The sequence below is a fragment of the Numida meleagris genome, chromosome 5, assembly GCF_002078875.1.
Source record: "Numida meleagris isolate 19003 breed g44 Domestic line chromosome 5, NumMel1.0, whole genome shotgun sequence".
Classification (NCBI taxonomy): Eukaryota; Metazoa; Chordata; class Aves; order Galliformes; family Numididae; genus Numida; species Numida meleagris.
In genome coordinates this window covers 50,958,923-51,103,101 of record NC_034413.1, presented here as the reverse complement: position 1 = coordinate 51,103,101, position 144,179 = coordinate 50,958,923, and the positions used below count along the sequence as shown (strand labels likewise).

Sequence of the window (144,179 nt, the reverse complement as noted above, 5' to 3'; positions counted from 1 at the left end):
GGTCCTGCGATCAATTCCTGCTCTATTTGCTGAAAAGGGTGTGTTATATGTAAGTTGAGCCTTGTAGATAAAGAGAAAGCACTACGGGTCCATATGTGACAAGAATAACTCCACCATACTCCACAATGCAGCCATTTCACAGCTGACATACAGCCATAAGTAGCAGAGGACTTTAGGAGAGATTCCGATGAAACTTCAGGAAAGACTTTGAAAGATTGTGCAAATGGAAAAGAAAGCTACAACTAACACCTCTCCAGTTTTAAGCTCAGTGCTTTATTTGAGCAATGTGACTGCATCTTGTTGGTTTCAATCTTGGAGCTGCACAAATTCAGAAGGAAGTGCACCACCTAACTCAGCTTCCATTGGGTGCAGTGCCAGCAGTACATGGAAATGTCTTGTCTGTCCGTACACTCCTTTGAAATGTCTGAGTAACAATATATTATTTCTGGTTTCAGTAGGCCCTTCTGCCAGTGACCCTGTCTTTAAGGGAATGTATTATAGAAGGATTGTTGGTATGTGGCCCAGGTCAGTGTTCACATCTGTGTTACTCTGTTCCTCTGTAAGGTGGTGTTTTTGTCAAAGAGAAGTTTAGAGTGCTAGACAAGTTTAGACAAGATAGGCGGGAACGCATGCTGGTGTGGTGTATTCTGTACCACTGTAAAAATTGGAACTCAGTTGTTTTAAAAGGCTGGGATGTAAGTTGAGGTTGAAGGATTGGTAAGGATTCAATTCAACAATTTACCTGAAATCCAGAAAGACAATAAGCAGAATATCTGTAAATTACAGGCCTGAAAAAGTAACCAGGACACAAAAACCAGGGGAGGTGTCCTTTGAATTTGAGGTAATGCAGTCACTGGAGTAAAAATTTCAGTAAAATCTGGAGAGCCATATGTTCTGGTTTTTAAACAAAATATTTATGTGGTACCAAAAAAAAAATAATAATAATAATGTCAAGGTTTTGAATCAGACCGATTAAATTTACTAGAGTCCAATTTCATCCTGGATGTTGGCCTTTGTCTTCAATCTAAGTCTTAGCAAACATGAAAAAAGATTGAGCTGCTATTCGTAGGCTTTGCACTCCATTTCTGCATCACATGTAGACCCATTTGCTTAAGAACAGAATTTTTTGATAGGACTTCAGGAAAAGCTGGCAGGTTGACTTGAGAGCTTTCTGGAGTCAGCACAAGGTAGTTGAAGGTGGTTGCGTGACGTGAGTTTATCCTGTTGGATAGCAACAGAGAAATTATTCCTTGCCTAGTGTAAAATTGACGTGGAAGCAGCAGTGGTTAGAGGAAGGTATTGGCTGGCGTTGTATCACCATCCCCCAGAAAGTGCCTCCCTTCCTGTGATGAGTGGCTACCAGAGTACAAATTTTTCAAGGTGGGAGAGGCTTGAGCAGTAGATGTGGCCTGTCCAGAAGCTGAGCTAACCTGACATCTCAATGACCTTGACTCATGGATATGCTAGAAAACCAACTCTGCAAAAATACTGCTCCACATTGCAAGCTAAATTGTGTCAGATGGCACAGGACTGGACAGGGCTCCAAGGGTGGAAGCAAATGAGGAGAGGTAGGACAATATTTAGTAGCAAAATGTAGATTAGTTCAGGGTGTCAAGGTTGGCAGACCACACGGGAACTTGCTATGTTGATGTGAAGTGTCTGTCAAGAGCCCAGGATTTCTAGTATCCAGAGGAGCACAAATAGTACTCAAGAGAATCCGAAAAGCCTACTCTCCATGGCAGCCCTACAGAATACCAAAGACTGTGTAGTCTGCTGTAGAAATGCGGTAGTATCCAACTGTAACATTATAAAAGGCAAATAATAGTTATTAAAGGTGAAATTAGATTTTAGCAGTTTTTCTGTTTTAAATGGTGAAGGCAATTCTAAAAGTACTGGTTTCTGCCTGGATGTCTCGATTAAACAACTCCATTAAAGAAAGGTCAGAGAGAAATCTCAGTACCTGGGTGCAGCTGTTAAGAGGGGAGACATTTGAGTCCATTGATGTGCTCACATCGAGTGGAAGTTGTTCATAGGACACGGAAAGGCCTCAAACTAGTGGACAGCACAGCTGACAGCAGAAACACTAAAGGTCTGAGGCATGCAGCCTAGCCACTGAAGGGGAGGAACCTATGAATAAGTAGTCTACTCACCCAGTCCGTGCACACATCTAAAGGCCATGACTCTTTGCAAACACTGGTGAGAGATCTTCAAAGAATGGGGCCAACAGAAAATCTGTCCAAGTTCTGCACATGCCTATGTATGAGGATAGTCATCATGAACATTTTTTGTTGCCTAGTCATTTTATTTACCATTTTTTTAAGCAATTAGGATAAAAAGAGTCATGATGCATTTTAGTCAGAAATTCTTCCTCGTTCATTACAGTTGTAAATCCCTAAGTGACATTATTTTTGTATATTGTGCTAATTGCCAAATTCCATGAGGATATCTTTTAATATTTGACTGGTAAACAGGAGCTATCCTTAATGTTAGTGAAAAGTAGTTCAGCTGGTTGTAATTTCTCTAGCGGTATGGTGTGCAACTAAAGAGAAGAATTTCAATGTGCTGTGCATGTTTTTTTCCTCCATTAACTGTATTGTCCTGTTTTTATTTGTGTGTACTTGTAAATAAAGAGTATGGTAGTTACATCTGCTCTGTAAAATATGGTGTTTTCTTTAATTCAGTTGGCAACTTATTCCACCTAAGTACATTTTTAATTAACAGAATGTGTTTCTTTCAAAAGGAAACATTCATCTGGTCTTTCCCACTTGGAGAAAGACAGTGAGAAAAATCAGATAGGCACACAAAGGTGAGAACCTGTCATTTAGCAGGTGATGTCACTGTAGAAAGAGAACTCTTTCACCTCACTTAAATGAGAAACACCTATCTTATTTTTCAAGCTTCCTAAACCATACTACAGTTGGGCCCCATCAGTATCCTGTTTAGGCATAATTCCTATCCTTCAGGGTCATCGAAGCAGATATAATTAAATTACAGAAATAATTGGGAAAAAAAAACACAACATAGGATCCTTTAGGTAACTGCTCAGGGGAAAAAATCTATAACCATGACTTGCAGAATCGGTAGTATGGTCTCTAAGGATCTTTCTCCATAGCCTGTCACAAGGTTGGATTTGAAATAAATATAGATTCACCTGGAAAAAAAAAGAAAGAAGTGTTCTGTTATGTACTTCTTGTCTGGCATAATTCTGTCTCTCTTCCAATTTGGCATTTTACTTTTAATAATACCAATAGCAGAAAATTAGGCCGTTGTGCAAATGAAAGAGAGTGGCAAATTATATATATACGCACATATGTTTACTGAAAATTTGAAAACTTAATAGCAGGAATTAAATACTCTGAAAGGAAATATTTTTAGAGGGATGAGATTCCTAAAAATAACGTCTCTTCAATCTGAATTCAAGTTGCCAGAGCAAGATCAAACAGGACTCTGTGGCTCCCTCTAGGAGAAAGAAGCCTGGGGCTACAATCCAGCTGCATCCCCTGCTCGCTCTGGCAGCTCTCTGGGCCACTGGTGGCAAGCCCCCGATCTGCTCTCCTTCTCCTGCAAGGAGCCCGTGTTGCTCAGCATACTTTCTGGCGTGCCCACGGAGGCGCATAAAACCTTTGTGGTTTTTGCTGCAAGCATAATGTCATTAAAAGTAGACATAAGCATGAAGAGCAACAGAACAAATTAGGTTTGTGCCTTTAACTTATTAACTTTTAAAGAGGAAGTGGAAAGTTTCATGGTTCGTTGCAAATCTTTCTGTTTCCACAGTGCAGAGAAGTAAAAATTTAAGATTTGGACCATGGTAACACGTAAGTTCAACTTTCTTTTCCTGCAGTAAGTACCACAGAGGAGGAGAATAACATCAGAAATAGCAAGGAAGAGAAGCTTGGGTGAGATTTGAAATTCCAGTTACGGTTCTAGAAAACCTTAAGGAAAAAAAAGTGATACATAGTAAATTTTACCTGAGAAGAAACACTTCAGTAAAAGAATCCTCAATATTTCAGGTTAAGTCTGGAAGATACACATTAGAGCCTTGAGAATGACAACGATTAACGCACTGATGGTGCTGACATAAAATAGCAGTAGATACTTTTAATTGCTGATTAACCTCTGGCTCCTGTAGACATCTTCTGAAAAGCCCGCACATCTTCGTTGTTTTTTTTTTTGCGTCTCACCGACAATCACATAATTCATGCTACTTCTCAAATCCTGCTGCAGATCACTCGTGGTCCTTCTGACCCATTTTCATTTCAGAATTGCACTAGACAGCCTTCCCAGTCTAATGACATTTGATAACGTCTGTACTTTGCCGCAGGTGTCCTTCCTATTTCTAATAATTAATTAACATAAGCTTAATTATTTTTGATGTATTGTTTCTCATGCGTCAACTAATATCTGAATTATTGAAGTGGATCATTGCTATTAGTTTGTTCTCAGAAAGTTGGAAAATTCAGAAACTCCACTATCACCTTAATTACTTACAAGTGAAGGGTAAAATGCCTTCTAATCCATGGCAGAACTCCAGAAGATTTAATGGAGACAGGATCTCACTGCAAGATGAAGTTTGCCGTGCATTCCCCCAGTCTCAGCAGGACCACTCAAGCACTGAATGCTCACTTTGCGTGCCTTGCATAAGCATCAGAGTGCAGTTCCAGGACAAGAATTCCGCTACATCTTTTATGTCGCAACAGTAGGGCCAGATTTTCAGCAACGCAATATATAAACAGAGAGGTAATTGAATATTCTGTCTGCCACCAAAATAAAACCCAACAAAATGAACAACCTTCCTGCTCTTTGTCTCTCAGAGGAAAAGATACACGACAACACTGCTTTTTCCTAGCCTGGATTCCTACAGAAATTAAAACTTTTTTTTTGAGATCGTTATCTCTGTAGATTTAATGAACACTGCGTGTGTGCATGCATGCACACATGTGCATGTACATACTTGCATGTTATGCAAGAGAAAGGGGGAACGAGAACAAACAGCCAATTTTAACCACATCTGACAGCAATAAAAGGCTCTAAAAAATTACATTCTTAAGCATTTTGTGAAAACAGACTGCTAAGTAAGAGAGATGAGACCCACTGCAGCTTGAGTTAAACCCTTATTAAACACCAGGAAAGCTCCAAAGATGAAAGATGTAATGAATACCCACCCACAGGAAAAACTGCAGTCAGAGCTTCTAGCCTGCTAGACCTGCAAGAATCCAAGTCAGAGATCACCCAAGGGAAGCCAAGCCCCGGGAGATCTGCAGCTCACAGAAGTGCTTGTTTGTGTTGGGTTTATGCTGGGTTTCTAATCCATTGCTGTCCAGCTCTGAAGGTGACATTTTTGCTCTAACTTCGAGGAAAGGCTATTGACTTAGCAATTTTAAGTAAAACACAGGAGCTTGCTTTGCCATTCCTGGAGCCCAGGACTGCCTGCGGTGACGAGTGAGGTGGCAGTTCTGCTCAGGACTGGTATCGGCTGTCTGACGTCTCCTCTCTCTTGGCTGCCAAAGGAAAACTGAAAGAAAGAGAGAGGGTCTAAACAGTACTGTACCAACGAACACAACGGCATTCAAAATGATGCTTACCACCTGCAGTGTTTGTGTCTTGGTTGCCTTTCCTCCTCATCCACAGCTGGAGCGTGTTTGACAAAGCTTGTTTCCTTCACCCAGTTGTCATATTTATCACCTATCAATCACACAACCAGGGACAAACTATTTCACTCCAGCATTGGCAGTCCCTCTTGGATGACTGCCTTCCTTTTTATGTTCTGCTCTCAGTACCTCATCTTTCATCTCTAACTCTTTTTTGCACCGCACACTTCAGTCCCTCCTTTGCAAGCACATTCACATCCCTAAAAATATCATCCAGGAACTTTTTATTCTTCGTAATGTTGGGTAGCAAGGCAACTTGGCTCTCATGGTCAGCAGTCTTGCTTGCGGGTGCTCAGAAAATCAATGCACATAGGCTCCATGTGCCGGTAGGCAGGCCTAGCAGTGCTCTGATGCATGGTCCTTCACACCCTGCGCAAAAGAAGGAGAGAGAATGAAAGAATCCAGCAGCCAAATCCTGCTATTTCCTTCTTCTTCCCAAAAAGGTTAACTTCAGGAAAAACAGAAGTGCCCCTTCTCACCACAGAGTGACAAGGAGATTTGTGTGGCATTATTATTATAATTATTGCTGCTCCACATATCTGAGGTTAGCCTGAGATATTTTGAACGAACTTTATTTTTAATCTTTTGTTACCAGGAGAATAATAATGAGCTGGCACTGCAGTAAGAATCTCCCAGGCTCGGAGCAATAAAATCAAGTTACAGTCTTCTAAACAGGTTACATTTTGCATTCTTACGGGAAAATAAATATTTATTCTCTTCAGTACATTGTAGCTGTCAGTCCGCTTTTCCTCCACTAATCTAAGATGATTTAGACAAGCAGTCACTGTTTACTACTGTCATTCATTACTTAAAGAAATATAGAGAAAGTTGGAACTGCACATTCACCAAAGAGGTAAATATTTAACAAACTGACTTTCATTTTTTGTTTTAATGTGACACTGAAGTCTGTCACTGGAGCCATTCTATTCCCAGAGGAATGATAATTCCTACAGAAGGACAATTCACCATAAACACACGTAATAAAACAGGTCAGTTAAATCTGCAAGTTAATTCTATGCAAGAGCGAGAAGGCTGCTGTATTCTTACTCATGGTTCCCAAAGGAGTTAATGCCCCAGGGCAGTACAGCTCTGTGGACTAAAGGTTGCATATGTGCTTCATTTCTGAGCTGGGACCCATGTCTGTAACTCACTACAGTGCCCGTAGCTGGGAGGTGGTGTCCACAAGAAACAAAACATGTCTTCGCCTCCCAGCTACGAGCATTATTCACACGATTTTTAGGCAATGAGGGAGCAAGCAGGGAAGCAGTGGCCAGAGGGAAAAAAATTAAGCCATTTCCAAAGGGTCTATGAAACTTTGTAATCTGCTTCTGGGCTTTCCATGGAGAAAAGTAACTTATTTGACACTGTCAGTACAAAGATGCCCAGTTTGGTTTCTGTAAAAGCTATGTTAAATATCACGTTTGCCAAATAGAAATCAGTAAGAGTTAAAATACAGTAATGGTTCCTCTCCAGTCTATGGAGCCAGCCGCTCAGGCATCTGAACCAAGTGTCAGTCAGTGCAAAGGTGAGCTAATAATCTTTCATCTCCTCATCTGCTGTTTGCCCACATTTGATACAGAGATCATCAACAACATGACTATAAGCACAGAAGAGACAGAGAACACTTCCTGCTGTACCCTGAGTGAAAAGGCCTCTGCCTGCCCTATATCTGGTGTTTAATTCAACTCCTACTTTGCAGTTTGTATCAAACCATTTCAGATCTATCAACAGAGTCTGAGAACTCCCAACTGGTGACTATGGGAAATATTTTCATTGCTGCAGCTAATCTACAAAGACAAATATTTTCATGTTTATATTGTGAGAAACAAGATATCCTTATCTCCCAGTATAAAACATTTGCTCTTTGTTGGATACCAACATGGTTCAACTCCAGAACTGTTTGAAATCCTGGCCTGTGGCTTATCTAATTCAGTGATACTCATTATAGGGATGGGAGCTAGTGCTCTGCGAGCACTTCAGGCAGCTAAGCAAGTTCTTTTAAAGTCTCTGTTAATAATGGGAGAAATTATCCCGATTTCATACACATGAATCTGATGGGCACAAGTACCCAGAGCTTTGCCAAAGGTCGCACACCAAGACTCACAGCAGAAATAGAAACCTTCCCACCTCAAAGAAGAAAATCAAAACGTTTTTCCTTGTTTTCTGGCTTGAATAACAGCCAGAATATTTGTCCACTGCTCCATTTTGTTCTTTGGAAAACATTTTTTCCATTCTGTTGTAGATTTTCTGCATACACATGCTTTCACAATTAGCAAGTTGGTGCCACCAGCCCAAGTTTTGCCTACGCCACCTACCTGTAGCTATACAGAAGCCAAACAACTTAAGGCATCACTGTGGCTCCTCCAGGTCACAGGCGGTGGGAGCGGCTCCAAATCCCACAGCAGCTCAGTGTCCACTTGGCTGCTTCAGCAGTTGAAGGGGAGCTGCAAAGCCCACCGCAGAGCTGCTGCCTGGCTCAGGCTGCCCACGTTGGGCCATTTCACACATTTGTGCACAGGAAACGTATCATTACAGCCCTGGGCATTACATCCAACCAAGAGCTTTTCAGTCTGGATATTAACAGAAGACATTCTCAACGTTTTGTCAATTAGTGCTATTGCCAAGATACTGCCTGAACATTAGAACCTCTTAAGAACTTGCTTTTCCACTTTTTATTTCCTCTTTTTTTTTTTTTTTTTTAAGGTTGTGTTGTGCTTAAAAACAGAACAAAAACAATTTTTTCAAATCCACTTGTGCAGTATTAGTAGCTGTTTCCTTGTGGGACAGTGCTCATCTCAGTCGTCTCCCTACCGTTCTCAGTCCTTGCCACCCACCCATCCAAGCTGTTAATTCTCTCTGACATTTCCCTGCATCTTTCTTCCAGAGAAGAAAGAGGCCATTGAAAAATATCGTGCAGAGTGTCAAACAGTTTCCGAATTGATCCCTCAAGGCTCAGGCCAGGGAGAGGGCAGCCCAGCACAGAGGCAGAGCCCGGCAGAGTTTGCTGAGGAACCTTTGAGCCAGCAGCACTCCACTTGAAAAGACTTTTTCCTTCAGACACATTCGTGCCTCAAATCATTACCAAATATAGAATGCATTCTTTAAAAGATACTACTTTCCCCACATGAGGTACCTAAAACTGTTGGAAAAAGCTAAGCTGAAAAATACAATGATACCCATTGCCATATATGGCACACAATTAAATCAAAATTCCCCCACAGCCTGACTTGGTGGCCGTGCAAACCTTCACTTTACTCCTCCAGATAGGTTTACAAGATACAACCAGCTCCTCACACACGCACATGGCTGCTGATGTGGCTCCTTGCGCACCCATTTGCCAATAGGAACGGGCATTTGACAGAATCGTCATTAAGAACAGGAAGAAATTAACAGTGACCAAGACAAAGATGTAAAATTCCCTTATCCAGATGCACTGTGAGTCTTCCAGCTGCTGCTCCTGCTGTCGTCACATCTGGCTGTTACACAAATTACTTGTTACACTATTTTGTCACTCTGGTGTAGAAAATAGTATTACCAGCTCTTCTATCCATCTTCACACTAGGGCTCCAGACACAGCCATGAAGGGTCTCCGGGCCCCTTACTGTTCTGCTTTGTCCGCTGCTGGCTCCCTGCAGGACCTGCTGCAAGGCTGTTTCACAGGCATTGCGCACTCTCCCTCACTGAGGAGGCACAGCAGGAGAACAGTGGCCAAGTTTATGTGACATTTTCCATCAGGAAAGGCTCCCAGGAAAGGGCTAAGTATGAATAGGAGAGGGATAAAGCCCTCCCTTCCACTTCTTTTTATACCACTACCACTCCCCAGTGTGTGAACTTCCCTTTGCATTCCAGGAAGAAGGCCACCATTTTGAATCAGGTCTGGATCTCAAAGTCACTTCAGTTTGCTTCACACAAATACAGTTTCTGATCCATTGCTTGCAATGTGTAGCTGCTTTAGTCTTTGAACTGTCAAAGCAGGAAGGATGACTCTCCTTCCTCTGTCCCCTCCTTTTTTTCTTTTCCACTTTTACCCAGTCTTTGGCCTCCTTCCTTCATGGCTGATGTCATATTTGTGTTTTTCTTGAACATGTTGTGAGTTACTCCACCCATGGGTGATGTAGCTCCACCCATCACCTGTGCCCTTAGAACACATTTACTTGCTTTTTCTCCAATATAAGATCTATTATGCAGCCCAAACACCCTGTATCCCATGTGTCTGAAACCCTGCTTATATTTCTCTCTTTTCAGGTGTTTTCTCAATCCCCTTTCCTGCACTCGAGGTAGGGATATATCTTCCCCTTCTTCCACCTCTTCACACGGTCTCCTCCAGGAAAGAAGCTATGTGCTTCAGGCTGATTGAGGCTTTGCTGTGGAAGCTCAAACACTAAAGAGCTGGCAATCCCAGCTGGGCTCCTCTGCTCCTTCCCAGCAGAGTGACCATGAACCATGGCAAGGTACAACAAGGCATCAGGAAACAACTGCCCTGGAGCAAACACCCTCTGCTGTTGCAACACAACATGTGAAAAGCACAATCACAAATGCCACAGCACTAAGGCATTCTGTATTTCGATGCAGGTTTGCTTAGACATCCAGATATCATGGCTCATCTGAGCAGCCCTCTGACCTGCAGAGAACCACTGTCTTGGTGTTTTTCTCTCACATGTAAAGACAAACCCCACATGAGCTACTCTTCAGGCTGAAACTGAAGGCTGCACCAGCAGAAGGATAGTTCTGCTGTGCAATGTCTGATGGCGGTGTGAGTTGAGCCCTAAGAACATGGCAACTGTTCTCTGGGAGTAGCATACTTAGATGAAGACAGTTATAATAACAAGACGGTTTTTGTATTTACCAAAAAAGTCTGTACCCTAGGTTGCATGTGGTTGTTGCAAGGCAGCACTTACATTCTGCAGCAATATGCATGTATGCTGCTTGGTTGAATGAAGGAAAAAATGGAGGGGAGGAGGGAGAGCAAACTGTCATCGCTCCTTGGTCAGAGCCCTCGCACTGCCCATGTCATTGCTCTGCCCGAGTACCTGAACATTACCATTATGCTTGCACTGCTGAGACACAAATACAAATCCATCCCTTCGATGCTGGCCAGCTGATCACTCCCATCTTGCAAGTTTTGTATACTCATTTTAGTATTCTTTCACTATAAGGCTGACAAATGTGATCTGAAAATTGAGAAAGTGAGAAGAGCCAGCATTTTTCTTTACTGACATGGTTCCTAGAAGGCAAATCTAGACAAGACAAGTCTTGCTCCCCTGCAGGAACTGAAGAATAACCTTAGTTTACACTTTTGATACCCCAGCACAACACATCTCTAATGGAATTTCACTAAGGGTTGTTTTTCCACTTACACTCCATGTAAGACCCCAGGAGGTGCAGTGTGCGTTTGTTACAGTTGGAGGACAACAGCTGTGAGTCAAGCAAGTCAGAGCCAAAAGGGGCACAAAAACTATTTTCTGACTCATCACAAAGATCAACAGAAAAAGAAAATCCTTAATAAAATCTTCTCAAGATATTTTAGTGTTAAACATTAAAGGTTTTACAGATGCAATACAAGTCATTCCCAAATAAACAAGAACTTTGCAAGCAGCTATTAGAATAGTATGCAGTTTGAAATAACACCGTTAAAACCCCTGAAATACTTACAAGCTTCCCTTTTAGCCCAGGGGTGTGCCACAACACAAAAACCAGTTCTCTCAACAAGAAGATTTACAGAGAAAATGGTCTTACTGTGAATTTCCCAAGCTGAAAATACTGGAAATGCACTGGGATCCTGCTTGTTCACGTACACCACTTGAGCAGAAAACATCAGATCTAAACCAAAGGGGTTCACACCATGGGAGGGGTGCTCCACAGCTCCTGCTGGCCACCCAGCAGCAGGTGTCTTTCAGCTTGCTCTGAGCCTGAGCCGGTGCTAGTCTCAATAACTACGGGGGGGGGGGGGGGGGTGGCAAAGAAAACCAGTTTCTGACTAAAGTCAGCAAGGATTTAATGCTAAATGCAGAGCTAACAGTTGGCCAGACGGTAAAATTTACTTCACTGTTACAGTCTGACCATGTTTGGAATTCTGGAGGAAGCCTAGGTAGGACTTGCCCTTTCGACACAAGGAGCTCCAAAGTGAACTAGGTCTTCTGGTGCTGCTTTCTTACCCGCTACATTGGGTTAGCCACGAGGGACTGCAGAAGAGACCACCCGGTTCTGTAAAAGCAATGGAGAGCAGGCAATTGCTGGGCTACCAGAGTCATATTCAACTACCCATGCAGGGAAGGGCAGCCCAAAGGCTCATGTTTTGTCTCATGTTGTTTTGTATCCCACCCCAAAATTCTTGCTTTGCTTCTGCCAACACCTTCTTCCTATTCTCTTCATCCCTAGCTACGCCTGATATTTATAGAAGTTGTACTTCTGCTTATTTTAGCTTTGTTTATGCTGTTTCCTTGTTCTCGATATTTCCATCAGAAACTACACATTTTTGTCTCTCCTTTCAACACGTACTTTTAGAACAATAAAGCAAGCACTTGTCCCCTGTACAAAGGAGAAGAAGGACATAGAGTAGCAATGAGGAAAACAATGGGGAGAGAAGCAGGCTTTAGCTACTGTGCTGAAGTCACCTTTGTTTCCAGTTCTTCTGTTTCTGAAGTCCAGTGAGTCCTGGTGGCTCAGCACTGCACCCAACCCAGATGGCAATTCCAGCTGGGTCTCCTACATCGCTGTTGTACTGGGACCTGCAGGAAAAGCTCCCATAACATCCCCATGCCTCATCCTGCCGATGTGGAAGCAGGCTGCAGCCTTTGGGTGGAGGCTTCCAGGTGCTCCTCAAAAACCCCATGGAGATGGGCCTTGTGAGCTCCTGCATACATCTGCCTTGGTACGATTACAGACAGACCAGTTCCTGCCTTCTACTCCTTCATACAAAATCATCATAGAAATTCCTTTTAATAACAGTGAGCAATTTTGAAGTGTCTGGTGTCTTTCAAATTCTGAGTGATACCGTGTATGCAGAGAGTCGCAGCAAGGTTTTTGTCTTTTGAAAAAGCTTCATTTCCTGAAGCACATTATATCAAAATCCCACCCTACGAATCCCTTCTGTGCAACACAGCGCTCCTTGTTAAAATTCTGCACGAGCCTATTTCCTCCCCTCTCCCTTAGGTACCGTTCTCTCAATGTACACTACAATAACAACTGTGCCTTTACTAAGGTTGAACACAATAACCAGGTCTTTGTAAAGGATAATTAACAGCCAGCAGTGAATCTTAGCATTTATTCAATTGAGTATGAATGAGTTACGAAAATTCTTTTCTACTGGGGAAGTAATGGGATATCGTTGCCTTTGCATATGCTTTGCCTCTTGCATTACAGCATGTTTATGATTTTCATAGTTTAAAGTCAGAAATAGGTACACAGATACTATTTATTTGCATTCAGACAGTTGCAGCTCAGTGCTTTCCTCCCCTTCTGTCACTAACAAAATCCCTGTTCCATCTGCATCTAATCCAAATTCCTCGTGTCCACTCTGAGCTGGATGAGTGGACCTGAGACTCTCCAGCTGTTCCAAGAGATGTAAAGGTTCATTTCTGGGACTGAATTCCTATCTAGATTAGCGCCCTCACATAGGGTACTTCACAGAGTGCTCAGAGGGAAATACAGTGGTATTATACAGCTCAGAAATACATGCAGCCCCTATATTTGTGTGTGAACTTTCCATTTTGTGATAGAAAACTGTCATGTTGTTTTCTACTGTTGGAGCCGCGTCCCTGAAGACATTCAGTGTCAGGCTGGATCATGCTCTGAGCAACCTGACTGAGCTGTAGGTGTCCCTGTTCATTGCAGGGGAATTGTACCAGAGGGCCTTTAAGGGTCCCTTCCAACTCAAATGATTCTATGATTCGATTCAATAGCTAAGCATGTCGAAAGCAGCAACTCCCAGTTCTAGCATGTATATAACATATTTAGTTTTAGTTATTTAGTTATTTAGTTTAGTTTTAGTTATTTAAAGTGTTTTCATATACATAAAAATCAACATATATGAAATATAGAAATATAGAAATATCTCTCAAGTCTAAGACTGAAAACCAACTGTAGCATAATATAAGTGAGAAGAATCTTTTTAAAAGTAGAAGCACCATTGATAGAAAAGCAGAGGGAAGCAAAAATGTCCAGATGCATTGAGCAAAAGTAATAAATAAAACCAAAGTTTTCTTGGGATTATTCCCAATGTCCATGGTTTCGGTTCTCACGCAAGCCATCAGGACAGCTTTCCTCTCTGCTAAGAGACAAGAGGTGTGCTCCTGTATCAGCAGAGCGTATCGAGGCACAAGAGGTGTGAGGGCAGGGCTGTGACATGGTGGGTTTTGTCACTGCCATTACTTGGCTTTGCGTTGCTACGGCACGCACAAAACTTGGGAACTCAGCCAGAAGCCAAGCGTTTGGATCCGACCTCAGCCATGGGCGAGGCACTCCAGGCGGTCCTGTCTTGAAGCAGGCCACCACGATTTTCGGCCAGGCTTTGCCAAAGCTGGAAATGTGGCTGTGTGAGGGCACTCGGGACTAGAACTCCTGACAATGAACCTCACACCATTTCTGTAATTGTTACTGAATAGGGCTTTTTTCTTCTCCGCTGCAACCTAAAAACCCTCTTTCCGTTCAGTGAGTCGTTCTGATCGAAGGGCCGCTTCCAAAGCGGTGATCACACAAGCGGATGGGGAATAAAAACATCGCAGCTCTCGGCTGCAGCGCAGCAGTCCTCAGAGGTGACCCACAAAGGAGCCAGTGAGCCTCTGACCTCTGCGGCCCTTTTACCATATTTTAAAGCAGTCTTGATTTTTTTGTTCTTTGAAAACTAGTGGGGACAGCAGAGTAGGTTCTGCACGGTGGTTGGTTTGTTTGTTATACCTCGAAACGTATGTCCTGGCTCTCCTGGATGGGATTCTGGCTAACTGGACAACTAATGAAACAATAATATTGCCCTAGTCAAGGGAGTGAAAGCATAGAGAGGAAAATGCATTTTTTTTATGCTTGGGTTTGTTTGTTTGTTTTTTATCTGGCTGCTTAGCGTTCCTCCTTCCTAGTTTACTTCTACTGGAGTTCAGTCACAAACTTACATATTGGAGAGTTGAAAAGCTCTGCTCCTCCTAACACACCTCCACACTTGCTCACCGAGCATGCCTGCCCGTACTCAGGTTCCAGTGTTTAGCACCATAATCGTATTAGAGGTTAAACAAAGAAAAAAGAAAATAGTCTATACATCACCTGTGGACAGTAAATGTGGTGAATTGGAGACGTTTAGTTTTGTTCATTTGCAGGTATTTCTTCCAAGCATCATAAAGCACGCACTTTGCGGTCCTGGCGCAGCCTGCCCAATGGTGGTACCAGTGGGCATGTAACGTTTCTGCACTGCTCTTGAAGTTATTCATTGCACAGATGAGTGAAAAAGCGAGTCTGCTTCTGCGCAGGTGCAGAAAAGCCTCTCTTTGTAAGGGAGTGCTTCTTGGAGTTAAACTAGGTTCGGTAGCTGATGATAGAAGTGCAGATAGTGAATTTGTAACAGTGGAGAAGGAAAGCACAGTTTCTGACCCATATAAAATCAGAAGCATTGTGCTACTGTCCCGTGCTGGCTGGTAGGATGAGGGCTGCACACCGAGCCCTGCTCAGAGCGATCACACCAACACCTGCCCCAGCTCCAGCAGCCTCTGAGCGAGAAGCATGAGCACGGATTACTACACCGAACACGTCAGACTAAGTCAATAGTTTAATAACCACTATTAAGGCTTTTCCAAATCCATTTAACAACTGTAAATTAGTCCAAAATAAAATAGCCTCAGCCAATCAGCTGTGTAGTCACTGACACACAGCTATCTACTCATTTCTCAATTAAGCCAATCTCAGCACCCCGATTGCCTTGTTTGGCTTTGCCTGTTTGTGTGGCACGAGATGCGATGTATAAATCCCATTCCCACTCTGAGAGCCCCAGGGGGCTGTCCCTGGAAACCCACACGTGCAAGGAGCAGGGTCACTCACCCACTGCTGCCATCCCCTTCCTCTCCCAGGAGCTGGGGACAAGGTTCAAAGCCATCACCTGGGGGCTGCCTTCATGTCAGAGTGGCCGCCTGCAGCCTGTAGGCTGTGTGCAAGCTCCTGTTGGGCTCCAGGGCTCGCTGGGTGACAGCGAGCAGCACAGGTGACAGCAGGGAGGAGACGAGGCCAGGCAGCTGCCACCAAGGAGCCGCCAGCAGCGCTCCCCTGTTCGGAGCCCAGGCGCTGGCAGGAGCCAATCAGCCCGTCGGGGGGAGCAGGGAGAGGCCGTCAGGCGCAGCAGGAATAATTGGAGGGAGCTCCTAATTAATTTGATAATAACCCTATCCTGTACTAACACACTCCACGTGCAAAAATGGGTAAAATGTGCCAATTAGCGGTGGAAGGGGAAGGAAGCTCGTGGTGGGGATTCAGAAATCCTTGCAGCCATCTCCTCAAGGTGTGCAGGGCCTGGCATGAGGGCGGCCAGCATTCCATGAGGCTTCATCCAGCAGCCTGAGCAGGGCAGCTGCTCCTCTCCACGAAGACACCACGGTGAACTGGCGCCTGATAGCACGGGTATTCAGCATCCACCTGCTTTTTCGCCAAAAGGAAGTGTTTTCCCCTTTAGTTGTGCATTTTTCTGCAGCGTGAGGCCAGTAGTCCCAGAATGACTGGAGAAATAGGGCCGGAGCTGCACGGCCGACCCAGCCATCACCAGCTGCCATAACCCTCCCACAGCAGTTCCTGCCGGGCTCGTGCCATCGCTGAGGTGGTGTTGGCCCAAAGAGGCACTGGCAGAACCTGTGGTAATCCAGGCACCTGCAATAAGCTGCTGGGAATCCGAATAGTGGGTTTGGGATTTCATTTCTAAATAGTGATGTTGGCCTGCCACCGCCATTCCAGATAGCCTTGTGGTTATTTTTCTTCCCGTAGTCAGTGACACAAGCTGTTTTGTATTTTCCCTAAGCTCTCAGCATTCTCTATTAGAGCCTAATCAGAGGGCCGAAAATGCAATACGTTTTTCAGAAAAACAGTCAACTTGGATCTAATTACACACTGTTAAAGTTTTAACAGGTATCTCATACTCACCACTTTAAAGCTCCCATAAAGCACGCAGCTATAATGAGCTCCAGCTTGCTTTCTGGGCAAACATGAAAGTTTTTTTTATTAATGTTTGTGAACACAAACAGAAGGCAAAGCTCCATGGATGCTATTGGGATCGCTGGAACAGACAGGTGGTGTTGGGTTACTTACCTTTTTCTATTTCCCTTGCAAAGCAAAGAGCGCATGCCAGAAGCCATGGGCTGGCAGCGCAGTGGGCTGGTCCCCACATCCAGAGAGCAGAAGCTGATTTCTACTCGAAGGAGCCCAAAATGGGCCTTGGGCCTGTGTGGTGATGGCAAGCAAGGTGACCCCAACACACAGCAATGCACTTAAGAGTGGGGACAAATTTGGGGGTTAAAACGAAGGCAAAAAAAAAAAAAATAGCCATCATCCCTCCCCCATCACCCATAAGCCTCTTTGAAATGCACCAATTTAAAATGAAACACAAACCTGGCACTTTGCCATAGGACTGCACAGTTTTTAACTGACCCCATATGTAAAGTCAACCTGAGCAAGCTGTTAAATGCTTTAATCCAGCCCTCCGGCCCCCTAGAGGCATGTTTGTCCTGTGAACTATGGAGCCAAATTTCTGCAAGAGCAAAGCCTTAGATCTGGAAACATTAACTACCCTCCCATGTAGTCAGAGAACAAAATCTTCACTGGGATGTAACAAACAGTCAACCAAACGCACCAGTTATGGGTAAGGCAGCCTTTGTGTCTCACTGCTGTGCAATGCCAAATTTCAAAGCAGTGCAAGTCCCAAACCCCAGCAGCTCTTGGGGCAAGGACGGCACACTGGGGAGCACCCACCCCTGCAGAGGGGTTTCCTGCGGGGACTGCAGCATTCACATGAGCACTTGGCCCATACAGTAGCTCACAAAAACTCTTTACATTTCAAACACACCAAAATGACATTTGTGGTCAACATGGATCAGCACTGCAGATCAAACTAATAACCCAAAGCAAGAGGGACTTTCGAGCAGAAGCTGAACAACCACAGTAAAAATCCCATATGCTGCTGTCTTGTTTTGGACACGCTTAGCTTTACTATGGAGTTGCCAAATTCTGCTTTCCTCCATTTCAGGTAAAAGCTCCCTGCCAGCTACCTGGTCCCACCACGTGTGATACAGAATGCACTGGTCACAACCAGCTGGACACTGGAAAGCCTCCAAGCTGCCACCAGCACCCACCCAAGCACACGGCATGCACGGGCTCTGCCACACACCCTGGCAATTCACTCATTTGCATTGCAGAAGAGCAGATTCACTCCCAGCAGAAATAAGAAGTAAGGCATTGTCTTCCCTTGGAGCAAAGAGACGAGAACTGACCCGTTGGACATACTTAGTTTAAAAAGCAACCGCAACTTTGATGTTTTGATGCAGGAAATGACATGGCTTCTCTAGCTGCATTGCTATGAAATCTTAAGTGAAAGATTGCTTCCAGCAGAACACCCTGATTAAATCTTCAGAGATTTAGCAAAAAATAAGATTTCAAGGCCCAATTAATTTTCTGATTAAGAAGTCAAGATGGGTAAAGTACTGGGAACAAGCAGCTGAAATCATAGTCTTTCTCCCTGAATACATTTCTGTTCATTAATGAAGTTTTTAAAAAGCAGAGGATAGGAGAATAAAAGACTGACCTTTGATGTATGCGATATGCCATAAACTAGAACCAGTCCTCCAGATTTTTGCTTGTCAGCTTAGCATTTATGAAACAGAAGTTGCCTTTAAAGATAATTTGACATGATTACAGGTCTCTCCCTCAGACTGAAGTTCTCTCTTAAAAGTGATCTATATACATCTTCCTTTTTTTTTCCTTTATGATGTTATGAAAAAAAAAAAAAAAGCCTGAAAGTTTTGAAAATCAACGCTTCCTGCTCACCTCTCTTCCTTGGAATTCTAGAGACATGCAAAATCTTGTCTTTCTGGTTTTGCTAGAGAAAGTTTTAGATGACCTAGGCTTCTCCATGAGGAGAGAGTGGCTTCCTCGCTCCTGCAGGGGAAAGGCAGTTCCTCACAAACAGAGCTTTTCCTATAAATATATTAGTAACGATCATAAAAACGAAAGCAGCCTCAGCAAAAAACATGTCCAGGCACCGAATTAGGGTATCGCACTCTTGAAAGAAGCGAGCCTGCACCAGGCAGCTCTCCTCTCAGCCAGTGCCGTGCAGAACACCTGTGCCATTTGACTGCTTAAGAACATCCAACGGACAACCCAAACCTGGCCTTCTTTCCGCCTTCTTTTCCCACCAACAACCAAGCAGCACATTATTTTCAAGTAATAATGAGTGGCATTTATTTCTATAGATGTGTATTCCTAACAAAATGCGATCCCCCTCATTTAAAGCTTTGACTGGAAGGAGGAAAAGCAAGCCAAACTTTCCCGTGGATCAGGGAATGTGAGAGACGTATCCATGCCCAAATCAGACACGTACAAGTCCTAGGACAAGGAGTTATGCAAAAAAAAAATCACCTGGGAGTAAAGTAGACTATGCTGAGAATCCGATGTACTGCAGGTAGTGAAAACTGTCTAACCCCCTGAAGTTTGCAATGCTCATCTGAAGTACTGTGTACTCCATAAGTAAAACCTCCTGCCCCAGAAATCCAAGGGAGGGTGAAAGAACTCACTTGAAGGCTTGTCTCTTTGAAAAAGACCTGAGGGAAGGAAAAAAGGTCCATTCCAGGGCTCGCGGAATAAGTGTATTTAGATACTCCTCCTTAAGAAAGGACCCAGATGCAAGCAAGGTTTGTGCCATAGTTTAAATCCAGGTTCCCAGAAAAAAAAACTTGCTTACAGAAAGATCAGAAGATCTGAGGATCATTACTGCAGAGGATTCTGAGAAATTATCTCCTAATACACAGTTGAAGACAGAACTAGTCTTGGTCTCTCTTTGGCTTGAACCTCTACTGAAATTTAATGCTGACAAATCAAAAAGGGATATATCCAGAATCCGTAACCCTGATAAAAATGGGAAATCTGTATCATCTTAATCAAAGGATATGCCACCCTGAGCTGGATCTGTGTCTTGTCCCTTGGCCTCATATGACTCCTGTGCGGTAGAGGTTAAGGGTTTGTTAAAGAATATCGGTTTTGATTAAGTGTCACATACGGTGTAAAACATCCTCTTTATCATTGGAAGTGGAGGTTGGGGGCCAGACAGTGCCTTTTAGAGAGCTTCTAATATAAATTAGGTGTCTTAGGTAATGGGTGGTTTTCAGACAGGATTGATCTTTCTGTGGTCCAGTGAAAGTAGGTGTGTTTGGTGAGATGTCACAAAAGCGAGCTTCCTGGCACCTATACTAATGGGCTGGTTACCCCTTTTGGAGTAGGACTTGAAAAATATAACACAGGAATCCCCCTCCCCCTTCCTAACTTTTTCATTTTCTTGATGTAATGGGCAAAGGTCTATACATCCTTTACTCCTTTGGTATTTCAGTCCTTGTATTTGCAGTATCACTCAGTGAATCTTAAGCCACTCATCCTTTTAGTCACTTACAGCTCCCTAAACTTGCATGAACTTAAAGATGAAGCTGTTATGAGTAGACTAGGTTACTTACTATTTTTATCAACGTACAGCCTCTAAAGAAAAATGTATCGAGTATACCATCACCACCACAACCAAATGATTTCTATTCCCCATTAAGTCCTCTTTGGAAACTTTGATTGCACCGAGACCTAGGAAGAACTGCAGAGATGTTAAACCCTACATTCCCCTGCCTCAAAAATAAGAGCAAACATGCATTTCTATAGACTTCAAAACCTGTCTGTATTTTCCTCTTTATGAAGCAGAAATTCTCTCCGCTTTGTGCAAAGAGTGGCATGATCAAAAGCACAAACTGAGCACATGAGAGCAAGAAGCTCTAATGCAGAACCTAACCGTGGACCTCAGGTAAAGAGGGTATATACAAAATAAACCTTCCTTTATAGTTCATTGACATGTTGTAGTTAAAACTTTTCTGAAAAGTTTCCATGGATTTATGAAGAAGTGAGAGCACAAATGCACAGTCGGTATTGCAGCCTCCTAAACCTGGCCAATGAGTAAAATCTATAAGTCTTTAAATATGCAGGAACACTGCAATATTAAAATGTTTACGGTGCATTTCCCACATACCCGCTCATCACTGGTAAATATCAAATTAAAAAAAATATTTAGATAATCAAGGTGCATAAATTTATTCTGATTCTCTCACAGGAAATCATCCTTGATCCCAATTTAAGTAACTGGAATAACTAAGACTTAGAACACAAATATCCTTAATTTGGCTATAAAAATGAACTCCTCTGTAGGTGAAGACTTAAGCCTGTATGTAACTCTAAGCACAGAACATCTTCACTGAATACAGTGGGATTATTAAAGTTGCATTTACCTGCAAATCATGACCAAACCAAGCCTGAGATGTGAGACGTTCATTGCCTTCCTATTTGTTTTAATTTCAGATATGAATTATAAAAAGTCTTCTCCTAGTGTGGAAGACCTGAAAAACATTTTGATCTAGGTGACCTTTAAGGATCCCTTCCAACTCAAACGATTCTGTGATTTTCTGTCTCTTACCTCAGGATCTCTCGTGCTTATTTTTGCTTATTTGCTCATTTTTATGATGAGGTAACTTAGACAAAATGCATTGAAATGTTATTTTCAAGACCTACTTGACCAGTTGAGGACTATTTCTTTCCAATAGCATCAAACAAAGAACACCTACTCCTACATCCTTTCCTTTGTTACCCAAAGGGAACAAAGCAGGAGGGAGCACAGTTGCGCCATGCAAGCAAGGGAGACATTTCACTCACACAACGAATGATTATATCAAAAGTGGTGACTCTCCACTATATTCCACTTACAGAAACGTTGTGCTTCCCACTCGATGGTCACTTCTGCACTGGAAGGGGCCCACAAGGAACAGTGCTGGCTCCACATGAGACCACGCAAACCCTATGTCTGAGAGCATCGCCCAAATGCATCCCAAGTCGCGTCAGGCCCGGAACCATGATCACCTCCCAGGGGAGCCCACCCCAATTACATGTAGAATGAAACCTTGTACCTGAAATGCAGTAACACACGTGAGCAAATAGTGGAGGCAGAGCATCCAAGAGAGGTGAACAAAGTGCAGATCTTCCACCAGAGCAATCTCCTTAAAGGGGTGACATTGAAATCAAAGCAAAATGGTTTCCTTTATTCCTCACCCTACGGTACCAAGTGCAGCACTTGGAGACTGCCATCCCTCCCACCCTCGGAGGGCTCTCCCCTGCAGCCTTCTCCATGCAGCATCTCCCTTTGCAAGGGGCGAGCAGCACAGTCAGGCCACCGAGCATCGAGCGCTGCGCAAATCCTGCTCCTAATCCAAATCGTTTTTGATAAGAACAAAAGCCATGTGCAAATGAATATTTCCATCTTATTTCAAATTCTAGGTTTCAACTGCAATATTAATGCTATTTTACAGTGTAATTTACTTGTAATAATATGTCATTATTGCCATTTTACAGTTTTCTCTTAAAGTAGTAAAGAAAATGTTTTAAAAGGCACAAATAGCTGCAGCACAAATCTCCATTCAGCTTAAGAATCTGTGCTCTCCCATCAGAATGGCACATAATTGAAAACAATGACATCCCCAATGTGCTAAACGCTCCAGTCATTACAGCATTTTTATTTTGGAATAAAAGAGCACGCTCACAGCTTTTTTTCCCCTAAATAGTAAATATAAATTAAACATTTCTCTTCTGTTCCCAGAATGGCATCTGCCAGGGCTGACCCCCAGCCAGCAGGGCTGGGAGCCTGAGACAGCGTGCAGGGAGGGCAGCGCCCACCCCTGGGGACAAGATCCCAAGCACTGCTGGGACCGGGACAGAGATGCCACAAAGAAGGCAGCATTACTTAAGGGAGAAGAAGACTATACTTCATGCAGTAATTTTGTGCCTGTCATGTCCCTACCGGTCCACTGTATCTTTGGAGCATCCTATGAGAGCTGCCCCCACATGGTCCCAGACCTGGACACAGTCCTCCAGATGGGGCCTCACAAGGGCAAAGTAGAGGGGAAGACATTCCCCTCATTCACCCCTCTGGCCACCGCTCTGTTGATGCAGCCCAGAATACTGTTGGCCTTCTGGGCTGCAAGTGCACACTGCTGGCTCGTGTCCAGCCTTTCATCCATAGAGTCATTTAAGTTGAAAGGGACCTTTAAAGGCCATCTAGTCCAGCTCCCCTGCAATGAACAGGGACACTTACAGCTAGGTCAGGTTGCACAGAGCCTGTCCAGCCTGACCTCGAATGATCCAGGGATGGGGCATCCACCACCTCTCTGGACAGCCGGTGCCAGTGCCTCACCACCTTTATTGAAAAAATTCTTCCTTATGTCCAATCTAAATCTCCCCTCTTTTAGATTGAAAACATTTCCCTCTGTCCTATCACCACAGACCCTGCTAAGAGTTGGTCTCTTCCCTCTTCTAGCTCCCCTTTAGATACTGAAAGACCATGATCAGATCTCCCTGCAGCCTTCTCTTCTCCAGGCTGAACAGCCCCAGCTCTCAGCCTGTCCTCATAGGGATGTGTTCCATCCTGGGATCATTTTTGTGGACCTCCTCTGGACGCACTACAACAGGTCCACATCTCTCCTGTACAGAGGACTCTATGTCTGGACACAGTACTCCAGGTGAGGTCTCACCAGCACAGAGCAGAGGGGCAGGATCACCTCCCTTAACCTGCTGGCCATGCTGCTTTCAATGCAGACCAAGGACTTTCCATCTTTACCTCAAATTATTCGCACACCGCAAGACTCCTTGGACATGCAGTGAAGGGAGCTTAAGGCCTAGGTGGCCGGGAGGGCTGTAGGCTACATCCAGCTGTCTCTGGGATGTTGTACCAACAGCAACTACTGCTGGATGGCAGTGGGAGTTGCGCTACATTTCCAAAAATACAGATTCTCAGCATGATGTCTATCTGAATTCGGCAGAGAAATAATTAGTGGCTGGCAAAACATTAGTAAACAAAAGCAGGTCAAGATGATGTTGCTATAATAACAGATTACATTACCATTCCTTGTTCTCAGGAACACTCTGATTAGACCAGGATCCTCGTGGGCCTTATGAATAAGGCAGGATGGGTTCCGACGTCCCAGCCAAGAGCAGGAGCCCAGCAGGCAGTGAGGGGCCGGGTGCTGCTGGGAGAGGCACGGGCCTGGCGGCAGTGACCAGGGCTGCTGATGCTCCTGATGGCTGGGGCCAGGTTTTCTGCCAGCGTAGTCTGGTATCACTCTACTGAAGCCGAGAGCGCTGCCAATTTGTAACAGGAAAAACTGAACCCTGGTCTATTCTAATCCCTTTTTAGTGCAAGGCTGAATTATCCTAGTGAAGAACAGTGAGGATGTTTTGCACTACAGAGACAAGCACAAACTTTGCTGTTAGTCAAGGGATGGGAAGCTCCACCAGTTAAAGTAACCTACAACTCTGCAAGCGTACCTCGCCTTGATTGCTGATCTCGGATCTGCAATTGCATAATTACTGAACTAAGAGAAAATTACTTTTTGCTTGAGAGTGCTAGGACAGCTCTGAATCCACGAATGACTCCCCTCAGGCACTGGTGTTTAATTTATGAGCTATTTATCTCCTTGCACACACCCCAGCACAAACAATTATACTTAGTAATTTGTTGATCTTATCAAGGCTGTTTGATGTTACTGTTGCTACCTCCAATAATGCTGTGCTTTGAAACTTAAGCAGGATTTATAACCAAACTCGGCTACTTCACACACAATTCACATTTCAGAGAAGTTTAACCCTTTGGCAGCTGAAAGGCTTCGTGTGCCATCTGTAAAGGTGAGCAAACGTTCCATGTGCTGCTGCCCAGCTGGCAGTGCAGCCCCTTGGCAGCAGCGGGTGCCCCTTGGCTGGGGGCAGATCTGGACAGCAGCCTCCCTGACTACCAAAGGAGGACATCATTAACCTTTAAATTGTTGCATGTTTACCATCAATAGAACTCGATGGATGCCTTTGTACACCTTACCCTTCTCCTTGGTTCTAAGGATCAGGAACCAAATGTGGGGCAGCGCAGTGCTTGCCTTGGGCCGTACCACATGCACACAGCTCCTCCACATGTCCTTGGCCATAAGGCTCTCGCACGCAGCTCTTCCTGGTCCCCTCACAAACCTGCCATCTTCCTTGAGTGTTGCCATGGCCATTGGGCTCACCAACACACAGCCAGATAACCTGGGGACAAGTGATACAGGCAGTGCAGTGATTTAGTGCTGCGCTTTCAAGCCCAGCCTTAAATCAGATATGGCACTGGAGCTGACATGGCGGTGCTGCTGCCAGCGGGGAGGAGGAGGAAGAGGAGGAGAACGAGAACAGCTGCCAGGTCCCACGGCAGCATGGGAGCTGCAGCTCTGGGGTCAGCCCTGCACCGAGCCCACACGCACCGCACCTGGCAACCTTCTGTGCTGCAGCCTGGGTGACCAGGGACAGAACCCCGGTCAGTGCTAGCAGAGCTTCTGCCATCAGCATCCGCACGGAAACAGAGCTCAGTGCAGAACCCATCCGCACCCGGACATACCCACACATAACCTCAGCCATCTGAATTCCTCCCGTTGTGCAGATTTCCTGCCCCGCGGGGCCCAAAGCCAGGGACTGAAGCAGGAAGATGTCTGTGCCTCAGCCCCACCAGCCTCAGGCCCGCGTGATGTCCCAGGCTCAGATATGTTTTGTCAACTTCTGCATCGCATGTGCTCTCGCAATAGCAGCAGATTTTATTTTCTGTATGTTTAAAAAGCTTTCCTGTGCCAAACACATACATTTTGCATGCAGAAAATAAAATGCTACAGGCAATCTGCAACTGCACGGAGCTGTAACGAGCTCTGATGAGCCTGCACGTACCACATCATCTGCTTACGGCAGCAAGAGCGCACATGTAACTCATTTCACAATATGCAACACGCTGCCATATGTGCCTGTTCTCATAGATCAGGAATTGGCACTACCTGTAGATAGGAGCCAAGAAAACTGCTTCAAAGCCAGCCTGGAAACACAGCATTTACTTCAGAACTTCCAAAGCCCAACCAGCACACGGCTATTCCCATCCGCTGGGTACTGTGATGAATACCAGCACTTTGATTTTTTGGTTGTTGTTTTCAAAGCCTCCAGTGGCTCTCCTGGTTTAATTGAAGCAAAATGGTAGGATTAGCATAATCAAACATATGGAATTAGTGTTGGGAGAATAAGAATTAAAACAAGCGACTATTACTTTTAAACAATTACCAGCTTCTAATGATTCTCCCGCTAGCCGCCCGTTCTTCTCTTCATCCTCCGCGAGTTCACGAGTAGAGAGAAACGTTAAAACTGAGCAGAAAATGTTTAAGCCGACAACTTTGCCACATCCATTGCTCTTTCAAAATGCAGTTTTGCTGCTGTAGTCACAGCTGGCAGGAGCAGCAGTGTGTCAAACCAGCCAGCGAAACGCAGCTCCAGGACGGCCGTTAAGCGGGCTGCACTCCTCACTGGTGCCTGGGGACAGCCCTCGAAGGAAAGCTGTGTGGGAGAGGGCACAAGAACAGCGGAAGCCGTTCATGGCCCCATCCTGTCCTAGGCCTTGTGACTGTGGCCAAGCGATGCCCCACAGCAGAAAATAAAACCAGAGGAACATTAGTTAAAGCTGAAGAGATAAACTATTCATGCAAGTTAATAAGATGAAACACATCACGTTAGAGAGTACACATTTTTAAAGATGTGGCAAAACTCTGAAGTTCGTTTTATATTTTCATAGTACTGTAATAGCATGCAAAACTCCTGTTATCGAGAACAATTTAGTTCAATCTTTACCTACTTTTATTTTTAGAACAGGGAGGATTTGCAAAATACAAATTTAAACAAATACAGTTTGTTAAACGCAATTAAGAGAAACAACATCATGAAGGAATCCATTAATGGTGCAATCCTTTCTGACACCTTCTTCATGTGTAAGTAATAATTAGGGGCGCAGGTACAGTTTGGAAGCCAGAGCCAATTTCAGGTGGAGGATCCGACCCGTTCCAGCCAGTACTGGAACAGCAGAGGCGGCTTCCCCTTCCCCATCACACACGCTCCACTTCTCTCTCACCTTTCCTTGCGATGGGAATTCAGCACGAGCCCTTCCCTGCGACCGGCACCTCGTGGACTTCCCAGAGAAACAGGCAGGTTCTGCTTTCCTTTGGCTTTGGCACTGGACACAAGATTTGGTGCTCCTAATTATTTCCCTTCCCCACAGAGGGCAGCCAGGGACCAGCGGCCTTTTTTAAGCATACAATCAGATTTGTCACAGCGATGCAAGAGGTCTGGCACAGCATTAAGTGAAGAGCAACACCAGCATCTCCTCCAGCCGCGACCACACTGACACCACAGGCACCTGAGAAAATTGTCAGGCTATTTTAAATACACTAAGCATACCGCAACCAAGGGCAATCCTATAAACTTATTTTTCCTATAAACTTGCTCTTCTGTGTTACCCAAAAAGGCTGGCTCTCCCTCGTGGTTAAAGGGGCAAAAAAAAAAAAAAAAAAAAAAAAGGCACTCCTATCTGCAGCCTTTGTCAGCCGAGCGACTTGCCTGCAGCACAGCGTGACCTCTCCCTTCACAACACTATCTGTGTCACCCTCCACTGGCCTGAAAACCTGACCCGAGAGGACAACACACAACATCAGGCACCGCTGCTCCAGCCTCCACAATTTAATAATCTCGAGGCAAGAAAGAAATAGTTTAAAAATGACTGGAGAAAAAAAAAAAAGCTGCAGTCTCAAAGAAAAGCATGATTTTTCTACATTTGCTCTCTCCGGTAAAAATCATTTACGCGGCACCATTTTTATTATCCTTGCTCTCATCTTTCAGTGAATGTCCATCTACAAATTCATTAACTTTTTTGAGACAAATCATTGGCATCCTAATCTTCTGATTCCCATGAAAGACTCACTTTCAAGATACAATTGCAGCTGCCCCACACTGCCAGTTACTGTATCATACACGTCTTAAAATTCTGTAATCAGCATCCACCAGGTGCCGTATCGCATTCAGCACACCACAGTCAGTCAATACAGACATCCCCAAACACACCAAGGCTGGTTTTGTCAAATGTTTTATTGAGTGTAGACATCTGGAGTACTGTAAAACATGCATTATCTGTAGATTCAAAAAGGAGCAAGCCACATTGTCCTCACTGTCAAACGTGTCAGGCTTGGCATACATGATGGAGATTAATGAAGTATCATGAGAGTAATATGGTTCCTGAAAAGCTTCTACAATTTGGAGTAGGGTCTTAATCGTTTGAAATGCAAAGCTGTTCACATTTAGTGAACTTGCATGTTCACCGGAGGTGCCGTATTTTAATTCAAAACAAACAAGAATAATTTCACTGGGGGAAGGGGAGGTTCCCTAGGTAGAAACTGTATGCTTTTTGTTTCCAGATATTCCATCCCAAATAAAAATTCATATGCTTTTTGAAGCAGCACAGTTTATTTCTGAGCAATGAACAACGTCTGACACTCATTTCTTCTTGGGTTGCTGAGGTGTATTAAATTTAAAGAAGATAATATCTCCATCCTCCACAATGTAATTCCTGCCTTGTTGCCTGTATTTTCCAGCAGCCTGTAAACACGACAGACAAAAGGAAAAGTGGTTATTTCATTAGACATTTTATAGCACTTCCTATCTGTAAGTATTTTAATACATTTTAGTGAAAAAAAACTAAAAAATGGTACTGCTTCAGCTTCTGAGTCTGACAGTCACAGTACTCCCCAGCTTGACACACTTTGGATTCGCATGCACGTAGAACATAAAAGAATAATTTCATCACTGAACTGGTGGCGTGTCGGTGCCTTCCATTTCATAACACGGTCAATCTGGAACATTTCCATATTGGAAATGGAACGTACAAGAACGCAAACCCTAGCAAATCTCGTGATAATGGAGACTAAACCAGCTCCTTTCAGCTTTTAGGCTTCCCTTCATCTAAGCAGTCCCTTCGGGTGGCCGGCACTGGTTGCAGGAAGCTGAGCTGGGCTTGCTGGAGGGAGCAACGCCTAGCACCCTGCCCGGCGGCAGCCGCGCTTGGGCACCAACTTTGGAACGGCTTCCAGCCAAGGACAAGCCCTAGCTGCCAGAGCCACTGCACGAGGAGGTCACAGCTGCACACGCCTCATGCTTCCAGCGGGGCCCTCGCCTGCTGGCGCCCAGATAACGAAGGGCCGAGGAGTATGAAATGTGGTCTTTCCGTCAGAATTTCCTCTGGAACAAATTTGCTTATGGTACAGACATCAGAAGGGCAGCCGTAAGAGCAGATAGGCTGTGAAACCAGGATAGAGGGGAAGGCACAGAGACCAAAGACATGAAAAGGAAATTCGTTATGGAGATGCTATACTTGAGGAGAGCAGAAAATAGGTAAGGAACCTATTAAGAATCAGTGCGCTCCGCATTAGAATTTATTATTATACTTTCCTGTCTTTATCTCATTGTAATTAAGCCTGGCATTACAGAGGCTACAGAGAAGCCGCAGCATTAGGACTGACAGACTGGGCGGGAGGTGGTCTACAGCAGCATTTATCTTGAAAAGTGATCTACAATATGGAAAAGTTGAGAGCTTCTGCTTTAGTTCAATAACCATTCCTGTTTTGAAGTTTTCTCTTGCAGGAGAAAGTGCTTCCATGCAAGACCTCACTGTGCCATTATTCTCAATGACACTATCACAGTGGTGGCATGCTAAGATCCCATTACAGGAAAGCTGTTAACTAATGACCTTAGTTGCAGTAGAACAGATCAGATTAATGGTACATAGTTAACTTAGACACCTTTCTTTCACAAAGCCTGCTCTGTAAAGCAACGTATTCCCCATCTTGCTGTCTAGGAATTTAGAGGCTCAATAACCTTGTCGCTGTCACTCCTTATTTAAATGTCACCAGCAACACTAGCCTACCAAAAATTTCAGATACAACAGCTCAGACAACAAATATTTAGCCCAGCAGTAATTGACCTTACCCCGTATATCCAATCTATCAATAGATAATAAGTAAGACTTTACCAATTTTTATATTTTTCCCCTGGAAATTTGCTGAGAATACGAAAGCTTTACTTTCAAGTAGTCTTAGCAGCTCTTTCCTTTGAGGAGCCTAATAATGCTCAAAGTCAAGAGTAATTAGACTAATTGATGGCATAAACACTAATAAAACGGTGCTGTAAAAATCATCGGCAAGTCGAAGCTGCAGGCACAGGTACGCAGACATTTTACAGTCGGATACATTTATTACTCTCATATCAGTATAAAAACGTGACCCCCACAAAGTAACAATACGGATTTTTCTTAGCACGCTATCGTACACCGTCAGAGTGGCATGGACCACTTTAATTAAATACATTTTGACGCACTAACGCAAGTTTATGTATTTTTGTTACCAGTTTACAGTTAATTAAAAGTGACGGTGTTCCTTTAAATTCTCCGGAGACCATTTAATCCATTTCCATTGCTATCAGAAACACTGGTTGAAAAAATCAATACCCATTTGTGAATCTTGAGTATGTATTAAACAAGACACGTCTAACCAGTTCATTTGCACTTGAAAGCAGCCATCTGTAGAAGCCAGCTTTGCCTAAGCAGATATGATTGCTAATAATGTGATATCCCTGTAGACTACAAAGCCCACACAGAGCTATTCAGTGTATAGTTCACAGCGCTGGCATTAAATTAGTTATGCTGTACTGGTGTTAGACACACACAAAATCAAACTTAAAAATCGATCAACTTGATAACATACAAAGCGGGCAACTCCCATTACCGCTGTTATTTCAGTTGACTCCTAAAAGCTCCCAAATCTAATTTTGAAATTTGCCAGCAATATAAAAGTAATTAGTAATGTGTATGGCATGAAACATTGTATTAAATGCAAATTAGGAAGACTGGAGTAATATCGTGCCTTTTTCTAAGAGCAAGGGTTTTGCTGGTTGGGTTTTTTGTTTTTAACTTTGATTTAAAAACGGAACGACGAAAGCAAACACGCTTGCTTTATTACAGGTACCCTCAAAGCAACCTACATTTATTCATTAAATGTAATTTGAACACGGAAGCTCGCTGCCTTGAACCTTACGTAGCAAAAAGCAAATGACGATATACGGACAAAACACTTAACAGATGCATTCAATAGATACTAAGTGATGCAGCTTCTCAGGGAGAACACTCCGATTTGAACTTCAAAAACCGATGCTGGCAGAATTTGAATCTTGGTTACATAAGGTGGTTCCTGACTGCAGAATATCGGGTTTATTTATAGCTGTGGTTTCACTTTACAACTACAACTCTACTTCCCTTTTCATAAAACAGTTCACATGCCGCAACGAACCAATTATACTGGGATTTTTTTTCCTCTACTTCCTGGGGTTCAAACAAACCTATTAAAGCCCCGCTGCTCAGTATGATCTTCCTTAGCGATACCACTGAGAATAAGCTGAATCTGAAATCATAGTTTTGCATACCTTTCAAGCTATCAAATAGCAAACAATAAAGCCGGACCTTTTAAATTCTTTAACACGCTACAGTGCGTAGGAACCTTCAAATACTGAGATGGATTTAAAAAGGAATATTCTCCGTAATCGCAATTTTATAAGGTTTTATAAAATAGAAATCTTATTAAAGCATCAAAAATGCCAAATGAGAAATTACATGTGTATGAAATAAAGGGAAGTTTTTCTGATTAAAGAAGGTGGAAATAATGCAACAGCAATACAGAGAAGAACAGTCCTTCTTATGACATTTATCTGCCACGTACAAGGTAATTTTGTATTTAATAACTTCAGACCAAATATAATTTGTCAGCTAGAAGAAGGGCACAACTTTGGGCACCCAATCAGTCTCTGCCCTCTAGTGTCGAGAAAGCAGATAAAACTCTTAATAGAAGTACAACTACAAAGAAGCATGAGCTCATGAAAAGTTTCTCATTAAAAACGTTCACCATCTATTCAGTAGATAGTTGCTAGAAAACTTCACTTAGCACAGTACATCTTAGTGGGCCAACTAATTATTACCAGTACCCCGAGCTGAGTAAGGCATGGTATTTTTGAGTAAGACATCAAAGGGCAATTGAGTTAAATACTGAAATGGTAAGTTTCAAGATTTTATTACGCCTATCACAACCTACGAGTGGAGTCCACTAGTCCTAAAAAAAAGAAATTATAAAATATTTTCTTAAATATTTACATTTGGCATTTGTTCTACCTTCACTGCAAACTCAAAACAGGATGACACGTTACTGAAGACATTTTCTGCGTTTCTTGCCTTTCTTTTAAAGGTGTTTTGAAAGTCTGCTAGATCATTGTAAAAATTTCCCTTTTCCAAAACACGTTCATTTTAAAGATTATGACCATCTGAACACTGACATATAAACTGAGAAGAAAAAAGCATAACATTTGCTGATGGGGCTGATATTTAGTACATAAACTGTCATGTCTTAGATACTGGAACTGTTGCACTCCTGCTCAGCAAGTTGGTGCATATTAACTGTTTCTTAAGTAGACAGTGGATTTTTGGTCTGTCGCTAGAAGTGTCTGTTACATTCACTTAGCTTCAAGAACATCTTCCCAATGAAAAATACACATGAAATGGAAAAACAGAGGAAAGGAGAAGAAACAAAATGAGGAGCTCACCTTAACAGCGGCTTCTGAACCTCCTTCCTTAAAATCTTCATATTTCATTACTTCAGCCATAATAAATCCCTTTTCGAAATCTGTGTGTATCTTCCCTGCCGCCTGAGGAGCCTTCGTCCCTTTCTGTCAATGGAAAGACCGGAAGAAAATTAATTGCATTTAAGAAGATTGATTGCAGGAGAGGGGTTTCTTCCTCTTACATACGCTTTCAGGATCTGTTGGAACTTTGTTTCCTATCAGTTAGAATGTCACACATACAGCTGGGTGTTTCTCCATTTTGGGACGCGCAGATAAATGCCTTCACCAGAGATAAACCAACTGACATTAAAGAAGGGTAGCTTTGTTTTTTCCCAATAGGTATAAACAGCAGTATTGATTTTAGAAGGTATGATTGTGTTCTGTTGTGGGAGTCACTTCGATCCCTAGCTCTTCACATAGAAAGCGAGGAAAATAAAGATCTTTTTTAAAAGTAACTTTAAAATCTGAAAAACTCAAGACTTTTAGCTACATCCAAATAATTTCAACTACATTATAACATTCGTTGGCAAACTGCATTTCTAATCACAAATGATGCATGAATCGCAAGCTTTATACACTTGCTTTTTTTTAATTTCAGAATCATTTTAGTAAATCTAGAAAAAAAAAGAATATTCTTACCAAAACATCAACAATTACATCACTTAAAAATAATTTTTAAAAAAATTACAGCAACTACTATAAGATAATTTAAGCTTTTGCAATAAAGGAGAATGCATTATAACTGTATGCCTTAAATTACCAGGACATGCATTCTGTGCACATACAACCATGGCAAGAAATTTGAGAAATAATGGTGACCTAAAGGCTGCTTAATAAAGCATGTTAAAGTGCTAAGGAGTCTGACACTGTAAAGCACAGTTTTTACAATAAAAGATGTATTGGGTTAATATGGCTACTCACTGATGCTTACCTGACTAAATATCTTTGCACATTAAATCAAAGACACTTACAATCAGTCTTAAGATAAACCAGCTTTCAAATTTTCTAATAAAGAGCAAGCATTTCTCCTACTGAAAACAGCAGAGTTTCAGAATGTGCTTTTAAAAACTCTGGCATACATCAGAACGACAGAACTTCTACTTTTCTGTTATTTTGGTAGCTATTTCAAGGGCACTAGCTGCGAGTTAGCACGTGAAAGGAGACAGATGAAAAGACTAAAAGCATATTTCTAAAAGCACGCTCGTAAGTTTAATGTGCTGAAATACACACACAAACATCTGTAGCAGTATCAGCTAAAGATATAAATTTACTGGAAATTATGCTGATTAATGAAAACAAATTAATTCCTTTGAAATGAAACTAAATGTAGCACTGAAATTCAATGCACAGCACTAAATATACTGATACAACAAAAAGGCTCAACGACAGATCTGCATCCCCAAAAGTTGACATTTTTGTAATTTTAAAGGCAGAGTTTATAACTACCCGCGTTTCAAAATATTTTTCAATACTCATCTTTACATTATACTGTATTTTCATTCAAAGGCAAAGCACTACAGCTCAGCTCTTACTATCCTCTGGGAATAAATTAGTCAATCTCTATGGCTGTAATCATCCTACATCAATATTTAAAATACATAATAAAATTTTAAGCATGACACAAGTTCCTGGATAAACACAGAAAGCTACCAAAATAAAGTAGGTCTAAATACTAGAGTCAGTAGAAGATCCGAATTACTGCACACTGATTTTAGGTTTTTGAGCCCAACTGTGTATCCACGAGGAATATAATGATGTTATATTGCTTTTATTGCTGAAAATGTAATCCGAGCAAAGCAAAGAAGGAATGAACCACCCGCAACCCAAACAAACTTAGTGAATACAAAATGAAAAGCAACATCAATTTCACTGCAGACAAACCCAGTCACACAGATTAAGCAAGCACAATACTGGTACGTCTTATCTCTGACCACAGGAGGAGGGTAGACAGATTCTACAGGATGAAGAAATTCAGACTATGTAATAGGCAGAATCAATTGTTACCTGCCTCAATCAATGCAGCTCCACTTTCACTGTTCAGCAGCTCACAAATAATTAAAGTTATCCTGGACAAAAACCTCATCTGTAATGACTAGCTAACCGCCACCATGACAAACTTCAAAGTCAGTGATATCAATCTGAATTCAATAGTGTGGAACTGGATATAGCTGATGAATAAGTATGAATCTTACCCTGATGGTCCATGCACGCACTTCATCTGGGCCTGCAGTGAAAAAGTATTCTAGTTGGAGTGCTGCATATCCAGCCTTAATGATCTTTGGTAAAGCACTGAAAAAAAAAATGAATCCAATTCATTCAACATATACACATAAAACAGCTAAATGCCTCACGTAATCAATTTACATTGAAAGACATCGCGTATTTGGAAGACACTGGACCTACTTTTAAATCCTGTGACAATCAGAGAATCAGAGTAGCCTTTTTCTTTGAACTCTCTTCAGAAGAACTATTTTTTTCTTTTTTCTTTTCTTTCTTTCTTTCTTTTTTTTTAAACTGCAGCAACATATACACAATATTTTGATTTGTTTATTCAGCAGGATACAGAAATATGGGATAAACTGAAATCACCCTACCAAGCAGCACTTTTGGTCTCATGCAATTTTCAGGACTTCTGGTCATGAAAGCATAACTGTTTGACTGAAATTCAGTATTTAAGCAATTTCTTATAGTTCTTCAGAAAAATTACGGCAAAATTATCTCCACCATTCCTGCTCCCCATGGATGACGAAACAGTTTTGGTGATCGCTCCTTCTCAAAAATATACATAACTAATACCTATGTTATAATTAAAACACTGTACAGAGATGACAGATGACAGTTAAAAACTTAATTTAAAATAAATCTTTTCACTCTGTCTCATGGTAAAGAAAGGAGAAGATTCTCTCTTTATAATGGTAATTACTCTGTCATTTATTATTCTATCAGCGCAAGCAATTAAATTACTGCAAGGAAATAGTTGATAATAAAGTGTAGGGAAAATGAATGCTAATTAACCTTTGTGTCATGTTCTCTTCCAGATACTTCTGTTTCTCCTCAGCACTCATATCTTGCAACTTGAGTTCCAAGGCCCCACTAAAAGGAATGACCAAAGCACCCGGGTCGTGCTTGTCCACCCACTCTTTAATTTTTATCAACCTGTAGACAACAAAGGGCACAACATTATCTTGTAGTGCATGCATGGCTGTACCACATTCATTATTATCAAGTAGCACATACATATTCATAAGAATTGCACGGTTTTATGATGCCATCTTTTTGTGTATTGCTTTCCAAGGTCAAGGCATTAACAGGCAGCTATTGCTTCAGGTGTACTCCATTAACATTTCACTGTTTCTTGGTTTCTGTCTGGCATTTAATCTATAAGAAATAGCCTTAATTTGAGGCAATAACTAGGTTTTTGGTAGAGGTTAAATACTTGCAATCTAAAATGCTAACTGAATAAAACTTTGTGCATTCGTAGACGTAATTTTTCTGAGACTTGCAAAGGCGTTCTTTATCAAACATGGTAAAACTGAGGGGTTTTCAGCTTTTCTTCTGACTTACTTTTTTCATTAACACCTCTTCTCAGTGGCTAGGGCAGCTGATATTCGCAGACAGAAAAGAACACTACACTCTATAACCTGCTAGACAGCAAGAAGTACCCTGCTTTTTTCTGGTTATTGATCCCAGAGGATGCCATAGCTAATGAATACAGGAACACGTCGCTACCAGTTTCTCCCACCTTTCTATTATCTCCCCAGGACAAAGCTTCTAGATATTATACTACTATTATTTTTAAATAAAGAACCACATTTTCTATTTCCCCTCATCTTCTGTTTTCTCATCTGGCAGCATCAGTAACAGTTTAATGTACTATGGATTTATGGTACTGGTTTTTAGAAGTTCAATATCCAAACTAAAAAACCACAAATATTTGCAGCACATTCACAGCATGGCATTCATAACTGCAAATGCTATGTATTTTAAATTTATGAGAGACATTCGGAAATGACCTGGAAGGACTGATGACTCTTCAGTTTCAACTCCAGGGCACTACTTCTGAACCTGGGGAACAGTAGGAATGCGGACAACTCTGCGCATTTGGGAAGGAAACACAACAGGCAACAGGCAAGAGAACATTTCCTGCACACTAAGGCAAAAAGTACAAAATACAGTACTCTGGGTGCTGTAGATGCTTCAGGCCCGAAGCACCCACCATACAGCACAGATTTTATGCTTGCTGAGTTCCTTTTCTTAGTCCTGCTAATCTCTGAGATTTAGACCAAGGTTTTAACTGCTATTATACTAAAGTGCTTTGAAACTGTGGCCTGCAAACCTTTAAATAATCAATGCAAATGTCACTTAAGAAAAAAACGAACTGAACCACAAGTTCATCAACACAGATTTGTCAAAGAAAATAGCAGGGGATCAGAGCTATTATGAGATTAAGTGCATGGCCCACTGAGTAGGGCTTTAGATGGGACAAAGAATAAAAAAGTTCACTCAACAGTTTTCACACGTTTGTTATATAAGGCTGGTCCTTCTATCATTTACTTATGTAAATACCCCATCAGTGGTTTTCAATCCTCATTATATAATCTTTCTTCCTCCAGTTATCCAATGAAAATATAGTCTGGTATCCAGGACTGATACTGAAACACTATTGCCTTCCGAGACACATGAATTGAAAATCACAATTAAGGTGTGTTTCTGAAACCACATATGACATTTAACAGCGCTTCTAAAACTGATGCTTGTCGTTAACTAATTCATTTTGGCTAACAAACGGGATACCAAAAGTTCACAGCTTATAAACGTCAACCTTTTAAGAAAATGTATCTAGGCATGTATCTGCTATTCATAAGGGGACTTAACATCTGCACATACTTTTTTTTCCTTTGAAAAGTACCTAACAGCAGCCCTTAGACTAATTAAATAACGCGCCAAGCAAAAGGCACAATGAAGCACGCTAACTTGAAAAACTGAAACAGGCACAAAAGTGATATCTAAAATTGCATTCAAATTCTGTTTGGTAAATATGGTCATCATAACTAATAAACTAAGAACTATTGTGGAACAACAAGATAAGAAATAATTACTTTGGCTAAAACACCAATTCAGAATAATAACAGTCTTAGACTGTCATTTTAACAGCTTTTCTATTGAGTCCTTAGAGGGATTATTTGCATTCCTCAGGTATTCTATTGTACAATTCAGACGAATAAAGACTTACAAATCATTCCTCTACCGCCAGTGTGAGACTTTGATCCAGTGAATACACCATTGTACCTTAACTATAATTGGCAAAAAACCTGACAGTGTAGAGCATCACAAGCTTAATAACAAAGGAGAATATCTCAAAGTGTTGACAGATGATCTTCATAATGCAGGAGCAGAGCTGGTACATTTTAGCAATAAATGAGCACTGAGGTCTAAAGGTCTCTGAAGTGACTGACATCAGACCTGCTACAGCCTCGCTAAAAGAATACGGTACTGCATCGTACTCTGCAGACAGTCAGGTTCTCTGCCTGAGTGTTTCACTTTTGTGACTTTCAATGTCACGGAATTACTAAAAAGCATTCAGGAATTCCCCTAAACAAAGCAAACCAAAATAAAAAGTAAATACTCAAATATAAATACTGATACGTACTCTCAACAGAACTTTCCCCAAAACAAAATGGTTGACTAATGATTGCTACAGTAATAACGCCTGTTTGCTTTTCAGTTAGGGATGACCAAGTGGGCTAAACAGAACAAAATTGCCTTAACAAATGGTTAAAAAAAAAAAAAAATCTATCTCAAAATCTATTTGATTTGAGCACATCATTTTTCCATGGAAGTATCGGGATGTCTGTAAAAGGACAGCAATAGCAACTTACTTGGACCTGTGTTAAGATAAGCAGATCCTGGAGTATTTCTCCATTTTTTTCATGCTGCATTTGACAATGAATTACAAAAGGTATTGGATTTCAGGCTGACAGAGAAGACTATTGACATCAGAAAATCTCAATTAAGAAAACACACTAAAATCTAACAACATGAAAAATAAAAGAAATCCAGTAAAACTGGCAGAAGAATCAATGACCACGTGATTAACAGCTGAAAGTGTTTTAACTTCAAAAAACAAGAAAGCGCTTAAGATAAAGACACTACTTCACAAAGTAAACTGAAATCTACCTGAAAACAGCAGACACACAAAAAGCAATTATGAAGTCCTCTTTCCTGCCTATGTTTATAAAAATGCTGTTACAAACAGAGTCAAAACCAAATTCTGATTATAAAACATATGGTAGAAAGAAGAAAGGCTTCTTCTTGTTCTGCTCAGTAATGACAGCGAGGGATGTCTTAGGGCATTCTGGGCAGCCAGCAGCATTACTCTATCAAAATGGTTTGGCTGCTCCCTCCAGCTGGCCCTGTAGAGAGGAGGAGTGTACCAGCAGTAACTGCAGGTGGCTCCTGAACTGAAATTTGATTCTGTTCACCACAAATGGATGATAATATCCCTTCTGGAAAAAAATATAAGCCCAACGTACAGCAAGATCACCACGCATTTTGGCAAAGACAAACATCTTAATCTAAATTAAAAACAAGACTGTATAAAAACCTGACACAAGAACAAAGTCAGATCTGAATGACTTGAAAATGGAGGCTCAAAACTCTGACCTAGGAAAACAGCAAAGAGGAACTGAGATGCTCACTTTCACAACAACATAGGACAACAGCACATCAGCTTTCCTACTACTCATTTGGAAAACGCTGAGAAGACCTAAATGTTTTCTTGCCACTGTAGATCCCTAAATGTGACAAAGGCAACATATGTCAGGGGATTCCAGATTTTAACTCTGCATCAGCTTGACAAAGAAAAAGTAAAATGAAGAAGTCAATGACTCCAAGGGCAGAAGGATCAGGATGATCACCAGAGTCATCTGCTGACATTAAGTCAGGATGCAGAACAAGCCTTGGGAAAGGTTTAAAGATCAAGACAGTCACCGGGAAGGCCAGCAAGCAATGAGCAACAAAAAGGGGAGCTGAAGCAAAAGAAATCAAAGCTTGCAGACAAGACAAAATAAATAGATACAACAGTTGCAGAATGTACATTAACTGTAAGATGATATTTGGCAAGCTGAGTTTCACATGAGAGATCCAGCTGAGAACAGAGACAGAGTTCTGATGGAAATAGAAGAGGTAATGGAAGAGAGAAGCTGCAGAGAGAACGTAAGCTCTGAGGACACCTGCAAGACAAGATGATCTGAAAAACTGACCCCAACAAGGAAAAGGTGATTTGTCAAAGTACACTTCTGTACAAGCAAGACCAAAAAACACCCATCCAACTCATGGAATAGAAACAACTGCTTTTCTGTTCTACACCCGTACTACGAGTGGAAATTGGCAGAAACAAAACAGCGTGGCAGGGAAGAAGAAAATACCAGGTAGCACCACAAGAAAGACACAAACGTAGACAAAGAGATACTGAAGATCAAACAAAGTCATCAAAATGTACAGAAGACTGAAGGAAAAAGGAAGACCTACAGATAGGAGTGAGACTACAAGGACCTAGAAATTTCAACATGTTCTTTCTCATGGTAGTTCTGAGAAACTGAAGATTTTTGAAACTTTTCAAAAGCCATCTGTTAAGTGCTTCATTCCCACTGCTGAAAAGCCTTCTGTGTCTGCAAGTTAAGCCACCTCTATCATAATTTAAATGCATTACTTCAACTAGGCCTATACACTGGGAATACACATTCCCTATTTCTTTACAGGAGCCTTTACATACTCACGTCCTTTTATTCTTTTTTTTTTCCCCTTTATTTTGAGCTTTCTTTGTAGGTCATGTATTACACTTCTAACTCTGAAGCTCTTCGTTTCTAAACTTCTAACCATTCTTAATGCTTTTTCCTGGACTCCCTCCAGTTGGTCTCAATATTCCTGGAAGCACCAAGGACCCAATGCACTCCTCAGAGATCCCAATAATAAGGTCTTACAAGCATTAAAAAAACCTACAGGATTAACTCTCACATTTTTAGATGATTATCCTGTTTATAAAATCCAATACATTTGCTATTTTTTTGAAAGCACTGCAACATTATCTCATGCTCAGATGACAACTTTTTGTATGACCCCACACGTCTGGTTATCCTTAATGCTGTATTTGCATAGCTGATTATTCTGCATAAAATCCCTCTCCTCAAAAGTAGCACCCTACTCCTTTTTTTACCTAATGATTTTTTCTATTTCTTGAGATGCTCCTAAATTCTAATTTTGTTCTCTGCATACCTGCACATCTCCTAGTTTGGGGTCATCTACAGATTTAACAAGAACGCTCATCATCCAGCTCATTAATGGAAATACATAACAGTATTCAACCAGCAGCTGCTGCTGCAGATCTCATAATGAGATATTCTTCCATTTGGAAAGTGAACCACTGATAACTATGCTCTGTGTATTATCTTCCAACCATTCTTTCACACTTAAGCTTTCCGTAGTTTCCATTTAGCCAGCATTTCCTATGCTGTTTATGAAAATGCTGTCAGGCATTAAAGCCTATAAAACCTTAATAAAAATCACAACACACAGTTTAGGATGTTCCTTCACAATGTGCAAGACCATTAATTTATCACAGACAAAATATTTGACTCATCTGAAAATCTAGTCTTCAGAAATTCACATTGGCTATTGCATGTTGACTGGGTTGCTTCAAGATGATTAAAAACAATTGAATCGTTCCAACATTCATCATGAAATTAACACAACATTCATTGACTTAGAAATTGCTTGTCTCTTCTTTCCTCTTTGTGGCTACCTTTTGTCTTTCAAAGCCTCACTCACTATCCACAAGCTATATTAAATGACAATGAATTAGGTGGTCATCTTTTTCTCCCCAGGAGAAAAGTACCATTAGTTTTAGCTTATTTGGTGGGGTGGGAGAGAAGATTTAATTTATCTGAGCACTAGTTCTACATGACGCAGTTCACAGGTGATGTCCTTCCATTCCATTTTATTAGCATCCACAGACTCCACAAAGACCAGGTCCCACTACAGCACTACACGTGTACATACAGACATACATGCAGACAGGTATAAAGAAAGAAAATTGCACTGCCTCAGTAAGCTTTCCTTCTATATTTGTATTATCAACACATAATGAAACAAGGAGAATCATGAAAGGAATGTAATAATGTATCACAAAACAGGTCAGTGGTAGAAGTTAAGAATGGGAAACAAAGCACAAGTCATAATCTCTACTGTAATAGTGGACTAACATGCTGTAACTCTCACTGTTACTCTTAAAAAAAAAAAAAAGTATCTCTTTCTTCTTGCCCTACATCAAGAGAAAGGAAGACTAAACTGGGAAATATTAAAGAATAAAAAGGTACTTTCTTCCCCATCATGACAGTTTGCTTTTTATGAAGAAGAAAGACTTACCAAAGGTTTTGGAGTACCTGTTACTGACCTAGGCAATCACATTTCAAATCATCAGTGACATTTAGGAGTTTATTCTATTTTATTTGCAGTTCCCAGGTAGTCGGGAGGAACACAGCAATCCCTAGGTTTCGGAAGGCCCTCTCCCCATCCCACCCTCACCAGAAAGGACTTCACAGCAACACTTCAGAGCATATGCTGGGCTGCTCCCTAGTCAGGAGCCTCCTCCCAGCCCACCAGAACAGGACCCTCTGGGAGCTCAGAACTTCATTTATTCTGCGCATCCTGCATGAAGTTCTTTAATCTTTTACGCCTTCCCATATCCCCTTTAGTATCCTGCCTCCTTACCATTCACTGAGCCCAGACAAACTTCCAAAAACCAATGTGGAGAACTGATCTCACATCAGATGGCACTTTAATCCCCAACACAGACCGACTTGAGCCTTAAACCAAGAAGTGGAAGAGTCCTTAAAATTCTTTTCTGCATCATTTTCAGGGTCTCAAGGCACATCCTGTGATATCAGGAATCGTATGACAGAACAGTTATAAAAAGTATTTCATCTCACCAGATCTAGATTTCACACTTTTTAACTTAATGTTTAATTTCAACTGATAATATCTCAAGAAAAGAAGAAAAGAAGTTTCCGAACTGCACTGTCATTTGACATTTATTCAGATATTTTCATAGCCTTCCTTAACGCTCTCCTTTCAAACGTAAGTAATTCCAGCCTCCCTGCCTCATGCATGTCAAACCCAGTTTTTCCATGGCCTTGATCTTGATCAGTGATGCTATCCTACATCCCCCTCTAATTCTAAAAATCATTTGGTAGATGGGATGATCAGTATTGCACCTACTATTTCAGTTCATGTTCCACTGCAGATTCTAAAGAAACATGGTTTCTGTTGGTTTTTTTTGTTTGTTTTATAATCTAAATGTGAGATTCTTATCCTATTCCTTATCTATCTGAACATGACACCTGTTTTCCTGCTACCAGCTGCATGGACATAGAGCAGGGGTCCTACCAGCACTACCTGCAGTTATACTCAAGCCATTTACTAACAAAAACAATCTGGCAGAATGCCATTTTAGGAGGGAGAGAGAATTTATTTATTTACTCCCCCACCTCTTTTCTTTCAAGTTGGATCAATTCACTTGTCCAAGAATCTCTCACAACTGGCTGCATCAACATAATGGAAGGATGGTGCAGGAACAGCTGAAGACGTAAGGACAGGATGCCTTAAGTTAGCCTATCACCCAAATAAGAGCAAAGCTCAGATAGCCAGACTCAGTCAGAAATTTCAGTGCTTATTACTAGAGAATGCTCACATATAAGAAGTCTTGGATCAAAATTATCCCGTATGAGATCACTTAAAAATAGATTCTTCAAGGCAGAAAATAATATTAGTTGACAGGAAAAAAAAAACCAACAAGGTAATACTGCTGGAAATTTTTGTGAAAGCAATTAATGTCCTCAGGATATGATTTTGTTAATAGATTGTCTAATATAGTACAATATGTTAGCAGTTCATCTGCTCTAGACAAACTACACCTGCAGGCATTTGCTGTTCCATGGTACATTAAAAACACACAACACCTCACTTACAGCTTTATGCTACTGACCACTCTGTGAACATATTACATATCAAGATTTGGCTTAACTAACACAGAGCTTATTTAGTTGGCTTGTGTTTGCAAGGTGCTGGCACTATATAAGAAATAATAATGAGAGAACATGATATTACCTGTAAATAGAATACAGACAACAGTTAATGTACAAAATACTTTGTAACTAGGAGAAATAAAGCTTGCATAACAGAAAAATCAAGTTGATGATCTCTAAAACCAAGTTTGAATTTAAACATATCAAGACTGTAGAGCGGGAGTGAGAAAGAGAAAAAAATTCAGCATGATTTCTGCTGTCAATAAACCTTCCATTAAGAAGTGACTTTCAGTACCTTATAAAACTCTTTCTAATGAAAAGTCAACCAAGGTAACCCTATTTTTAACATCTGTAAAGAGAATCATTCATGAAGAGTAAAGATCCTGAAATTCATTTTAAAACATTTCTTTCTGATCTAATGTTCAAAACTTCAGTAACATCTCTTTATTTATATTACGGTCCGTCAAAATGATCAAAACTAATTATGACTTAAAAAATAATGAGAACAGTACTACTCTGCTGCTGTAGCACCTGCTGGCATGTGAAAAGCTTGCAGTCTGCAGTTCTTCTTGGCCTGCCAATTATGAAAATCAATTCTGTCTTAACCCTAAAAAAGACATAGCCATTCCTGTCAGTAAGCATCAAACACAGTCAAGACAAAACTACTGATGAAACTGCATAACAATGCAGGCTGCAACAAATCATGCACATTATGGTTCATAGCTACAGGCATGGTTACAGTCCCCACTTGTGGCAGATACACTTTGGAGTAAAAACAAGCATTTAGAAATTCCTGTTTTCCAATTCTTTCTGCTACTGTTGCTAAAACACAGCCTTTTTTAACAATTATCTTAAAAACTGTAACACAGTAATTTCATAAATGCTTGAACTACAGCAGAATCTCAGTCACAGGAATTATGTGCAGGAGGGTGATGACTGAGGTACAGTTCAGAAGAATTGATCCCTATTCCATTGCCAGGTTTACTTCCATCTCACTGTGACAGACACAGATAACTTCCTCCCATCTCCAATATTCATCTTTATCATCTTCTTAACTGTGGGGCCTCTCCATACCACAGAAATTTACAGGAATGCTCTCTTCCTCCCTCCAGTTGTTAAAAACTGAGTAAGCATTAAAACTGCAAGAGCCAAACGATACCACAACTAGTGCATTAGATTTAAAATAATAAAACCTGTTTATTGTTGTTTTCTGCACACACACAGCCTTTACCACGTACTACGTCCACACTCTCTCTACTCGATAAATCAGAAATTAACTTTTATACTTATCCAGAGAAAAAGCAGCATCTAAGCTCTCAGTACAGAAATGAATGAATTACTTCATAGAATGTCTAATATTCACACTATAGTAGCTCCAATAACACAGTGCTTAATTTCAGACACCCATGCCTAACCTCACTCTGCTCCCTACATAGTTAATGAAGCAGGAGGCTCTTCCGAGGGCAATTCTGAGCACTTACATTAGGGATCCAGGTCTCATATTCTCCTTAAAGCATCTTTTCTCTCCTTCTCTAACTTCTTATAGCTACAAACTAACCCTGATCTTAAGTGCCTACCTTGCACACAACAAATTATGTGGTGTGTCCCAGTGTCATCTCCTGCTGATATATTTCCCCCAAATACTCCCTAGTAAATACAACAGACATAGAACTGTCATAGAAATATCACCATGTTCAAACTAAACACTAAATGAGTTAGGGATTTTCAAAGTGTGCTGAGATGCCTTCAGTTGAAAAGCAGTCACAAAAATATTCAGTTCTACAGACATGGTATGTTTGTCTACTTCAACTATGGTGAAAAGAAAAAAAAATACTTGAATCCTCAGTTAAAACATACTTGAACACTAACTTTGACTTTTCAGAAGCAGGACTAAGTACATGGATCATTGTCTGAAATAACACTGTTTATCTGACAGACCGTAAAGGACCTGTCAGATAATTTTTCTGGCTGCAAATGGAAATATGTCTGTAAGAATTCTGTGGATCGTTGTGTAGAAAACATCTTTATTTTGCTAACAAACTAAAACTTGACTCATAAGCCCAATGCTTTACCTGTCTTCATTTATTACTGATTATGGAATCAGAATGCATTGAACAGCCCCAGCCATTTTAACAACAAAGGAAACTGACTGGAAGAAGTTTCACCTCTAAGTTACAGCTCTCTGTGGCATGCTTTGCCCTTACAAATAATAGCACTAACACTACTAGAATCAAAAAACAATACCTAAAGTGCAAACTACTTCAGTCTTTATGACTTGGCCCCTAAACCACTTTTCAATGGAAAGCTGGGAACATCAGCCCAAAACCAAGCTAATTCATGTTCAGTTTCTTCTGACTACGTAAAAGGCTCCATGTGCGGTGGCATACATGATAGTTGTCAACATAAATGAAAATGTTCATGAATAAAAAACAGGCTGTATAAAGAGCTAATTATAATATTACTATCAATTGCTAGTTTGCACTTGCAAATCTTTCATATCATATAAATGCATTGTTTTTGACATTTCTCTGTAGCTAAACATCACATCATTTCACTTTTTTGAAGTGGTTCAAATACGCATAGGATATACTATAAGGAATGTATCTACAGTTATAACGATAGTGAAAGTCTATGACGTAAATGTGCAGTCATTAAACATTAAATTGAAGCTATCTGCTCTCAAGTAAAAAAATTCTATACCTCTGGTACCCTACATAAGCTGATTTTTTACTTTCTGTACAATCATTCTTTCTATCCAAAGCACCAGATGAAAACGCTTCACCTGGTGATGCGTTTGAAGACAAAATAACAGACACAACATTTGCTTACCGTTAGCGAAACTATTTATAGCAATCACCTACACTTTTAGCATGTGAGATGCATGAAAAGATTAAGCAATAGATTAAGAGCATCACTCCTATTTTAATGATCAAATTATTATTTTTTTTCCTATTTTAGACGTGTTATGGAATTTAAATTTGGAAAAAGCTTGCTCAAAAGGCAAAAGCCATAGTAAGCGATATATGGTTAAAAGCAGGCCCAGCCAAAGAAAGATCACTAAAAAATTCTAGTGGGCTGTTATTCTGGGACACAATAGTCAGTTCATTTCTCTACCAAAAAGTAACTTACCAGACACAATGCTATTTTAGACTTAGTTTCACTGAGCAATGATACCATCAAAAAAGAAACAATTACAGAAAATAACCTCGGTACATGCAAGTAATTTGGTTTAAAGGAAAAAATAAAGTATGCCCTGATAAATTTATTCTCATTGATATGACATTATTTTCTACACAGGAGAAGTACATCTATAACGTATTTGATATGGTGCTATATGTGAAACCACTCATTCACTCAGTAAAGAGGTGGAAGTGGATCTGCACAAACTGTACAGGGCAACGCACTGGATGTGCTGAGAACAAATAAGCATTGAAGGATATCATTAATTAAGTTTCTTAAGGATCAAATTTGCACAGATCTTGTTTAATGCCTACTTTTATGACCTTGACACAAACACTAGTTGCATGCTAGTTTGCTGCAAGACCAGGAGACATTTTCCTCAAGAAAAGTTACCATCATAATCAGTTGGGAGTAGCAAAGAAGGGGGACCTTGATGTTTCAGTCTTCTTCAGAACAACTCTGAGTCATTAACAACAATGCATCACAGAAAAGGCAAATGTAATCTACAGATCCTACCGGAAACAATTCCTTTTGTTTAACTGGATGTGTTTTATCCATACACAAAGTACTCCATGTTTCCAAGAGTACCATGTGTGGACGTGGTCAGCTAAATTCACAGAAAGATTACCTATTTTCAGAATAGGTCGAAGTTTATCAGAGGAAAAGGAACCTCATATAAATGACAGAAACAGAATTGACAATGTAGGCATAGGAGGCAAACCTCAGTTAAGTGAGATACTATTTAATCTACAGGACAAAGCTATCAGAACCACCAATGAAAAAAGCTAACCACAGAAAAATGTAGGCTGGAAATTAGCAGAACATTTTCAAAGCAGGACAAAAGTGATGTTCTGTGAACAGCCACTCAGTACTAAGTGCAAAACAATCAGCTACTGTTAAAAAAAAATCTTAATTTATGAAAGTTATTATTACATTGTGTAGCTACCAACAATAACTGGTTCTGTTCTGAAGGCAGAGGAGGGATTACAGTAATTTAGGGATTACCATATAGTTACAAGGAAGCACTACACTTCATGAATTCAGAAGTACATAAGCACTATGCAGAAATGCAAAAGTGGGACAAATGGGTCTCAATCTTGTACAAATCAAGTTCCTACAGGTTTTGTAAAAACCAATGCCTCCACTGAGAAAAAGGCTTGAAGAATTCAACCATCACTTATTTGACTTAGCTGGAGCAAGCCAGTTGGCCAATAGGAGTAGGCTGGCAGACTGAGTATCACGCACAAAGTCCTGACGAGCCAAATGAATATGATGCTACCTGCTGTTCAGTGCAATACGCCATTTCTAAAGAACAAGTATAAATCAATAATCACCACTGCAAAGAAACAAGACTCAAACTCATGGAAGACTAGACTCCGTGAGCTCTGCTCTTCCAAAAGTGCAACAGAAGTCAAAGCTAGCCCATAATAATCAGACCATGAATAGGTTGGCATGGATCCATCACCACTCATAAGGAGTGCAGACAAGGCAGAAGTAGTGACCACAGTACTTGCAATCACAGCTATACCATAAGTTACTTCAAAGTTTGGGCAAGGTACAAATTTTAAGAATATGTGAAAAAATACAATTTACTTGGCATCATAGATAGAAATCTGAAAGAGACAGAAATGGTTCTATAAAGGCATTATAACTTATCACATACATATAGTGATATCTGTTTTAAAGAAATATTCACTGGAAGTCCTTCAGAAGAGTCTACAAAAGCTCAGAATTCATTGTATTTCTGAAACTACCATTTATCAAACAAAGTCTTCTCTTTTCATCAGCAAAGGACAAAAAAGAAGAACCTAAAAACAGCAGACTGAAACATGGTAAAGTTAAAAACCACCACACTATTCCTACAAGGAGAACTTCCTCTCAGAAGAAGCTACTGCTGGTATTTCTCCAGTGGGCTCATACAGTCATTGTATGCTGTAAGGGCACGTGTGTGCGGAACATCACAAGAGGAATGCCAGGACTGTAGCAGACTTAATACAATGTGTCCTTAGTTTACTATTTACCACAGAGAAACCACAGCTATACATTACACATCAGTCAGAAATATACTGTTTAAATGAAAATAATATGAAGTATAGAACTTCCCAGAGATAAGATGCCTAAAACAGAAGTCCTTCCCCGGGCTCTACAGCAGTTACAAAATAGCATGCAATGACCCTTTATGGAAAAGGCTTTTTAGCAAATCTGTGCAGAACTTGTATGTTGCAATTTTCAAACAAGCACCACACTACAAATGCATTCCATTCATTCAAAAGCAACTCATACTCAGAACTATAGAAGCTGAAGGTACCGCTCAATGCAATGATTCATAGTTTCTCTAATAGAAAGATTCAGCAGTTTCCAATCGAGACCTTTATTCCCTCTCTGAATAAATGATGCCTGAAATTTTTATTCTTGTTCTAATGGAATTTCAATGGCCTTCAGTGCAAATCTACTGGAAATTTTCGCATATTAAGTGGAAAAAATTAAATGATGTTAACCACATTTTAATGTGATTAAGGCTGACAGGGTCATTATTTCTGCTAATCACTCAGTTTTAAAAGCTCAAACAAAACTTTGTAACAGCCAGTGTTTTTTTCTATTTTTCTGTATGTCTACTGTAGTTGAGAATTAAAGCCACTACAGAATATGAAATTGTATATATCTTGAAAAAGACTTAGTTTGCTCCAATTTGTACATGGACTTCATTATAATTAACCTTAAGATTAATAAAAAAGAAAGGAGGAAATCAGTCTTAAAATGCATATACCACTACTTCTTTTGTCTTCCTCAATCAAGGGGAAAGAGAATAAATGTAACCTTTCCAGCAGTTCCTATTAGCTACTAAAAATGAGAAAATATTTCTGGCATGCCTTTACAATGAAACAAATGGTACATGTAATCATTCAAATAATTTTTTTCAAAGTGTCTGTTGGGCCCTGCAATTTGAAGCTCTGTTTGCTACCGTTAAGGTCAAGATAAGCTATAAAACAAGCATTAAAAAAAGTGAAAAACAGAGTCACAAGGCAATGAGGAAAAGCAAACACTACACAGTTTTCAGTGTCTTGCAGCTTCCGCCAGTGGACCATAGATGACAGAAGAGAATGCAAAGGCTGTTGCGGCACTGACTGGCTCAGCTGTGAGCCTGAGGGCCTGGTGGCTAATGCCATGCTACCGCTGGAAGGCCTGCCAGCCCCAGCTCGGTGAGCGCTGGGCCACAGCAGCCTTATGATGACCAAGGTGGGCAACATGGTTTAAGTAGAACCAGGCACTCATCTGTCTCCTCAGCACTATTGCTAGGGTAGCTGCTTGAGGTTCAGTCTTTGTTTATGGATGGGAGTTTTGGTTTGGCTTTGGTTTTAGGTTTTTTTTCTTGCAGGATCAGTATTTTCTGTAAAGAGAACCAATGTAATGAATTGCTTACTGTCTGCTTAATAATTACGACAGTCCTCTTGGGATCCTCATTCTCATAAGACCTGTACATCTCATGCCAACCTCCCACAAAAAAACCCCACCAAAACAAAACATAGCTTGATGCGGACATGTTATCTCTCTGTTGACAAAAAAAAAAAAAAAGGGGGAGGAGGGAAGAGGGTGGAAAGCATTTCAGCATCCAAATTATTTTTTTTTTCCACTGTGGAAGTGATTGTTTATATTTAAGTTACTTTAGAAGAGAATGAAAGTTCAAGACTGACTCGCACAGATCATTTCCATCTGGTTTAGTAGATACATTTCAACCTTACTGAGTCATTAAAAACAAAAACAGTACTGCAGCAACTTCTTCAATTACAAAAAATAAAAATAAAAAATAGTAAACAAGATCATTACCTTCTTAACATTAAGGTACATTAAATTTATTTGAAAATTTATTTCCTTCTCATTCCTTGGACAGTATACAACCACATATACAGCAATTTTTAGATCTGCTTCAGAATTTCAGCAAAAAAAAGTCAAGATAAAACACATTAATTAATCATACATAATTTGTCATACAAGCATTCACAGTTTCCTTCATATCTAGCATGTATTCCCAACTCTGTGTTTAAATACCCGGCAGCCTTTTTTCCCTAAAGAACATTTGTTCTCTGCCAGAATACTTTCTATAACAAGAAAAATATTTCAAATGACATTAGATCAGTTACAACCAAGGCACAAACTACGTTAATATCAATACCATATTGTGGCTGGAGTCCGTGATGTTCTCAAAATCAACATTACTGGCACTGTTGGACCTTCTAGCTTCAGTGTGATGCTATGCACTAGCACATCAACCAACAACCTCACAGAATTCTTGTGCTGATCTAAGAAGGGACCCTGCTGAATGTCCTAATGCATCTTATTGTGAATCTTCAGCAAATAAAACTTCATGTATGAGCTCATGATGTGCTTTGCTGCTGGAAAGTCACAGACTCTGTGGGAAGCTTTTTATCTTCCCAGCAGTAAGTTCTCTGAGAACATCAGTGCAGCTACTGTAGTTACCTGTAGATTACTTGTATTTTCTCACATCTGTGTCCAGCAATCTAAGCCATGATGATAAAGGGTCATTAGGTTTTGAGTGAGGAAGGGGATGGACTAGACAATTTGCTCTGATAAGCTCCTTGTTGCGAGCTCCAGTTTAGAATGTGAAACGCAGGGTAGGTACGTTCTGTGCTCAAAAACCAGCTCACTCAGAACACCAATTAAAAATCATACTCATGCCATCTGAAACTGTATCAACACATCTCATCTGAAATTTTCACAATTAATAATACTGCAATAAAATAATTCTGACATGGTAAAAAGGACATCAACTGTCTATTAGCCACAAAAGAATTCAGGTACAATTACTGAGATAACTGCTGTTTGGAGCACAGCAAAGCAATTTCCCACAGTGGGACTTACAGTTCAATTTACCAGTTGGGCAAATATTTTGTGCTCTGTAGTGGTCTACAGAGTTAACAGTTACCTGCAACATTTGAGCAGTGTTATACTTGGAGAAAACTTTCTTCAACCAATACAGGTGTTTCAGCTTTACCTGTTCCCAAGAATTACACATTTTTTTCGAATGTGGTTCTAAGACTCATTTTAAAGCTTTTCAATTAACATTTAATGCAAACTTGAAAGAGCCAATGGACCTATTTTCCCACTTCACACTACTCACAATAAAGTCTCTTAAGTTATAGGCTAGTCCTAAGAGGCATGAGAATAAGCACAAGGTCACCTGTAAGATTACGTTAGTCCTCAAGTAAGCTTTTTTCCTTAGAGGGTGTTCTTAATTCAGTGAAATAATAAAAAAGATTACCAGAGCTAGACAATACTGTCACAAACACAGAGACATATACCCAACAAATGGAAGAAGGTTGTGGTTTTACATGTAGCAAAACCAAATTATACGATGAATACAATATACAACGAGAACACTCCACTGACTTGCTCAGTGTTAGAGGTGTAAGGGTCATTTAAGGTACATATAATGAAATTGTGTGTCAAGTTCCAGAGAGTAACATGGTATTATACTAGGCAATAGATAAATACATGGAGAGAAAAAGGAGCCCTTGAACATTTGGTCAACATGCAAGCTATCCAAAGAAACTGACTTTTAAGTATGAAGAACGTAGCTACTACACTTCACGCATCTCAAAATGAAAGGTTAAAATAATTACCATTCAAACACTAACTCACCAGTTTAGATAGTTCAAAAGGGTTGTTCTACACTGCCTTTGCAGATATGATGATATCCTGCTAAGTTGCTTTTGAATCTTAATTTCAAGTCAGTGAAGAAAAGACAGAATACTGCTATTTTACACAAAAACATTAGGTCTATTTCCAAAGGAGGATAATAGAAACAGTGCATGCTTGAAATACATTTTCCACGGAGACTCAAAGTTAGCATTTGAAAGAGACTTTTTCATTTGGTCAGTTACTTTTATCTTATACACACACCTCTGCTGGTTTTATCTTCTGCAGCAGCACTAGCTACGTACACCACACTTGTTTTTCTTTATTAGTACATGGCCTTTAGTGAAAATGCAATGTTTAAGGAACTAGCATTAACAGTCTGCATCATCACAGAAAATGAATCCTTAATAATTATTCATACACCAAGTAACTGTAAACCCAAATCATTTCAGAAGACCTGAATGTGTCAAGAACTTTGACAATTATGACTGGAGCCAGGAAACTGTAGCACTGCAGAATTTCTTATGAATTTTTCTAGTTACTTTTTATAAATGCTGTCCTAGATGACAGCTTAATGTGTACCACATGCAATATTTATTCTTCTTCAGTGTCAGACTGTCTAGCCATCCAAGGGAATACAAAGAATGTCACTTATTAGGATAAAAGCACAAGGAAGGTAATCAAGGACATATGTAACATCAGCCAATCATGCCCTATTTCAACATCCTATTCCATTCATAACAGTTCAACAATTATTTGCTTACTGATAACTTGCTTTCAGGCTGTTTGTGTTCCCCATAATGGTGGTTTGCATTTATTTTACTCTTTAGAATTGGACACTTGCTGTGCCATGCATGTTTGTCAAAACTTTATATCTTCTGTCAGAAATAGATTCAGCATATCAAATCATTTCTATGTCAGAAATCACTAATAGAACAATCTAGTTACCTTTTATGTCAATAGGGCACTAACAAAACTAGAAATCAGACATAAAAGGATACTGCACAATCACATACCGCTGCAAGACAGGCAACTAGCATTTTTTTCTTTAATATATGTTGAGCCTCACGGAAAAACCTAATACAAAAATAATGGAAAAATAATTCAAAAATATACTGTTTAAGGATAAAGGTATCACCTATTTTTTAAGCTTGTATAACTAAATGCCTTCCTAGTCCTCCACATCTCTTTCACAATACTTTTAGTTATTTACATTACAGAACACCTATATGGAACAATTGTAGACATTTTATCAGATTCCAATCTGATGGATGTGAGTTATGAAAAGTAATTACTTCAATAAGACAAATAGAGACACGCAGATAGAGGGAGCCAAAGACAAACAGTTACCCTTCATAAAGTTATTTTTAAATAATAATAATTTAAAAAATCCTATAGGAAACTAAACATGCATGCACTTATACACACACTTCATTAATCTGAGTATCTTGGGACATAAAGATTTCATTAAATAAAAACAGGTATGGATTTAATGAGCATATGAAATAAAACACAAGCTGGGAGAACCATCACATGTTTTAGATCCACAACATTTTGTAGGCTTTCAATGTATTAGGTGTTAAGATTTTCTTTTTATTATTATTATTTTTAAATAAAAGCCATTTGTTTGGACTTAGATTCACTTAAACTTCAGAAGTGTAACACTGTGCCTGTGTATGAAAACAAGAGTGAAACTTGATATAAGGTGAATCTGATAAATGCATTTTCATTGTTCGACTCAATGAAGTACAAAACCAGCACATGCAATTACTTTCTTTCAAATATTTATCTTTTAAATATCTCTTCAGGCTTTAGTAATTATTGCCAGAACACAATAAATCCCAAACTTTATTATAATAACTGTGAAATTAGTAAGAAACTATGGTCAGATATTGGTAATAAAGGCTAATATAATACTCATCCAAATACCTTGCTTGATAGGTTTTTTCCCACTAAAACTGTATAACATACGAATCCTCATTTCCAATTTAAACATGAAGCAGCACCTACTCTTGGTTTTAAAACAAGAATACATAAAACCAGTGACTATCAACATTTGATCATCAGTCATTATTTCAAGTCATTATAGGAAGCTCAAGTTGTGGAAATCAAATACTCTGCAAAAACTTTAGAAGATAAGTAATCCTTGTTGGTAAAAACAAGCAGTTAAAAGAAAACTGATACTCCTATGCTTAATGCATAAAAAAGAGCTATGAATAATCCTAAAATAAAGAACTTAAACATAAAAAAGCATCAGATTTTCAATAACAATTGCCAATGAAAAAAATGTCTGTCAACTGTAAAACAAAGAATTTACACAGTACAGAGCAAAAAGTAAACTTGAAAAATGGGTGCCAAAGCCACAGCAGTCCCTATTTCCAATGCATAAAAGGATATCTCCTCAGACATTATTTTTCTATTTATTATAAATTATTTTTCCTGACTAATGTTTTCATTTAGTTCTTTTTGAAGAAAATAGAGGAATATTCCTTAAATGTTCTCCTAGAGAACAAGGATGCCACAGACCACTCATGAGAGAAAATTGCAAGATAAGCAGCATTCCTAGAGCACATAAATATCTCAAATATCAACTGCAGCAAGATAAAGAATAGTGAATGAAATAAAACTGATTTCAACTATGAGAACTTAAAGAGATTAACAGAATTCTGTAGCACGTAATGGCAAGAAATGCTAGAAGATGTGATCCAGACAGACCGGTTCAATTAGCAGAAAAGTAGAAGTATGTATACATATACTTGTCTGCAAATTAGATTCATTAATATCGAGTAACAGATTATAAGAGGAAAGTTGCTTACTAATTTGGACATCATTTAAGAGATGCTATTGTAATGGTACTGATAGCCATATCGAATCCAAACCTTTCCATATAAAGTTTTACAGAAGTAATAGACATAGTTCTCTTGTTATTTCAGAATAGGAAAAAATATTATCAGAGGTTCCTTTACTTAGTAATATTCTAAAGTGAAAGCTCAAGTGCTAGTTATTACATCCTTTTCTACAATGAGAATGAATGACTGTCTTATTTCTCAAAAAAAAAAATACCCACAAAAAACAACCAACCACTAGCTACAAGAAGCAAGAAGGTATCATACAAGGAATGAGAGGTACTCCTTTTGCTTCCCTAGCACGGCGCTAGGACAGCCATTCACCTCTCTACTGTCATTCAAAAGCCTCTCTCTCTACTTTTCAACTTCTCAGTAGGACTCACACGAAAATAAACACTGGCAGGTTTTAAGTGTCATGACAGATTTAACAATAACAATAACACAACAGATGTTAAAAGCAGGGTATGCATATCCAAAGCATCTATTTTTTCCTTGATATGATCCTCTGTTTTCTGGACAACAAAGACTGGCTAGTAACGCTCATTTGTTCTGAAAGGCACATGGCTCAGTAAGTTTATTAATAATAGGTAACTTCATACACAATAGCTTAAGAACACACAACTACTATCAACATTAATAATCCCTCCCTGCTCTCTGTAAAATGATCTTGCACATCCCTATTAGTTGATTTATTAGGAAAAAAAAAGCAAATATCCTTTATTTACAAAAACATGAAAAAAAAAATTTTCTAGGATAAGATCTGTTCATTGTTCTTTAATGGGACAAATCCAAGCTAGTCCTCTAGTTCAGTGTACAGGCTGGTTTCTTATGTTGCTTTTCCCTTCTCTATTCCTCCTTTTTACAACAAAGTGAGAAAAACATTCTTTTTCTCTTTTAGTTTATCCATTTAAAGATAGTTGACTTCTCTGGCTCTGAGCATTATGATAGAGATGTCTACTCCCCTAAGTAGAAGCTAGACTGAATCTCACAACATAAGCCAATGATGAGAGATCTGTGACACTAGAAATCTCAGCGTAGACCCCATGAAAACTCATCAAGCTACTGAAAATTCCCAAACTTGCCAGCAAAAAGTAACACTGGTTGCTTGACTGCATATCGTCAAAAGCTATGCTCTACATTGCAATAACATACAGAAAATAAATTTAAGACACAAGAATTCTACCAAAGAATCTATGAAAAAGCTAGAGATCTTGGCATGGAGCAGCACAATGCTCAGCCAGACAAGCCGGTATGACCACATGCCATTTTTCTGTGGAAGTCCTCTCTTCACTGCTAACTGAATGAAGCGGAGTTGCATAATTCATTGATTTGAAATCTACTGCCACATTATTCTCTCCTCCTTCTTACCCTGCACCAGTTTGGTTAGCACTATCAGCAGCTGTTTTGCTTGTTGAAAGCTATCATACACTGCTTAAGATTCTGCCTGTGAAAATGCAAGCATTTAAATAAAATATCACACAAGTTACCTGAACGTCAGAATTGCCACGTTAGACTTAAAAAATTATCATTACCAGGCAGCAATTCCTAGGACTACACAAGACAACAGCAAAACTGCTGGAGCGCCTGAACTCAAAGCTGTGGTTGTTCAACATTACACTGTGGCCACCAAGCTGTGTATGAAGAGCTCATAAATAATGTCAATGACAGCCAAAAAAGACTCTAACAAACACTTAGAAGATAATCTGGAGAGAGAACAAGAAAAAGAACAGAAGATAGGAAGCAAAACTGAGTTCTTCAAAAGAAGACTTGGGATGACATGCAGCTGGTAAGACAGGGCTCATAACAGAGCAATGAAGTTGAAAAGCAGTTTTCACTGAGCACAGCCTTACTGGTATGAAGCATCCATCAGTAAGTAGCTCTTTGGTGTTACCTTGGTAGTGCAATCATCATGAAGCACACAGAGGTGCTTGGAGCACACATGGGACTCACTGGGAGGGAATGCAGGGAGGTTTGGCGGTGCCAGGCAGGTGTTTGGAGTTGCAGCTTGCTGGGCTGACACCCACACTGCAGAAACAACTCTTCATGGCAATAGTCACCCTGCAGCACTTAATGAATTGTAGGAGCAGCTTCAAGCTACCCCCATCTGCCCAGACTGGCCTGCCCAAGAATAGAGATGTTCCCAGGCACCATCACCCATTTCGCAAGTTTCAAAACTTGAAATATCCTAGGTAAACCACTGAGGCTTTATTTGCTGTCTTCACAGCCTCTGCTGGAGCTATTTATAACTGCCATGTTGTAGCCAGGTGGGCTGAAAGTTTTGAAAGCAGCTTCTCCACACAGTACAAGCCATTTTTAAAACATCCCAGAAACATTTTCTTTGAAAAGCTTTACTTAGGAGCCAGGACTTCACATTTGGCACAGAGCAAACTCGGGAATGGATATAAACCATTGCAATTCCACAAAAACCCATCCAGATACAGTAACTTTCATGATCTACAAAAAAACAGAAACTCACATTCTCAGGAGCAACTGCCCAAATTAACGCTGCACAGTCCCAAAGATTCAGCCTTGTTACATGGCCCACAGTACTGCACAGAGCTAGACTTTTTCTGCCCTGTTTTGGGGGCCTAGGGTGAGGGTTTGCACCAGCCCTGAGAGTAGGGAATCCATCCTCACTGTGGCTCAGAGACAGGTCTCCAGCTCCTGCTGTTACCCAACAATACGCATTCACATTCAAACAGACAATGGGACAGGCACAGCAAAGCAGAGCCTGGTGAAAGAAACCCAATCTGGAGGACTGGACTGGAACTAAGCCAGCGAGAATGGGATGAAACCAAAGAAAAGGGAGAGATGACCTAGCAATGATCTAAGGGGTACACATCCGCTAGGAAAAGGATGGGGAAAAAAAACTGGGACAGACAGAACAACTGAAGGAAAAGCGTCTGCAACTGGTAAGACAGAGAAGCAAGAATTCAACTGGGAATGTCAGGCAATGATGCTGGAAAGAAAAGAGATTGCAATTAAGTTGATGTGTGAGAAATTAATTTGTATTCATTAATCTGTATGAGCCATAATAAAGAATAACTGTTCATTAAGCTAGCAGCATGCACCATTCCCTACTAACATAGTTAAGTGCTCTATGGAAAACTATACAATCCCCTAGTTAAAATAAATGAATAAATAAAAATCAGCTGAAAATCTGTAATGTAAAGTCTTCTGTCTCACTCAGGCACTAAAGGTGCAACAGAAAGCCTAAACCCCGATATTGTTAACTGATGTCTTCTGACTTTAGACCTGGTACATGCAGAACGTCATTTATGCACAAATAAGAATCCATCTATTAATAATTTTTAAAATAGTTCAGTTGTAAGAGAAGAACAAGAAGTGTTAGATATCAGAAAAATATATAATTATTTCAGCATAGAAGAGAATCTTAAATCATTTAGCAGCTATATCAAAGAAATTACTCAATATCACAATGACATTACCGCTTATTCTGTGATGTAAGGAATTCTACATCTTCAAAATGTCAAGAATACACATTATCTGCCTAAACATCCATGACTTTGTGACCGATAGTATATTTAAATATTCACTTAGTATAATTCAGAAAACAAACCTAATTCAGAAGCTGAAGGTACTGAAAACAGCATTCCACACTGACTCAGGTACCTTGCTACGCACTCAATATGCTAGTGTTTGCAAATAACTGCTCTAAAGGGAGTAGCTGGTTTAAAACTTTATCCACCATGTCAAAGTGATGCATCTCTATTTCTCTCTGCCCTGCAGAGGTTCATTACCCACAACATTTCCCCTTTTAGAAAGGAACTATTTTTAGGTATTTCGTTCAAATTGGTTTTTTGTTTTTAGTAAAATTTGCAAAGTTCATGTACACAGGCTGCTCCAAAAGTAATGCCTTCCATTTTGTTACATTAGCCTCCAACATCAGAGGTGGATGTTGGTGATATGGCAGTAGAGGCTGAATCTTCCCAACAATATTCCACTACACTCTGTAGCTGTGTGACAGACGGCAGCAGAGGGGCAGTCTGACAAAATGATGTCTGACATGCAAGTGCAGATGAAGTAAAGGTGTGTCACTGAATTCTCTATGTGGAAAAAAATAACATCCATTGATATTCATCGATGCTTGCTGAATGTTCACGGAGACCAAACAGTGGATGTGAGAACAGTGAGGCAGCGGATGGTACGTTTTGGCAGTGGCAACAACGACAGTGGGTCACCTCTGCTGCTACACTTTGAGAAGCACGACAAGCAGGCTCTTGTTCATCGCTGGCAAAAATATATAGCTAATGGTGGTGACTAGGTGGAAAAACAGCATTTTGAAGCCGAGAATTTGCTCTATCAAATAGTGTTATTGTGCTTCTTGTATCTGTTGTAGTTTCCACAGAAATATACAGGAGGCATTACTTTTGGAGTGACCTACGTAGTTCAGACAGCATTTGAAAAGGATTAAAAGATAGACAGTAGAAGGAGACGGTGTTTTTGTAGAAATGAGATGTTTCATATTTTTATTTAGTCACCATACTTTCAGTCGTTAAAGAGAAGGAGCTGGCCTGCAGCTGTTCTTTCTCTTTATTTCCTGTAAATCTATTTCACAGAATCACAGAATTGCAGGGGCTGGAAGAGACCTCAAGAGATCATTGAGTCCAACCCCCCTGCTAAAGCAGGTTCTCTACAGTAGGTCACACTTATTAGAACTAGGGTTCTTAAATACACATACCCTTATTTTGCTCATTAAAATGTTTTGCTTCATGATACATTAATATCACCATTTCCAGTACCTTTTTTTTTTTTTTTCCTTTTTTAAAAAATGTCTTTGGAAGGTTTTAAACTGAAACGTATACAAAATACTATGGAAGAAAATCACTTTCTTTGTTTAAACATAGAGATCAAATACTTACTGTTTGTCAAGTCTAAGAAGAATCTATATAAAAAGTACCTTCTTTATCAAAGTATTCTTCCTTATACTCCTCTAAAATCAGACATTATTTAAGTACGTATTGGGAGGTTTGGGAGCTGAGGGGTATTTTTTTGTTGAGTTTTTTTTTTTCTTAACAGGCATACTGAAGATATGAAAACCTTCTGGATAGCATTTCTCCTCTCACAGTCTTCTTGCTCCAAGTCCTCTGCGCTCTATCAGCTCATGAAGTTGCCCTGCTGTTTTGCAAAGACGCACACCTATTGGAAAACTTTCTTTTCTAAGTAGTCTAAAAGGGAAAGAGTGAAGCAGATAAATCCGCACACAGGCCCATTGGGTCTTCCTTGTACTTTACTCTTGGCATTTCTTTCTTAATGTCAGACTTTTTTTTTTTGTTATATTTGGAACATCTGAAGCAATATGGAAAAGATGAACAGAAAAGGATTATTCACTCTCATACTACAAGATCTAAGGAGCATCAAATGAAATTATGATGTGGCAGATCCAAAACAAGCATAAGGAAGTACTTCTCCATATCGCACATAGTTAAACTGTGGAAGTCCCTGCTCCAGGATATTGGGATGCTGAAAGTATACTTAGGTTCAAAAGGTCAGTGGCTAAATTCATAGAATAAAAAACAGTCAAATAATCTACCACAAGTATATCATATCTGGCTTAGTCGGTTCTACACTAACAGACTGCGAGAAGCTGGGCACATATACTCTTGTTGTTTAATCTTCCCGGACATCTGCTAGTGGCCTGTCAGAAACATGATACCAGAAGAGACAGACATTCCATTTGACCTAATTACAGCTTTTCTAGACTAAGAACATAAAAAGTGCTACAAGAATTAACAGGAAAAGGGCTACTTATTAGACAAATACACCATTTTTTTTAAAACACACAGGACTGAGATACATGAAGAGAGTTATCCTATTCCATCAGTATCCATTCAAAGACACACACTGTTCGAAAAAACAACTGGGGATACTATACAAATTCCTAATTTCATGCTTGATACTGTAAAATCTTTAACACCATAATCAGCTCTAAGTTGCATTCTATGCACAGTCTGAAAAAAATCACTTGTTTAGATCAGAGGTGTTGAGTCAAAAAATCAGTGTACGCAGCCCTGACACACAACATTGTTCCTGGCACCTACTGCAAAGAATCATTCCAAAATACTGCAGTGAACAGTATGCTGAGCATTACCCTCTACATCCGCTTACTAATTAGCTCAATATATTTCATAATTGGATTCTATATTACGACCTCTTTAAGCAAGACTAAAATGTAAGCCTTCATCTAGGTGAAGACTGCTAAGTCTCGTGTCCTGGATGTATGTGACATTTTGTAACTCAGAAAGCAGCTTAAACTGTAAATGAATGGGCTTTTTTAGAACGCTTTCATGATTAAACTCAAATATATCTCATTAAGGTAGTAGTATACCCATACAAAAATCATTCCGAATTATTAAAAAATGGGCTAAGTATTCACTTAGATCACAGCAATACATAGTAAGAGTGGTTTCAGTGGATTCCTCTATACAACATCATGATTACTGTCATCTGATCATAACACAAGTGCGACTAACGCAGCTGCCATGTCAGCTTCTCTTCAGGGGCTAGGTCTTAATCATAAATCAACTGAATGACTAATTCAACATTGTTAAAACCAGCAAGTAGCTGCTTGGAGCCATTCCAGTTTTTACATCTTTCAAAAGGTCAATACACCTACTCAGACACACAATAGTCCTATCTTTCACTGTGTTTTCTTCTTTTCTAGGATTGAAAAATAACATGTTAGCACTTAAATGTAAGTATGTTTTAACTAACAATTAAAATGTTCATTAATTCTGAAAGAGTGACCCAGTAAAACAAAGACAATTTTACTTCTCCTTTCATACCCACAATTGAAAAGCCTCTCTTTGCTGTTTTAAATACTTCTATAGTTGTAAAAGTCTCACGAAAACATTTTACTGCTGAGCATTTCCTGCGTTACCCTTACTTTTGTTACAGCAATATTCCAAATTAAGCTCAGAAATCAACTTTTTCAAGTTGAATGACTAGTCTAAATGTGGCTTACATTTCAAATATGTACCTCTGCCCTCAAACTAATAACAAAAATCACAAATTAAGTGGCATCTAACAGCAAAATATATTGTAATCATTTACATCTGCTTACACCACACAAATGGCAAACGCCTACCGTTAGCATCCTTCATAGAAAAAAATTATTCTGCTCTTAAATATAAAAGCTTTGCTGCATAAATAGAGGATTTAAAGCTGTAGCAGAGTGGCTGAATGAAGGAAAATGGCAATCTTTCTGGTTCTTGTAGATGCCTTTCCCTATCACACAATGTTTCCCACTCATAAATACATGACAAATACTTCCTCAATCATTTTTTACGAGCAGGGATGCACAGGGGGTAGTCAATGGCTAGCTTGAGGGAAAATAGGAACAGCAGGAGGCAGAAACTGTACTGAAAATGGCTATGTGGTAAATTCTCTTCTGGAACATCACTCAGCTACCCAGGCTTTGATCTTTCAGCTACAATTACACTAACATCCATGAGATCTGGACATATTTTTTTAAAACGAAATTATTAATTGTAATAGAAACAGTTAAGCCATTTCATTATATGACTCCTCAATTCAACAGTCTGATTTTTTACAAATTAAAAATTGTAATTTATACAAAGATATGCTTTCAATTGGGTTTAACTATGTCATCATCACAACTAGTCTCACAAAAAACATGGGGTGACTGGCGACAGCTAAATCACAGACTGGCGTCTCCTAAGTAGTCTGTCTACCATTAGGGTCCGGGAAATGGTATTTACTGTACAATTAGAGCCAGTGAGCTCTACCTGTAATCATCCAAATACAGGTGTGAGGATCCCTTTTGGACAAGGAAACCAATGCATCCATTTTCACATAAACTTCCATGTCTGTACTGTTACAGCAAACCTCAGGAAACCTCAACATTTGCACTCAGAAAAAAATATCACCTGACAATAACGGAATGAGTGCTACTACCCGGATTTTGAACACTTTCTTGTAATAGAACCACTTTTAACATTTAAATATTCCTACCACAAAACATTCAAAGAATGAATAAATTAATAATTATAAAACTTGGCCAAACATGAAAAACTTAAATTATTGCACTGTTTATCAAGTTCAATCCAAGTCTGTTTTTTGGGGCTGAGATGGGTTGCTATTGAAAAGATTAAATTTTGTTCTTAAATACTAACACAAAATGTCTTGGAGTATCAAAAGGACAGTTTTAGTTGCAGTAATTTCACAGAATTTATTCTAATGATTTATTGGAGTTAACCATCTGACATTAATTATTGTTTTGGCTTCCAGTCTATGAATGTTTATTTTTCAGTTTAAAGCCTTCTCACTCTTTGATATCATATGGAAATGAGAATTTTTAATGGAAAATTGAAACCATGTGCATCTAAGTACTTAATGAAGTACAGGGAGAAACAGAGGGTGTACTTTAGGAGAATTCAGATATTCTGCTTTGGATACTTTTGATTTGTTTGGATGAGTTACACGCATATATCTGTTCACAAACATGAGTTTATACATCTTCAAAGTATTTCACAAGTGTTTAAAGATCAGAGTACTAAAAAAAGGCTTGTTTGTTTTTTAAACAAAGCATGCTGCAACTGATTTTTTTTTCATAGTATACTATTTAATCTGTTCCCTCCTCCATAAACTAAATATTTATTCCATCTAGAGCTTCCTATGACATGCTACATGTTGTATTTCTCAGCAGCGGATTTCCACCATGTCTACCATGCTAGCACTGAATCTTCATCCAGCTCACTGAATGTCTGATAAATACATGATGGTTGAGAAATCAATTTAAGTCACATTGATGTCAGAAATACGTGAATAAATCTTGTGCTGTCCATGACATTGAAGATCCTCAAGACAGGCCTATAAACTGTAAGTGAAGTGTGTGCAGCAGCAAGGAAACCAGACAACAGCAAACAGAAGTGCACTGTTAAAACGTGCAATTTTGCCAGTTTGAAAGCTTCCCGTGCAACTCACATAGCATTAGTCCTCTGGCATTCAATTCATTCCCTTGGAATGAAAGAGATGGCGTTCAGATGATCAGAATAATACAACATGATAACAACACACGTTTATTTGAATCAGTAGTTCTAAATCAAATATTCTCTTCATAGCTAATGGATTCATATAAAAATATAAGGAAGGAAAATATATTTTTTCTATTCTGTACCTTCATTCATGGTTTCACCACACGCATTGTATTCAAGCAGCACGTCAGTGGGAGCACAACAAACAACGAAAGTGCAACATCAGTTTTTATTCCTATTTGAATTAATATATTTTGACCTCAATGAGCAAAGAATTATTCACCATTGAATCAAATGTGACATAGAAACACAAATTTAGATATTTAACCTGAACATACTTACCATTTGTTTTTCTTTCTAATGTAGTCTTTTTCAGAGAGGTTAACCAAATAGATCATAGGTTTTGAAGTGAAAAACAAATGTTTATTCAAAACATCAATCTGGAAGTAAAAATGTAAGAGGAGAATTTTAAAAACAAATTATATCAACTTGAGCTAAATTTAAGACTATTTTCCTCATGGCATTTCTGAGAAGGCAACAGAATTAAAAGTCTATTGTGTAGATCACACTGACAAACAGAATTGACAATGAATTTAACATTCAGTACACTATGAATGTCAATTCCTAAAAAAACCTGAAAAGAGACAGTAACAGGTAGAAAAATTAGAATATAGTTCACGGGATAATACTTATAGCCTACCTCTTTGTCATTCCAATCATGATAGAAGCGGACAGCTTTCTTTTCATCTATTACCCAGGTTTTGATTTTGCACATTACATCCTATGAAAGAGCAAAAAAAAAAAAAACAAAAAAAACCAAAGTCAAAACTCATCTGGACATCTGACAATTCTGTTCCATAAACAAGGCACGTACAAATTAAAATTCAGCATGAACATGTGTCATGGTAACATGCTAATTAAAAATTAGACAATATACCTTAAAAACAATTTTTATTACCTCAGAAAAATAAAAATTTCTGTTTTAAGAGACATTAAAGACAAATAGCAATTACTAAAGCGATACAAATCCCATCATCAGAAAGTTAAATACATGAGATCCAAGTATCATCTCCTGCCATCAGGAAAATTAGCAGAGCTCATAAAATGTATGTAAAAATCAGTACATTTTAGATTGCTTTTCAAACTCAGTAAGACGCGACATTTCAGCATCCAGCGGGAGAGACCACGCACAATATAAACATGCCATTAAGAAAAGGGAATGGGTGGGAAAAAAACACCGCGAATATATTTTTAAAATTGTTTGCAAAAGAAATTGAGCCTATTATTGATGATCCACCCTTCAAGAAATTAATTCAAATGGCCAGAGCCCTTTTTATTCCGCATTAATTTTTCGCCAACACCTTCTCCCTCCCCCCCAAAATGAAACCTGCCAAAGCCTCCATTACACAATGGCAAGAGCCTTGCTCTGGTGACCTCCAACCAGCTGCATTCACTTTCAGAACATCTCTCTCCGCAGGAAATCTAAAGGCCTTTTAGTTAGCAAGCTAGTGTGCATTCAGAAGGAGTAACTGCAGGAAGAGCCCAATGTGCTTTGTTTCTCTGGCCTTTCTTCACAGAAAGATTAATCATCTGTGAAATGGAAACGGCAAACAGCAAGTGACACAAACTGAACCCTTCAAGCCTTTCCTCATCAGTTTTGTGGTGCTGAATCTGAAAGCTGCGTGTGGCACGGCTCTCCTTACAGGCAGGTGTTAATAAAAGGCTCTTGGGTCTGAAAGGTCACCCTTGGCTCTTCTAGAAGTAGTACATTTCTGAGTCGTCGATTTTTCTCAGAGATAATTTATGATCATGCTTTAAATAATGCATTTTTCTTGTTATAATTGACACAACTGAGAATTAAGGTATTTAAAACACAAAGAGCCATTCCCTGAACCGTTGAGCGCACAGCATTTTTTACACATAGTGCTACGTGGCTGAGGCACATTATAAACAACCACAAATAACATCAGTATTTACTACAGCCTTTTCTAGTCGAGCAGTTGCTGCAGTGAAAAACAAAGACAAAGCTCTTCGAAATCTTCAGATCCTGATTTGAAACCCTCCAGGAACAGGACTCCCCACAGACTTTAACAAGGAAGGGGCACGCTAAAACTTTTAATGAAATCTAACATGTTCTGACGAAGAATAATCACTTTTACTCTCCTATAACTGAATTTCACTCATAAACGTTTAAAAGTGGCTAATATAACACCATTTCCTACAAGGAGAAGATCAAAGTGCTATATTACAAATGCATTATGATTAAAAAAGCACTGTGCAGCTTTGCTATTAACTGTTCTTTAAACCCTAAAAGGCTTCCCATAGATCTCACTTGGCACTGCATATACAACCTTTGACAAGTAATGTAGACCATTTTTATTCATTGCCTAAAATTGTAGGCAATTATGTGCGTCACACTGGCCACCTGCAAATTCTGAATGCCTGCTCCAGTTGTCAGAGCAAAAAACTAATGTCGGAGGGGATTAATCTAGGGGGAGAGAGTCCTCTTTAATGGCTCCAGCAGGTGAAATGGCCCAGCTGGTTACTGTGATGAGTGGCCAGAACAGCTTATGTAGAGACATGCAACAAGATTACACATAAAGAAGAAAACAGTGGTGCCATCTTATCTTTAACCCTGTCTGCTTTTTATTTTTTAATTAATCGGCAGAAACGAGGCAAGGGAAGCAATTCTAACGACAGGTACTTTTCATTTAGAATCTTTATCTTCAGCTTTTGTTCAAATACAAAGACAAAAACAATCAACACAATCTCAAAGATTCCTGGTCAGCAGTGAAGGAATTCTGACTACAGGACATTTCAGGTTTTAACATAATGCTGTAGGCACCTACTATGTGGCTTTCAGCATTATAATTCCCCCCCAGATAGCAACACATTATTGCACATAAACTACAGTTGATAAAAGATTTACAGAAGAAAACATTATAGCAATAGTTGTCAAAGACAATCTTTTAAGCTCAAGCAGCAGGAAAATGTTTTCTTTTTAATTACCCCGCAAGGGGAGCTACGTATTGCGGAACCTCCAGAAAATTTCAAGAACCAGTGCAGCAAGCAACATTTGCTCTTTCTAAAGTGCATTTAAGCACATAGGTGTTAATCAGAGCTTCCCTTCTGCATTCAGCTACCTACAGCTACATATTTAAGCCAATTTTGACACAAACCTAACTTTTCAGAGTCGAGCTGTAGGTAGCCAACTTTATGCAGTTCGCAGCTGTTGTTCAAGAGGAACAACTGCACAGGTAACTTGAACAGGGAAGGCTGACCAACCCAAGGTGTTGTGCAGAGCCGACAGCTGTCTGTGCGCAGGTCTGTTTCAGTTTTACAGAGAAACAAGCAAAGCATTGGAAAGCTTTATTTAGAAAAAGGATAGAAGCTTAAAGCAAACAGAACATCTATGTCTGAAGCAAGAAGATGAAAAGAAAAAAATAGGAACTAATTACTCCAAGTGGAATTTTCTCTGATGGAATATGTGGGCAGCTACAACTGGCAGAACGTAAGGCAGTGTCCACAGCTAAAATGACACGAGTGACAGACGAACTCAAATCCTCCTGCACTGGTGGTGGCGTCACATTCAAATGAGATTTAATACAATCCCTTAACAACAAATCTGCTAAATGCTCATGACAATATGAAGAAAGGCAGCTATTCCCATATATTTCTTGTTCACTTGGCTGCCCCAATACCCCAAACAAACACAAAAAAAGCACATTTTGAAGCTATAATTCATTTAACACTATTTTTAGTTTTATTAATTGCTCCTATTTAGGCCTGGTGAAAGAATATGAACTGACCTTTTTACCTTCACTATCATTGCAACAGTCATTTAAACACATTTAGTCATTACTCTAGTTAACTCCAAGATGCTTAATAACAGAACGTGGAGCAATGATCCGCTTGGTTTCATTAGGGCTGGCCTCCCCAGTTGCACACTTCGAGGTCAGCCTGCCACCAGCAGAGCAATCCACCTCTTGCTGGTGACAAGAGTACTCTCCTGTTTTTCAGCTAGCAGCGTTACAGCAAGCGTCATTTAAAACATCATCAAAAAAGCTTCCAAAATCCAACTTACTTATGATTGTAAATGCGTATGAAATACAGAAAACATCATGAATAACAAATACCGCTGTTTTAAACACCAATTCATTTCTGACTATATCCTTGGCAATACATTTAGCGCATATGAATACTTGGTATATTTAGCTCTATGCAATACTGAGGTTATGTCCTGTCTCGTTTTCCAAAGATGATGAGCAGTCAACACAGAAATGTTAAGCAGGAACTTCGCAATACGTATTTATTTATAGTATTGTATGAAGTTGGGACATTTAAATTGCATCTAGGAGATTTATCAAGACGTGCTCATGAGATACTACTGCATAGAAAAATGTGCATACATTAATAAACTCTCTGGATGGATGATAGTAATAATGTGCGCCTATGCCAAATTCTTCTTGCAGCATGAGAGACTAAACTGAAGCTTGGAAAACTCACTTGCCTACTTGGCATCAGAGAATTGTGAGGCTTTTGTTGGAAATTAGCAGGGCATGTAATTAACTTCCGCAAATTTAATAAAGAAGTAAGCAGTCGTGAGGATTATCACTTCACACTTCAAAGTGCAAGTGAACTCTCCATGATTCTGCAGGCAGCGCAAAAGTCTCTGCTACTATGGAGAGCGACTATGAATATGACGCTTCTCTTCCTCTGAGGGAGATATTTCTGGGAAATGTGGAGTGCTTCCTGGCACCTTATTCATTTGCTTCAAGACTTTCAAGATATAGTAACTGACCGGCTACCTGTCAACACTTCAAAAGCAAACAAGCGTGTTTTATTAAAATAGTATAGTGTTGCCTAAATTGAAATAAAGTAGTAACAAAGCAAATGAGGCCTAGTTGTCCACATTCTATCAACTTCACTGTTCTGTTCCTCTGAAAAACTGTAAGAACTACCTAAAACATTAACTGTAGCTCTTACCTAGCTAGCACCTCGCATTTCATACACGAGTCATAGCAAGCCAGCAATGAAGGTAAAATGATCACATTCAGACTTCCCTCAAGAATCTGGCTAGGTCACATAAAAGAGTTTAACTAGAAAACAAACACTGCATACACTAAATGGAATCAACACTGCCTAAAGCAGTAGGCCTAGAATGTAATTGCAGATCGACAACCCTCTGTTTCCTGGTGATGCTCCAACTAAATTGTTTGCATATTGCTAGCTATGTTTTGCAAGCACCCTAAAAAAGACAATTTTATTGACAGATTATGAGAATAAATAACTATGAGCATGAATCATACATGCAGTGAACAGAACTGTTAGAGATATTTAGTGAAAGTAAACAACGTTTTTCAGTACAATAAATTCAAGCTCACAAGAGTACTGGATGGAAGATGAGGAAGTATCAACATGGTATTTACCAAGCAGAGGACCGGCACCTTGCTAGAGTGACTGAGACTTGAAGGTTACAAGCAAATGAAACGTACATTAACTAAAAAGACTAATGCAATCTTTGAGTATATAAGTACTAATGTCAAACATGAATACTTCTGCACTTTTCTGAGGAAATACTGAACAACGAAAGACTGTAGAAAAAGCATAAAAGGTTTTGAACAAGTGCTTATCCGTGAAGACCTGGTGTGCTTAAACCTTACTCTTCTATTCTTACTGCATTTCATGTATATAATTAACAAAAGCCTCAAAAAATCACTAACACGCAGAAATCACATGGCTGAAAGTTGAAGCTTGACAAATACAGACTAAAAGCATATTTTAAAACATGTTTTATAAATAAATAGCAAAAATATGCAGGGGATCAGACTAGATCATTAATATGATTCCATCTGGCTTTCAAAATAGCTATGGTGTTTTTTCAGACACGTATACAAATTACACAAGTCTGTAGAGAGTACAGAGTATTCCTAGCTAGTTAAGCTGCGCTGCTCGAAAAACAATTTATTGCACCTACACCATTCAACATTTAACATTTCCTTGTTAACACAAGGAAATACATGGTAACCAAAGTCCTTCTGTTCATGGCTTTCCTGGGAAAATCTTTTTCAGTTCTACCTGGCATAGCCTCATCTCTGTACTTTCCTCAGAGACTTTCCGGTAATTTACAAGAGAGACTAAAGTGATAAAAAAGGAATTTATTATAAAAGCAATGTTTAGAAACAGCAGTACTTTTTAAAGGACAATTAAGACAAAATTTCAAGTTTTAAAAAAAAAGTTAGATCATGTTTTTCAAATGTTTTCAGTGGTTAAATAAGCCATAGCAGCTGGGTGCAAGTAAGAGAACAAGTCAGGTACTGCATCAACTGGAGTGACAATGAGCTCCTCTGCGGTACAAAACAATGGCTAATCTCTTACAATTCCCTTGCTCACTGACTTTAATAAAAATACAATAGAAGTAATGGATTTAGGACAAGTGTATTATCCTTTCTTCTATTCAATACAACCTAACAGAGCCAATACAAGCTGTACATGGTATGAGGTTGACTCAGGGCTATATGCCAGCAATGCTTATGAACCACTGCAAGTACTTAAAACATTCTAAAAGAATTCCAGAGAACATAACTCATGTTAATAAACCTCAAATTCTTCTGCGTTGGTCAGCTTTACAGGTTCAAATGCATAATACACTTTTAAAAGAAAACAACGAAAAGATATATTCAGTCTTAGATTCTAGAAGAAAATTAAGCAGACATGAATACAAAAAGTAGTCTATCTACAAGTGATTCTCTCATTTCAGAAATTCAGAAAGGGAACTTGAACTGAAAATCAAATCATCTTTGACGCAGATTGACTAAGCTTTTCTTATTGCGTTTGTCTATACATCCTTATTTCCAAGGAATTCCATGTGAGAATGTTTGCTCAAGATGTAAATTAAGCCAACTGAGAAAAGCATATTTTTCAGAATACAATTATTCAGGTACAGAGTTGTTTTGCCGTATATATTGTCTACTTAAAAATTGTAACCGTGGCTTGATCTAGACATTCCCAGAGAGACGTTCCTTGCAAAAGTAATTATTCTAATCCACTGTTCAAATCCACACAGGAAACATCAGCCGTGATAGAAAGTAAGCATTGACTTCTCTTTGTCTACTGATAATTCCCAAAGAAATCCAAACATGTATTTACACATTATGTACTTCTACCTCAGGCTTTACTACCAATTAATTCACAAACATCTGCCATGAATATATTCCTGTTACATTCATAACGTTCTTCAGAATGAACTTTAATTTCCTCTAAATACCACATTAAGCACAGCAAATGGTCCACTGAAGATTTTAGGCATAATTACATGCATTAAGAATATAAATATTTTCTTGATTCCCTATGATTTAACATTTAAGTTACTAATTGTAACAGCCATTGGCAAAAAGTGTGTCAATAATGTACAAGTACAATCTTCCTTTCTTTCTTTTTCCAGTGGAACAAACTGACCTCTCAAACTTTCCTCACAAAAGGAGACGAAAGCAACTGACAAAAAGAAATCTAATTCACCACTGCATTTATCTTCAACTTGGAATGAAAGAAAGGTGAAAATTCCCAACTGACATCATCAGTTAGATGAAATAAGAGTTCATCCATCCGTGAGAACTCTGGTGAGTGCTTGCAGCACGAGGTCAGCAAATTCTGCTCAGCGCAATCCCATTCATCAGAATACTGCGGGAAGGGAAGATTTTCACCCTGTTTTCATCTAGCATATTGGTCATGAGAAGCAACAGAATCTACCATCCCTCTGCTGTTTGCGATTCATCTCCCAGGTGCTATTAGTAATTTTAAGAGAACAAAACCATCTTTCAAACAGCTCCTGTATTGTAAGGACAAGACCAAGACATTAAATGGAAGGGAGGAGGAAGGAAGGGTCATACATTACATAGATACATACGTGCTGATAGATATTTATGCTCTATGGTTATGGCCATCATACCAATTAATTCATCATCCACTGCAATAACAAAGCAAAGCTTGATGCAGTTCTTCTGCATTAAATGGTACTGATACGATTACACAAAAAGGCATCTTTAATTATTTACATAATCGCAATTGCTTTTGCTCTTAAAAATTGCATTCAGTTTCAAAAACTAACCTAATTCTCAAGTTGACACACTTTAGCAACAGAAATCAGACGTCTTGCAGAACTTACAAAAGCATCCTTTGAACTGAAAACTGGAAGTTCAAATGCAGTGGACATTGATACTAACCTATTGTAAAAGCTGCCTTTCAACTGAAAATTGGAAACTCAAACACTGCAGGCACTGATAGTGACCTAAAGATTTTGTCTTCGTATCACTGAAGTCAACAGTCTGTGTGAACTGAACTATAAATAATATTCTTGTGGTCAGATATATAAATCACAATACCATTTCCACTACAAATTACTCTGTGCTGGAATTCAAGATTTGGAGCACTAACAAAGGGATGAATGAATAGCTATCAATTGCGGAGGGTCAATCTCTAAGGACTAGAATTGAATCATGCAGGAAGGGTAATGGAAGAGAATCCCGTAATAATGCTCACTTAACTGTATTATATTGTATTAACTTGAAGATCTCCATCTCTAGGACTGAAAATCCCATAAATCACACATATATATACACACATTTATAAATATACATTTAAAGCAAGATCTATAAATATGAAGTATACCTCATTTTTGCTTTGAAATCTACTACCCAAAATGACAGATGAATGAGCTAACAACAATGAAGTTTAACTCAACTTCTTTCTCATATCTCTGCAGATACCAGCACCAAACAGATAAAATCAAAGCTACTCATTGCTTTCTGAAGTTATATTCATGCTTTGTACATACAAATATCAGGGACATTTTTGTTCTACAATACCCTGTTAGAAGGTCATAGTCAAAATATTACATAAAGATACACTGAGTCTGAAAGAACAGTACCCTTGGTGAAAGCAGGCAATCATTTCTAAGTAGACTGTGAGAACACTTGCAAAACACAAAAATGTGACTGTAAAGGAAGCTATTCCAAGCCTGTGTCAACAGTACATGTTGCCAATCTTGGACCATATTGTGTCATTGATTTTTAAGTAGAACTTGAAAATGATTTCATTGATGGCTCCTTAACAGCAGTTGGCTACTTTATTTCTGCTGACAGGGGATTGAGAAATCAATTCTGTGAGAGACAGCACTAACAGTTAACACTGTATTCAATAGCAAAGCCAGGTCATCACACAAAGGTGAACTTACCAACTGTATGCAACGTGGGCTTACATGAAGGAAAAAATGATAATTAACAAGTTTGAGCACAGGTGAGAAGGCAGGCAGTAGAACAAAAATCTCAGATTTAAGAATTCCTGGCTGATACAGATGGACTATTTGTTCTTTTCTTCTTTTCCCCCCCCCCATAGCTTTTAGAGATTTCAAACTATGGAGTTACAGCTGTGGAGGCTTACTGATAAAGCAGACAATTCATATTTGTGAAATACGAAGAATGACTTCTACTTTCAATTAGGTTCCATGAAGCACACACTGAAATCCCCTTTGATGCCAACAACAAGTTTACACAGGTCACACGCAGATTATAGTCTCTCTGAAATCAGTAACTTTTCCTTAGCTCTCATATTAAGCTTATTGTTATATCCAGCAAACAATCAAAGGAAAAACAAGCTCAACTAAGATCAATACTATTTATTTTCTTTCCTCACCTTCTTCTTCCTTCCCTAACCTTATATAGTGTTTTTCCTCAATAGATCTCAGTGTTCTAAAAAAGTGGAAATAAAAATGCAATTCAAGTGCTAGGTGTTTCTGTTCAACTGGGGAAAGAAAGCAAGTAGAAGGTCTGAAAGTGATACGGTTAAGAAAGCTTTCAGTATTTTTATTTGAATGAAACACAGAACTTCCAAAACTCTCAGTTAAAACTCTTGAGAAATTCTCGAGTGTCTTTTAATTCCAAAAAGGATCAGAAAACAAACAAAAAACACACACTACCAGGAAATATCAAGTTTTTCCCCTTTTAATTCCCCAGTTTTCCCGAAAGGGAAAATGACTATGAACACTTAAAAAAAAAAAAACAGACAACAGCTGTTTGTTGTGAACCTCTGTTGCAGAAAGAGAATATTATCAATGTCTAGCATTTTAATGTCATATCGTGTAAAAAAGGCAAATCCTGAGGTTTCCATTCTCTCCTATTTTATGGAGACAAACTGTTAGAAAAGAGCCCTTAATCCACTCTATACTACCGTCTCAATGACTTTTCTGCCCTGGAAAGAGGAAGCACAAAATACACTCCTAACACAGAATCACTGAATTATCTAAGTTGCAAAAGACCTTCAAGACCATCAAGTCCAACTATAAACCGCAGCTACCAAGTTCTACCACTAAACCATGTCCCTTAGTGCCACGTCCACACATCCCTTACACATCACCAGGGATAGGGACTCCACCTCTGCCATGGGCAGCCCTTTCCATAAGTAAATTCTTCCTAATATCCAATCTAAATCTTCTCTGGCACAACTTCAGACCATTTCCTCGTGTCCTATCCACTGTTACCTGAGAAAAGAGACAGACACCCTCCTTGCTGCAACCTCCTCTCAGGTACTTGCAGAGACATTATTTGGTTATTTGCTGCAGAGAGGTATAATCCTTAACTATTTTGCTTGTTATAGTTTTTTTCCCCACCAATCACACACATAGTGAGGGAAACCGTAAGGAAGTCATTAATTGCAGTTAATTTGGCAGGACAGTATATAAATACAAGCACAGGCCTTCTCTGCAATGCAAAACAGTAAAGGAAAAAAGACAAATAAAGCTGTAGAGGAGCTAATTACAACCCAGTAACTGAACATTTAAGCAAACTCATCCAGTAGATGGAAAAGTCAGAGATTAGCTATTATGATCTTACAGCTGCACAAGTCTATTGGTAGGAAATGCATAATCAGGCCTGAGGATTGATTTGCCAGGAAAAGAAAATTAACCAGGCAGATCTTTCACAAACCTTCACCCTAAAAAAGTCAATTTTACTAAGGTCTACTGCCCACCTTACAATTCAAGCATACAAGTCACAAAGGAAGACGAAGAAGATCCAAGATCAGCAGGACTCAAAAGACCTGATGCTCCACAGCACTTCCCTTGGAAGATTCTTTGGTGACTGTAGAGAGCAGAGTTCCTACTTGCAGCCTTTGTCTCCACAGAAGCATTTATTTGCGCCTCTCCCTTCTGTTCAGCCACCCATTTCCATGAAACAAAAGAATTTAATACCTTTGAAACCTCTATTGTTGTTGACAAACTCAGCTGAAACTGGCCAAGTGTAACAGCTGTTACTGAGGTTAGAACTGGCAGAGCAATGCAACTTCAAAACCTTGCGTTTTCTGTGCTTGTGTTCACAAAGGAAGGTTAAAATCCCCCAAGGAAAGACAGGAAGTCTAAATCACAAACACAAGATGACAAAGTCATTTTGACAGCTGAACTCCAAATTAAATAACAGTTAGAAGATTGAAGGGAAAGGCAAAGAAAACGGTAAGAAACCAAAGCTGAGTAGAGATCAACTAATAATGGAGATTTTAAAGTCCTAATTGATTTAAGTTGCATTTCTAGATTTGAGTTTTTGATTTACTGTCTCCCTTCATTTTAGAATAATCTGATGTTTTCTATTTTCAAGCACATGCCAACTTCCTGTAGCTATAAAATGAGTAAGAATAGCTCGGTTATGCAGCAGTAACTGTACCTATCCATTAGGGTTACATGATGACCATTAACAATTTAAAACACACTTTGGTTACATCTTCCTGCCATTAAAAAAAAAAGAAAAAAAACCCCTGTTGAATTCTTCCTGAGCACAGAAAGAATGATTCAGACAAGCACACTTAAAATCTGGACAAGAATGTTTCCATTGTGAGAAATTGAAGGCAGCTTTCTCCAGAGGTGACTGCACAAGGAAGTAAGCAAGAGGAGCTCAAGACTTGGACAGAACAGCATTTTCATTTTCACATCCTAAAGTGAAATATAGCCTTAGACTAAACTTGGAATTAGCTACAGACTGGATTTTTGCCTGTCTCTTTCTTTAAGATGAATTTAAAAAAGCAAGATACTATTTGAAACTGTAGGCATAAGCTGCACTGTTCCTCTAAGCAGACGCAACCATATATGAAAGACAAAAATCACTGCCCACATGTTCTCAAAACTGGGTTGACGTATGCGGTGACGTTAAGGTAAGCACACCTGATTCTCTCTCTGGGCTTTTATGAAAGCCTTCAAATCGTCCAACAATAGTTGTTTTTTTCCCTTTTACACCAATCAAGGAATAAAATACTTCTAAAGCCAGATAAAGGCTAGTTCTTCACCAACAGAAATTACCAAGGAAGCGCTTTTTATCACTGCATCATGGAGAGGGATATTTGATTTCAGATCCTACTCACTGCTCAACACTAGCTAGGACAAAAAAAAAAACAGCGCGCTTCAATATTAATAAACTAAAATACCAGCACTGACCTGACAATTTTTTTTTATTAATCGCTATCTAAAAAGCTACAGGATAAACTGGTAGTTTTCACTTCATAATTGCTAAGCATAAATAGTCTGTTCTCATATTGATATGCTGTTGTAATAATTAGAGAATATGCTTTATATACCACCAGAAATATCTTCAGAAGATTCATGAAATAAAGAAAAATTAGTAACTAGACTACTGGCAAACTGTAGCTGACTGAGAAGTCAAGTGGCAGTAAAATAATCATTTACAAAAACATACTTGAAGCTGATAATTATTATATATTTCTAACCTACAAAAAACCACCACTCTTACCCTGTGATAATTGAGTTCATTTAAACAGTTTTCCACAACTACATTCAAAAATGAGCTTCAACTAGCAGTCCTCATTTAACATGCACTAAAAACACAACGTGCAACCAGATCAAAAAGGTACATTCACTTGGTAGTGACACTAGGAATACTGGTATCAGACTGGAACTTAATAGCAAGAGTAATTCGGAAGTGACTGCTGGACTTTGAATTATGACTAAACCCCTGATCTAAGTTTGCTGAAGCACTGGCAACTCTAACATAATAAACCTGTCAGCAAGAAAATTACAGTTTAAATTTTAAAAATGACACACCTTCTCTCTCGCCACATCCCCCCCCACCTTTGGCAGGGGGCTTGGAGCTCGATGATCTTTAAGGTCCCTTCCAACCTTAGTCATTCTCTTTTATTCCAATGAGTTTTATAATTGAAATCTTAAGCTTTCAACAAAATTTCAATGTTTTTTATTTACACTAGAAGACACACAAAAATAGTAGTAGAGTTTTATATTATGCATGTGGGAAATCATTAGCAAAATCCAACAATACAAACATTTGAATTCAATGTAGACAGTAATAAATGATCTACTTTTATACTCACATATTCAGGTTTCAACTTCTTGTCTCCTCCTCTCACAGCTACTTTTTCTAGCTTGTCTATACTCTGTGTGATCAGTTCTTCATCTTTAAGTCTAAGTTCCTCATGTATTATTTCAATGTCTCGAACAGGATCTACACTTCCTTCCACGTGAGTGATATCATCATCTTCAAATGCTCCTAAAATAAGAGAAAATTTTAATTATGTACTAAGCCAACAAGACATAATTTAAAACAGATTATCAAGAATCACAAGAGTTTGTGATCAAAAAGTCAAGTCAGCAGGTCTGTCTTACTGTCTGTATACAAGCATTATAGGCAATATTTTATATCACACAGTTTTAGTTTGTTAATTTACGTATGAACTCCCAAATGCAAAAATTTATGTACGAAGATACAAAGCACGGCATTTTGCCATTTCAGGAGAGCACTCGTGGCCAGGCTGGATGGGGTTCTGGGCAGCCTGATCTAGTGGCTGGCAACGCTGTCCACAGCAGGGGGGTTGGAACTCCATGATCTTTAAGGTCCCTTCCAACCTAAGCCATTATATGAGTCTACGATTAAGCCATCTTTAAGAGTTTTTTTTCTAAATAAGAACAGATTAAAGCACTTTTCTGAAAATTGGTACCACTGTATCTAATGGTATCTTACCTACCAGTAGCAAACATAGCAGCGAAATTCAAAATTGTAGAACATTTTAACACATACAGTAAATGACTGGTGGAAAGAAAACCTTACAAATCATCCTGGCAACCCTCATTGGCTGACCAATTTTATGCACGAAGAAAAAAAAAAGTTCTAGACAAAGAATTCTGAAGTTCTGAATGACTCTTAGTGTTTCCAAGGGAAACGAGGTTTAGGAAAAAAAAAGGCCTGAAATCATCTGGCAGACCTCTTCCCTGTTTCAATCTACTTTATCACTGTGGTTCTGACGGTGATTAGATAATGAACCACTCAGACACACAATTTACACAGCAGCTAATTTCATCGGCCTGATTTGAGGGTATGGTTTTTAGGGGGCCATCAAAGAAGCAGATGAAGGTGCATTTGTCATATATGAGTGACAACCATTCACACTATCTGAACAAAATGGTGCTGGCCCTTATTAGAAACACATGCTATTATCACATATTTAAAGTGCAGTTGAAGCCATAATTTCAAATTGCCAACTGGAAACATAAGGGTAAAACAACCAGATATTACTGAAGCATGTGTGCTGACTTCATGCCCTTCTGAAGACAACGTGGCAACATAATTCAACTGGGGTTTAAATTATCGGATAAAAAGCATTTAAAAAATCAATAAATATTTTTAAAATAAAAATATGAACAATTTATTACTTATTCCTGGAACCATTTTCAGCGTAGTTGTGCACCTACCCCACAGCATTAAGTATATGTCTCAGAAATAAGTCACTATGAGGACTTCATTTAAATATTACCAAAATGAAAATAAACTGTTTTTTGCAAGAAAAAAAGGGCAAATTTTGTACTAACTATAAGATAGGAAAAAAGCTAAACTACAAACAACTCCTTAACTGACAGACAGCTGAGATTCTTCATTGTCAAAAACATCTTAAACTTTGGTTTTCCTTCTAACTTACTGAAAATAGTGGCTTTAGCAATAAGGATTTTAACATCAGAACAGACGATACACACGTTTAAAATGTTGCTGGCAGTCAAATATCAAAATCATTTTCAGACAAACACACAAAAAGCCTTTAAAATAGTGATGAGGGGAAGCTTCCTCTTTGCCCATCAGCTCTCACTCTCCAAGAATGAGCCCTGAGTTTCCCTGGTACAAAGAAAAGCATCTCTGCAACAGATGCAATCCTGAGGCTAGCTGTGATTGGAGAACAGGCTGCTCTGTCAAAAGAAAGCCTGCCACACTAACTCACACCAGTACAAAGCAGTTAAGGAAAAGGCACATAGTATTCACTTTCCATAAACCCTATTTGCGCACAGAAGTCAGCAATGGGACATGGGATGTCTGGTTGCACGCATAGAAGAAAATATCATTCTACAGATCTGCTTAGACTTACAAGGAAACTACTGAATTTAAGAAAACCTAAATAGGAAGATATAGCCATACAGACCAAAGAAAACTTTTCTATCAGCCCTTCTTTCTCAAGAGATAAAGAGTATTTAGTTAGCTAAAAAAGGAAAAAGTTTATCTTTCATCCTCGTATTAAGAAAGAAGCGTACATTGCCATCTAAATAATACGTTCTCAAGTCGTTCACATCTTCCCGCTGCATTTAGTGGTTAAAAAAAACCCCACACTGTTAAAGCCAGGAGAAAAGCTCTATGACTCAAGATCCCATATTTAAAACATAAAAATAAAACGTGAATGGATTATTTAGGTTTTAAGGAAGCTGGCTTCCAAAGCAAAAAAAACAGCAACTAGGAATATAAATCTGCTTCAACTGGCTTTATGCTCTCCGGGAAATGCCAGCGTTGTCTTCCACAAAGAAAAGGAATCAGTTTACCACAGAGATAGGAAAAAACACATACATAAAACAAGTTTGCTCAAGGAAATTCCAAAAGAAACATCTCCATCAACAAATAAAAGCCCAAGCTGAAATCTTTTAGAGGAAGAAAAAAACAATCCCAAAGTGATGAAGACCTTGTTCTCCAATGCATTTATAATGAGAAGGGTACAGTGGACAGGGTGGGAGGGAGCAGTTCTGAAAATTCTGAACTATGTGAGTAAGAACAGGATATTGATTAAAGCTAAGCATACAGTCATATAGGAAGGTATACGGGAAATCATAATCAGTAATTTGTAGAATGGATTGTGACTTCTCTGGTGTCTAGTGTGTCCCACCAGAAGTATATTTTTATTGAAGGTTTATCAGCTTTTCAAATGAAGTTGAAGAAATTCGCCTCTTTCTTCAATTATCCTAGCAAGGGGCCTTTTTTCAAATTATCCCCAGAAAACACCAATGGATTTGCATTTAAGCTTGAAACTTTTAACCTCTTCCACTTCCTCAGGTATAAAAGAACAAGGACTGTACAATTGGAAACATCAAACTTGCTGTAAGCAACTCTCCTGTGGTAAATTCCCATAATAATTTAGCAGCATGCAGAAACCACTATCCAAACAAGGCAAGGATTTTACACAGGAATATATTAAGCTTAACTACAAAGTTACTAGAAAGCGAGAGCTTGGAAATCCCCACTGCCAACTACGCAGCACCCTCTTTAGTTGCCAGCAGGCCCAAGTGTAAAGGATTCTTCAGTTCCAGGAATTTATCCTAGGCTATTTTATTTGGGCTGGCTGGGCCCACACTGCCATGAAGCAGTGCAGATCCTTTTCCTACAGCCAGGGAGCTTCGCATGGGCAGGTCTCTTTGGATTACCCAGTTAGCGATGACACCTATTTACAGGTGTTCAAATGTATTACTAGGAGGGAAAAAATAGTTGTAAAGACGCATTAAAGTAATGCAGTGACAGCTGGTTCCGTGCTTTGCTTCCAAGTGACACTGGATAACTGGGAAAAGAGGATGACTGCCTGGAGATGTGGAAGCCAGACTGGTTTTGTACTGAGGAGGCATAGGAACTGCCTATCTGCCAAGTACTGGCAGCAGTGAGGCCACAGGCTGCATCATCTCTTCTTCACATGCAAAAGTAATAACAGATAAATATGTATACGACACAGAAGTAATAACAGTCACGTTTTCAACAGTATCATCATTAGATGATGCACGTTTCTTTCCATTTCTTTCAAGAATCAGCTTCAAAATTCTTTGACAAAATTTACCTCTCAGCCTCCCAAGATTTTTGCATTGCTTATGTTATACCTGTCAAGATCTGATGACTGTATGTTATGTATTCATCTGAACAGAACCACTACACTTAGTTACAGGCTATCATCAACCAATTCATTCTCTTGCTAAAATCAAGTCATCCAATTACTCCTTGACTAATCAAGGCTGTTTTGGCTTTTTCTTTTTTCAAAAGGTACTCAACAGCATAAACAGCTCACTTACAAGAAATGGAAAGGGGCTAATCAGCAGAATTATTGTTTTGCTGCCACAATTTGCAGTATTTAAATGTAGTTGCTGATTGGACTGAAAGTTTTATGATATAGCATATAAAACTAGTTTGACGCAAAAACAAAGCTGCCTATAGCCTGAACTTTATTGTTCCTATTTGCTCCAAGCTGCTACCAAAATACAAATCAAAATAATACTACAAGACATATCTGATTCCTGCCCTAATTGCAATTATGGAAATTAATTAATATCTTCAAGATTAATTTATACTTGATATGTCAGTTGCTTCATTTCTTTAATTACTCTTATCCTTAAAAGAAAATTGAACAAAATATTTGGCGAATATTAAGCTCCACATAACAGCATTTTGGTGTTTTTTATTCATCTGTGAAAACTAAGTAACTGCATTGGTTTATGCTATGCTATAATTAAGAGGGATATTCATAACTTGATCAGAATCCGAACTGCATCACAAGCTGAAACTCCCATCAGTATTTAGGGTAATGACCAGCCTTTTTTCGTCAGTAAGCTATAAAAGAATGTTTAATAACACAACCAAAAACCAGATCGAGAGAATAATTGATACTTGCACTTCCTCGCAAGCATACATTCAATGACTATTATCAAAAAGAGTTGCTCATCACAGTACACACATCACAATATGGATACATACCCTGTTATAAGCCTTGAAATAAATGAGCAGTAATACCTGTCTGGCCATTCATTGGAGTAGGAATTGAGGAGTGAACAAAATGAAACAAAACAGGCTACCTTGAGTGGGGGCTTAGAAGCAGAATATTTGTTTGAGCTACAAAACAAGACCACAAGTGTCAAAAACATGAAGTTGTAAATAATACCTCTATTTAAGCTTGTCTGACATTATCATAGGTATTACGAAGACTTAAATGGTAAAAAGATACCACCACTTCTAACCGAGGTACATCAGAAATTATTAAACTCTGTTGATAGTACATTTTACTATGTATACTCACAATTAGAAGGGCAAGAGAACACTACCAGAGTCAACATATTTTACGGATTCTTAAATGCAACACGCATTAATAAAGAACCAACAAATAAAGTAGGTTTAGCATGTTTTCCCTTGCAAGCTAATTTCAAGTAAAATTAATCACCTGTAACACAAACCTAATATTCCTTAAGCAGAGCAATTTTCAGTTGAAGAAGATGCACCTGCCTACATCTTCAACATAAGCAAAATCAACTACAAAAAAAAAACAACCATTAAATGCTGTAGTAAACCTTGACTTCTGAAGAAAGAATTTTTTCAGACATCTTTTGTGGCTTTGTTTTGTGCCACAGCCCTTTAAGTTTTGTCTTCATAAAGCCCTAACTAGTTGTAATCACTTACAGTCTAATTGTGGACATTTATCTGCTTTTCTTATGCATAGAACATAGCTATTAAAGCTGAATGGTGATGGTGTGAAGTATAGGTTAAATTGGGTGAAATTAAAGCAAATTACTCTGGGATGTGGAACTCTGAAAATAGAAACCGCCAATGATTTGCAACCCTCTTGATGATCAGCTTCACAGAACCCTAAATGACAAGAAAACTTACATATTTTAAAGTTAACTAGATTTTTGTAAAAAAAAAAAAATAGTATGTGTAAGTTTATTTAAAATGCAAGCAGTCACTGTAGCAATAATTATTTTGTTTTACCTGCACCGTAGAAATACAAGAATAGGTTTTAATTCCCATTAAAACCACTTGTTTTTATTCTCAACTTTAGCTGATTTCCAGTAACAGAAAAACAGTTCAGAATATTAGTCGTAGCATTAATTACTCTGAACACAAGGTTATAGTTTATGCGTACCATATGTCTGTACAGACACGGGACACTAAAAGCAGCTGCTTTGGGCTCTCTTGACTGGTGCGGTATTAGGACTCAAATTCATTACTTACCCATACAAAAGACAAGCAGCTACATTTCCCCTGCTGAGCCCTAATACTGCACCAGTCAGGGGAGTGCAAAGCAAGACCCCCTCCCCAAAAGTCTGAAATAGCAGTTGAAAAACAGTCCTTTCAATAGCAAATCTATTGGGAGTATCTGACAAAAAAAAAAAGGCAAGTCTATTTCTGCACAGGCACACACACAATAAGAGCATGTAGCAGCAATACAGAATTATAAATGACTGTAGTATCAACTTCTTGAGCACACAAAGAATTTATATTTGCATGAAAGTACTTGTCAAGTAGGTACTTCACAGAGTCAGGGATGAGAATTACAACCTCCAGAAGAAAATCTGAAGCAAAGCAATTCACTTAAGGATGCGTAAGTTAGCAGAAGAAACCACAATTTGGTTCCTAGTGAAAGCAACTTTAACAGAGAAAAGTTGTTACCAAGAAAGTAGTTCCACTGAGCTTATCTATAAAAACCTGCTCCAGAGGCCATACCCTTGGAAACCTGTGACAAATATTAGTGATTTATTTCTGATGTAAAATGTGTTTACCTGCCATTGCTCTTTCATCCTAGCACCACTGGGATGTAGTCAACACTCCACAGGCAAAACCTTCTACCTGCTGAGATTTGCTATCAACTTGGTCGCACTGGGTAAAGAACATTATCTGAAAGCTGGAAGAATAATCTTAGAGCCCTTCATGCCTCCATTTGCAGAGGGCTCACTCTTATTGCCCTTGATCACATATTTGAAATACTATCACTGCACTGTCTACCAAGTCGTGTTTGGGACAAATACCTTGCAAGATACTTTGTTCAAGACCACATCATGCAGTAATTTGCATGGATTCATTGTCATAAGACACTAGGAAAGGCAGCACTTGAAGTAAAACTGTCAGACAGATATCATACTATGAAAACTAAGAGGATTCCGTAGGAAAAACTAGACTCGGTTCATACTTTTCCAAAACACGACTGTGTTAATCAGAACAACAACGGAAGTCTGGAATCTAGCCTGGATCACTGCAAAATTTCCAAAAACCAAAAAGACTGAAGAATGCTAATGTTTGATGAGTGCTCTTGTCAACTTGAGCTCAGCAACAGCTCATTTTGTTTTACATTCTAATGACTGAAAACTTTTACCTGTGAATTAAAGTCTTGAAAAGAGAAACAAACAGTAACAAGGGAGTCTCCACAACATCACCTTCTCTACTCAGCATTCCCACGACAGCATCATAAAGGACAGCACACTTGGAAAGGTCCTCCTACAAATCTTTGGATAGCTTCTTATATGCCTCTGGGAGCCGCATTTCCAGGCCTTTCACAGAAGACAATATTTCCACTCAAGAGCAGACTGGAACTCACATATTTGTAAGCTGATGGCATCTACCATGTACAAAAAATAGTTCCTAAATGCACTTTTGTATTACCTTCACCACCATCACCTCCATGATATATTTTATCCACTTTTTCTGACTGAAGGTCAGTCTTTCAGGACTTCTCCATAAGAGCGTGCCAATCTCTACAGAGTCAGGCTGAACTGGAATTCCTGGGAGTCCCCATAATAAGATCTAATTGCTAACAATTGCGTTTTTAAACAACATTATTAGGGAAGTCACAAACATCAACCAGGAATCATCATCAGAAACCCACAGGACATCTCTACCTATCCTCAGATGACGAGATATATATTTTACTGATCCATGGGCAGTTCATTTGGGTTACAGACTGACTTTATCAATCATGCAGATATCTGAAAACACTCAAGCCTTCAAGTTTCTGTTGGGTCTGGTACAGCACTACATAGTGGTTACCATGACTCCTACCAAAGCACTTTGGATCCTTAACAAAGTCCATGCAGTTCTGCAGTCCTCAACACATTGGAGTGTTATTACTCTTTGTATCGTAACGAATAGAGAATGAACAGCTCAGTTCAGCACAGAACATAAAATTACAAACCTCCTGGAACCCACGGTGAAAAGTATAAAGAATTACTAAAAAATTATTTCAAATGAAGCAACTACTCTTAAAAAATGTTTGAAGCAGTCTTAAGTTACATAAATACCAACACAAAACTCAGTAAGGAAAAAATTTCAGCTATGAGAGCTTAGTCACCTAAGCAGTTCCCAAATATCCTGAAACTTAAAATTATACTGTTGTTACAATAAAACAAGAGTACTACAAAAGTGTCAGACTTTCTTGCAGTGCCTTATGAAATGCTATCAAAAATTTAGCACAGTGGAAAAAGCAGCCCATGGGCAAACAATGACTAGTCTATAAACAGATTAGCTATATTTTTAAAAAAAAGAACAGCATTTGTAAGGAGTTGTAAACTCAGTTCATGACATGATGACAAAAAACCTTATTTTATGTATCTGAGTGTTTCTCTTTTGAGGATATTTGTCAGTGCACAATAGAAAGTAGGAGGACTACACATAACCTGAGGAAAGGCCAATTAAACTATATAAAAAATGAGAGCTGATGAAGACTTAAGCAAGCAAAAATTGCAAGCCATACAAAAAACAAAAGCAAAATGTTTATCAGTAAGTTTACTGTATAAAGATGTGCCTTATCACACAAGCTTCCTTCTGGACATTCCAGTCCACATTCAGAACATAATATGTAAGGTAAGACAGTTCATCCAGATATATCCTTTGTAAATAAATCTAAATTTTAAGAGTTCTGTCTACCTAGTTTATATTAACAGAATTCCTGTTGAGAGCAAAAACAAAAACCATTAGCTGGTTCAGAGACTCCTTGTTCTTCATACAATATTTTTTTGTGTACAATGATTACTTTTCACCTAAACTAAGCATATTACTTGTATGGACCAGCAGATCACTTACTCCATGGAAAGAGAAGAAAACACTTCTTCATACATTATTTCAGTGAATAAATCCTGAGCATTCAAGGATTTGCTTTTCTTCCTAGTTAGCCTTTATTTCAATGGCAACTACATTGCAGAACATTTCAGTCGTTCTGTAACTATCTGGCACCATCTAGTAGCCAGTGGCATTGCCTTTACACAATTCCATTAAGAGAACCTATGACAAGAGATGATATTGAACAGACTTGCAATGAATAAAAGAGAGAAATTTCTCTTACTGTCCGAATCTCATACAGTCAAACAAATGTTTTATGTTGAATTAGGTACTTATAACTCTAGACAGTAATTACTTGTACACTGAGCACCTTCTGCTTTTCTTGAAAAAGCACATTAAATATTTGTGTACTTTTAAGTTGCCGAGTAATTTAAGAATCTGCTTGTAGTTTTTAGCAATGATTGGCAAAACACATTGCTCTACATCTGTTTCTGTCAGTTTCCTTATGCCATCCCGAAGAGCCTCCTGTAAGTTAAAAACTATGAAGGAAGACATATTTCTTGATTAGTTTTAATCCTGGACATAGGGGGTGCTACTTTTTTTCTGTAGATGTTTAAGCAGAACAGTTGGTAGGCCCGAAAATGAGATGGGAGAAACATCAGCATATTGAGGCTACTTCGTTACGCTCCCAAGGCGCAAATCGGTAGAAATCTACCATTTCCAACAGTACAACTCCTTTAATCTGCAAACAAGCACAAATACACAGCCCCACCATTCTGCTCCCTGCAAAATAAATATATAAATGTAATACTTCTGCAACATCTAACCACAGCTTTTTGAGCTGAAACGGTTCTTCTCCTTTTACTTCAAATGTCAAACCCATCACAGGAAAAAAATGTTGTTTTTAAAAGACTTCCTCAACGAAGCAGTTCATTTCTCTGCCATTTAGCTCACTGTATTTTTACAAGCACCAGGCTGAGCAAACTATGATTGAGAGAAGCCATCTTATGCACATTGCTGTTGTCCCACATCATTCAGAACAAACCTTTTTAGATCGTTAACTACCACAGGAGTGCTGATTACACAGGCACCAGCAATTTCCTAACCAATGACCACCTGAACAATGATGTGTTCAGCTTCTCAGACCCTGAAGCCTTTCAGAGGTGAATCATTTCACAGTTTGGAACTAGATCTCCATAGCAACTTCCCTTTGAGGGTTTTAGAATCACCATCCCGTAATTCTATGATCATCAAGCTCAACCATTCCCAATGGTTCTTTTCACAGCAGATGGAAAAGGAAGCCTTGAAATTTTACAGTCTATTTCAAGCAATTCATCTGGCAGCCTATTAGAATTCAAAATATTTCGACCTTCAATCACAAAGCATGTTATCTGAAGCTGTGGTGATCTCAAGTCAAGACAAGCAGACGTTTTAGTCTAATCATCCATGATGAGAAGAGACTGACAAAAACTCTTAATTCAACCACCATCAAAATGCTTATTTTAACTGCATGAAAGTCTTTCAACAGGCAATGAAAACACACCATGTACCATTTTATCACAACCTTCCATTCAAGGGAAATATGAATTCTGAATATTGGCATGGATCTTTGCACTCCCCGACTGCTTTTGAACAAATATCTGCTTCCTAAAGTCGCTATAAATCCAATCTTATCACATTATTTTCAACAGCTGTCACAAAAAATGATGGAAGCAAACTGCAATTAAACTTCTCACGACTGAGTACAATAATGCCATAAGTTACTTACTGATGGATCCAGTTTGTTACAGACACCTTCTAACAAAATCAAATCAGCTAAGTCTGAAAAAATAAATACCAAATTATGAAAGGATAGCATCGACTAAGATCTTGAAACAAAGCTCAGTTTCATGATAATCATAATCAAGAGAGGGATTTAAAGTTTTTTTCCCTCCCTGTTCCCAATTCCCAAACCCAATTCCCTCTGTTCAAAGAAGCATTTTCTGTCACTTAAATGCTTCAGTTGGCCACTGAAATAATCACAAGTGCTGTTAGGGGTACAGCAGCTTTAAATCTTTTCACTTAAAGTCCAGTTTTATTCACTTATATTTTTTAATCAACCGCAGAGAGAAGGTAAATTCAAATATTTTAAAATCTCAGTTATACTCTATCAACTTAGTAACAGCAGTTTGTAAAATTTCTTCCTTTTCCCAACAAGAAAAGATGTTCTTCCCTACCCCCCAAAAGCAACCCTGTAAGGTTAACTCTAGAAATACCTTATTCTTGCAACTACATTGTCAACAAAGTACAAAGCATCAATATGCAGTACTGAAAAAATCACTAAATACACAGACACAAGATATCTGGTGACTACAGAATTCAAAAGACTTGCAGCTTTCCATATAAAAATACCACCAATAATATTTAAAAGGATCAGCAGTAAGTTTAGTTCAAAAACAATAATAATATTTTTTTAAAAAACACTATTTAGTGGTGTGACAGTGAGACAGCTATGCTAACAGGTACCACTTTTAAAATAAGCAACAAAAGGACCCACCTGTATCAAAGCTGCAGTGGTCTATTATAAACAGTAAAATAAAGTCTAACATAGTTGTTAATTTCCTTTACAGTATTTGTGGAGGCAAGAACACTTAATTCCATTATTTTCTTAGATCAAAAAAGTGCATATTCAGTGTTACTAAGCAGTTAGTTAACTGAGACAGCATCCACAATTCCTATCCTTTCTACAGCACTTAATATGCCACATTTTATTAGGCTACAGGGAAAAAACTACCAACCAACCCCCAGCTGACCTTACCCTTCTAGGTACTGACACTGCTTGGCCATGCTGCTACTCTGACTCTTTAAGAGAGAAACTAAACATAAAAACAAACTAAGAAGACCACCTTAAATATAATAACTTATTAACTGGTGGTTTATTGAGAGCTCATATCTTTTGTTGTTTTGAAAACATTTCTGTAAAAGAAATGATGAAAATCATTGAGGGAAAATAAACTAGCACAGTACAGGATTTGTCTTCATACGTATTGCAGCATTTTCAAAGCTAGCTTATGATCAGAATTATACAGCTTCCTACATTGAACTTCTTGAAGAACTGAAGGGAAGTATGTTAGCATAAGCACAAAATTTAACTAGGAATAAAGCTAAAATTTCAGATATCGTGAAGAAAATGGAGAAGTCATACATCAGCTAAAATGGTAAGCTGTTTATTTCTGTGTAAAATTGACTGAAACAACTACTGATTCCATTTCAGCAATCTGAGAAAGAAACACAATGGAAAAAAGCTCGAGTATTTAAAGCACCTCTGCCTGCAAAGACCAGAGATTAAAGCAATTATACACGAACAACATTAAAATTCTTAGTGGTTTTCGGTGTTAGATCAGTTATATCAGTGGCTAACACAAAAATGACTTTAAATAACTTCCTACATGAAATAAAGTAGTTATAAATTTAACAATACTAAAAAATTCTGCTCAAAGACAGTTTTTCAGCTTTTTCATTTAATATATAAAAAATTCAAATTTACTCTATCATCTGTAAGCCTTTTTGTTTTAATAACAACTGTTGAACAAACATAACATTAATGATTAAGTACAACCTTCACTGTTCTATCAGAAATTGATAGACTGCCTAGGAACACAACGTTATTCAAAAATTTGCTAATTAAAAAGTACAGCTATCAATGCAACGCTACTCAGATGCACAGTCAGAGGTACACATACGCAATTCATCTACTTGTAATGTAGCTACTACTAAATGTAATTTAACAGGAGCATTTTTAAAAAATTCTTAAGTGATAGTAAATGATAACTATCTTGGATTGTACAATTAGTCTGTCAGAAAAGGATGCCTATTAGTAACACACACATAAATCAACCAAGAGTTACATCTTTACAATCTTTCTTATGATTATGCACAATTACGATTCAAAGTATTTTATCAGGTATTTCTTGTAAATAGTAATTTTAAAATCCAGGAGGCAATTCTTAAAATTCTCTACAAATACCCAAGAATGAGGCTGCATTTTCAGCTACTCTTCCTCCCAACATCCCAACCACCATATCTGAAAAACTTCACCTTAAGCACAGTAGTTACATATTAGCTCACCATTTAACAATCTAGTATAACCTTAAGTTTATTTCATAACATATAATCAAGCAACATACAGTAATTAAAGCACACCGAAAACAGCAGTTACTAGCTAATTAACATTACAGAAACACTTTTCTTAACGATAGAAAAAGACAAAGATGTTATAAAGTACAGTAGCATAAGAAACAGTTTGCTACAAACCTTATTGTTGAAAACTTTAAAAACGTCAACTAAGCAATTTGAAATGGCAGTATTTTGTCAATTAAAAATGCCCAGCTAAGGTATGCATGGTTAAGTAAGTGGTTTAGGGACCACCCTTTCACCACACGGTTCACGCAGGACACGAATCACTACTGCAGAACATTGCACCCCTAAGTAGGGCTCAGAATTTGCAAACACACCCAACCTCTTACATTATACCCTCATTTATGCAGAGGTTCCGCAAGAATTTCTGCTGTTTTCATGGCAGTGAGACATATCTGGCCACCAGCATGCGCTGGGCTCCTGGCAGGCCAAGCAGCGGAGCACAGGCCTAGCTGTAGCGGTGCCGCCATGGGCCTCAGCGAGGAGATAGCTGCCAAGACACATGCCGTGTCCTCCTAAGTGCTCTGCTTGGCAGCGAGCATCACCTCAGCTGCACACTTTGTCAGATAATTATGTTTTGCAGTTAAATTACAATTGAAAAACAGCAGCAATTCCCTTTCCATGCTCTTTTTAAACCCAACTTCTATTTATTACATCCTATTTCATAGTACATATTAACAGTAGCACCTAAAAACACCTAAAAGTGCATGCATCGATACTTCCACATGAAAATCCCTTCTGATTTTTAACCCTCTATTTGTATCCTACCACTACTCACCAGTTTCTATATACACTTATCTCTTATTATTTTTCTTTTTTATTTAACATTAAAATCTTTCAGATTACAGGACATATAAAGGTGCATTAACTTTCACCATAACTTCAGGATTACTAAATGGGTATACACTGAACCGTGAATTCGCTGATGGTTAGTAATAAAAGGGTCAGGCATTCCATAAAGTTGGGCACACAGCCACAGGCATTTGGGGGCTCCCAGACAGGAACAGGACAGCGCACAAGCCCCAACACATGGCCACCACCCAATGGATGGCAGAGCACCCATCTCAGCAGCATTCCTAATCGCTATAAGCTGGCAACAGTACACACATCCATCTAGAGGTTTTTGTTTTGAAATCCAAAAGCAGTGCTCATATAAAGGATTGTTCAAAATACTTAAAGTCTGAAAGCCTCTACATGTGAATGTCACGCCTGTATCATGCAACAATAAAGTCAGGCAGGCCAACAGAAATTGCCTTTTTGGACAATGTATCTGAAAACACTGCCTGTCTGATTAAAAAAGGTGCATCTGAAATCCAAACATTTCAGAATGAGAAATAATCATTACAACTATGTTCTTCTCCTTTACCCGACCACTGCCTTTTTCAACATCAAACCTACCAACTTCTTTTTTTAAACAGGCTGTGATATAAAAATCTTAAACCCACTGTCAGAAAAGGCTCTGAAAAATACTGCCTTGGTTGCTAGCTCCAGCATACAGCATCTTTCTTTTAAGGTCTGGTTTGACACTGGTCTTATTCTCTTGATAAAATAAACCTAAGAGTCACTTTAGGCAGAATGAAAACTCTCTCCACCTCAAAACAATCAGGCTTTCAAAGAAAATCTCCAAAAGAAAGGCTCCATACTGATCAACACACTCAAAACTTCTAGCAGTCCTTTTCCATTATTTTATAATTTCAAGGAAGTCTTTTTTCATCAGTGCTTATATCTATACTAAAATCTTCAATCAATTACCTTACCAATGTTCCTTGCATTGTTTTCCTCAAAAGCTAAATGCTATCATATAGCACTTAGTTTGGATGCAGGCAATATATGGTACTACTTTAGGGTTTCTAAACATAGACTCTCTAAACAGAAAATGCTGAATTACAATACTGATTTTTCTTTACATTAGATGAAAGCAAGCTGACAAAAGCAAACAAATTTCAAAGGATATGAGGAAGGTTCAAAAGATATGAGGAAGGCATACACAGCATTTAAGAATGCGCACAGCCGCCTTTGACACTACTGCTTCAAGCAGCCCCAGCACTCTGGGTCGAACACCACCGCAAGCTCATGGGTTTCATGTCCCCTGTTGCCTGCACATCCTTATCCACCGCAAAGAGGGCTGTAAGGAGCGAGCTGCATGGCAGGTAACTGTCCTGTCCTACTAGACTCTACATCACCACTCCACTTTACCTGAAAGATAGGAGAATCTGATGGAAAAGAAGATCTCTTGAATGCTGCATCCTATTTTTCAGTAAACTTATGATTTCTATCCAGTTTAACTTTGTTATGAAAACATAGCCCACTGCTCAATTTTTAACTTGATTTCCAATCCTGACAAAGAATACCATACATACAATTCTAGATAATGAAACGTTCTAGCCTAAATTTGATCAGGAATAAAAAACATTTACAATCACCTAACACAGCATAATACAGAAAGAAAATGTAAATGTTATCCATCTAGGATTCTCTCTCTTTCGTTTGGCAGGAAAACCCTGATGTTCAGAGCTTATGAAAATCTCATAGAGAAACTTCAGGAAGGTTAGAAATACACTATAAATCAACAGGGGACTTTTCCACTTAAAAAAGGGAGGGGTGGGGAGAAGTATAGCTGCTGCAATGGTATGAAAAGAGGCCACGTTTTATTATCAACAAGCTAGTGTTTACTCAACACTGATTTTTCAAGTACTTAGTTTCTATGAAATCATTTTCTGAAGCTTTAAGAGATATTCACTGCAGAAGACAGGAACTCCCAAAGAGCTATAAGACTGTTAAGCTTCCATTCCATCATTTATTTAATAGCACATGCAAATATAAACCCCTTTGCTTTAGAGAATCTGATAGGCAGTACTGCTAAGAAGCAGCAAGTTGAGTGAACAGAAGATGGATTACCTCTGACTGGGCTTTTGATTCTGGTGAAAAATCAGAACCCTGATAACAAGACAATTTTCTTTGTGGTTTGTCAATTACTAACCTTAAAAATGTTTTCTGAGTCACTAAAATTGTCTGTTTCTTCACAATGTGCTTTCAGTTACTGGTTTCCAGTTCTGAGCACTACTTTGCTGGTAATATTACGTACAATATCCCCTCCTAGGAGGGGCATTTAGTGTCATTTACATTCCAGGGAAATGCTGCCTCGCTCCCCATCTGCATACCTCCTTGTGCTGACATGCATATGTCCTGCTTCACTGCCTGCTCACTCCATCACGATATCAAATCTGGGGGCATACTGTACATATGAGACTGATTTATGCATTCAAACTGCATCATAGGAGTAATTTATCCCCTACCAAAGGCTTCCAAAAGGCTCTTTCTTTATAAACATTCTGAATATTTCATTCTAGTTATGTGGAAATATTTCCACGCAGTGCTTGTATAATGCAGAAATAATGAACTTTCAGATAATTACACTCATTCAAAAATAAAAAAAGACCATTTATTCCAAAAACTAAGCTTAAAGCAGAAAAAGAAAACAAACCTGCACTGGTTCTTCAAGTGAGATAAGTAGTTTAACACAGAAAAACTGGGGATCAACATATCAAATCCCACCAAATTTAACATTTCAGTTTCCTATAGCTGTAGTGGTCCGGAAGAAACCTTTCCAGCAAAGAAGTCTTCATGTCTCTAACCAAGTTTGTAAGCAAATTGTCACATTTTCCCTCCTCCAGTACAAAATATTAGCAACACTCTAGTAAGTAACACTGCTGATGCACAAAATCCTGGCCCGGCCCCACTGACTGTCACCATGCTCCTGGACTTGGCTGGTTCCCCTCATTCAACACAGAGCAAGAACACTTCCCTCCACAGCAAGCCTATGGAAAGCTGTGAAATATTTCTGGCTGCACAGCCTGCCGGTCAGGAAGATCAGAACAACGATGCACGTACCAAGGTTTCATTAAAACCAAATTAATACATAATTTTGGATGTTCTTTCCTTGTGTTAATAACTAAAACCCTGCTGAGGCTTCACAAGCAAGATGCCTGACAATCTGCCTGGCGGACTGGGCCGGAGGGGCACCTGCACCCCACTATGCACTCGCGTTGTCCTTTCCAGCTCCCATGAATAACAGTGAGACGTTAAAAGCTTCTGTATAAAAGAAAATATATACACATACCAAATGTCTCCAATTATTTACTCACAGAATGCAATTGCATGCCATTAATACTCAAAACCACTCAGAGTGAAAACATACAGAGAAGAAAAGCAATTTTATTTAAGCAAGCATAGCAGTGTTATTTTGTTTCAGTACAGGACAAATCAAGTACCAGGAAACATTCTCTCTTTTCACACAAGAACGTGTATTTGTAAATGATCGATTAAACTACTCCTTTTCTATGGCACAGGTATTGAAGTCATTCAGTAATCAATAAGGGGAGGGAGAGGTTGTTCGGTTTTTGTTTTTATAAATATAATACTGATTAGTTTAGGCTCAGACCTAGCCATCTTTACTCACACTGAGCAGAACTTGACTGCAAATCACTGAATTTCAATCACAAATACCGTATGACAAAATGAAAGAATCACGTCCTTGGAAAGGATGTGAGAGCACTTTTAAAGTCACTTTTCGTTCTCTCCTCCTGCTTGCTTACACGTATATTCCAAGAACAACAAGAAGAAAACATAAGAAAAGATGAGAGCATGAATGAGTTATTTAGCTAGCCAGCAGCTTTAAATGATGACGCAAGAAATCTCATCTCAGTAAAATTATTGTTAAAGGTTTATCAGTTTAACCATAACAGTGAAATGCAAACATCAAAATAATCACATCAATATCAAAACCCCTGATTGGGAAAAGAAAAGCTATTAGAGCACAGTCACATTTCTTAAGTGTTCAGCAAAGATTTAGGTTAGGTTTACAACCTTCTCATGTCCCATTGCTGCAGAGTTACTGCTGGAACAGTCCTGTAATTGTTACTCAACTGTAAGCTACTTCCATTTTTATTTGTAGATTAAGGGATTATCTCAAAATACCATTGCAAATTTTTCCCCCTTCCCTCAGTAAAAGCTTTAACTAGTAAACCAAGAAACCTGCTCAAATTGAGCTACCTGGTTTTAAGAAATTCAGTATCAAGTTTCAGTGACTTTTTCCCAGTTGTAACCAGTACAAACAGCCTCCTCGCCCGAGCAGAGCCACACAGAGTGGCCAGAACACATTAATCGAGTCAGCTCTATTTCATTTCACCATCGGCACATGAGGGAGGAGGTTTGAGAAAAAGGATGGAGTCCCCTAGAGCAGGCACTCCTTCACCTGCAGTGAGTGCCACTCAGAAGGGCAAGTTAGGACATCAACATTATGCGAGAGGGAAAGCTGAGCTTCGAGTTACTCTTTGTACACCCTGTCTCAGTTCTTCTAGCCCTAGGAGAAGGAATGGCCACCAAAGGCAGACCCAGGACTAGTAAGCAGCTGCCAGGGTTCCATGCAGCAGCAGGAAGCGGCCGAGCAGCCAAAGCCCTGCCACACATCTTGTGCTCCTCCTGGCATGGCCTGAGAGCAGCCAGTCACTCCTGCACACAAATTACTAGGGATTTATGCAGTTGTCTTGCCTTCCCTACAAAAAATAAAGCACTTTTACTTTAAAACCAGTAATGGTAGATCTTATAACCTAATTTCTTCACATGGGTACCATGACTGGGATTTAAATTAGGTATACAGGTGATATTCCTTTACGAAGGCTACATGGAAAAAGACAGGCGTATTAGAAAAACTAGCAAATAAAAATCTACACTAATTTCACCCAATTATCAAAAACACAAAAATAAAAAAAAAAATTAAAAAAATTATTCCTTACTTAAGACTACAGAATTTGAGGACACAGTACCTTCCCCATGAATTTCTATAGCACTGAGTATCTGTCTCACCAGAGGGAAAACACCTTAATATGAAGAAATCATAACCTAGGCACACACAAATTCTTCCTTCTCAGTTCTAGGTGCAAAGACACGTTAACAAAAAAATACAGAGGAGCTAATGAGGTATCTTCACTAGAAGGTCATTTAGTAGTTATCTGTATATCCATTAGTACAGTGGGGTCGCAACTGAAAAAAACTGCGTATTACCAAAATTAGGTTTGATTTGGGGTTTTATTTTAAAGTATGCAAATGACAACTGCTCTATTAATGACAAAAAGCGTTACTATGGAACAAAACATCTTCTGCAGTCCAGATTGCTGTACTACAAGACTTCTCTATGTCGCAATATCACCATATGCCATTAATTTACTATCAAAAATATGTATTTATATATATATATACACACACTGAAGCCTAATACGTATTTATATCTACCGGTTTAAAAAAGTAAAAGCATGAGAAAAGCCTTCTACAATGAAGAAAATAAAGGGAACAGAGAGGGTGGCAGACAAGAACAGGACAAAAAAACACCTTTTCCAAAGACTGTTCAAGGCGAAAGGGACATGTCATGTTAAACAGTAGTCAATAGCTGCATACAATCAGTAAACAAATTCAGCTCTATGAAAAAAGAACTACATCACCATTTAGTGGTTGCAATTTAGATTATTCTAGCGTGTAATACTTTAATTGTATAAAACAAAGCTGATGTCACAAACACAAAAGAACTTCTTGCAAAGCAAGCACCACAAGTAATTTCTATGCTGCCACTGATGGCTGACAAGTGATGAGCACTTTGTTCGAATTTATGTACTTATGCATCTGAGGCAACAGGTGGCTTATAAAAAGAAAACAGAGCTGTTTTTAACTCTTCTTTAGCAACATTTTTATTATATGTTTTATCATAATGACTAAACATAATCGCTACAAATAAAAGCTCAACATACTAACTATGAAGATGAATCACGTCTTCGGGAAATTATTTATTATTTTGATAAAGTCAGAAAGTGAGCTAAGGTTCTAGATCCCGTGACTTGGGCATTCTGCATATACTCAGAATGTTTTCTAACTGCACAAAGCACTCAGTGTTTTAGCGCTACTTTGTTACACATAAATTACATCAATTTAACACAAGACTATATTTTTTTTTTTTTTACATCTTTTATATTCCATCTCACACAGTAGTGAAATATTGCAACACAGTTGGAAGGAAGTTCTTTATTTTCAAGTCTCTAAACCAACTGACACATTGACATGTTTCAGCTCTTGCTTGCTGCAGTTCTTGACCAAGAGAAGGATTACAGTAACTTTTTTCTGAACAGTGCACAGTCCAATAAACATTTTTATTTTCTTTTTGCACACAAATAGAGATTAAAAAAAATAATAAAACACCTACATTGCATAATGCAGGATAGTAGTTCTCACTTGAAGTTAAGTGTAAAAGAATTCCAAGCAAAAGGCACTATAAGCACATGGTTAATTCAGATTAAAAATGTAAGTGGAGTGGTATTGTACTGACTGGTTCAGTTCCATTAAAAATTTTTGAAAGAATGCAAAAATGCAATAAGCAGACTGAAACAATTTTTATAGTCTGCCTTGTAATTAAACCGTGAAATAACTGTCTGCTTATGATTAAAACATTTAATTGTTTGCTCTTTTGGATAGATTAAATGCACGTACCAAGATATTAGACTTTTCCTCCGCATGGCAATATTGCCATGCCATCCCTAACAATTAAAAAACATGACACATCAATATTTCTATCTTGCACACAAAATACATATACACATAATTTCTATGGCGATGTTTGCTGGATCCATATTCCTGTGCTGTGACACTTGACAGCTCACCCTGGAGCCTTACGCTGCCTATCTTCCTGTATTTCCCCTGAAAGCAAGCAATCCCTCCTAGGTAGCACACATTCTTCTTGCTATGCACTTCCTCCCTGTTTGCAACTCTTTCTCACACTTGACTTCTCATTCCTACTGCTATTTAGCTTTGAAACATCAATTTTCACATCAAATTACCAAAGCTCAGTGCATAAAAGTATTGAGTAAGCCTCAAGGGACTGTTATCTCACAAACAGCTATCTCAGTAAGTACTGAAATGCAAACCTATGCTCAAACTTTTTTAATAACTTTAACTAGAAAACTGAGTTTGAGGTATAGAAGCTTATCTGTCATTGCCACTATTGGAAGAAAAACCTGTCTGACAGTGCTTTGAGCCCTCTGGGGGAGAAGTGGGGGACAAGGGAGGAGGAGGAAGAGGGCTGGGAAAAAAGAAGGAAGATGGAAGATGGGTAGTGGTTGATTTCATCAAGGAAGTTTTTTAAACTACCTTTAACAGGGATTAAATTAACCACATAATGCTTGAATTCTCAGAAAATAAATTCCATATCTAAAGATAATCAAGGAGGTTCTGAAAATCTTGTACAACTAGTGAAGCTTTGCTTTAACTGGAAAACTCAAAATAACAACTAAAAGTAGCATTTCTGATGTATTCCACAACAACGGATGGTCACTTGTGAGTTATTATTTTAATGCATTTTGTTAATTGCCTGCAAGCAAGGGGACTTCAGGGTGTTATCTGAGGCCAGAGAATCCCCTTGGCATCAATATGAAAACAATAGCTTTTGAAACTCCTCAAGAAACTGCTGCTGACATAAACATCCAACACTCAAATCGAGCCCAATGCTTGCTGTGTTCTTCCTCACAGGATTACAGGATAAAAATATATTCGGTAATAAAAATCTATTCTGAAATACACTAAGAAATAACTGCAGGAAACCTGACACTGCAAGAGAGACAACCTCCAAAGCGGGGGGGGGGATTAGTGGGGTGGAAAATCAAACCACCAAAATCTCTGCTGATATGCCATAGAGAAATGATTAATTTAAAAAAAATCACTTGTAAACCCAAGCAGAAAAGTAAGAATTGCAACCCTAACCTTCAGGAGAGCCAATTTTGAACACTTCAAGGACCTACTTGGAGGTATCCCATGGATTACAGCACTGGAAGGTAAGGGGGCCCAGAGAGCTGGTTGACATTCAAGTATCGCTTTTTCCAGGCTCAAGATGGGTGCATTCCCAGGAGTACAAAATCAGACAGGAGATCTGCATGGATGAACAAGGAGCTCAGGGAAAAATCCACATGGAAGAAGAACGTCTACGGAATGTGGAAAAGGGGTCTGGTCACTTGGGAGAAATACAGGAACGGGTATGCAGGGATGCAACAAAGAAGGCTAAGGCCCACTCGGAATTAAATCTGGCAAGGGAGGTCAAGGACAACAAGAAAAGCTTCTTTAAGTACATCAACAGCAAAAAGAAGACAAGGGAAAATGTCGGTCTGCTGCTGAAGGAGCTGAGTGCCCTGGTAACGGAGGACACTGAGAAGGCAGAGTTACTGAACTCCTTCTTTGCTTGTCTTTACTGCTAGGACTGCCCCTTGGGAATCCCAGACCCTGGAGATACGAGAGAGAGCCTGGAAAAAAGCTTAATGCTTCAGGGGAAAAATAAAAATAATTAAAAAAATTTAAGTATGCTATTTGCATCAGGGATTTCCTGTAGTTGACTTTTTAAGAGGTATGTTTTCAACTCACCAAATCAGCTTAATGCCCCCTCAGCCAAAACAGCATGACTGTCTGCTGAGTTACATTTTAAATCTGATTAGAAAAAATGACCTATTTTTAAAATAACCCAGCAAAAAGAATATGGTTATTTTTTAAAACCAAATTGGTTCCCAAAGCCATTTTACTGTGTGCTTCTACAATTAGCACACAAGAAAGTGGCAGCATATAGATGAGAAAAGGTGTTTGAACATGGAGCTGCTGATGCTACCAAAAGACAGACTTAGCATGTTGTTTAAGTTAGGCACAAAGTATGAACTTGGGCAAGGTGGGCATCTGTTTTTCTGGAAGTGGCATTTTGACCATTGTGGGAACCAGGACTGCTCCAATAAGTAGCAATTCTGAAAGAAAATTTAAGAAAAGGTTTTTCTGTCAGCTTATTAAACAGTCTCGGACTGAAAAAAGGCTGCATACAAATTGGATTACTGTGTGGAGGTTTTGTTCGGATACGCCTCCTAAAGCTTTTCTTTCCGTAAGGGTAAATACATTGTCCGGTTTTCTAATGTGCAGTAACTGCTGTCAGTGACTTTCAAACACTCACAGGATCACAGGCAAAGAAAAAGGAAGCATTAAATTGACATTACACAGGACCTCAAACGAATTTGCTTAACTGTATTTTAATTAAGACTTCCAATTACATATCCCAGCTAAGTCAGTAGCACTGTTTTAGTTTGTCTACGATATGTAACTTCTAGCCAAAATAATAAGTCCAGTTACTTCCTGGGCTTTCATTTAGAGGATTTTTTTTTCCACCACTCAGTTCAACGCAGTCTCACAGATCTACACGAGGGAAACACTGCTTGACTTCATCTACATAAAGATACAATAACAGGAAGAAATCGAGGTGAGCATGTTGGAGAAGTCTGAAAACAGTTACGTGCACATGTACAGCTGCAGATAACAGAACACGTGTAGTATAGTAGAATTACAGGAAATATACCACATATTGGGTATACCAAAACAAAATGTACAGACAATTCAGAGAATTTGATTCATTTTTTGAGGACAAGAAGATGTAGCAGAACATTAATTGTACTCATAACAAGTTGTAAGCACAAATATTACTTAAATGTAAATACAATGAACTTATGTCCAGTGATGTGCACATATTTCCTTTAAGAATATGAACTGACCGTGAGCCCATGACATGGCAAAGTTCTTTTAAGTAAAATACAATGGTCCAGCCCAAGACAGTGTTCACAGTGCTCACCACCACACTTCTTCACAAGTATTTCAAGTACGTTTTCTCTCTTCTTCAGCTAGATTACCGCCATTCCAGATTTTTTTCTCACTTAAAAATCTTAGATTTCAGTACTTATTTGAGGAGAGGAAGATAGAAGAAGCCTCAAGGCACAGAAAAAACTACACTGCTTGTAGATCTAGCAGGAGCTGATACATTAGTTTCTCCCATCCTGGAGGCCACCACTCCCACAAATGACGTAGCATGGTCACTTTTGCAATTGCTCCTTGTCTGCTTACTGTGAAGCCACTTAATTTCACAGCAGCCTCAGCAATAATTAAACCAACTCCTTTGATATTGGCACACTTGCATACTCTCTTGCCATCATGATGAGGTATAGCGATGACCCATGAGCACTAAAATGTAACTGCTTCTGCTCTTTCCAGCAGATCTATGTCCTCAGATGGAGCAGGAAATATGGCCATCCTTTCCTTCCAGGAAGTCCATGTAAGAATTAGGAAACAATAAGTGCTTCCATGAATTAAGTGCAAAGTTCAAATGAAAACTTCAGTTGTTAAAAAAAAAAAAAAAACACAGACTGCTTGTTCTGAAAAAGCAAATTCCTGGATGTGAAAGTACAACATTCTCAGTCTGCTCATCTTTCTGATACAACTGCTGTACCTAATAAAATGATGCTGATCAACATCCAGCTCCTTGTCTACTTCCAAATTCTTGCAAGCAATTCTTGGTTTTACCTTTTTTAATGTGGCGTTCCTCCAGTCAAAGAAAAACAGGTTTTCACGTTTCATAGTATAGAAATAAAAAAAAAATTAAAAAATACTGCAGGACTTCTACCTTCAAGCTTTCAAGAAAGCCCACAGCAAAGAAATAACTTATAAAATATTAAACTATATCTAAAGGCAAGATACCTTACAACATCAATAACAACATAATAAGGAGACAAATATTTGAATGTGTTTTCGAAAACATTGTCACATCTTGATAATTTCTTTAAGATATTACAGAGAAAAATGTCTCACCTGTATTGCCTAAATAGCAATTATACACTCCCATATGACACAAAGATCTATAACAAAAGTAGTTGTAGGTCAAATAATAGCAATGACTCAGTAAAGACAACCTGCCTGGTCTTTATTCTCAGGGGAGGGGGGGTTTACTGGTCAAGTACTTTATGACTCACAGTGCAGTATATTAGAATTTTTTCTATGTATTCTTTGGAATTGAGAGATTGCCCTTGTAGCTCAGTAGGTAGCTCTCCTGCTTCTGGCCTATAAGGTCACAGCTTTAAGTCCCTGCTGAGGAAATTTAACAAGTTCCATCTATAAATAGAAAGGCATTAGATGCTACTACTCCAACAAGGGTGGTGGCCTTTAGATAAGAAATTTCTATGTTTTCAGCTGTTCTGATGAGAAAAAGACATTGGGCACAGAGAAGCACAGTGTATTAAGCTAAAAATGAATGGCAAAGCAGGCTCCAAAATCCTTTGCAACTTCAATTACCATCAGACTTACAATTCTAGCATTATCCAACTGTAAAAAAGGCTCGAGAAGAACTTATGCACAATAAATTTCCTTCTCAACGAGCATAAGTAATTAACTAAACCTGAAGAACTTACCATATCTGAGACTGAAAAGAAGCCTCCTGGGCACATTACAATCAAAATTTAACTTGAGACATCAAGAGGCAACCTCAATATAAAAGAAACTTTGGATTTTTTGAAAAGTAATAAATACACTTGCATGTTCGTAGCTCTCATTTTATTTGTGAAGAAAGAAAATCTCTCTCTGAGAGACATTTGTTTTATTATCACAGACTAAAAGAATGCTACTCAGCAATGCAAATTTTTTGTTTCCTACACCCAGGCTTATCCAGCTCTTAAAGAACAACTACTTGTGCCAAAGGTTAAGAATAAAGGCTATTCAAACCCTTATCTGAGTTTGTTCATGCTTTAAACTATAGTTACCTGGGCTTAGAGTTACAGCTCAGGTAACACTTTCACTCAGCCTGGTGACACATTATTCACCAAAGACAAAGGATAACTCATTAGAGCACTGACAATTCTCCAGCACCTTTTCCACAGCCCTCGCCCACGTGCCCAGGAAAGGAGGCTCACTCTTCTGTGGAAGACAAAGCAAGCAGTAGGGCATACTGCAAGCAGTTCTAAGGTATAACACATGAGTTTTGTCCACATTTATATCCAAAAGGAAAGAAAGATAAATCATAAAACGGGAGATGAGTATGGCTTCCTAGACCTGTAAGATTAGGACTGCTCTTACTTAAGCTTAATGGTAGACAAGTCTTCTGCAATGGCTTAAGACATTTTAATCCTCTGCTAGCCATCTTAAACTTAAGAAGTTATTGACCTTCCAGTATTAATTTTATTTGCCTAAGTGAAAATTCTGGGAAGTGTAAGCAGTTTTTCACAGTTGGCCAAATTATAGGATCAGCAGGGTTACACAGGCCAGATGTGGTTGTTACCCATGTGCTCTGGCTCTGCTTGCAGATACAGAACCACTGTAAGGTAGAGAGCAGAAACCCAGCACTCCTACTCATATCATCCATGCAAACAAAAGGCCTGGAAAAAAATAGAAGTAATAATTCTCTGAAAAATGTCCTCCTCTCCGGCAACACAAACAGTTTATTTTTATGGGAGAAAGAACTAATGGTAAACTAACTTGTACATATTGGTAGGAAAGGAAACTCAAAAGCATTAAGAGCTGGATAGGGCTTCCTAACATCCAGAATACTCAATACTTGAATGAGAGTCGTAGCAGGGACACAGCACTGACACTGCCATTTCCTCACTGAAGTATTAGCTAAGGGCAATTCATAAATTTGCACTTGTAATGAGGTTGCCATTTTTAATCCACCATCCAAAGAAAGTAATTTTCTTTTCTACAAGTACCTGTGACAGATCTGCCATAAAAGTTTAAAGCAGTTAGGGCCATATAACCAGTGAAGAACACTGTGCCACGCCTCCACTGCCTGCCTCATGCCATCAGGAAAACATTTCTGCCGCAGTTAAAACTATAAATCCACCTGGAACTTGGACAACAAAACCAACAGAAACTAAACAATGAAACTCAAAAAACGAAACAGGTCGTAACTAGTCTAGAGCATACATCAGGTTATTTTGGTACTAATGTTGTAAATGTCGTTATCCAGGGCAGGAAAAAAAAATTAAATTCCCTATTCATTCAGTCAATATTAAGTGAATAAAGTGAGTATACCTGTTTGGACAAAGGTTAACACATTTTGATTTAGCCAGAAACAAAAAATACTCCTTTTCCCCCCTGAAGATAACCTCTGAAATTAAAATAAAATATTGAGATCAAGTTGTTTACCTCAAAGTAATTCAATTTCAGTTTGTGCACTTAATAGAAAAAAACCTATAGGAAATATCAAACAAAAAATATACAGCTCTACCTTTGTTGCCTCATTTGCTAAGAGAATTCCCTTCGTACTGTTACTAATTACACAGAAAAATACAGTGGTACTCTAACAGGTTACCTCCTTTTTACTTACCATATTACTCTAGCATGTTTGTGGCTGCTTCACTGTATATAAAGCGTAGTTAAAGCATGAAAACATTGTTTTCATTGATTTAACAAATACTATGTCTCAGTGAAACTAACAGCGTGTCTAGGACATGGAAAGTTGAAGACTGAAAATCCAGGACCATTTCAAGGTTCCCACGGTACTTGCCTTCATTGAAATGAAGAAAGGAAACCTAAGAATTAGAGAAATCTCTTTTCACCTCAGCTTTATACTACGCAAGAAACAACGCAGGTGAACACCACACACAACTCTCACAGTTTCAACAGAAAGGTAATTATAATTATTGCTGAGGGTATTATAGCTGCAGCCATAAAACCTAAGTGCCTTGCAGTGGACAAAGTGATATGCAACAACCTTCTTTAACAACCTTCTCGTAGCACAGAGGAAACACCAGTGAATCCTGTTATGGGAGCTAACAGCCCCAGACAGACCTTTTGTCTTAAGGAAAGACAAAGTCAATATATTCCCAGTGAATAAAGAAAAACAGGACCAAATCCATTGCCCTCGGACTTCACTGAGATGCCTAAAGTTTGTCTCACTGCACTCCAAAGATCTTCATTCCTAGCTAGCTACTTCCTTGCCTACTGTTACCTTAATAAAACCTGAATGAGTTAATTCTTAAATTGCTTTCTGCAAAAACACCAACAGAACCAATGTAAGCTAAAGCCCCTTGGGATCATCTGAAACAGAGATTTGCATTAAAAAAAATCCTCTAAACAGTCAAGCATTTTCAGTGTGAGGTAATGGAATCTGACAGACAGCAGTAGTTTTAAAGTTTATTTTTGAAACCAAAGCAAAACAAAACAATCCACTGTTTCCCAAACAAGTCTAATGCACGCGTACTTCCCAAGGAGTGGGCGTTAGTAATGCTGACTTACCCTCATCTCTTCTGAAGTCAAGTTGCTAGAAACAGGAAACTTTCAGAAGATTCCTACCAGCATCTGAGTTACCACAGATCACAGAAGAACAGGAAAAACACCCTAGCATCTCACACTGTGGTACTACAGTAGAGCAGTTGCTGTTCCGAGAGTTCACAGAGAACCCACGCAGCAGGAGACACTGCACACTTTTCTTATTATGCAACTAAATTAAAAGGAACAGAAATTCAATGCAAAGGACAATCCTCCTGAACAGGGTTCATCAGTACAAAGATAAAATGAGTCTAGTGAGATCTGCATAAAAAGCTATTTATAAACATGGGATGTCTGGTTTTTCTTTTCAGGATTAACACATTTTTCCATGCAATGAAAGTTATGTTTGCAACAAAATCAAGCACACAGGAAAAGTCATATTTCAATATACTTGTGAAAGAAGAGATGCTTAATCAAAGAAATATGGCAATCATACAGAAACTTTAGCAATATATCTCCTAAAAACTTTTAAAATCTATTGAAATGCTATCCGGGAAAAGTGAAACAATACCCAAAGAAAACAATTACTTTTCCACCAATCCTGTTCCCAGGCTGTCTGGTAATGTAAACCCGATCTTCTGAGAAGTGGAAAAGCCTTTTTTTCCCCCCAGAAAATAATTTATTCCTCCTCTCTTCTCACTGTCCTCCCCAACTGCATGCCTGGGTAAGGACATATTTCAGATCTGCAGCAAAGTCACACCTACCTACTTACTTTTTCAGAGAAATCAGATAATTACATTGATAATGGCCAGTAAGTTCCCTAAAAGCCCAACCCTTTTGGAAAGTAACATGCTTAACCCAATATGAGCAGAACTAACTTTAAAAACACGTGGGCTACCACACCTCTCAATTTCAGGATGATGTGCCCACCACAGTTTGCCTAACAAGCCTTTCTTCAACATATTCAGGCATGCAGATCTTGAAGACCCCACAATGACCCACTTTTGACCTTCTGCCTGACATGCAAAGAGAAGAAAAGACCAATTCTGACTGGCTCTGCTGCACATGCTAGCCATTAATGCGTGCAGCAGTGATGCATGACACAACAGGATAAAGATTGGGAGCAACAGTTTCAGTGCTCTGAGGTGAAAATTTGTTCCAGATCAACTCAAAGCACAAGCGAAAACAAAAACTAAGTTTTTCACCCTTTGAAAAGCAATGACCTAAAAGTCTCCTTTAATTTTTAAGTAATCTCCCTGTTGATGACTGGTTTGTTCTGATTTTTACCTGACAATCCCATGTAATAGCCCAGCAGCTTTTTAGTCTGTCCTGCTTATTTCCCCAGATCACTTCTTAGTGCATCTCACCCCAAGAGCACATTGCCATTCCCATCATTTCTCAGTCCTCAATAACACCTACTTCCCAGCTTGCTGGCACACGAGGCCTCACCTCCCAGTCCATAGCCTTTTCCCTGTAACAGAAGCTACCCGTTCGGATTGCTTTCAAGTCATCTTCTGCACTCCTACAGAAATCCAGTGTCCATGAGCTGGGCTCAGAAGTGATGGCCACTCCCAGGGCACTGGTTCCTGAAGGCAGATAGCCCATTAAGAATTTGGACCAAGCTCTGATAAAAGGCAACAAAGAAGCTTCACCCTCATCCTCAGAGGACCTGTAATGTTGAAGGATTCACAAAAACAGTTTGTGTGGTTTCCAAAATCTGACAGAAATAGTGCAAGCACCAGATGCGCCACAGATTCGTAAGAAAGAATTTTTAGATTGGAAATCATTTTGAAAGGAGTGTGAGCATAAAAAACATTTCAAAATATAGAAAGGGTTCATACAGACCATGTCAAAGTGTAAAAATGTAAAGAATTTGACTGAGTTACAAATTTTAACAAGAGTTTGTGTTGTGTAAACAGTAGATATTTATTTTTAATTTGCTAGAGAGGCTGCTTCTAGCTTTCAGTGTCATATCTTTACTTTTACAGTACTGTGGGAAAAGGACAGCAGAAATAATGCAGTTTCCAGGAAGAAGAAAAAAAGGTGTAGTTGTATATCTCTTAATGAGACTACTCTGCCTTAGTTTTTTTTGTTCTGTTTGTTTTGGTTTTTTTGTTTGTTTGTTTTACTTAATAGCTCTATTAACAACTCCAAATATTTAAAAAGATCTTTGTGTTTATTGGGCAATGAACAGAAATTTCACAACACCTCATGACTAGCTTGCGTTTTTGCCTGAAACCCCACAATAATAGTCTCATTGCTTTTTCAATCCCCAAAGAAGATAAATGGCATTAACCTTTTTAATAGCTGCCTGAGACAGACACTTAGGATTATTCAATATATATCTTAAAAAGCATTTTCTGCACTGGATATTATATCAACTTGTTCCTTAACTAGCATCAAATATTATATAAATATGAAACAGAGCTTGGTCTCAGGTTGCATCAGACCAAAACAGTAATTAAAAACCTAGTACAGCAATTAAGAGACTGGTTTCCCCCTTTTCCTAGGGATACTGTAGCAATGTTTCTCAGATATCAGAACACGAATATTTACAATATACCAGTGTATTAGTACAGCCTTCACACATGGAACTAGTTCCTAAAGTGATGCAGAAGATCAAAAGACTCACTTCACTCTATCCAACTGAAGATCTGTCCTCACCTTTTCAAAACATTCTAAATAATGTTAAGTGGTTAGCTGCAATCAGTATCCCATAATTTTTTATTCTCCTCAAAGTATACGATGTTCAAGTTCAAGGACGGAAAGGTCCTAACCATCTAAATCACTACTGTAATATTCCACGCCTCTGGGCTTTGTTTTGGTCTAAATGAGAAGTATTGAGAAGTCACAGGGTTTCAATGCAAGTCTCAGAGAAATCAGCACAAGGACTGATGTGAGGCTTGCCCTTAATAGCAAATTCAGAATTTTGTTCCTAACTCAGTATTTTCTTTTTCTAGCAACCATTTCTATGTATGTTGCCCCAAAAGTAATGCCTCCTACCTATTTCCGCAGAAACCATAACACACACAAAAAGCACTATTTGACAGAGCAAATCCTTGGCTGCAAAATACTGTTTTTCAACACAGTCACCACCATTAGTTTCGCATTTTTGCCTGTGATGAACAAGAGTGCATGCAGCACTCAAAAATCTACAGCAGTGGAGGTGACCACTGTTTCACAGGTGCCATGGCCAGCATCATTGCCGAAACACACCATCCACCACCTCCCTGTACTACATCCACTGTTTGGTCTCTACATACATTCAGCAAGCATCAATGAACATCAGTTGGTGTCAGTTATTCCACACGGAGGAGTTCAGTGACACACCTTTGCTTCATCTGCACTTCCATGCCAGAGGGCATTTTGTCAGACTGTCCCTCTGCTGCCACCTGTCACATGGCAACAACAATTTATTGGAATACTGGTGAGAAGGTTCAACTTCTGCTGCCACACCACCCATATCTGCCTCTGATATCATGGGCCAACATCATAAAATAGGAGGCATTACTTTCAGAGCAGCCTTTATTAATGCTTCCAAAAACTCAGTTCACTTTTAAATCTCCAGCACAGTGACCATAAAGAAAGATATATTCATTATTCAGCAGAGGATGGGGTTCTTTAGATGTTTTAGGTTTGTTGTAGTGTTTTGGGTTTGTTTGTTGTTTTTTTTTTGGGGGGGGGGAGAGGGGGAGGGAAGGGAGATGCCCAGACTTGATGACTTTGAGTTGACGAGTAAAAGCAGTTATATTTTAATGGATATTTGTTCAACAGTTATTAGTTAAAGTACAGCAATACTGTCCTTAAGCTATGGAGTCAAATAAAAAAGAGTAGAGTTACGTACGCATCAGATGAAAGATCCCATCACAGGCGTTAATATGTGACAAAAAGGAATTTCCTAAGCCTTGGCCAGTATGAGCTCCTTTCACAAGGCCAGCAATATCCACTACATTCAGAAAGGCTGGAATTTTGCTGGAAAATAAAAGTTGAAAGTTTCATTATTGAAGCATATCGGTCAAAACATTCATCACAGAAATAAATCCAGAATACAAAAAATATAACGTTTCCTGGTTCCAGTACAAGTTGAACATGACAGTATCTTTCCTCTTTGTTTACCCTGTGTTATATAAAAGACAACAAGATTTCCCACTCCTCCTTCAAATAAAACAATTGTTCTTTCAACCAATCTCAGAATGCCGAAATAAAATGCTTATCGCCGAGCAGTTTTCACAGCACCAAAGGGAAAAAACTCCTAAGTGCTCACTGGTGCTGTCTTCCCCTCTACAGTTAGTTCAGTAAGTTAAGCAACTTTGTCAAATAGGCATATTTTAAGCAGTATTAAAACCAGTAGTATTAACTAGTAGTGGTGGTAGTCAGGGTTATGTAAACAATGGGAAAGAAAACAGCAAACAAGTTAAAGATGACATTTTAACAGATACAAAGTGGTGATCTTTTACAACAACTACATTCAATCAAAAGTTACTTCTCAAAATCCATCTGAGGAAAACAACAACTGTGATAAAACGTTGACTAAAAGCACCTTCACACGATCTACACAAATGACCATACCACCATTAACAGTGGCAGAGAGAATCATGCTGAAATTGTGCAAATTCCTCATGTGCAAGACTACAAAAAGCAAGCTGTAGGCATCAGGACATCCAATCCAATGGCTTCAAAGCACATGTAAACAAAAGGAACATTACTTAATTTCCATCAAACAACTGAAATTATCACCCTTATATTTCATTAGTACTACGCTAAGATAAACACAACAGTTCAGCATCCTACCAACTGTAAGCGTAATAGGACGTGCCCAAATCCATAGCTTTAGTAATGCAGATGAAAAGGAGTGACTAAAGCTATCAAGTCTATCACATTTTTGTTTTCAGCATTCCTCTAACACTTCACAAGAAGAATGATTTCTTTAGGTAAACTGACTTCACAGTACAGTATCTGGACAAAATCTTCTTTACCAAGGTGAAGTTCAAAGCATCACTAAACCTGCCGGTTTAGGCAGGCACTTAATGATATGTTTTACATCACTTATAAATTTGTGATGTGATTAGAAACGAGCCAGAATATAGTACAATACTCAAAATGGTGAGGTTAGAAAACATGAAAGAAAATACTTAAAACATAGCTTATGAGAAAGAATATAAATACCTTTTGAAGCAAATAACTTTGAAAGCTTCACACTCTTGTCCCACTACAGTTTTCTTAGCAAATTCCATCATTTTCTTTAGCTACCAGTATGTAAGCTCACATGGAAACAGCAATCAGTGATCATTAAGACACTACCAAAAGTAACACATTCTGAAGACAGAAAACCAGTAACTCCATAAATGCATTAACACAGTCATTCCTTCAAGCTAATAAAACCCTCACTACAAATAGCAGCAACTTCCCTGTTAGAATTATCAGAATTCCATGCTTTTTGGCAAATAACTAAGCTAGCAGCAAGGTACAGAAACACCACTTTTTAAAGCACTCCTCCATTGTAATTTTAAACTATTCTAAGAAAAACAAAGGTGTTGTTGGAATGTTTTCTTTCCTCTATCCATTCCGTAGGATTACCTTCCTGGCCAGCCATCAGAAGAATTCACACTTTCGCTACAAAGATGGCACATTAGAGCAAAGCAATCTTCTTCATATGCAGATCGACCGCTATCATCAGAGTCAACTCCATTTGCCAGACAATGGATGCCAAACACCAGCATATTTACTTCACAACTGACTAATAGAAGCGAGAGACCTTTGAAGATAGAATATCCGGGTCCCCATGATGGTTCCTCATCTTCATCTCAGCTATTACAAAGCTAAAATTCTCAGCAAAGCAAACCATCACCGCTCCCAGCAGCCTTCCTCCTAAGCCTAAATCTCTATTTCATTATAGATGAACACAGAGAAAAGCAGAAAAAGGCATAAACTATTTACACTTGCCTACGCTCTGAAAGGCTAACAGTGAACATTGTGAAATTAAGCAAACAGAAAACTTTGCAGAAACCACATGTATCAAGTGTTTGAGTACTTTTCAAAGAAGAAAAACTACTGGATTGTTCTTTTTTACCCTTCCCTAAACAGATTAATTTCCATTTCTAAATATTCGTTAGCCAGCATTAAATGAATGTCACTGAGCTTCACATGATCATCAGGAACAGGTGGCACTAACAGACATCAGTGCAACACTGATCTACCACAAAGCATGTCACAGTAATTTGTAACATGAAACATCACCGCATCCAGAAGTGCCTCTATATTTTAAGCACATACATAATCTTGGAGCAAGGATTTGTATTTTTTTTTCCCCTTTACCTCGCTCAGCAACAGTGCTTTGTGCCAGTACTCTGCTCTCACTGCACTGCGGCAAAGTCTGCAAGAGTTGCTGGGGCGAAGAAGACAGTTTTGTAATCCAGTGGTCAGGATATTCCATCAAGAACAATAGAGTGATGCATCCAAAGGCTTATGCAACTAACAAAGAAAGAGGCCTCTTTCTTATCAATTAAAGTTTCTACTCTGAGTTATTTTAAAAGGCAATGCCTGTTTCTTCAGCACAGTGGTGGTTTAAGACAGTTTCCCGCATCCTAAGTGAGCTTCATTTCCTAACCCAAGGTATAATGAGATCCCAGGTAACAAACATCACTTTATTCTCTTGCTCTTTTAGACAAATACATGCACACAGTCTGCAATTTGTTCTACAAACATATTTGTGCCAAAATTTGAGAGGAGGGGAGAAGGCATACATTTATTTCCTAAGCTTTCCACTAGTTGTTCAGTACAACTAGTTACGTAGTTGTGAAACTTTGCTGGCATCATGCACCTAAGGCTTTGACTTGACATTGAAGCGTCACAGCCAAAATGCTCTCTTTCTCTACTTTCATTTCTGTTCCGTATTTCCATAATCTTTCTTCTCCAACACCATCCCAACAGCATGTAGTACAGCTTAAAGAAACCTCACAGCCACCAGGAGACCCTGGAAAGCCAAGCGAAAGGTCCAACTAAGCTCACAATGCAGCAGTTTTCCAACAAGCCCGCTTGAAAATTCTTTTAACTCTTGCTTTGTGCTCATTTCTCAAATAGTTCGATAAATTTCTCTATCATTTCAAGCTCTACCTGTCCCATAGTCTGACACAGCAACAGAACAGATTATTCATGATTAGGGTAAAATGCCCATCTCCCCTTTTCTTTTTGTTTAAAACAAACGTTACTCATCTCCTGGTTCCAGTACAGGCTCTTCTACCTTCCAAAACTTAACGTCAAATCTGTTAGAAAAAGAGAAACTACTCTTCCTTCCTGAGCATTCGTATGCTTTAAGCAGGAGTCACCCTTTAAGACTTGACAAGTCAGCTACGTAAACGTAGTAACACAAAATATCTACAACACGACAACTTCTTAGAAAGCCAATTTTGACTTGTTTCCAAACACACCAGAGTGGTGCACAGTCCCTCCTGGCTACAAGAGGCTGTACTGACCATTACTGCTTCTGTGAGTAACTGAACTCAGAGTAGCTAACCACTAATCCCCACACCCATTTATTTTAAGTAACAAATACTCTCTTTTCTTAACAAAAAAAAAAACGTCTAAATACCATTCAAGTGAAAGTGGATTTACTACTTATATCCACCTTATTATCCAAAATTCAGTAATATTAAAGGGTGTTTTGTGGTGGTGATGTTTTTGTTTTCTTTTACCCCTAGAGAGAGGCCATGCATTCTGTAGGGATGGCAATAAGAGGTGAGCATGAAGAGCTACTTATCTCTTTGTCACTTTAACTACTGATTTAGAAGTAGCTGATAACAGCTAAGCAAGAATAGTGTTTAAGTGGCCAAGCAGTGATAACATCACAATTTATAATTTAGTCTTTAAAAAAGAAAAGTTAAAAACCATGTAATTACTTCTTGACAATCAACAGCCCAAAAGTTTTGTCTCAAACTCAACAGTTTTATTTTATGGTCTGTATATTAACAAATATGCTTAATGTTCACTTGGGACTGAAAAGCAAGGCAACACGTTACAACAACTCACTTAAGTAAATAGCTCCATGTCAATGTATTTTTTCAACATTTAAAAAGTGTGTAGCAATTACAGACAGAAGTAATTTGTTTGAATCTGAAAATTAAGTTAACAAATGTATTCCTGGTCAGTGACTGATCAAGCATTTTTTAGATATCTGTGACACCTGACTCAAGAAACTGAGGCCCAACTGTTGAACTAAAGCAGTCATGCATGCTAATTTGTGCTATGATTTATGTACATTCACTTTTATATACCTGCATGTAAGTGCAAGTGGAAATTAATAAGTAACAAGCACCTATTTCAGTTTCTGAGGTCTGACAGCACCTTAAATTTTCATTTTCAAACAAGAATCCACTTTCCACACATGCTAAAGGAAATGCCAATAGAAACCACAGGCACTGCATTTGCAGTAAATATCTATGAAAACCTTGTTTTCAATAACACTACTTCAGCTGCTTAAGCAAAATAATTAAATAAATAAAAAAGAACCTGAGTTACCTTGGAGGCTTGTGGTACTGGCACAGGAAGTCAAACCTGTCATCTGGCACAGGTACTCGACTCTCATTTGGATCAATAGTACAGAAAGGAAAATTCTCTGCTGCCGCTTGACTCTTTGTTAACACATTGAAAAACGTGGATTTCCTGTAAGAAAGAAATTTCCTTAAACAAATTCAAACTAGAAAAATGAATAAGGGCTGGGTAGAAACACATCTTACCCTAAACCACATGCAGTATTGAACTGCCCCTCTACCTCAAGAGCAGGGACCATTGCGCTGCCTCTAGTAAAAGACACCTTCAAATGCACAATATTAACACAGTTTTGGTATCATAGCAATGACAGTCAATAACCAAACAAGGAAAACGGGGCAAAGAAAGCAAGTCACATCCGTTAACCAATTGCATGTAATCTTTTGTGCATTACAATACAGAACTATCTTACCAAACATTTTTGACTGTTAATCATTGTTAGTAAAACAGTAAAAGTTTTTCTTATTACTCAACAGCCACTCCCCCCAACGTTCCCTGTCCTCTGATTTCCCCACTGTGTAGCACAGCGATGTAGAAGTCTGAGAACGCTTACAGCTCCCGGCGCACACGACCCGCGGCCTGCTGCCAGCAGCTGCCCCCCGCCAGGTGACCGGCATCTTCCGCCGTCCATCCCACACTGCGGCTTACGCGAGTTTTGCCTTCACCAACTCTCCAGAAGTTTCAGAGAGGCAGTCCCCTTCGCCGCCGCTGACAGTGCCGTTCACCTCTTCCTCCCCACAAGCAAACAACCGAGCGGGCACACGCGCACGGCAGGAAGCTGCGGGCATGCACCTACCCCACGTTGGGCAGCCCGACGATCCCGATCTTCAGGGACGTCCCGAACCTGCCGATAATCGGGTGCGCCTTCACCCCGTCGCCTGCCTTCTTCGGGGCCATCTGGGGACGCAGAGCAGCGCGCGGTGAGAGACCCGCACCTCTCCTTCTGACTCCCCCCGAGGCTGCCCGGCAGCCCGGCTGTCCCCGGCCGTGCGGAGCGCCGTGCGGCCTGCTGCTGCCGGCTGCCTGCTGCCGCGGGGCCCGCCGCGCCGCGAGGGGAGGGGAAGGGGAGAGAGGAGATCGGAGACGAGAGGAGGGGGACCCGCCCCGCCGAGTCTCGCGGGAGGCAGGCGGGCTCACCTCGCGGGACGGGACGGGGTGACGGCTGGGGCCCACCAGAACGGAGCGGAGCGGCAGCCCTGGCACGCGGAGGCGGACACGCCGGCCCAGCAGCTGCCGGCGGCGGAACAGGCGGGGCCGCGCCGCCCATTGGCCGGGCCCAGGCGAGGGGAAAGGTCGGCGGCGGGAGGCGGGCGGGGCGGCTTCCCTGCGCTGACAGGCCGGGCTGCGCCGGGCTCCCGGCAGCTCGCTGAGCTTCCGCTGCCGCCTGCAAGGCTGCCCGTGGGACAACTATGGTTCTCTGCCTAATGATGCACCGCAATGAAAGGATGCTCCTGGAGCTTTGGGGCGTGACAGAAATTCCACGCCACATCCAATAACTTTTCCAAAGCCGCTCACAGACACTGACATCCATAGTCCAACGCAATGCCTAATGCTGATGGCGTGGAAGGTTGTCATTACCAAAGTGAATAATACTATTTGAACACATTACAATCAAATGTAATTGCATTTGCTCAATAAAATATGCATATATAGCAGCAATGCTTTTACTATAAATCAAACCAGCAAAAGTTCATATGCCCATCCAAAAAAGAGCAAATATGCATGAGCCTTACCCATCTAGAGACAGCGGCGTACCACAGAACACTCCAAAATCCCATTTAGGACTGGTCCTGGGCTCCCAGCATCGCAGCACCAACCGCCTGGGGCTCCCCTCTTGGGAGAACACAACAGTCATCCCCTCTCCCAAAAAATGAGCAAAGAGTCAAAGAAATGGGATGGTTAACAAATAAAAATAAAAAAGAACATTGGTTTCACACCTCAGGCAGCCCAAGCCTGAGGAGTCAGCTGCTCAGCAGGAGGTGGGAGCAGGGCCCACAGCCGGCTGCTGCAGGTGCACAGGCCCCAGCCCCACCTTCCCACAAAAGAGCACGGAGCCCTGCAGTGGTTCTGTGCAGCACAGTCTGCCAAAATAGGATGGGCAAGGCAGAAGGAAGTGAAAGAGACGTGCAAGACGTTTCACTTGTGCTAGAAAAATTACCTCCACGCAGGGGTCCCATTTAACCTGTAAACAGGAGTTTAGTGTATAATGAGTGATCATTAGTATAATAACCTGCATCTTTGCTGCTTCAGCAGTGGCTCTTCAGAATCAGCTTCACAGTTCCTACAAAGAACACAGGAACACTGAGCCCGTTCAATCTCCAGATGCGGGACTGAATTTGGCCCTCTGTTCAGTTCTGGGAAGAAGTGGCTGGCTGTAGAAATACTGATTTCTGAAGGGTATGAGGCAACGCAGCCTGGACCATTTAGAGCTACACTGGCAGTTACCAGAATAAAGATTTTTTCCATTTTCTCTTTCAAAGAAACAAATATATAATTTTAATCTGTAAATGCATTGAAGATAGTTAACTACCTGCGAGAGTCATTAAGATCACTAATTCCCCAATCAAATTACTTTGATTACATCATTCTCTTAACATAAAAAAAAAAAAAAAGATTTGAAAACGAGTCCATAATGATTAGACTTGGGCTGCATTATATGCCTAGATCATTATTTTCTTGCGTCATAAATCTATGTTCATGTTATCTTCAGACACTTTAAAGGATGCAAATATTTACCTTAGCTGCAGGTGTAATTTACTTTAGTGGGTTTTTAAAAATACTTTAACTGAAGAAGAATTTATTTTTCATCTAACTTCATCTATGTTCTGTTAAAACAGCTTGCCAAAAATAAATAAATCAGCAAGACCACAACAGTTCTCTCAGCCTAAATTGCCCCTGTCAAAAGATGTCATGCTATTATTTAGGATGTACTCCCATAGAGGATTTTTTATTGAATGTGATCTCCAAAAGCTTTCTGGGATGATTACTGCTTGTAAGCAAGCAGTGAGCAAGACCCTGGACCCATCTGGAAATAACATAAATGAAAGGGAAACATCAAGGCACAAAGAGTAATCCTGTTCACTGCAAGTAGAGGTGGGGGTTCAGATTTCCTGGTTGTCTTCTTCCTGACCCAACAATCCTGCACTGGAGAGGGTAGAACACCCAGCATCCAGGGATATGCAGCACACATCAACATTCCTTTCGGATGGAAGGAGCACTGGGAAATAGGCATACTGATACATTTTTGTTTGTGCTTATTAACATTAATAAAGACAGCGTATGCTCAAGAGGAACCCAATGCGAACACATGAGGATTTATTTATAACTATTCACATGGCAATTTAATAAACAAGGTAATTCTCTTGAGAGTATGCATCTAAGAATATAATGGTGATTTTAAGGGGAAAAAAAAAGAGAGATTGTTTAGCATCTACGAAAAAAATTAATTGTGGAAAGTTACAGAAGTCAGACCAAGGCTTTTAAATTAAAGACATTTTCTTGAACTCAGACTCTCTGTTCCTCTGAACCATTACAGACGGACACCATCAAGTGTTTGCCTGCTAAGAAAATTGAAGGAGAGAAGACAGTAAAAGCTGTTCTTACAGCACGTCCTATTTTAAGTCCGCAAGATTAAATTCTCAGAACTTGAAAAACACCAGAGTGAAGGAGTCAAGGTGAGAGTATCATCAGATTATATATCATCTAGGTCACAATAAGAGGAATATAATCTTGAACGTTAGAAAACAAAACACAAGGAAGAAGACTGTTTCCGTGTTTTCACACATAGTTTAGAATTACATATGAAAAAGTTCCAGTTTCAACTTATTTCCTTTCTCAGTGACAAGAGGCTTTGCTACAGTGTGGTTGAGAAGATGACTACTGTATCCACTCAGAGCTTTTCTATTAGTAGAGTGATCATCAGCAATAGTCTGTTCTTGCTGGTAATGTGCCTTCACATCAATAAATAAAACCCTTCAGTAAGCCAAATTAGCATTTTTTTCAGCATGGAATGAACACATCTTAGTTTTTCACCCTTCTAAAGATCAAGACAGTGCACTCTTCCCATACTACTCTATGTCCTGAAAGTGGAGTCACGCAAAGCTATTTCATTGCAAAAATAAGAGATGAATTTGCCTAGCTTGATTTCTAAGACCACAAACATCCTGAAAGGCTCCTTTTGAGGAGCATTTCCATTAATTAAATTTTCTCACCCTCCTAACACTTTATCAATCAGTTTTGTTGTCCACCCTTTTAGTTTAGGCACATCTCTCAGAAGATAAACATTTTGACTATCTCCTTAAAATAAAAATATTTAACTGGTGAGTATTTGTGTATGACAAGAAGGTTGCTATTTACCTAGTAGCCAGTTAAGTTCAACTTTCATTTGTTTTTCTCACCAGTTCACGAGCACAATACAGGTATCAGCAGTTTGCTATGTGAAGGAATATATCTATAATATATAAATAATTCATATATATATAAATACAACAGAGCCTGCAGCATGTATAACTCTGATTTTAGCTACCTGGGAAAACAGCTGAAGTCTGGAAGAGAAAACAAAATCGTTAAGATCTTGACCACTTCTGCTGCTCATACTCCAGTGTGTCTACTACAGTATAAAGTCAGTGCTGCGCGTCCAGGATTTAATATAGTTTTTTAATTTATACTCTTCATATCTCATCATGCAATTAACTGTAACAATGCCCCCTATGCATCTCTACTTCTACATCTAATTTACTGTCAGGCACGGCCACCTCACTACATGCAGGTAAAGGATTTAAAAGCATTTGATTCCAACAGCTAGAAACCTTCTCTTGGCAGTGTAAAACTTCACCTTACACACCTTTATTTTCAAGTTGCATCTAGAGTCATGGTTTGCCTTACCTGGTTGAATGTTTCTATCCAAATCTATCATAAAGGTGAAAAATCTCACTTCAAACTGGCATGCATAGCTTTTACCATAACGATCCTAACTGATACTTGAAACATACTGAGTAAGTTTAACAAAAAAAACACCTAGAGTGCAGATATGTCAGCTTAACTCTCCAACACAAACGTACTGCCAAAGTATAGCTTACTGTACAGCCTGAATGCACACAGAAGTCTAACAGCCCTAGAGCAACTCTACCCGATTAAAAACAATATTTAAGGCAGAGTAATAAAACAAACACCTTGTGGTTTGTGCCACCAACATACTCTTTGCTTTCTGCTTCTCAGAACATATATTTACTGCAAAGTCACCGTTAACTGCAAAAATAAGTGGTTTTGGAGAGCTGAAGGAATAAACACAGAGCCCTTGATCCTCGCTGTGACTGGGCAACGTTCAGCACAACCCAGGGGGTTAGAAGAACTAAGTTGCTTTTGCACACCAGCAACCTTGGGTTGCCTGGGTCCTTGCCACTGGGAGGGAACAGGACAGCCCTGAGGAATAAATACACCCAGCACTGAAAAGAAATGCTGCCCAAGGGCACAGTCAAACTAAATGCTGTTCACTGAGTTCTGCAGAATTTAAGGGCTCTTATCATCCAGCTCAACAGTACTTTAATATTTTAAAACACTAGGCTTGGTAGGACTCAGTAGGTTTTGTTTTTGTTTTCTTAACTGTAGATTCATCCAATTCCTTAGAGAATGTAGCCTTATACCAGCTCTTATATTCTTAAAGTTATATTACACTTCCCATTTTATATTTACTCATTCTCATTCTTTTTTATTGTACGCACTCTCCTTGATTAAGGAATGGCAGAAGACAGAAGATGGTTAACGATGTTAGCACTGCCACAGCTGGTCAGGATCACTGTGGTGGCAGAAAGTACCTCTTACTGCCTTCTGCAGTGTCCCAAACTTAGGTGGCTCAGGAGCATACAATGCAAAACAGTCTGATCCACCACATTAATATTTTATTCCTAAATCATGAGTCTGGATATTTCAGCCAAATTTTATAACTTCAGCATGGATGATGTTGCTAACAGGGATAATGTGTACTGCGATTTCCGTACTGAGAAGAGCAAAAGACAGATTTGATCATAGAGAGAGCCAAGCAAAGAGAAGTACTGTAGTAGGAGAAATTACAGGGAATTAATGAAATTTTAGTTCAAAAATGACAGGTCTACTTTGAACTTTCCAGTAGCCTAGCAAAATGACAGTGTAAAAGCAAGTACCAATCTGAAATGAAAACACTTCTGTGATTACTACTACTAATAACAGAGAAAAGTATTTTAAATCTGGACTGATCACAGAGTAGGCTCTATGAGACTTTTTCTAGGCTTTGAGGATCCTAGTACAATTCTCTTTTTTTTTTTCCTACAAATGAAACCCTAAGACATGAAAGGACTTCTAGAAGGAAAGATACAGTAGTGATCTATGAACAAGCTTAGACTTCATGTTATTTAGTGCTGGGGATGGTAGCACTGGAAAGTGGATTGTACTCAGTAGTTGAACTATGGAGCATGAGGAAGGAATGTGAATGTGAAATACATCTTACACTTTGAAGGGTATTAGTGACATGGAAAGAGATGTTGTAACCTACAAGATTGCTGTCTCTGAATTGAGGCTGCTCTCATACAACTACTAAAAAACACTGCAAGAATGCTGACTGGGAATAAGCCCATGGAAAGGCTAGTTCTGCATCCGTTTCTTATAAATCTATGGGCAGCCTAGGATGATATCCGAAAGAAACTTTAGATAACATTATCTTTTTCTCTATACTTTGCCTCTAAGCTCAAGTTTTTGGGTGAGGTGAGAATCAGACGTTACAACACAGTAACCAAAACCAGTATCATATTTGGCATTAAGGCTGGTCTCTTAACTGCCTGCATTAAGTTCATCCAAGAAGATCAGAGCTACGCTGGTTTGCAAAGACATTTTCTGTTTCTGTTCTACAGCATAATAATGTCTGTGATGCGATTTCTTTATGAAAGATTGTGGTAACTACTTCATTTCACTTATTGAGCACAGTACAAAAATGCACTGACAGATCTGGATTACTGAGCTCAAAAACGTCCTAACAGAAAAAGCCACAGATTTTACTCTGGGTCTAGCATAGTGCATATTAAGTTATTTTCTAGCCTGATAGTCTATTCTGATGAAAGAACAGACTGATGGAGTTACCTGAAAAAACACAGAAGTAAAATGAAAACTCCACGTTTTTGTACACTATATTTAATTTGCAAAATGACTGTAAAACGAAAACAAAACAAAACTTCGAGGAACATCACGCAAGGATTTTTAACTTAATGTGCTTATTATTTTCATAACCAAAAGTGTTCCAATAAAACTGATTATTATTTTAATACTATTCATATACTTCTCTAGAGCCTGGAAAAAAAAAAAAAAAAAAGAGTTACTCATAGACAGTTAAGAGACATTATTAACAAAATACTAAAGAATTCCTTAAGCACTGGCAAAAGCTGCAGCCTCCAGCAGGTCAGACAAGCTGCTGAGCACAGCTGCAACAGTGGTACCACAGCAAGAAAGCCCACAAGCTGGTCATTTTTCATATATAATTTTGTTTCATGAAAGTGTAGAATCATGAAATCATTTGAGTTGGAAGGGGCCTCTAAAGCCAATTCCCTAAGGACTCAGGGATCCATCTCATCCAGACCCATAGACTTATGGATATTTCAGGTTCCTCACGTGGTTGCAAACCTGATCTTTGCTTACAGTGGGAGGGGTATTGCCCCCTCAGCTCTCACCTTCTGAACCAACTACTCAAGGGCTGCACGTAGAGCAGTCACTAGTGAAGACTGAGGCAAAAAAGTTGAGTATTTCAGCCTTCCCCTTGACCATTCTTATTAGCCTGCCTGTACTGCTCACTAGGGGGGTATGCCCTCCTGGACTTTCCTTTCCCAGTTGATGTACTTATAGAAGCCTTTAGTGTCTTTCTTTGTGCCCCTTGGCAAGTCTAGTTCTAGTTGGGCCTTGGCCTTGCTAACCGCATCCCTACACTGCCTAGTAGCATCCCTATACTCTTCCCGGGTTACCTGTCTCTGCTTCCACTGCCTGTGCATTTTCTTCTTGCTCTCCAGTTTGACCAGCAAGTCTCAGTTCAGCCATGCTGGTCTCTTGCTTTCCTTTCCTGACTTCCTATACCTGGGGATGGAGAGCTCTTGTGCCTCAAGGAAAGCTTCTTTAAAGATCTTCCAGCTCTGTTCTGCTGCTTTGTCTTTCCTCACCTGTCCCTTCTGAACAGCTTGTAGCCATTAATAGCCATGTTCCAGTCATGGGAATCATCTCACCATGTTTTGGTGATGACAACTACACCATGGTTTTCCAGCGGCATGGTAGCTTCCATTTTCTCCTGTTTGTTTCCCTAGCTGTGAGCATTGGTGGCGAGGTACTTCAGCTGGGCAGCTGGTCTTGTCACCTTCTTGGAAGATAACTCCTTAATATTTTTGCAGTATCTACCTTTAGTTTCTCTGTTGCCTTCACCATCAGATACAGCAGGCTGAGGACCCCCCTAGCATACTGTCCCTCTAACTTAGCTCTGCCATCCCATACCTTGTCATGGGCAGGCTCGCTATCACCCCCCCCTTCATCCTTCAAGCCCAGTTTAAAGCCCTGTCAATAAGCCCAGACAGCTCCTGAGCCAGAGGAGAAATTCATCATCATGGTTTTTTTAGTAAGAAAAAAGTCTTAATGCAATCATGTCTCATTTAAACGTTCAGAAGAGGACCTGGTAGTTACTTTGTAACTTCTTTTGCGACTTTCTATTCCAGAGCACAGTTACAAGAGTATAAGATGTAACCCTAATTTATGAATTAAACATAGGAATCCAGGTTTTCCCCTGCTTGACGAAGAACTGCATAAACCAGGAGTAAAATCCTTCCAGATGACCTACTTATGTTCACCTTCAAGGTCTGAAGGAAACAACATGCATCTATACACTATTGGCAGTCCCAGCACAAATTAAGAATTCACAGCAATTTCAAAGGTATTAACGACTCATAATTCTGACATTTCCGTGGATACAACCAAACTATGATTTAAGTGTGGATGCCTATATACAGGTTTCACTAATAAGGATTTCAGCCCCTAAATACTGCAGAGAGATTTTAAGCCAGAGTTTAACTACTGCTGCTTGCAATGCCTCCCCACCAAAGAAAAATAAGAGCACGGCCTTCCACAAAGTGCTTTTCTTTTGTCAAATCTGGTTTATGTCTTTATACATATATTTATACCAACATTTTAAACCCCAATTTCATATTTAAAGGGAAACTTTGCCTTTCAAAGTAGTTTTATTGCTCTACTCATATCATCACGTCTTCACTACAAGGTAACAAAGGTCAGCATATTTACAGCCAGGGCAGTAAAAGCCTCAGAGTGGAAGCAACAACTGCTGTGAGGCTGCAGGAAGGCACTGAGGCAACACCAATAACCCATTACAAGAGCACGGGAAAGCGTGTGGCCGCTCCTGCGTCAGATGCAAAACCTTTAGCAGGTTGATTTGTTACATAAGTAAAACAGTTAGATTGATTGCATCTCTGTGGTGCTGAAATTCAGCCCCAGACACTGAGCACCTTCAGGAAGAGCAATGTTTGCCAGGAGAGGTACTCACTTGCTGTGTTTCTAGCTAAGGGAGATCCTATGCTTGACACGCAGTTACAATTTACAAAGATTGATACTTAGAGACACATAAGATTCATTTAAGACATATCTATATATGTCTTAAATCATTAATCATTATATCATTGATATCATTAGATATAAAAAAACACTCCCGTTACTATTCTGAACATCTTGCCTATAAACTGTGGATTAAATATATATATATATGCAGTGGTAATTAATCTTCCTACAGCTCATCTTTAAGATTTACACTGTGATTATTTATCCCATTTCTTGTAATGATGTCTTTTGTGAATTCCCTTCATATTTATGAAGGTCTTGTGATCCAATCTCCAACCTATTTAAAAGAAAATGCTTTCTGTGCCATTTTGCACTCATGGTCGTTTGGAGTTCTATTTCAGCTTCATTAATATTGATGCAACTTGTCTCTCTATTCGTTCTCGGCAGATTCTTTGGAATTAATCTTTAGCGTTTGCCGTGATTTGTTTCTGTTTTGCACTACGTCCCTGAGTCCAGCTCTTCTCTAGTTAATTTTGTTTTCTTTATTTTTATCCACTTGCTATGACTGTTCTACTACTCGTGCCACTGTGGTGTGTCAGTCTTTTATGGGATCCCCGTTTCGTCTCTGCCTTTCGCTGTGATTTTCCGTCATTATGGGCCTCTTGAATAAAAATGTAGCCCTTGTTTCTGACAAAGTCCATGTTCCTTTTCTTTTCTTTCTGTGTGATTTTCCATCATTACAGTTCTTAAATTTCTTGAATAATGATATATACTATGAACAAATGGATGGAGCAGTAATGGCTTCATCAGTGTTTTCTAAAATGTATCTGCAGCTTTTAGAGCATACGGTGCTACAGCAGAGGCTGTGCCATGTTTGTAAAAGCATGATTTTTTAAAGTGTATTTTGTAGTCTATTGATGACTATGCCACGCTGCATTCATAATTCGCCTTCTTTCCAACATTAGCTGATTCCTAGGATAGCAGTTCCAAGATGATCTGGGAGCTGAGGAGCAAGCATTAGCTCTGAACATCTTTGAATAAAATGGTGAAAACATAATCACTTGGTGATGTTTACAGTAATATCACTGCTTTATAGAAACAACAGTATTCTTTCTAGACCTTTTTACATGCATTAATAGGTTTCAGAATCTTTGTTGAAATAAGTCAAGGTTCTACTTTGAAGCAGTGCATCATAATGAGCAAATAATTATAATAGATGCTTGAAAAATCTATCTGCAAAAATACAAGTGATAAATGAACTGTTGTACTCGATGCTCTGGTATTAATTAGTTACATTTGAGTAATGTCAAATATGTAAGGGAAACCAAAATTATGAAAACAGTTAGAAACCTCAAAAAAAAAAAAAAAGTCTGTTCACTGATTTGAACAATGGAAATGTTTAATATGCCATAATGTAAATGGGGGTAAAAACAGGGATCTAAACATGAAAAAGTATTTTTCACCTTATTTGATACAAGCCGTATGGTAACCTAGTCTACAAGGTTCTCCAGTGATCGTAAAGGGGGAAAAAGGTTAAACACAAAATGCTAACCAAGTACGTCAGTGACATCAGCATTCCATTTTTTCCATCATCTATATGTTAAACAATATCCATTGGTGCTATCCATTGGATGACAGACCTAAAACTCAAAGGACTAATAAAGATCTGGAGAGGCTTGCAAGAAGAGCAACTCAGGTTTGGTGATGTCAACCAGGACCAGCCAAAAGTCCAGAAACTGCCAGCAAACTCCACAGCGACAAAGCAGAACTGCAGCACATGCCAGCAGCCCCCATAGCAGGCAGCTAAGAATGTTCATACGTCCCTCTCAGCTTACCTTCCAAAGAATTGGTCCTAATCCCTCTTTGTTTCAGAGACGCACTGGCAAAACTAGCATTTGACCATTATCCCTAGCAATCTCAATGCCTATTTCATCCACAAAGTTATAAAAGATTTCTGCACATCTAAGCGTACCTAAGTTGATTTCTCTAGCTGAGCAGACTCTGGGATGAAACTTCAGGAGGAAGGTATGCTTTAGTCACACAAAGAACCAAGCAGAGCCAGGTTTTGTTTTCAGAGCAAAATGGTAATAGAAAAACACAGAAAAGAAAAAAGGCTCACAGTATATACATTAAAAAAAATGCATGTAAAAGTTTAAGAAAACCAGTGTCCAAGGATTTTGCCTCAATAGCCACTATCGTTTAGAACAAAAAGGGGAGCTCACGCATCTGTTCCTTATTTCATTGGATAAAACTAAATACAGACAACTTCCCAGGAAAATCTCAGCTAAAGGTAACTCTCTTCACAACAGTTATCTGAGGTATTTTTCATGTTGACTAACACCTTCTGCATGACCCCAGAAGAAGTACAGGCTACTTTGGAACGGCATCCAACAATCAAGAACGATGTCCAGTCACAGAAAGTCCACCCCAATACAAACTCAATGAACTTACCCTTTCTCAACGTTTTCTTGTAGGAAACAAGTGATGATATTCTGTATGTATCTTCTGCATATTTTTGAGTTGACATTGTGAGACAACACAGGAGGCCTCCTCTCAGTTTGCTTTCGATCTCAGGGGCCATGTGTTCAAGAGAATGAGCAACAGCAGCATCTGCAGACCCATCTGCCCGCAAGGCAGAGAAAGAATTCCTCTTGACTCAGGCCAGAGGTGATCTTCAGTTTCTTCAGTTATTTATTCTGTCACTTCTGTTTTTTTATTCAGCACGTGGTATATTGCCAGCACCAGACAAGACTGAAATGCTGTTTGCCTCAGGGTTCACTGAGCTTAAGATTCACACTTCCCTTAAGAGGTATACTGACAAGCACAAAATGCCTAAGAACAGCATTCAGCAAGGAAGGAAATGATGGTCAGTAATGCTAGCATTAATCTCACTGCTGCAATAATATGAGGGGCTAGGTAACCTTCACAGCACTGAAACTGAAGAATAGATACACCTACTGCCAAAGCACCAGCTGTGCTAGCCACAACAATATCCTCAATGACCAGCGCTGGTAAAGCACTCAATAAGAAACACGTGAAGCACTTGTATAGATGACTCTCAGCCATCTCCACAACCTGTACCTAGAAGAATGAATGACAGAGCAGTCAGGATACAACATTTGGTTCTCAAGACTGGAAGAGGAATGAAGTAATTAAAGACACAACCTGACCTCTCACCTACCCTTGCTGCACTTAGCACTTGCTTAAATGTCTTCTACACAGCTGAGAAGCATCAAGCTGTTTCAGAAATACCCAAGCAAGGGATTCTGAGAAACAGTGCTTAAGGACTTTTTACTACCTTCAGGTCTTAAAAAAGAAGATCTGGGAAGCTTCTCTAGTGTTTCAGAAAGCTGCAAGATGAGTTAAAAGCATTGGAGTGCATAGTTACAGGTGATGTTCTGTGGATGAACATTGTTTTTCAGATGTCCTTATCAGGTTTCTTTAAAAACAATCCAAAGACCCCAAAAGGCTACGAATCAAAACCACTGTCTCAGAGATCTCATGTGTAAGAGAGTGGAGTGAGCATATGTAATCAATATAGAGACAAATTTACGAAGTAAATATTTTCTGGTCTTTTTCAAAGGTCAATTTCATACCAGTGTTATCAGGAACACTATGTGATACGAGATGTTATAAGCTGAGATTTTCTGTAACACAATTTCGAAAGTAGAATCATGGAATATCCCAAGTTGGAAGGGACCCATAAGATCATTAAGTCCAACTCCTGGCTCCATACAGGACCACCCAAAAATCAGACCATATGTCTGAGACCACTACCCAGAAACTTCTTGAACTCAGGCAAGCTCAGTGCCATGACCACTTCCTGGGGAGCCTGTTCCAGGGTCCAGCCACCCTCTAGAGAAGAAACTTCCTGATATCTAGCCTGAACCTTCCCTGTCACTGCCACTTTTATTTTTTCTGCTTGTGATCCGATAACTATGTATGTGCTCCACGTTCAGTCACAACAGGACTCAAAAATTCATGAGTCATGAATATGACTTGAAAATAATAAGAATGCATAGTATTTAGAAGGCATGAAGAAAGGTAAAACAGTGACTTTTTGATTTTTGAATCCCCAAGGGATGCTGATAACTCCTCTTTAAAACTTTCAGCCTTAAACACATTTATAAAGATGTCTGGGTGCAGCCCTGGGTGGGGTGAGGAAGCTGCATGGTGCCGAAGCCGCTCCCCTACAGTGCAAGCCAGGGCGTACATAAATCATGTGGAGAGGTTTGTAGTAATCTCCTGCTAAGGGACACACTTCTGAAAGTGTAAGCTACCCAGTGAGCGGCTCAGCAGAGCTTCCCAAAGCAGCCTGATGCATGCAGAATATTTAAATTTGGGGAGAATCACAAAGAACAATACCTCCAGAGTACAAAACATTACCTGTTGGGCTTTTTTTTAATTGCTAACAAAACAAGACATATCCAGGTGACATGCATACAAATCACTAAACCTGAACTTGCCTGGACCCAGCTCTGTGAATCATACACCGTAGGAAGGGTTTGGCTGGGAAGCCTTGCCAGTTTGGTCAATAAGTCATCAGATGAAAAAATGATGTTCCAGTGTCTTTCAGACCAGCCTGCTTGGAGTGCAGAACAAGGAGTTGGAACGAGGCCATCTCAGGCTTCGATCCTGCTTCCTGCACCTGATCTGCCTACGTGCACAACTGAAAAGTTCTCTGTGCAACTTAAATATTGCACCTGAAATAAAATGTCCCGAATTCAAAAGCCCTAAATACTATTTCTTGTGGATATCACTAAAATCTGTTTGTGATTAAGAAGCTTGAGACTCAAGCTGAGATTAAAAGTGGTAATTTAAAGTATCAAAACACAAAAAATTTGTCACATTTCTGCTCATAAAATGTTCTACGAAAATCTTCATCAATTATCTCTGTGATGGGGGTGAATGACCTCTGAAAAGGAAGTTCTGTAACTGGGTCTGAAGTTAGACTACAGTCCTTAAATAATAATTCCCTTACGCATCAAGACATTTGCTTACAAGACCTTTATTTATCATGTACCCATTGTTTTCACTTCATCTACCTTCAACTCTTTTGAAAGAGACTAAATGGAGACTATTTTAAATTTTGTTAGCAACAACTGCAAAATAGTCCTTACAATTCCGTAATACCAGCCCAGGAATACTCACAATTAAACAATTTGCAAATGAGGGCTAGATATAATTAGTGCGGCTTGATGAATGAGCTCTTTTCTTTACGTTTTTAACAGTCATTGCTACGTTGATCTGAAGACTGAATCGCTTTAACATCGATGTCCATTCTAGACCGTACAGCACAGCTGAAAGCACGTTCATATTTTACCCACTGCACCTTTTGTTAATCTCCCATCATTAATACAGAACTGCATTTGGAAGGGTTTTCTTAAAATTGATAGATCAAAGGTGAAAATGCTCACAAAGGCAGATCATCAGTCTTCTCAGTTGTGCATATCTCCGCAGCTGTATACTACTTCCAACCATTTATAAATGAAAATAAATAAATAAATGCATAAATAAGTAAACAGAAAATCGGTAAGAATAACAGGTACACTTCATCTACAAACAGCGTTTCATCTGGACAATTACAGCGTTGCATCGGCGTGCTAAATGACAACTTGCATATTCATGGTGTGAACGTATTCCCAGCAAATAGCTAAGTCATTTACATTTTGTTTCCACTGTAGAAAAATAAATATTTGGGAAAAAAATGCTTTTTTCTTTTTCCTTTTTCTTTTGGCTTGTCCCAAAATAGAAATCAAATGTCCAAGTTTTTTAGTTTTGGCAGTTAAAAGATACATCTGCAAATAAGGTATTTATATGCAATGCTAGAGCTGGATAGGTCTTTCTTCCTTTACATTTAATAAAATAAATACTTGCATGCAAACATCACATCTCATCCTAGAGCTAATATAAACAGCTAATATATGAATATTATGGGAGTAGATGTTATCCTAAACCAATAGTAACCAGGGTGTAAGGGAGGTGGGATTCTCAAATGAACCCTTGGTGCAGGCCAGCTCAGAATTTCTTCACGTCAGCAAAAGCCCTTTCATTGCAAAGACACTAAGCACAGTGGTATTTTACTGCCTACAGACAGAGTACGCCTTCTTTTGGCCACACAGAGCTTCTTTTGTCAGTCAAGTTTCAACGCTGAAGATTGTCAAACTGTAGGAACTTCAGACAGTTCTGAGGCCCCATGACCGATGTCCATGCGAGTGCTGCTCTCCGGGATGCCATATCCAACTATTTTCCCCAAGTTTTGGTAGCGTCATTACCGCAGCGCTGTACTGGGGCATGGAGCTGATCCCCCCAAACTGCTGTGTGCTGCACCCACACATTAGCCACAGGCAGGGCTCTGCACACCCACAACACGTGGACTCCTGCAGAACAAAGCACTGCTGAAGGAGCATCCTTCCAGCCACAGCATAAGAGGAAAGGCTTTGGTGCAAGCAGAGATGACAGTTGAATAGATTTCTACAGGAGAGTTTAACTGACTTAGTACAACTCTTTCCCTGTGGCTCAGATACTGGTATGCTTCCACTCCTGCCCTCCTAGCCATGTGGAATGCATACACTTCTGCCACATGTTAGACTTCATACTCCATGTTATTTAAATACCACAGCACTGCGTGTTATTAATCAAAATCTAAATATTTTGGAGCTGTTTGTTAAACAGTTTTCTAGCATCAAAACCTTACGAAATCACACTCAGAGACACTCAGCTGCCTCAAAGCTCTTCAGGGAGAACTTCAAAGAGTAACCCCTCCGCAGAGGTCACCTCACCAGAGTCAGCCCTATAAACACAACGGAACATTTTTTTGTTTCAAAAGTTAGCAAGAACAAAACGTTATGTAATTGTTTTAAATTGTCAGACTATTTAAAAAGTCACGTTAAAGCAGTCAAGTTCCATGACGAGACCTGTCTTATAACTTCTGACATGCGTAAGCTATAAAGCATGTCTTATTAATTTCAGAAATTGTTTTGGATACCTATACTGAATTAAACTGTCACATTTGAAGTAATTATTACGCAAGATTATAGGCCCTGCTCTGAAGTTCAAATAGTGCCCATTTTGAAAGTTCCCTGGGTAGTTAAGAGCCCTGGAGCAACGTACAATGGCTTCGTCGCACTGGACCACGGTATGAAAGCTCTTTTTGTTTCAAGCTTGTCTTCTCAACCCCCCTTGCAGCAGGGTGGTGCAAAAGCAGGAGATGGTTGCTGTTGATGCATTTAATACATCTCATTAACATTTTTCACAAGGACACGCAAACAATGTGGAGTGTAACAAAAGCGCGTGTAGCACCTCTCACTCGATTTCCAAACTGCAGATGCGTTGTCTTTATGAAACAATTTCAGAGTGAACAACCCGGCTGCAGCGAAGGAAATCCAACGGGCAGCTGTGGGGATGAACATCATTCACACCATCCATCATATCGCAGGAGCCTGTAGCACCACTTCAGCCTTTCTGTGGGTAGGATCAAGGAGAGTTCCATCAGCCCCATCACAGCTCTGCTGCTGAACCAAAAAGAGACCCTCCAGCAGACATGCCAACGCCGGACCTGCTGCCTTCTTACAAGTGGAAACACATCAGTGTGGGTATGCTTTTAAATACTTCAAAATGTGGGGGAAATTAATTCAGTTACAGAAATACTTTCAGCTACATATTAGAAAAAAAAATTCTCAACTACACAGGAAGAAATCGCCATCCCTTATGAATTTTCACAGGAGACCTCTGGAATCTGCAATGCTGTGTTAAACACTGCTGCTTCCAGGCTACCTGGAATGAGAGGTACCTTCACAAACCACACAGAACATGTGACCTCAAAGCAGTAGTGTAACTGAAGCCTTGTGACCACATAACCAAGTACCAACATCGTTTACACTTGAGCAAACCTGGAATATCCTCTCTGGAATTAATTTAAACTGCTCTTGTGAATGCAGATTTCTGGAAAAGACCGTGGACATTAATACACAATTTAGCAATACTTTCCACTTTTAAAGGTTTTAAAATGTGCTTTTTGGCTAGGGCAAAGAAACCATGGCCACACGTGCACACACATGGGTGTACACCCTTGCACGCCTCTCCGAGCAAAGCAGCACGCCGGTATCAGATGGCCAGTACATCGCAATAGACAGTTCAGCACAGAAATAACACAGAGTACATTTTTCTTCTTCTCTGATGAATTTTAGATAACACATTAAAGTAATCCACAGAATCTTTTCTTATTCTGTGATAACTGCCTGAAAAACAAAACAATTTACAGGAAAACTTGGGTCTGGTTGATTACAAAAGAACCCTCACAGAAATAATTAGTTTTGTCACTAGATCTACTGAATATTTAATATCAATGAAAATGAAGGACATGCAATTCGGAAACTAAATAAGGATGTCTATTTTGACTTCTAAAGATGTCGTTCCAAGGTTATATGCTTTGAATTTAAAAGAAATATAACGAGAGAAGTGATTCACTATGCAGTCACACAGCATTTGAAGAGCTGGTACCTCGGTTTCCCTCTCCAGTGACATAGAAAGTACTATACCCATTATACAGAGGGGCAGCTCAACTGGATGAACTAATGGGCGATCAACATGTTTCCAGAAAAAAAGATGATGTCAGTAGACAGATTATTAAACATAATATTCTGAACACATTTGTTACTGTCATACACGCATTTGTTAGTCATGCAAATTACTTGAATCCAAAATAAAACTGTCAGCGCTTTGGGGCAGCGTCAGTGTTTAAAGAGATTCCTTTCCTTTTGTTTTTTTTCCAGTTGTTTTACAGTGACTTTCTTTTGGTTGTGCCAAACTACTCTCACCTACAACTTTTACCCGAAGAGTTTAGCAGAATCGATATTACAGAATGGGGAACAAATATTGGCCTTCTAACGAAGTTGTATCTCTTACCTCCTTTCCTCCTCCACTTCCTTTTTTTTTTTTTTTTTTTTTCTTCCTTTTTTTTTTTTTTTTTTTTTTGGTAGGTATATATGTGTTCCTGACAGGCCAAAATCTAACGCTTGGTATTTGGCACACTGTCACTAGTTTAAAGCAGAATCTTTACAGTTTGGCCTGATCCAGTTTTACTCGTATGGGAGAAATTCTCCCAACAGGTATCAAATGCCTCGTCTCGTGGCAAATGATTGGCTCTGAATCCCATCCTTACTGATATTTGCTCCTTGAGGATGGGAAAAAAAACACAACATGTTTTATAAAGCTCAAATTGGCCTTATCAAACAAAACATCTGCTCGACTTGTGAGTGACTTGTGACAGCAGGAGACATCAGCACTGGGCTCACCAGTAGAAGTCACGGCAGTTAATGGAAGCTATTATGGAAGAATTCTGGCAAGAATGTATATATTTTTTTCAAACAGAAAAAAAAAATTAAAAGAGGAATATGTTATGTTGTTATGGCAACAGCTATCTGAGAAATACTGTGACAAAAGGCAACTGAGTATCAAACTACCAAGCTGCTAGTTTGGCGATTTGGTTTTCCTCTCAAGCAGCTAATTTGTAGAGATCCCCTCCCTCTTCCTTTGGTGACCACAAGTGTGCATGCACAGGTAAGAGCCCATCTGTAAACAGTTTGTGTCTGCAGCATGTCAGTCCTGGAGCTGCACAACTCCAGATTTGCCATATTTCTATATTTGACTGGAAGAACATCCAGCATTAAATGGGCTGAGTGCCTCTCTCACGTAGCAATAAAACCACATTTTGTAGCATTTCCAGCCTGTGTTTGGCACACAGCGGTATTCCGGGACTCCCGCTACTTGGCGGGACCCTGCTGGTCTCCCTGCAGGTGCTGCATCTCCTCCTTGGAACAAAGTGGTGTCATTCCTACGCCCTCTGGGAACCAGCACCTCCCCGGCTGCTGGCAAAACTGGGACCCAAAACATCCCTGAGAGTTCAAGCAGAATGCATCGACATACCCTTCCAAAGCCCACGGCTGCTTTCTACATTAGAATTGTTCAGAAGTTTCCATGAATGAAGACAAGTTTCTCCAAGTGCCAACCGCCACCTCACTTTGAGCAGAAGCAGCACGCTGTCGCGCTGATGTATGCACAGGGGTAATACGGAATAACTGGAGGACACTGCTGCCTCTTCCTCTTTGACCTGCGCTTTCAGCCAATATGTTTACAACAACCAGACAAACACCACACACTGATAATGCTTGTCTTCGGTGGTACACACCTTGGGGCTTTGCTGAATTTCCTCCAAACTGCATAATGAAGTTATACACCATAAGTATCACATAGGCTTTGTGAACATCATGTCTCTTAACACAGAGGTAAGAACCTGCTTTTCATTTCACTGCTTTCAGTCATTCTGAAGTGCTCAACAGCCCGCCTTTGCACTGACTCCCATTCTAATGAGATTAACCAACACGTTTTATCTAACCGGATTACAAACTGGGGGGCAGGACAATAAAGATGTTGGCTTCCAGCTGTTTTGCTGTAACTGAGAATTTTGGAGATGCGTCGTTTTTTAAACAGACAACTGTTTGTTAGCATCAACACTGAAAAACAATCGTGTTTGTGTGCAATAAAAGCCCTGAGAAATATCAAAATTAGCAAAAAAACCCACAACTTATTTTGTGTCTGTTTTCTGCAATCATTCAAACTCATAAATAATGCACTATATAGCTCCTACTGACACTCATATGTATCTATGGGACTGGGTCTTGAAACTGAATGCATTTTCAAACCCAGAGGATTTCAGACATTCCAGCCAAAGGGATTCTTTAATGTGGGACCTACTTACCACATTTGTTTTACATTAGAAGACGCTGTATAGGTTGTTTACATTTGGAAAAGCCAGTGGAGAGAAACTTCTGTAAGTGTTCTGAAAGAAAGATTGCACCGTTACTGTAGCAAGGACAATTATGGACAGACACAAGTAATAGCTGTTTAGAAAATGTTAGGAGCATTATTGCGGATAATAGACATCCTTTTCTTATCATCGCCCTTACCTGAGTTTCATTTCCATTGGTTGTGTCTGCCTATATTGCTCAAGACAGCCGTAGTCTTCTCTTTTACACTACGGTAACAAAAAGTTGACTGCCAGGCTGTCCCAGACAGAGTTCATCTGTACAAAGGTCTGAAACTGTGAGGGAATACCTAAAATGTCAGACATGTCCAGTAACTAGTGCTGCGGCAAATTATCGCCTCTTCCAGGTCAGAAAGGCCAAAATAATTTCCAGCTCTATTTTTCTAAAAGCCATTTTCATTTAATCTGTTCTTTACAAATGGTAAATTTAATGAGAACTTCAGGAATAACTCGAACTAAAATTAAGAAAACCCTTGATATATATGCATTCAATCCAAATGTATTTCAGTAAGCAACAACCTGGCCACTATTGAAATAGTTCTCAAGGACTATTGAAATAATAGGCATGTTCGCAAAGGAAACCTGCTTTCTTTTAAAGTGACTGTATGCATTATTTCAGCTTCTTCTGATAATAGCGCATTTAATACCGAGGCCAAAATGCAATCAATCTTTTTTGTTGGAAGAAAGTGTTGTATTGTACCTGCAGGCTTGCGTTCACCTGGCAGCTCCAATCTCCGCAGCGCCCCAGGTCCGGCCTCGCCATTCTGCTCCTGTCTGCTCGGGGCTGCCAGCACAGGAGGTGGGAGTGGGACAAGGGGACTCCGGAGCTCTGGCTCTGAAGAAACACTGAGCTGTGCTGGACTGAATGGCTGATGTCCTTCACAATTACACACACACCGTATCCTTCACAGTTGGCTTAAGTTACTTAGGACTGCATTTGTGTCGCCCTTTCTACTGATTAAAAGCAGCACCTATTTACCTTGACAATAAGTGTGGAGATTTGTAAAAGTTCACTTGATCACAACGAGAAGACCAATAATTGAAGGGCAGTACAACTCAGACGGAATGCAAGTGCCTGAAGCAGCATGTTAGGAAACACAGGCTGCTTTTCCACAATAAATGCGCAGAGTAAGGCTTGCAGAAAGCACTCTGAGTAAACAGACATACTTGAAGGAGAGGGAGGCCAGAACCTCTCCTGAGAAGGCTGGCACAGCGATGCTCCTGGACCAAGGGACAAACACAGCACTCTGGAGAAGGTAAAAGGCTTAAAAGCACGACACCTAAAGGGACGTGAATCTCTGCAAGCGGCCTCCGCATCTGTTATTCTTCTTTCACAACTTCTCTGCAAGAACTGTAAGGCAAGCAGGACACAGCACTGGCTCTGTGCTCTGCTGCTGATGGTGCAGGCTCTAGAAGAAAGACAAGAATTGGGTTCTGTGTGACAGACTCAGCAGAAGTCCTGAGACTCCCTCTCTTATTACAGCTTCTTCTATAGAGAGGCGGGAGGAGGGTTTGCATTCCATCTTAGCCAGTTTACACGGTAGATGCTGCACTTTGCTAATCCCTTTTTATCAAGAAAAGCAGCAGCTGATGACTAGATTAGCCAGTGAATAGTGTCAGCACTGTAAGAACAACTTGGAAATCAGACTGTGAAGTGGCTGTACCTTGCGCTGTGCAACAAAAGGGTCATAGCCCTTGACAGGATTGGACACCCTTCCCTTGTTTCTTTCCTTTGTCCCGATATCGATGCGGTGTGTCTACCTCCTTGCAGCAAGAGACATGGTAAAACAGTGATTTCTGATGAGTGTGTAGCAATTTCTGGAGAACAGAAGACAGAAAACAGTAGAGCAGATTGTTACTGAAACACTGAAGGTATCTGGGATCTTAAATGAATAATGTTCACTTGCAGGATACCTCAGAACAGATTTCCATCAGAAGAAAGCCTGTCAATGTCCTTTTGTCCTGATAAGCAGCACCGCAGTTGCGCAGGTGCCACCTGCGTGCAGCTGCGGGGGCCAGCTCGGTGAGCCCGCACGGTGCATCCCCACAGGAGCCTGAGTTCACAGGCAGGGACTCACCCAGCACTTGGGGCTATGGAGAGCGGTTGTGTCGCAGCACAAAGAAGCAGGGCAAAAAAGTTTAGCAAGAAGTAAGGAAAAGGGGAGAAACAGTTCTGCACTGCACTAATGGCAAGGGACAGTCCCACTGTTTCTGATGGGAGCTGCACATCCCAGCACCCCTCACTGAGAGGCCTTCCCCAGGCACGGCTCCCTGCTTCCTGGCAGGCGACACAGACAGCCCCACGGCCTACAGGTGCTCCAGTGATGCCATTTGGGGCCAGGGTCACTGGGCACTGAGGAGGCCGTGCTGTTCCCTTCGCTCCTCACCCGGTGTGCCCCAGCCTAGCCCTGCACTTTGTCAAACAAATGGGTAACGTGCTGCTTTCCTCCCTGCATCGCAGACCAGGGCTTATTTGGGCAGCAGCAGGAAGCCCCTTGCTGCCTTCATTCCCTCAGGTATCAGGTGAATTCTTCTCTCAGGAAATCAGCCGCCCTCCAATGCCCGAACCCTCGAGCCACAGCCCCCGCCAGCTGAGAACACGGCGTGGGCACCTCTCAGGCCCGAGATGCTGTGGCTGTCTCTCTGCGCACAAGTTTTCTAAACAAATCGCTTTTGTTGCTCAAAGCGGTGATGAATGGACACGCACGGCCAGGTTGGTCGCCAGAGCAGCGCAATGCATGCAAAAAGGTTTTTTTCTTTGCCATATAAATCACTCACATTGTTTAAGGTACATTGATCAATCTAATGGCTTGTAATAGGCTCCTAATTGCCACCAGGAAAGTACCGCAAGCTCGCATCTGAACGTGAAATGGTTCGTGAGCCGCGCTGGATTCACCTTAAGTTGCAGCGCAGTAATTGCGGCCGGGAGGGAGCACAATGAGCGCCGTCCTCGGCAGCATCCCAGGGCAGGGGCGGGAGCGCGGGGAGCCGCGCAGGGGGACCCGTCCCCAGCAGCCATTCATTAGCGGGCGAAGCCAGCGCCGGGATTTATTGGTCATCGCGGACCGAGGAGAACTTTGCGGCGTCAATCATCCTGTCTATTACGTGCCCACATATCTCTATCCGCAGATAGACAGCTTGCTTAATCACCACCAACACTCTGAGTCATGCCTCGCTAAAAACGCCGCGGAAGAAAGCCGGGACGGCGTGAGGAGCAGGAGGGCGGCAGGGACGCGGGCAGGGACGCGGGCAGGAGCCGCACCGCTGGGCGGGTGCGCAGCCCGCGGCGGGCGGCCCGAGGGGCGCGTTCCCGGGGCGCGCTCCCGGCGGGCAGGGCTCGCCCAGCAGCGGCCGCAGAGCCCTCGGAGCTACCGCGGCGGGAGCCGGGGAAAAGGCGGTTCTACGCCCCGGGAGCGCGGGGCCGAGCGCGCACTAACGAAGCTCGAGCCATTTAGAAACGCGTTCATTAAAAGGACGCTCCGCGAGCGCTGGCACCGGCTGCGTTTCAAACCTGCCGCAGCCTGAGCCCGTCGCGTCTAACCGATACATCGCAAGGGCACCGCGAAGCCTGAGGAGCGGGAGAGAAAATCCGCGCCGCGCTCCCCGTGCAGCGCTCCTCAGACTTCCCCACCAAGGCAGAAAACAAACCCATGCTGCTGCTGAATAATCTCCCAATAATTGCAGTAATTAAAACCATCCCACGGTCTGCAGTCACCTTCCCTCCCCTGACACAGCCTTCCCTTCAATTGTCACCGCGTCTCGGCGGAGACAAACGGAGCGGGAGAGGCTTCGCACGCGCGGCCCAAACGCACCGAGCAGAGCGGCGCGGGTCGGGCGGGCGTGGTCGTGGCCGCGCTCGGAGCGCGGGAGCACGCGGGGCTGCGTGCTGCGGTGCGAGGCGGGGAGGTGCGGGAGGTGCGGGAGGCAGAGCAGTGCGGGAGGCCCGTCCTGGGCTGCACGCTGCATAACAAACAGCGCTGGCAGCACGGGCAGGAATCGTGGCGGCGCCTTAATTTTCATTTAATTTCCGTGATCTATTCGATCCCGGTGCTCTTTCCCTTCTCATTAGCTACGAAAGATTTCTTTCTATCTAAAGCCGCTCTTCACCTTTACCCACAAACGAAAAACTCTACGGCGGAAAGAATGCAGTGGGCTCAACAGGCGCCGGGTCCGTGTTTCAGCACCATCCCTACATCCTTCCCCTCTCGCTATCTCCGCTCTGGCAAATCGTGGGGAAGCCTCTCCCGAGCCGAAGTTATTAATTTGAGGCCGGGTCCCCCCGCGCGTCGCTCTGACAATGAGCGGCGGTGCCCGGGCTCAAGGAACGCGGAGTGTCACTGAGGCAGAGGGAGGGAGGGAGGGGGAGAGGGGCGCGAGGAAGACCTGGTGCTTAAAAAAAAAAGAAAAAAAATAGGCAGGACTCAACGATGTGCCTGAGCGACGACCACTTCGCCTTCCCCCTGCCCACGTCCCGCCGCCTGGCAGCGGTAACGCCGCTCCCTTCCACTTGGCAGGGCTCGCCCCTCGCCCGGCCGCAGCACCCCCGTGCGAAGCCGCGGTCCCCTCCCGGGCACCCGTAAGGCCGCACCGCGCCCGGCCGCAGGGAAATCGATCTCTTTCGAACTATTTGGCGACCCTTCCCCGGCTCTGCGTTCGAGCCGCATCATCCGACGCTCTCCGATGCGAGGCCGGTGCCTTCCAGTCAGCGCTAATGAACGAATTGTTCCCTCAGCCCGGCGCCCGGAACCCGAGCGGGGAGGCGAGGGAGCGGGCAGCGCCGGGCCGGGGAGGGCACCGCCGCGTTCGGTGGGAGATGCTCCGGCAGCACTCACGGCGAGGCATTTGTTTGGGTTGTTTCCTTTTATTTTTTATTTTTATTTTTAAGATTTATGTTGATTTAAACATAACGTATTTATGATGTAAATATATTCCGAAATGAAAACGTCACGGATCAATTGTGAAGGACCCGGATACATAATTTTAAAAAATCAGTTTCAGTTTATATGAGGTTCTCACCCCACTTTCGCTTCTTAGTCGGATTTGTTTATGCAGAATCGACATTTAATAGTGCTAATTGCACTCCAGTTAAATTGCCCTGATTGCAGAAAGGGAAGCAATTTTCGTGCTCTCCGTCTGGGTTTGGAAGAAATTGTTTTATATTCACCTCTTTATAAAGAAGTGGAGATAAGGCACGGAGCCTTCGCGCAAATTGCACTTAGGGGCTGACTGGCAGCATTCAGGCGCTATAATAGAGCATTATTTGGCCGTTTTGAATAATGTAAAGCGTTTGCTGAAAGCCATTCTCCTGAAAATTGCTTTAACTTTTAAAAGGGTGATGATTCACTCTGAACCGGGCCTTTGTTACGTTGTCATTATCCCCCCAAATGTTTTAACAGTCAGCTCAACACTTGAGCATAACACGCCGATCTTTGTTTAAAAACTCCATTTTTGGAGCGCGGCACAAAACCCGTCGGAGCGCACTTGACCCCCGAAAGCTTGTAGCGGCGCTCCCCGTTCCCCGTCCCTTCCCGGCCGGGCGCGGACACGCGGGGCGCCCGCGGATGCCTTCAGTGCGGGCCCGGTAGGGCCGGGCGGCCCCGCTCCCCGGGCGGGCACCTGTTGGATGCCCCCGGGGCCGCCCCCCCGCCCGCGCCCCGCCGCGGCCCCGGGCTGAGCCCCGCCGCGGCCGGGGGCGCGCTCGGCGCGGAGAGACGGGCGGCCCCGGAGAGCGGAGAGCGGCCTCGGGCGCCGGGCGTGGAACCATCCCGGGGAGCCCTCGGTGCGCCGCGCGGTGCGGCTGCGGGGCTCGGCGAGGTGCGGAAAGGAAACGGGCAAAACCAAGTAGAGAAAAGCGAGACGCCTCGATCGCCCGCGTTCTCCGACTCGCCCCCGCGGGGCTTCGCGCTAGGGCGTATCGAGAAGGAGACGCTTAGGGGCCGTCACGCGGGGACACGCGGGGACACAGCGGGACACCCGTCCACGGACGCAGCCGCGACGGAAAAAAGTTGTCCCCGTCCTTCCGGGAGCCCGCAGCGCTCGCGGTGCCCGGGATGCCGTCCGCCCGACGCCCCGCGGCCGCGCCGTAACGCACAGCGCCGGGGCCGCCGGGTCCCGCGGCGGCCGAGCTCGGCGGGGCTGCTGCGCTCACAGCGGGGCCGCCTGCCGGAGCGCCGAGCCGAGAGCGCTGCGGGAACGCAGCCCCAGCGGGCGAGCGGCAGCGCGGCTCCGTGCGGCGCCCGCCCGGGGTTTGCGGGGTTTGACATAACCGAGGGCCTCCCTCGCTCCTCTCGCACGGAAAGGAACGAACGCGCCGCGCCCGCAGCCTCCTCTCGGACTCGCCGAAGCGGACAAACTGAGGCGATCCCGCACAACGTCACGGAGCGCCGTCCCGCCACCCGCACCGACGCGGGCCCCGTCGCGCAAAGCGACGCGGCCGCGCTCCGCCGGCTCCGCGCCCGGCCCCGCTCGCGCTGCCGCGTCCCGGGGAGGGCAGGGCAGGGCAGGGCGGCGCGGCGCTAATTGCGGACCGGCCCCGCAGCCCGGTGCGGAGCGCTTTCCGCGCGCTCTGACTGGCACGCGCCCCGCGCCCCGGCGCCGGCACCTCCGCGCGCCTGATTGGCTGCGGGGCCGCTCCGGCCCGCTCCGCCCGCGCCCTCATTGGGCGAGCGCGGCAGCCAGCGGTACTTCAAAGCGGGCGCGCCCTGCACTTAGGCAGTTTAGCCCCGCCGAGCCGGAGTGTCCTTGGCGCCGCCGGGGCAGCGCGGGCGCGCACCGAGCCCCGTCCCCTCCCGTTCCGCCGCAGCCCGCCCAGGGACGTGCTATGGCTACGTCGATCCTCGGGGTAAGTCGGGGCCGCGCGTTTCCTCGCGGCCGCTACCTCCGAAAACCTCCCCGGCGCCGCGGCCGCCGTCGTGCGGGGCTGCGAGCGGGGGGCGGCCGCTCGGTACCCGTCGGGCCGCTCCGGCTGAAGGCGCGCGGGGCGGGACGGAAGCCGCGGCGCTTCCTTATTTTTCTTCTATTAATTGTAATTTTTCCGACCGACTCGAGACGCGTTTCGTTCGGTTTCGGACCGTTATCGCCTCGCTCGACTCGGCGCCGGTACCGCGTCCCTGCCCCACGCTCCCCGCCGCGGTCCCCGCGCCTTCCAGCCGTGGGATTTTCGCCCGACGCCGGGCGCTGCCCCGCCGTGCCGCCTCCGGCCCGATCCCGCCTCGGGGACCCCCGGCGAGCGCCCGACGTGCGCCGGCTCGGCCGGGCCGCGGCCTCCGGGAGCGCGGCGGCGAAGCGAGGCGGGGCGGGCGCCCGCCCCCCGCTCCCGGTCGGCGGCCGGGCGAAGGGCGAGGCTGACGGCGGCTTTGTCTCTGTCCTAGGAGGAGCCGCGGTTCGGAACGACCCCCCTGGCCATGCTGGCCGCCACCTGCAACAAGATCGGCAACACCAGCCCGCTGACCACGCTGCCCGAGTCCAGCGCCTTTGCCAAGGGGGGCTTCCACCCCTGGAAACGCTCCGCGTCCAGCTGCAACCTGGGCTCCAGCCTGTCGGGCTTCACGGTGGCCACGAGCAGGGGCTCCGGCGGACTGGGCAGCGGCACGGGCGCGGCCAACAGCGCCTTCTGCCTGGCCTCCACCTCGCCCACCTCCTCGGCCTTCAGCAGCGACTACGGCGGGCTCTTCTCCAACTCGGCGGCGGCGGCGGGCGTGTCCCCGCAGGAGCCGGCCGGGCAGTCGGCCTTCATCTCCAAGGTGCACGGCGCGGCGGCCGACGGCCTGTACCCGCGGGTGGGCATGGCGCACCCCTACGAATCCTGGTACAAGTCGGGCTTCCACTCCACGCTGTCGGCCGGCGAGGTGGCCAACGGCGCGGCCTCGCCGTGGTGGGACGTGCACGCCAACCCGGGCTCGTGGCTGGAGGTGCAGAACCCGGCGGGGGGGCTGCAAGGCTCGCTGCACTCGGGCGCCCCCCAGGCCTCGCTGCACTCCCAGCTGGGCACCTACAACCCCGACTTCAGCTCGCTCACCCACTCCGCCTTCAGCTCCACCGGCCTGGGCTCCACGGCCGCCTCGCACCTGCTCTCCACCGGCCAGCACCTGCTCGCTCAGGAGGGCTTCAAGCCCGTGCTGCCCTCCTACACGGACTCCAGCGCGGCGGTGGCGGCGGCCAGCGCCATGATCTCGGGGGCGGCCGCGGCGGCGGCGGGGGGCGGCTCGGCGCGCTCGGCCCGCCGCTACTCGGGCCGCGCCACCTGCGACTGCCCCAACTGCCAGGAGGCCGAGCGGCTGGGGCCGGCGGGGGCCAGCCTGCGGCGCAAGGGGCTGCACAGCTGCCACATCCCGGGCTGCGGCAAGGTGTACGGCAAGACCTCGCACCTGAAGGCGCACCTGCGCTGGCACACGGGCGAGCGGCCCTTCGTCTGCAACTGGCTCTTCTGCGGGAAGCGCTTCACCCGCTCCGACGAGCTGCAGCGGCACCTGCGGACTCACACGGGCGAGAAGCGCTTCGCCTGCCCCGTCTGCAACAAGCGCTTCATGCGCAGCGACCACCTGAGCAAACACATCAAAACGCACAACGGGGGCGGCGGGGGCAAAAAGGGCAGCGACAGCGACACGGACGCCAGCAACCTGGAGACGCCGCGCTCCGAGTCCCCCGACCTCCTCCTGCACGACGGGGCGGCCGCCGCCCGCGGCCCGGGCAAGGAGCCCCCGGGCGGACCCGGCGACTCCTAGGGATCGCCGCCCGCAGCGCGGCCCGGCCCGGCCCGGGAGGGACGGCGGCCACCCGACCCCCCGCCCCGAGGGACGCTTCTGCGATTTTTCGTTTGGTTTTCTTTTTGTTTGTTTGTTTTTTTTTTTTTTGTTTTGCTTTTCTTCCCCCGTTTCCTTATTCTCTTCTTTCTGTTGAAAGGAAAGCATCCTGAGAGGCTGAAGGTGAGAATCTACGGCGGCAGGCCGAGACGGTTCCTCTGTATCTCATAACCATCTGTATAAATAGGGGTCGGAGACGAAACAAAACCCAACCCGAGTGTGGTCGCTTATTTTTCCTGTAAATGTGGATCTGATGGGGGGGGGTCGGGGGTTTCTTTTTTATTTTTTTATTCTTATCGGTGAATTCCTGAAATTCAGGGAGGTTTTGGGGCTTCGGTTACTTTTTTTTTTTTAATTATTTTATTTTAAATTTCTGATGCACTTTGTGGAAGTCGGTATATATGTAAAAGATATTTAAAATGTTGAGTTAACATTTCACTCAAACACACGTAAGTTAAGGTCGCTTAAAGAAATTAAATGCGTTTATCTGTATGGAGAAAAAAAAATCTCGACATATTTTCATTTTGGTATTATTAAAGGACTCTGAACCATGCGCTCGCGGCTCTGTCCTTATTCGTGCCCACGCCGTCGGTGGGGCGGGGGCTGGGGCAGCCCTCGGCTCGCTCGCGGGGAGCGGGGCTGGGATGGCGGCTCAGGGCGAGGGCCGCGGCCCCGCGCACAGCCCGCCCGGCTGCGTGCTCCTGGGGGAAGCCGCCGTGCGGAGCGGGAGGGCGGCGAGCGGGGCCGCGCCGCTCGGGTCGTGCTGCACGCCGGCAGCGCCGCGCGGCTGCGGCGGCGGCTGCTGCTGCTCCGGGGGGATCCCGGGGGAATAAAGCGCTCGAGTCAATACTCCGGAAAAGACATTTCATGC

General features: G+C 40.6%; 2 protein-coding genes and 1 long non-coding RNA gene across 3 annotated transcripts in view; 1 reads left to right on the top strand and 2 right to left on the bottom strand.

Annotated features, from left to right (window-relative positions):
• OLA1 (Obg like ATPase 1) lies at positions 27,840-115,411 on the bottom strand. The gene is made up of 11 exons (XM_021399336.1): positions 115,256-115,411; positions 114,915-115,015; positions 114,089-114,232; positions 109,419-109,546; positions 77,583-77,758; positions 64,903-64,983; positions 64,545-64,642; positions 35,439-35,579; positions 34,616-34,712; positions 32,406-32,528; positions 27,840-28,364 (listed from the first exon to the last, which is right to left on the bottom strand). Exons 2-11 carry the CDS (start codon positions 115,013-115,015, stop codon positions 28,263-28,265), a joined length of 1,191 nt encoding a protein of 396 aa, XP_021255011.1. The 5' UTR covers positions 115,256-115,411; the 3' UTR covers positions 27,840-28,262.
• The window catches only part of LOC110400441, an 18,227-nt gene continuing 2,732 nt past the window's right edge, over positions 128,685-144,179 (bottom strand). The window contains exons 2-4 of the long non-coding RNA XR_002439844.1: positions 135,208-136,325; positions 134,442-134,522; positions 128,685-131,146 (exon numbers count right to left, since the gene is read on the bottom strand). This is a non-coding gene — a long non-coding RNA (uncharacterized LOC110400441). The remainder of the gene's footprint in view (positions 131,147-134,441; positions 134,523-135,207; positions 136,326-144,179) is intronic.
• On the top strand, positions 141,234-143,861 carry SP9 (Sp9 transcription factor). The gene is made up of 2 exons (XM_021400333.1): positions 141,234-141,348; positions 141,878-143,861. Exons 1-2 carry the CDS (start codon positions 141,328-141,330, stop codon positions 143,228-143,230), a joined length of 1,374 nt encoding a protein of 457 aa, XP_021256008.1. The 5' UTR covers positions 141,234-141,327; the 3' UTR covers positions 143,231-143,861.

Coding starts and splice junctions, on each gene's coding strand:
- OLA1 (XM_021399336.1), bottom strand. CDS start 115,015: ATGGCCCCGAAGAAGGCAGGCGACGGGGTGAAGGCGCACCCGATTATC. Junction 114,233..114,914: donor GTCGGGCTGCCCAACGTGGG/GTAGGTGCATGC, acceptor TCTTTCTTACAG/GAAATCCACGTTTTTCAATG. Junction 64,643..64,902: donor ATGATTGGAATGACAAAGAG/GTAGGCTATAAG, acceptor TTTTACTTCCAG/ATTGATGTTTTGAATAAACA.
- SP9 (XM_021400333.1), top strand. CDS start 141,328: ATGGCTACGTCGATCCTCGGG. Junction 141,349..141,877: donor TGGCTACGTCGATCCTCGGG/GTAAGTCGGGGC, acceptor TCTCTGTCCTAG/GAGGAGCCGCGGTTCGGAAC.